Here is a 121,896-nt window from a genome sequence, read left to right on the forward strand (position 1 = left end):
TACCTATCATAAGTTGCCAAACCCCAACCAAAACCATTCCAGCCAATCCTAAAGAACACTCAGGACAATACGTAAGATCTCACAAAAGTTCCATGAACTAGGGTAATTTTCCAGAAACCTACAAACTCTAGATGGGTCCCTGGACCAAAGAAGTCCTGAAACCTAGAAGGCACAGATTCTCCAGAACATCAGCTAGTTCCATCTCTCTACCCCATATTATTGACAGCCCCTAACAATATGAAAAAGTTAGAAGGGGCATAGTCCAAATACCCCTAGTGAATGGGATAGAGAGATCAAAGGTAATGGTTGAGTTGTACAGAGAATTTAGGGTTTAATGAACCAATATGATTGCCAAATCATCAAATTGATATTTCCTTTAATTTCCAGTATCTTAGAGCAGCTAGAAGTAAAAACCCCAAATTGTGGAAATATAACCCATACCAAACTCTGAACTCTGTTCTACGACTAATTTTTGTACTGTGCTTTAAAATTTATTGCTTTTTTGTATATATATGTTATTTTTCACACAAAAATACTATTATTAAATATAGTTCATAGTTTACATTAGGTGTCTTGATCCCCATTTATAACCCTATTATTAATTATTTATACTAATGTCAGACCATACACTTATAATTCATGAAAGAACATTCTTATGTTTGTACTATCAACCCAGTCTGTCATCTACAATGTCATGTCCAAATGGGTGGAGACATGTCATCACCTAATCCAGTTTAACAACCACTCGATTAAATCACATTTCCAGGGAGATGATCTGACTACAGTTTCAAACATATAGTATTGAATAGGGATTATTCTGCCTTTATGAAATGAGATTTTGGTTTTTTAAAACATGGATTTTCTGGGGAACATAAATCCTTACAAACCAGCGCACTGATGATGTGATATTTTGATATGAATAGAATAAAATAGGCTGAATGCATATGGGGTAAAAGTATAATTTCCACAAAAAAAGAATTATTTGAACAATGCAGTGCTAAATTCTGCATCTCATTTATAGATATGATGGCTGTAAAAAATAATCTGATCTAGATACTGGAGAATGTTTCATATTCTAAAATGTGCAAATACTTTCCATCTTACTGACAAACATCAAAGCCCTATAAACAACTTTTTATATGTTATTGACTCATCTAAAGAAGTATACACTAGCAAGAAATTTTGCAGATGGAAATGAATTTAAGTGACCCCTTGGTGCCGTGTGGATTCATTGCTCACCAGGACAGGCTGCCTGGGGACACTTGTGGAGGCAGGATCCTCCACGGTGCCAGAGTCGTCTGTCTCCATTGAAGTCCTGAGATGCAGAAAGCCAGACTCCTGCTGGAAAATGCCCTGACTTCCTCCTCTGATTCCTCTTTATGGAGAGAATCTGTAATCTAATCAGCCCACAATACAGAGGACACACCCAGTTCTGCCCTCAGCTACAATGATGATTAAATCATGCAGCCTTGGTTTAATCTAACATATATAATCGACTTTTGACCTCTCACAAGGGTTAGTAACTTAGTACACCATTAATACTGCTTTTTCCCTTCCTCCCTTTTTCATTCTTGCCATGCATTTTAAATCTACGTATGTGAATATCTCCATAAGACATTTCTATTAATGCTTCACAAAACAATATTCTTTTATATTTATTTGATATTCTGGGGTCTTCAGTTTTCCTGCATTTCCAGTTTTCAATCTGAGATCCTTTGATTTTGAACCCTAGTAATTCAGTCTAGTACTTTTTTCCATAATAAGTTTGTTAACAAGGAAATGTTTCCATTCGTAAATCTCTGAGCACATCTTTATTTTGGGGGCAATATTGGTGCTGACATTAGATTCCTGAGCTGTGAGGCTCTTTGCATACTTTATGAATGGCACCACTTTGAATTCTTGCTTATTTTATTTATGTTGTGACATCTGCTGTCACAATTTTCTTGCATCTTTGCTTCTGGATTTTCTTAAGATTTTCTCAGTACTTTTGGTTTTCAAGCCATGGTGTGGCTCATGATAGTTTCCTAGATATTGATGTTGCTTATGGTACATTGAGTTTATTATGTTTGTGGGTTGTTGTCTTTCATCAATGTGGAATATGCTTGTGCATTTTCACTTCTGATCATTACTATTCCATAAGTTCCATAACGGATCTCTCCTAGTCTTTTTTTTTTTTTTTTTGGCATGGGCAGGCACCTGGAATTGAGCCCGGGTCTCCAGCATGGCAGGTGAGAACTCTGCCACTGAGACATCTGGACCCACCCTCTCCTATTCTTTTAACAACATCCCATTTCTATTTTGAACGCAGTGCTAAACTTTCCAATATTTTGCATGCTGTGAATTGTTGGGATATTTGTTCTTGACTTATCATGTGAAGTCATGAGCTTCTTTTTGCAATTAACCTCGTCTTAATTTCTTACATTCTTAATTTCATTTCTAATAATAAAGCCAGAAAAGTTTTAGTTAAGAAGATAAAAGAGCAGCTTCCTCATCAGCAGTAGAACATTCATACTTTCAATACAGTAAAACATTACTTGTAAAGAAACATGTATCAGACTAAGATATATAAGGAGCAACACCACTTTAAGACATATTAAAGAAATACCATTAATAGAGAGGGAGTGGAAAAACCACACAGTGGAAGGTGTTATGTACATTACATATGTCAGTAAAGGACATCAATCCAAAACATATGTAATTCTAACAAGGGAAATATCTGATGAACACCAACTGGAAAATGGGTTATAATTTAAATGAAGACTACAGTAAAGATCAAAACCAATTGCTCAATTAAAATATGTACATATTTTAGCTACAGTTAAAAGTAGCAATATCAAATTCTGGTAAGGTATGGGTGATGAGATCATTTATGCAAGGTTAGTGGAGTTTAAATTGGTAGCACTATGTTAGGGGTCTATTGCAATTCAATATCCCATTCAAGAAAGACTGCAAATCATTCTCTGGGCCTGTTCACTCAACAGGTATTTTAATATAAGGACATAAGAGCACCATAATTTCTTAGTCAGATCATATTCTTTACGATAGTCAGAATGTATTTCTATTTTGTTTTCAATATCCCTGAGTGATGTGTATGGGCCATGGTTTTCTTAAGCTGAACATTTTTCATATATAATGTAGGAATATAACAGAGTATAGAGAAATTGAAAAATATCATTATTTCTTATCTCAAAGTATATAACCTAATCATAAAATACAGTGGTCCCCACATCTCCAAATGATTGTTATTAAAAGATGCAAGATGAGAAAAGCACACTTCCTAAATCTTATGCTTGAAATAATTCCTTGACATAATATTAAGAAAAAAATAAATGAACTATGTTTAAAAAAACTATACTGGAAAAATTGCATGCAGAAATCAATATATCAATCAACAGAAAACTATAACACTTAATAAATAAATTTTAAAGCCTATTGGTATTTAAATATACTCTTAAAAGTGATGAATACAAATAATCTCAATAAGAAGCAAGTAAGATCAAATCCCAAAAGGACAGTAAGTTAAACAATATTTTAAACAATATTATGAATATTTCAGTGGGGGGTAAGAAAGGTTTGTCAGTCACTAGTAAGTGTTTATCGAAACAAAGCAGTTTACTCTGTATATATGTTAGTAGAAAAAACTAATTAATAAGAAAGCACATGCACACAAAAACAGTGATTCCTAAATAAACATTAATAAACATTATGATCCCTTTATAGAATCTATTAAGACTGAATGTACACATTTTACCACTGTCCTGCAAGCAAATATTCCCAAGAGAATTGTTTCTTTGTGTGCATTAGAGGCACATCCTAGTGTGGTCACAGCAACTTGGAGTCTTAAGGTCTTCCATGCTGAAAATTAGCCAAATGCTCATCAATAAATGATGGATAAATACTGCAGCATTCACAACCAACATATACACAATTATTTTCCAAAAATAGAGTCGACAAAAAGGTGGAATCTCAAAACACCAGTGTTGAGGCAAACTCAGGACAGCCATACTATGTGGTTGTGACTTGCTGCAATTGGGTCAGTTCTTAAGGAACCACACTTGAGTGACCATGTTCTACCCATTTGCCACTGTGGGTCATCATATCCTGAGTAGTTGAATGCGCTTGAGATGCAAAAGCAGTTGTGGGGTTTCGGATGTGAGGGAGGTTCCCGAACTGACTCTTTAGTAGACTTCCAATCTTTTGTCATTGAAAGTGGGCATCTTGTGTAGAGACCAAACTAGGTAGAGATATGCCTGGAAGTTGGCATGACTTTGCTTCTTTTCAGCAGGGTAGGATTCAGAAATATTATGATCAAGTTTTGTCCTGGATTTGAGCCAAAGCTACCCTCAAAGCACACATGCTTCAAATACCTACAAAAATTCAGAGTTTTTCAGGTGGCTTGTTGGTGTGGCAGAGCGTCTTTTATCAATGTCTGATCCAATTTCAGTTTTTGTCTTGTCCTTAGTTTGGTGCATCAGAGAGGTTTGTCCTCCAAAACTTTTAACTCAAAGCTTGTTAATGAGAAGGTGAGCACTGTGCTTCTCGAAAGGTATGTTCACTGTTGGTCTGATAAACCTTAGTCTTTGAGAGGCACCATGTCCTGGTTCTGAGAAGTGAGTTAATAATGCAGTCCTTGCCCACTCCAGGTGTTAGCTTAGGTTGTGCATGGATTTCTGCCTCTCCCACAGAGAGGAAGTTTTTTCTTTCCTGTTGTTTCTCTCAGTTTGTTGGGTTTTCATCAGTGCCCTGAAGGTGACAGCATTTGTTGCCCTCCTCATTGCAAACAGGCTTTTTTTTTCTTAGTTGTGAAAGACCCAGAGTAGATTTTATTTTCTTCTCTCATTTCTACACCCTAAGAGGGGTTGTGTAGGAATTCCCCATTCTTTTCTGTGAACACCTGATAGGATTTATAGAGAAAATTGTACAAGACAGTGTACATTTCCCTATAGTTGAAATCTCAGTGGCTCGCTATCCTCTTCTGTGTTTGTTCATTCTTCACCAATTTGTTAATGACCCTAGGTGAACTTTCCTTATGGGAGACGTCTCACCTCTTGCCCAAGTAAACCAATATTCATGTCTCTTCTCTCCATGGATTTTGGGCCAGTTGGTTGTCCAACTGTCATCAGTAAGTTCAAGAATAATTTGAACAGGTATTTTTCAGACTATTTCACTTTATCTTATTGGGAGCAATATTTTTCCAAACTCATGCTCTTCTTGAATGGGTCCTGGGTTATATTAATTAATGCAATCTAGTTTATTGCAGGTATCTGAGGGAAGATCTTTCAATTTTGGGTGTATGTGATATGATTATCCCTCTCCAAATATGTATCCTTGCAATCTGGTTTAAGGAATAGAATGCATTAGAACATATTTTGCAGTTCACAGAATTAGTAAGAGAGTTAGAGAAATATTATCTTGGTTGAAACTTCCAAGAAAAAAATGGGAGAAATTCACAGTATGTAGTTCATTAATAAGAAAGTTTTCTAAAAAATATCTTATAGTGCGTAAGTTTATTTTTGGTGGTCTAAATGCATAAAAATATATAATGTGTTTAGAGGAGATTCTGTCATTTAGAAAGCATTCTATAAGTTTTGATATTGTTATTTTATTATTATGAAATGTTATTAGTTTTGCTAATTCTTGGTGAATAACTGGCCTGTGAATTTCTATATGCCCTCTTATCATCGAGTACATTTATTAAATTGATGTGCAAATGTTTAAAAACTTTAAGGAAAAGTTCCTTCCATTGTGTTTACTCAGAGTATTTTCTTTTTCTTTTCTGCATTGTTGCCTCCATGTATTATCATAATAAAAATATGACAATTTATTTCATGCAAAGAAACAATTGACATTTGGGAAAGCTAAGAAATATGGAAGAATAGGAAAAAATCAAACATTTATTTCCATTCTTGTGTCTTCTTTAATCGTAGTTCCTCTCTTATCAACAATTTGTCTTACTTGCAATTTAATTGCTGAATAAATTGAGTTCTTTTTACAGTAGAATTCTTGGTCTGGAAATGACCAATCATATTATGTCACTCTGAATTTTCTGTGAAATTATAGTTAAATCTACATCCTTGATGTGATTCTTCTTTTATTGTTGACAAGAATGCTTCAAAGGTGTTGACATTGTTCATACTGTTATGGAAATATAAAAGTATCATAAACTTCCTCATTACCTTGAGATACAGTGTACACAAGAAATTTCAGTAAACACTGGATTCAGAACTTTTACTAAGAATTTATCCACATATTTAGTTGCTTCTCAGTATCTTTCAAAGGTGGTCTTTAAAACTATTTTCTGATATATTGTAATAAATTCATGGGTTTTATATTATAACACGTGTTTCAATTCAAGGGAAATGGTATTGTTTCTCAGGATCATTTGTTCCATTTCTGGCCAGAGGGTGGTCCCTTCAGTTTGGCTCCTAAATCCTTAAACACGACCTCTATAACTAATGAGAGTGTTCTTCTGATATGAAAGAATTTCAAGCTCGTTCCTGCCCCATGTCTGGATTCAGCTATTTCTCCATGGCATCCTGATTCCCTTACTTGTAAACGGTAATCATAACTCACAATCTGAGCACTGGACATACTTGTTGTTCCTGAGTTGGTCATTTTTATCCCAGAGTATTTCAGCAAGTGGTGCTGTGAAATGCATTTTTGTTTTAAACATAAATGGAAATGTGTGTTTTTAACGATAATTTGAATCATGGATGGATGAATGCTGTTGGTGTTCATTTGAATTTAGAAGTACAGAGTGTGTGTGAAACCCCATCATTTTTCCAGCTGGAGCTAATTTTTCTCCAAAACTCAATTTCTTTGTGACGTGTAAATCTTCTAAGGTGCTTGCAAGTCCATTACAAGAGGCAGAAGGAGCTATACAAATCATTATCCGTACTGTATTATATACAGTGTCACTTTAAACTACCTAATTGCGAATGTAATTAATTATCTGTATATCTGAAAATAGTTAAAATGGGAAATTTTGAGTTGTAACCATAAATGAGTGAAAAAAAGAAAGTAAAAATAAAAGTTCCTTATACATGCGGACAGTAATTATGAAAAGTTACATGCTTGTGCTTGTTTCCTGCTAAGGGAGGTGGTTAGGAACCATGAAAATACTCTTACCCTGCAAATAGGGCACCTGAGGCTATGGACTGAAATATGAGATAAAATGAAAACAAAACAAAGAAGTTTGACACTTTGTTCCCTCTTTGCTCTTCCCCTTCCTCTTGTCTTCTCCCTTTCCCTCTGCTTTGTCTCATGTACCTTCATCTCTTGCATCTTCTCCAACTAAAATTCATACAGCTTCCCAGTTGTATAGTATCTTTAATTGTCCTAGTTCAGCTCCAATTTCCACTTACATAGTAAGTGTTTACCAAATATTTGTTGAATTATTTAAAAATGAGTCTCACAAAATTTAATTTTCAAGAGAAAAACTCTGAGCTCTTGGGAACAAAGGATATTTCTAAGTCATCATTATATTTTTATCATTTAGGAAAATCTCCCCAATAGAAGAGATAGGCCATAACTGCTGGTAAAATAAACAAATCAAATTTTTAAAAAGAAGAAAGAAATGTATGTGTTTAACTTAAAAAATGGTGAGGTACTAAAAGGACCATTTTCACGTTTCTCTACATTGAGTAATTTTATGATTAAAAACCTATTTTGTTTACTGCTGTATAAATTCACTACAAGCCTAAAATGCAACAGCTGAAAAAAAGATCAAGCCTCTCAATCTCTGGTCATTTTTTTTTCATAAAGTTCTTCAGTATATAGCAGCTTCATGATCACTATATTAATCTCTTAAACTAGAGTCACAGGGTGAATTATACTGCTTTCTGAAAAAAATGGAAAAAGGGTTTCAATAGACACTTCTTCAGGATGATATACAAATGGTCAATAAGCAACTGAAAAGTTACTCACTATCATTAGCCATTATCTAAATGTATATCAAAACCAAATGGCAGGAGGCAGGCAATGGTGGCTCAGTGGCAGAATTCTTACCTGCCATGCTGGAGACCCAGGATCAATACCTGATGCCTGCCCATGCCAAAAAAAAAAAAAAAAAAAAAGGCAGGGTGGGTGCAAGGGTAGTTCTGTGGTAGAATTCTTATCTGCCATGAGGGAGATCTGGGTTCGATTCCTGGCCCATGCACTTTCCAAAACAAACAAACAAAAGCAAACCAAACTAAGCCAAACAAAACAAAAATTCAACAAATGGTTCTGCAAGAACAGAGTACACACATGGAAAAAGAATGATATGTGACCCCCACTGTACAGCTTACAAAACAAAACAGAAACCCAGTGAGGCATTGGATATTCAATTTATCATGTTGCATTAGATATCTGTTTTGTTTCTGGAGTCTGAGCCATTAGTTCAATCTTCACATTAGCTATGTGTCTGGATTCTCCAATCCTAACATTATTCTGTCTTAGCCCACAAGACCTGGTAAAGCATTGTGAAAAGGTGAAAATTCAGTCAGGTGCATTATTTTATATTATGAAGCTAAATTGGGTCTTTTAATGAGTTCAACTTTTTAACCATGCAATTAAATTCAATAATACCTTGTTTATAATGTTATGGTCAATACGTTATGGTAAAATAAGTTCCTTGCTTTTCACATTAAAAATAAATTCATTCCTCTATTAAAAAAACAAAGGAGATAATACTACACACCCACAAGGATTGCTCTAAAAATAATGGATATAAGAAGTGTTGGAGAGGGGTCAGAAAAACTGCAGCCCTTGTGTATGATTGGTGGGTGGTTCCTGAGAAAGGAGAAGTTAGAATTACCATATGACCTCGCAGTCCCACTTCTAAGTCTATACCCAATACAATGGAAATCAAGGACTGAAACGGAGTCTTCTATGCCAGTGTTCATTGCAGCATTATACACATGAGCCCAAAGTCGACACACCCATGCATTAAGAACAAATGAATGGATAAACAAAATGTGCTATGTACCATAGAATATTACCTATGCATTAAAAAGAATAAAGTTCTGATTCATGTTAAACATGGATGAACTTAGAAAATATTATAATGAATGATATAAACAAATCACAAAAAGACAAATGCTTTATGATCCTCCTTATGTCGAATATCCTGTGACAGCAAATTCCCAGGGATAGAGAGTGTAGATTAGAGGTGACCAGGGGCTATGGAGAGAGCATTTGCAAATTTTAGAAGTTTAGGTATATTTAGATAAACCATTTTTCTCAGTCTGGATTTGGAACAAAAATGTGAGCACAAAAGCAAAAAGCTACGAGCTGATGACCAATCACCCAGAGTTAACAAACATTTCTATGTATACTGAAAACATAGTATGCCATGATGAGAACACTGCACAGCAGTTGGACAATAGCGACATAAGAAGACATTTGTGGATAATGGATTGCACATTAGTAGAACACTTACATTGACTAATTACCGCATGCATTCATGAAAAATTCCTAATATATTATGAATCTTAAAATAATAAAAAGCTCTAAAGGACTCAGGAGAAAACAGGAAATAATGCAGGTGTGCTAGATTTACAAAAATATGAATTTTTATAGTGTCTGGGAGTGGATAGATGAAAATACAGAAAATTTTACAGCAACTATTTTGAGATAGCTATGAATCCAAGATAATGTTCCTTATTGTGATTTTTGAAGGGTAAGGGAGTTGCACACATGGACTCTTAAAAATGAGAAGGAATCTTGGTTAAAAATATTTAAAGTAGTTTCTGCTCTTTTGTAGTACTTGGATGCAAAATCCAGGGACGTTTATTGTTCAAAACCATAAAAATATGACAGAGACTAATAGGATTAACCTTAGAGGGCTTAATTCCTCCTGGAATTCATTTTAACCCTTAATCCTATCAAATAAATCTTATCAGGTCTTATCAGAATAATATAGCACTTGGGGGCAAAGATGCAGCCCGGCAATCCAGCGCTGGAGGCCAAGATGGAGAAGGTCTCCACGGCCACCATGACCTTCCTCTTGGTGCTGTGGTAGCTGGGGAGGAAAGTGACCCAAACACTGCAGAACACCAGCATGCTGAAGGTCAAGAACTTGGCTTCATTGAAGGTGTCGGGCAGGTTCCTGGCCATGAAAGCTACGGTGAAACTCCCCAGGGCCAAGCATCCCAGGTACCCCAGGACACAGTAGAAGGCAGTGATGGAGCCCCTGCTGCACTCGATGATGGTGTGGTCATGCCCAGAGTGTGTGTCTATGTCAATGAAAAGGGAAAGATTCCCAGCCAGATTCCACAGGTAATCACTTGGGTCAGGAGGCAGACGGGAATGACATCTGCTTGGAAACCCCGATGCCAGTAGCCTCCTCATTGTTCTTCTGGTTCCATGGCCTGGAATGCCAGAATCACAGTAATGGTTTTGGCCAACACAGTGGAAACAGCCACAATGAATACAACTGCCAAGGTGACTTGGAGGATGCAGGTGGCTGTGCTAGGATGGCCAATGAAGAGTAAGGAGCAGAATAAGCACGGGAGGAGGGAGACAAGCAGGAGGTAGCTGAGAGCTCTGTTATTGGCCTTGATGGGGAGAGTGTCTCGGTGCTTCATAAAGACCCACAAAACCACAGCAGTAACGACCAGGAGCACAGAGCTGGGCAAGCTCGAGACCTCTCCACTGAATCCTCAAAGGACAGGAGGTCACTGTGACCTTCGGGAGGCAACAATTTTGCTCACTGTTTGGATAATCTTGAGCTGGGCATTGGACACACTGCTCTGCATCTGAGGAAAAAGCAAAGATTCAGCATTTCAGCTGCACAGCTTTTCATGTTTAAAAAATAGTTCCTTTGCTGTCACTGTGTGTACAGTCATCCTGACGTAGCACTCCAACACACAAGACTTCTATTCCTGATTCAGGAAGAATGCTCTCAGGTGAAGGTCAGACAAGACTGTATTAATCTGGGTCTTCAGTATTTTGTGAGTCTAGTAGATGGGCTCATCTCTTAGCCAAGTGATGTCACCAAGGGTGTGGATTTGGCCCAACTCGTTTTTCCAGTGATTGCAGTGACTGCCTGGTGATCAGTCTCCTACCCCCTTGGTTTATTATATGGGTCCAGGACAATCAGAGCTGAATTTCCTCATTGGCACTCACAGTGCATGAGAAAAGGGTGGTTTACTTATTTCTCCTGGGACATCTTAGCTTTAATCACTACCCTACTTTCTACTGATGTCTTTTTCTTTTTGTGTATACCTTAAATCTGGTAGAAGGACTTTCTGCATTAATTTTTCCATATTTTTCTTTGACTGCTTTTGCACATTTATTTTTCCCATATAAATGGTGAAAAATATTTTTTCAAATTTAAAAATTTGGTTTCTGTTTGGGATTGTATTACTTTTATAAATTTATTTTTGGAAGAATTGCTGCTTTGATCCTATTATTGAAAGGTGATATGCGATTTTTCATTCCCATTCATTTATCACTATATTCAGGACTTGGTACACTTTTCTGGTAATTTTAAGATCATAAATCTTTAATTAGCATTTAGTATGCATTTCATTGTTTTGCCCATGGTAGGGTCTCTGTTTCAACTTCTCTAGTCAGCTGTGGTAGCACAGGCAATATGGATGTAGTAGCCATAATCAATACCTAAATGTAGGCTTTTAACAAGAAGATTTATTTAGTTAAATAGTTCTAGATCTTCATAGGAAAGGCAGCTGGTTTTCATCTGATTTCCTCCATCACATGGGAAGGCACATGGCAATGTCTGCTAGCCTTCTCCCCTGGCTTCTGGGTTCCAACAGCTTTCTCTGGGGCAATTCCTTTCTGCATCTCCAGATGTCTGGGCTGAGCTGCAAGTGCTGAGATGAGGTGTGCAGAGCTGTTTAGGCTGTGCTGCATTGACCTTCCTTCCAACCTTTCTCTTTTAAGCCTCCAGCTACTTAAATTAAAACTAAGTCATTGTGGAGGACACCCTCCTTAGCTGACAGCCAATGTAATCAGCCATAGGTGAGTTTTACATACCGATGATTTAAGTCCACAGAAACAGAACAACAGGGCATCATCCACCTGGCCAAGTTGGCACCTGTAACTAATTACCACAGGGTGTTCTACTGGGCACATTTTTAGACTATTGGTGTAGGTTGGCCTAAGATCATGATCCTCAATCTTTTGGGATCAAAAAGATTGGCTTTTTGGCTGAAGGGCCTCGCTACCAGTTTGAATCTATTATATACCCCCAGAAAAGCCATGTTTTAATCCTGATCCCATAATGTGGGGGCAGCCATTTCTTTTAATCCTGATTCAAAATTGCAGGAGGAAACTTTTGATTAGGTTATCTCCACAGAGATGTGGTACACCCAATTGTGGGCATGACCTTTTGATTACATAGAGATGTGACCCCCACCCATTCCAGGTGAGTCTTGATTAGTTTACTGGAATCCTATAAAAGAGGAAACATTTTGGAGAGAACTGAAAGCTGACACAGATGATGACATTTAGAGAACAGAGACATGGATGTTTGAAGATACTTGGTGCCCAGCAAACAGTACCGTGTGGTTCCCCATGAACTGTTAAGCAAGCCAGGACCTGGGGAGAGCCAAGGGAAGCCAAAAGATGAAAGCCAGTCTCAGAGAGGTGGCATGAGGAACCCCCATGGGAACAGAGGCTGAAAAGAATGGAGTTCAGGAGCAAGGGACCAGCAGATGTCAACCATGTGCCTTCCCCAGCTGATGGAGGTGTTCCAGACACACTGGCCTTTCTTGAATTAAGGTATATTTCCCTGGATGCCTTAGTTTGGACATTTTCATAGGCTTAGAACTGTAAACTCATAACTTATTAAATTCCCTTTTTAAAAGCTCTTCCATTTCTGGCATATGGGATTGTTGGATCATATGGCTATTCTATAACTTGTTTCCTGAGGAACTGCCAAATTGCCTTCTAAAGTTACAAACATTCTGCATTACCAGCAACAGTGGATAAGTGTAACTATATCTCCATACCCTCTCTTGCTCTTGTAGTTTTCTGTGTTTTTGACAATGGCCATACTTGTAGGTGTGAGATAGTATCTCATTGTGGTTTTATTTGCATTTCCCTAATAGTTAGTGAAAGTGAGCATCTTTTTATATACCTGTTAGCCATTTGTATTTCCTCTGTGGAAAGTGTCTTTTCATATCTTTTGCCCATTTATAAACTGTGTTGTTTGTCTTATTGTTGCTGAAAGTTGTAGAATTTTTGTATGTATTCTGGATATCAAACCTTTTTCAGCTATGTGGTTGCCTAATATTTTCTGCATTGCTTAGGATGTCTTTTTACTTCCTTGACAAATTCCTTTAATGACTGAAAGTACTCAATTTTGTGGCCATTGATGTATCTATTTCTTCTTTCATTGCTTGTGCCTCCAGTGTGCGGCCTAGGAAACCATCTCCTACCGGAAGATCTTTAAGATATATCCCCATATTTTCTTCTAAGAATTTCAAGCTCTTAGAAAAAATGCTTAGGTCTTTGACCCATTTTGAGTTTAGTTTTTGTATAGGGATCCTCTTTCATTCATTTGGATATGGGTATCCAGTTCTTCCAGCACCATTTGTTGATAAGGCTGTACTGTCCCAGTTGAGGAAACTTGGCTTCCTTGTCAAAAATTAATTGTCCATAGATTAAAGGGTCTCTTTCTGAGGGGTCAATTCGATTCCATTGGTCAGTATATCTATCTTTATGCCAGTACCATGTTGTTTTGATCACTGTATATTTACATTATGCTTTAAAGCCAGGAAATATGAGATGCCCAACTTAATTTTTCCTTCTTAAGATGTTTTTAGTTATTCGGGACCCTGCCCTTCCAAATAAATTTGATTATTGATTTTTCTATTTCTGCAAAGTAAGTTGTTGGGATTCTGATTGGTATTGTGCTTAATCTATAAATTATTTTGGGTAGAATTGACATCTTAAACATATTTACTCTTCCAATCCATGAACACAAGATGTCCTTCCATTTATTTGTGTCTTCTTCTATTTCTTTTTCCAAAGTCTTGTAAGTTTTCTATGTATAGGTCCATTACATCCTTGATTAAATTCAATTGCTATTGTAAATGGAAGTTTTCCTCCTCAGTTGCACCTTACTAGAGTATAAGAACACTGCTCATTTTTGCACATTGATCTTGTATGCTGCCACTTTGCTGAGCTTATTAGCTCTAGGAGCCTTGTTGTTGATTTTTGGGTCTTTCTACATATAGGATCATGTCACCTGCAAACAGTGAATGTTTTATTTCTTCCTTTCCAATTTGGATGCCTTTTATTTCTTTTTCTTTGTCTAATTGTTCCAGCTAGAACTTCCAGCATAATGCTGAATAACAATGGTGACAATAGATACCCTGGTCTTTTCCCAGATATCAGAGGAAAAACCTTGTCTTTTCCCATTGAGTGTGATATTAGCTGTGTGTTTTTTTCATATATTCCCTTTCTCATGTTGAGGAAGTTTCCTTCTTTTCCTACCTTTTGAAGTGCCTTCATCAAGAGTGGATGCTGAGGGTGGGCTGTGCTGACTCAGTAAGCACAGTTCTCGCCGACCATGACGGAGGCCAGGGTTTGATTCCCGGTGCCTGTCCATGTAAAAAAATAAATTTAAAATAATCTTAAAAAAAAAGTGGATATTGAATTTTGTCAAATACCTTTTCTACATCAATTGAGATGATCATGTGGTTTTTCTCCTTCAATTGGTTGATATTGTTTATTGCATTAATTTATTGTGTTATGTTGGGCCATTTTTGCATGCATGGAATAAAACCTACACAGTCATGTTGTACAATTCCTTTAATGTGCTGTTGAAATGTACTTGCAAGGATTTTAAAATCTATATTCCTTAGAGAGATTGGTCTGTAATTGTCTTTGCATGCAGTATTTTTGTCTGGCTTTTGTATTAGGGTGACATCGGTTTCATGGATTGAGTTAGTTAGCTTTACCACCTATTCAATATTTTGGAAGACTTTGAGCAGAATTGTTAATAATTCTTCCTGGAATTCTTGGTAGTAGTCACATGTGAAGCTGTCTTGTCTTGAACCTTTCTTTCTTGGGAGTCTTTTGATAATGGAATTAGTCTGTTTATTGTGACTGGTTAGTTGAGGTTTTCTATTTCTTATTCAAATCAGTGTTGGTTGATCAGATGTTTCTAGGAATTTGTCTAGATTTTTGGCATACAGTTGCTCATAGTATCCTCTTAATAACTTTTTTATTTCTGTGTGTCAGTAGTAATGTCCATCCTCTGAATTCTAATTTTGCTTATTTGCATGCTATCTATTTTTTTTCTTTGTAATTCTAATTAAGGGTCCATCTATTTTATTTATTTTCTTCTGATTTTGTTGATTCTTTGTTGTTCTCAATTTCATTGACTTCTGCTCTAATATTTGTGATTTCCATCCTTCTCTTCACTTTTGGGTTAATTTGCTGTTCTTTTATTTCACCAGTTCCTCCGGCCTGCAGTTAGGTCTCTGTCTTTGTTCTTTCTTCCTTTTTAAAGGTTTTTTTATTGTGAAAAATAACATATATACAAAAAAGCAATACCTTTCCAAGTACATTTCAACAAGAAGTTATACAACAGATTTTAAAGTTTGTTGTGGGTTACAGCTCCATGATTTTTCATTTTTTCTTCTAGCTGCTCCAAGACTCCAGAGACGAAAAGAAATATCAGTATATTAATTCAGCAGTCGTATTCCTTTGTTAAATCCCATCTTCTCTATTATACTGTTCCTTCTATTTTTCTTTTTTATGAAAAATAACATATATACAAAAAAGCAGTACATTTCAAACTACATCGCAACAATTAGTTGTAGAACAGATTTCAGAGTTTGGTAAGGGTTACAATTCCCCAATTTTAGGTGCTTATTTTTAACTGCTCTATGGTACTGGAGGCTAAAATAAATGTCAATATAATAATTTGGTACTCATACTCATTTGTTAAACCCGACTTTCTCTGTATAACTCCACCATCACCTTTGATTTTTCTCTCACTCTTTAGAGGTATCAGGGTCATGACCATTCTAACTTTTTCATGTTGGAAGGGGCTGTCGATAATATGGGATAGGAGGATGGAACTATTTGATGTTCTGGAAAGGCTGACACCCTCTGCATTTCAGTGCTTATCTGATCCAGGGACCCTCTTTCTTCTTCTTCTTCTTTTTTATATTGGCATTTGGGCTTCAAATTTCCCTCTCAGTACTGCCTTCGCTGCATCTTATACATTTTGTTCTGTTGTGTTCTCATTTTTATTTGCGTGGAGATACTTAATGGTTTCTCTTGCAATTCCCTTCTTGACCCTCTGGTTGTTTAACAGTGTATCATTTATCCTCAATATATCTAAAAAAAGTTTTCCAGTTTTCCACCTGTCACTGATTCCTAGATGCATTCCATCATGATCTGAGAAAGTGTTTTCTATACTATCAATCTATTAAAATTTACTGAGACCTGCTGTGAGCCACAATGTATCTACTCTGGAGAATGATCCACGAGCACTTGAGAGGAATGCATATCCTGCAGCTGTAAGTGCAATGGATCATAAATGTATGTTGTCTAGTTCATTTATCATGTTATTCAAGATCTCTGTTTCCTTGGTGATCCTTGGCTAGATTCTCTGCCCATTGATGGGAAGTGGTATCAGTTGAAGTCTATAATAAATGTTTTAGAGGTTTCTTTTCTCCCTCTAGGGTTTCCCTAATGTCCTTTGGGGAACTCCAGATGGTGCATATATATTTATGATTGTTATTTCTTTTTTAAAATATAATTTCATTGAGCTCTATTCATGCACCATACACTGCAAAATATGTTCACAGTATTGTCACAGAGGTGTGCATTCAGCACCATGATCATTTTTAGAATATTTTCATGACTGCAGAAAAATAAAGAAGGAGAAAAAAGAAAACCCCAAACACCCAATAACCCTTTCCCTATTGTCATACTGTCCACTTGTATTGGACTCTACCCAAAATTAATACTTACATTAAAATTAATAAATTTTAAATAAGGGAAATAAGAGAGTACAGTATTTTCAGAAACACATACACACATCAGTGAAAAAGATTAAAACATTCAGAAGAAGATTCACACAAATACAGGCAACTGATTTTTTTTTTTTGCTATATAGTTTTGATCATCAACAATTACAATTCAACAGCTGCGGATGTTTTCTTCTGGCTACTCTAAAACACTAGACATTGAAGAGAAATATCTATATAATGAGTTAATAGTCTCAGCCATTTGTTACATCCTAATTTCTCAGTTGTATCTCTTCCCTCTCACTTGATCTTCCTCTCAATTTTCAGTGAAAAATAAACTTACTAAGAAAAGCTTTTAAAGAGATTTAGATAGAGTCTTTAACACTCCCTAGGATTTTCAGGAATACTCTTGGTTGGGGCTTGGCATGCCTCTCAACTCTATTTGAATTCTCTTAGCCACTGCAAATTTATTTTGGTCTATTTCTTTTCCCCCTTTTATTCAAGAAGGCACTCTCCATCCCACAGTGCCAAACCAGGCTCATTTTCGGGAGTCATTTCCCATATTGTCACCGAGTCTTGTACCCCTGGGAGTTATGTTGCTCATTGGGGGGTGAGTGAGCAGTGAATTTATTTGCAAAATTGGCTCAAAGAGAGAAGGCCACATCAGAAAGAGGCTCCCTGCAGGAGGGGAAGGTGGTTAGTGGTGATTCTTTGGGATAATTATAAATAAGCTTAACTTAGTCAATAAAGAAATGTTTCATAAAGGCAAGTGTCATGATCAAAGCCTTGGTTTATTAAATTTGGGGACCTTAATGCTTGAGAGAGTATCATGAATTCTCCAGGTAGGGAAGTTTAATAGTTCCTCATTTTTTTTATTAATTAAAAAAAGAATTAACAAAGCAATTAGAAATCATTCCATTCTACATGTACAATCAGTAATTCTTAATAACATCACATAGTTGCATATTCATCATTTCTTAGTACATTTGCATCGATTTAGAAAAAGAAATAAAAAGACAACAGAATAAGAATTAAAACAATAATAGAAAGAAAAAGAAAAAAAAAGCCTATACCTCACATGCAGCTTCATTCAGTGTTTTAACATAATTGCATTACAATTGGGTAGTATTGTGCTGTCCATTTCTGAGTTTTTATATCCAGTCCCGTTGTACAGTCTGTATCCCTTCAGCTCCAATTACCCCTTCTCTCTCTTTTTTTTAATAAACGGAAAAAAAGAAATTAACCCAACATTTAGAAATCATACCATTCTACATATGCAATCAGTAATTCTTAACATCATCGCATAGATGCATGATCATCATTTCTTAGTACATTTGCATCGGTTTAGAAGAACTAGCAACATAACCGAAAAAGATATAGAATGTTGATATAGAGAAAAAAATAAAAGTAATAATAGTAAAATCAAAACAAAACAAAACAAAACAAAAACCTATAGGTCAGATGCAGCTTCATTCAGTGTTTTAACATGATTACTTTACAATTAGGTATTATTGTGCTGTCCATTTTTGAGTTTTTGTATCTAGTCCTGTTACACCGTCTGTATCCCTTCAACTCCAATTGGCCATTATCTTACCCTGTTTCTACCTCCTGTTGGACTCTGTTACCAATGACACATTCCAAATTTATTCTCGAATGTCTGTTCACATCAGTGGGACCATCCAGTATTTGTCCTTTAGTTTTTGGCTAGACTCACTCAGCATAATGTTCTCTAGGTCCATCCACGTTGTTACATGCTTCATAAGTTTATCCTGTCTTAAAGCTGCATAGTATTCCATCGTATGTATATACCACAGTTTGTTTAGCCACTCTTCTGTTGATGGAGATTTCGGCTGTTTCCATCTCTTTGCAATTGTAAATAACGCTGCTATAAACATTGGTGTGCAAATGTCCATTTGTGTCTTTGCCCTTAAGTCCTTTGAGTAGATTCCCAGCAATGGTATTGCTGGGTCGTATGGCAATTCTATATTCAGCTTTTTGAGGAACCGCCAAACTGCCTTCCACAGTGGTTGCAGCATTTGACATTCCCACCAACAGTGGATAAGTGTGCCTCTTTCTCTGCATCCTCTCCAGCACTTGTCATTTTCTGTTTTGTTGATAATGGCCATTCTGGTGGGTGTGAGATGATATCTCATTGTGGTTTTGATTTGCATTTCTCTAATGGCCAGGGACATTGAGCATCTCTTCATGTGCCTTTTGGCCATTTGTATTTCCTCTTCTGATAGGTGTCTGTTCAAGTCTTTTTCCCATTTTGTAATTGGGTTGGCTGTCTTTTTGTTGTTGAGATGAATAATCTCTTTATAAATTCTGGATACTAGACCTTTATCTGATATCTGGTTTCCAAATATTGTCTCCCATTGTGTAGGCTGTCTTTCTACTTTCTTGATGAAGTTCTTTGATGCACAAAAGTGTTTAATTTTGAGGCGCTCCCATTTATTTATTTCCTTCTTCAGTGTTCTTGCTTTAGGTTTAAGGTCCATAAAACTGCCTCCAGTTGTAAGATCCATAAGATATCTCCCAACATTTTCCTCTAACTGTTTTATGCTCTTAGACCTAATGTTTAGATCTTTGATCCATTTTGAGTTAACTTTTGTATAGGGTGTGAGAGATGGGTCTTCTTTCATTCTTTTGCATATGGATATCCAGTTCTCTAGGCACCATTTATTGAAGAGACTGTTCTGTCCCAAATGAGTTGGCTTGATGGCCTTATCAAAGATCAAATGTCCATAGATGAGAGGGCCTATATATGAACACTCTATTCGATTCCATTGGTCGATATATCTATCTTTATGCCAATACCATGCTGTTTTGACAACTGTGGCTTCATAATATGCCTTAAATTCATGCAGCGTGAGACCTCCAGCTTCATTTTTTTCCCCTCAAGGTACTTTTAGCAATTGGGGCCCCCTACCCTTCCAGATAAATTTGCTTATTTGTTTTTCTATTTCTGAAAAGTAAGTTGCTGGGATTTTGACTGGTATTGCATTGAATCTGTAAATCAATTTAGGTAGGATTGACATCTTAACTATATTTAGTCTTCCAATCCATGAACATGGTATTCCCTTCCATCTATTTTGGTCTTCTGTGATTTCTTTTAACAGTTTCTTGTAGTTTTCTTTGTATAGGTCTTTTGTCTCTTTAGTTAAATTTATTCCTAAGTATTTTATTCTTTGAGTTGCAATTTCAAATGGAATTCGTTTCTTGATCTCCCCCTCAGATTGTTCATTACTAGTGTATAGAAACACTGCAGATTTTTGAACATTGATCTTGTAACCTGCCACTTTGTTGTACTCATTTATTATCTCTAGTAGTTTTGCTGTGGATTTTTCAGGGTTTTTGACATATAGTATCATATCATCTGCAAACAGTGAGGGTTTTACTTCTTCCTTTCCAATTTTGATGCCTTGTATTTCTTTTTCTTGTCTAATTACTCTGGCTAGAACTTCCAACACGATGTTGAATAACAGTGGTGATAGTGGACATCCTTGTCTTGTTCCTGATCTTAGGGGGAAAGCTTTCAGTTGTTCCCCATTGAGGATGATATTAGCTGTGGGTTTTTCATATATTCCCTTTATCATTTTAATGAAATTCCCTTGTATTCCTATCCTTTGAAGTGTTTTCCACAGGAAAGGATGTTGAATCTTGTCAAATGCCTTCTCTGCATCAATTGAGATGATCATGTGATTTTTCTGCTTTGATTTGTTGATATGGTGTATTACATTAATTGATTTTCTTATCTTTAAACATCCTTGCATACCTGGGATGAATCTTACTTGGTCATGATGTATAATTCTTTTAATGTGTTGCCGGATTCGATTTGCTAGAATTTTGTTGAGGGTTTTTGCATTTATATTCATTAGAGAGATTGGTCTGTAGTTTTCTTTTTTTGTAATATCCTTGCCTGGTTTTAGTATGAGGGTGATGTTGGCTTCATAGAATGAATTAGGTAGCTTTCCCTCCACTTCAATTTTTTTGAAGAGTTTTAGCAGGGTTGGACCTAATTCTTTCTGAAATGTTTGGTTGAATTCACACGTGAAGCCATCTAGTCCTGATCTTTTCTTTTTGGGAGACTTTTTAATGACTGATTCAATTTCTTTACTTGTTACTCGTTTGTTGAGGTCATCTATTTCTTCTTGAGTCAAAGTTGGTTGTTCATGCCTTTCTAGGAAGTTGTCCATTTCATCTACATTGTTGTATTTATTAGCATAATGTTGTTCATAGTATCCTGTTATTACCTCCTTTATTTCTGTGAGGTCAGTTGTTATGTCTCCTCTTCCATTTCTGATCTTATTTATTTACATCCTCTCTCTTCTTCTTTTTGTCATTCTTGCTAAGGGCCCATCAATCTTATTGATTTTCTCATAGAACGAACTTCTGATTTTATTGATTTTCTCAATTGTTTTCATGTTCTTAATTTCATTTATTTTTGCTCTAATCTTTGTTATTTCTTTCCTTTTGCTTGCTTTGGGGTTAGTTTGCTGTTCTTTCTCCAGTTCTTCCAAGTGGACAGTTAATTCCCGAACTTTTTCCCTTTCTTCCTTTTTGATATAGGCATTTAAGGCAATAAATTTCCCTCTTAGCACTGCCTTTGCTGTGTCCCATAAGTTTTGATATGTTGTGTTTTCATTTTCATTTGCTTTGAGATATTTACTGATTTCTCTTGTAATTTCTTCCTTGACCCACTGGTTGTTTAAGAGTGTGTTGTTGAGTCTCCACGTATTTGTGAATTTTCTGGTGCTCTGCCTATTATTGATTTCCAACTTCATTCCTTTATGATCTGAGAAAGTGTTGTGTATGATTTCAATCTTTTTAAATTTGTTGAGACTTGCTTTGTGACCCAGCATATGGTCTATCTTTGAGAATGATCCATGAGCACTTGAGAAAAGGATGTAACCTGTTGTTGTGGGGTGTAATGTTCTATAAATGTTAAGTCTAGCTCATTTATTGTAATATTCAACTTCTCTGTTTCTTTATTGATCCTCTGTCTAGATGTTCTGTCCATTGATGAGAGTGGGGAATTGAAGTCTCCAACTATTATGGTAGGTGTGTCTATTTCCCTTTTCAGTGTTTGCCTCACTTATTTTGGGACATTCTGGTTCAGTTCATAAATATTTATGACTGTTATGTCTTCTTGTTGAATTGTTCCTTTTATTAGTAATAGTATCCTTCTTTGTCTCTTTTAACTGTTTTACATTTGAAGTCTAATTTGTTGGATGTTAGTATAGCTACTCCTGCTCTTTTCTGCTTGTTATTTGCATGAAATATCTTTTCCTAACCTTTCACTTTTAACCTATGTTTATCTTTGGGTCTAAGATGTGTTTCCTGTAGACAGCATATAGAAGGATCCTGTTTTTCAATCCATTCTTCCAGTCTATGTCTTTTGATTGGGGAGTTCAATGCATTAACATTTAGTGTTACTGTTTGGGTAGTACTTTCCTCTACCATTTTGCCTTTTGTATTTTATATGTCATATCTAATTTTCCTTCTTTCTACACTCTTCTCCACACCTCTCTCTTCTGTCTTTTCATATCTGTCTCTAGTGCTCCCTTTAGTATTTCTTGCAGAGCTGGTCTCTTGGTCACAAATTCTCAGTGACTTTCTGTCTGAAAATGTTTTAATTTCTCCCTCATTTTTGAAGGACAATTTTGCTGGATATAGAATTCTTGGTTGGCAGTTTTTCTCTTTTAGTAATTTAAATATATCATCCCACTGTCTTCTCGCCTCCATGGTTTCTTCTGAGAAATCTCCACATAGTCTTATTGGGTTTCCCTTGTATGTGATGGATTGCTTTTCTCTTGTTGCTTTCAAGATCCTCTCTTTCTCTTTGACCTCTGACATTCTGACTAGTAAGTGTCTTGGAAAACATCTATTTGAATCTATTCTCTTTGGGGTGTGCTGCACTTCTTGGATCTGTAACTTTAGGTCTTTCATAAGAGTTGGGAAATTTTCAGCGGTAATTTCTTCCATTAGTTTTTCTCTTCCTTTCCCCTTATCTTCTCCTTCCGGGACCCCCACAACACGTATATTTGCGTGCTTCACATTATCATTCTATTCCCTGAGTCCCTGCTCACATTTTTCCATTATTTTCCCTACAGTTTCTGTTTCTTTTTGGATTTCAGATGTTCCATCCTCCAGTTCACTAATCCTAACCTCTGTCTCTTGAAATCTAGCATTGTAGGTTTCCATTGTTTTTTTCATCTCTCTACTGTACCTTTCATTCCCATAAGTTCTGTGATTTGTTTTTTCAGACTTTCCATTTTTTCTTTATGTTCATTCCTTGCCTTCTTCATGTCCTCCCTCAATTCATTGATTTGGTTTTTGATGAGGTTTTCTATTTCTGTTCGTATATTCTGAATTAATTGTTTCAGCTCCTGTATCTCATTTAAACTACTGGTTTGTTCCTTTGACTGGGCCATATCTTCAGTTTTCCTGGTGCGATTTGTTATTTTTTGCTGGCATCTGGACATTTAATTACCTTAATTAGTTTATTCTGGAGATTGGTTTCACTCATCTCACCTAGGGTTTTTTTGCTAGATGAGTTTGTTGTCTGTCCTTTGACCTTCAGTTCAGCTTTTTCTGGGCCTCTAGCTTAGGTTTTGTTTAACAGGGGGTAGTTTTTCAGTTCTTGTTTTCTTGTTTCTTGCCCTGCTTGTAAGGCGCCTTTTCCCTCCCCACACTTAGGAGGGTCTACATAGGTATTACAGACTCCAACCGGGTTTTCCCGGACTAAACTGGCCTCCTATCAGGGGGAAGGAGTTACCTGCATCAGTTTTCCCTGAGGGTGAGACCCAGCAGGTTGAAAGACTTTCCTGTGAAGTCTCTGGACTCTGTTTTTCTTATCCTGCCCTGTGTGTGGCACTTGTCTGACTGCAGGTTCCACCAGCATAAGATGATGTGGTACCTTTAACTTTGGCAGACTCTCCCTGCAGGGGGCATGTTGGAGACAGAGGAGAGGTTGTAGGCTGGTTTTAATAGCTTCCATTTGCCAAGCCCTGGGGTCTGAATTTCTTGAGAGAGGGATTCCACCTAAGTTGGGCTTCACCCCTCCCCTGGGGAACAGGCGGGAGACAGCCCTGAAAGCAGTCTGTTTCTGCCTATGTCTGGGGCAGTTGCAACCCGAGTAGTCCCACCGCTGAGTCCAGTGGCAGCCAAGCCTCCGTAGATACAGCCACAAAAACTTCCCTTTCATCCCATTTCCTCTTTTTTGGTTAGCCCAATAAACGACCTCCACCTTGACCAGTTTGGCCTGAGCTGGGGGCCTATTTTTAGTAGTCAGAATTTCTTTATTAATGGAAAAATTGGTGTTTGGTTGGACTCAGTTCCTGCTACTGTTAGAGTGTCTTTTGTTTCCCTCTGGGAAGCCTCCTGTGGGGAAGGGGTGCTGGGCGCCAGCCACTGTGGCTTGGGGAACTCAAAGTTCCGGAGACTCGGAGCCGGTCCAGCTGGTCCAGACTGGGGTATACTGTGTGTGCAGTAACTATTGTGGCTCCAGGAGCTGTTCTGTACTGTTTCTGGTTATTTAGTAGTTGTTCTGGAGGACGAACTAAAACACGCACATTGCTAAACTGCTATCTTGGCCCCTCCTCTCCTCCTTTAGTATTTTTTATAGGGTTGATTTCTTGTTGTCAAATGTTCTCAGCCTTTATCTGTCTGTGAAAATTTCAATCTCTCCCTCAGTTTTGAAGGACAATGTGGCTGGGTACAGGATTCTTGGAATTCTTTCTCTTTAAGGTTCTTGTATATGTCCTACCCCTGCCTTTTTGCCTCCATGGTGTCTCTTGAGTAGTCAAAACTCAGTTTTATGTGGTTTTCCTTGAATGTAGTACATAGCTTTTCTCTTGCCACTTTCAGGATTTTCTGCTTCTCATCAACATTTGCCCAGAGTGATTAGTATGTGTCATGGAGTAAGCCTATTAGGGTTTATTCTTTTGGGGGGTTGTTGGATTTCTTTGGTTTTTATATTTATGTCTTTTTTATGGGTTGAGAAATTTACCCCCATTATCTTCCCAGCTAATCTTTAGACCTTTACTCTTTCATTCTCATTTTGGAAACCTATGATTCTTATGTTGTGTGCTTTCTGTTGTCCATTATTTCCCTGAAATCCAATTCAAATTTTTCATCTTTTTGTGCCACTTGTTCTTTTTTGCATTCAAAATCAATTATCCTGTCCTCGAGCTCACTAGTTCTTTCTTTTCTTTCTTCAAATCTGCTGTTGTGTGTCTTTAGTATACTTTTGACTTGGTCTACAGAATCTTTCATCTCTCTGATATCTGCCATTTTTCTATTTATTCTTTCAAATTCTTAGTTATGCTCTTCTAGTGTTTTCTTGATCTCTTTTATGTCATTAGCCAACCCAGTGAATTTATCTAGTACACTTGTATGAACATCTTGGATTAGTTGTTTCACAGCCTGTGTCTCCTCTGGTGTTTTAATTTGGTCATTAAGCTGGGCTATATCTGTTTGCATCTTCAAATGCTTTGCAACTTTGCTTTGAATTCTAGACATTTCATTACTTTGAAAAGGTGAATTTGGAAGTTGATTTCCCTAGTTCCTCTAAGGTTTTGTATTTGTGGATCAAGCATGGAGCAAGGCTTGGTGCATGGGGCGCAGTACACCTTTCTCAAGAACACTCATTGTGATGCTTTGCAATCTCATTTAGCACCAGCATTTTAAGGTCTCAATGCACAGCCTCCCTGCCTTTAATCCATTTGTACACATTTGTCATTAGATCTTTAGTTCTCTAAAATGTTATTATCTAACTTTGATCTACACGTTTGTAAATGGTATCATTTTTCCAAAAACAAATTTATTTGCATATACACATTTAAGATTTCATCTAATCAGTAATTGACAAACCAATTTTCAGATTTCTTCACTAAGGAGATCTACTAATAGCTAATAACATAACATCAGTCAAAACCATATTTTATAAAGACTTCAAGATTTGTGAGCATGAAATTCTAAAGAAAACACATTCTGAATAAAAGTGAGCCTTTTCAGTGGAGTACAAAACAGAGACTCTGGGCATATTTGTTGAATTTGAGCACGGAATGCCTGCAGCTTTGTCTGATATTGATCAAGTGACTTTGCTGATGCAGGAGACACCAGGATGGTTCTTTTGATTGCATGGAAAACACATCTTGTTGTGGCTTCCAGTGAAACAAATACAGAGGAGGTTCTGCATGAACCAGTTCCTTCTTTTTGATATTTTGCATATGGCACTATGGGGATATGGTTTGGGGATTATGTTGGAAATCAGAAGTACATCTCCAGAGCCTTGTGTTTTAGAGCCAGCTGTCCTCGTAGCTGCTAAGGCTGTGTGGTGGCAGCATCTAAGACTCTCCCAATGTCCCCTGCTACCTTATGGCTATGTACTTTCTTAAATTCCTCATTTTGAGAGTGGGCAGGACCTAATGACTCACCTGCAAGGATTATCAAGTGGCCAAAGACTTTGGATGTTAGTTCTGAGGCTAGGGTTCTAAAAGACTAAAAGAAACTGATTTTCATCTTCCTGGTTCTCCACTTCTTTTTTTGCTTATTTGCTCTGATGGAAGCCAGCTGCCATATCGTGAGATTCCCCACAGAGAGACCAATGTGGCAAAGAACCCAGGAAATTCTCTGCTCAATATCTTGTAAGGAAGTGAATCATGATAACAGTCTTATGGGTGAGATTATAAGAATATCCTCCACTCTTCTGACTTCCTTGTAACTGTAACCCTGGCTTTCAGCTTGGGTCCAGCCTTGTGAAGCACTGCAATATTTAAGAAAAGTAAAAAGTTATAAAATGAATATGTAAAATTCAAATGTTTTCTAATATGTAAATATATATCAATGAGAAAGAAAAATTAGGATAGAACTGTCATTGTAATCACTAAAATGATAAATCTGAATGAATAAAACCCAAACCACATCAAGGTATATAAAAAGTAAAATAAGTAGTCAGTTACTTAAAGGCAAAATGTTGATAAGGAAAATAGGGTGTCAGATTGTTGGTATGGCCGTCCTTATTCTTCCTAAATTACTTGAGGAGTTCACTACATTTTCAGACATTGAGTCATAGATTGATTTATAAAATGAGTATGTGAATTTCATGTTATAGTCTGCTATTTAGAAGTAATACCTGGAATAAATGCCAGCTTCATTCTGGAAGAAGGGCAGAGCCAGTTTCATTAAGGACAATGAGATTTCTCCTACTTTCAGCCCATTAACATTAATAAGTCCTCAGAGATTTTGATAATATTTGTTTAGCTAATTATCCATGCTGTGAATTGAGGTCTTAGGCCATCCAACATTAAAGAATACACTTGAGATTGCTGGTCCTGGGGAAACAGTCTCCATGGGAATTCTCTCTCTGAGAATCCTCCTCAGCCTTAGGTGGCCCATGCCTGAGTTTGTCTTCCTGTCAGTCCCAATGTTGCTGCCTCAGCATTTTCTCTTGTCCAACAGAATAATGGCATTGCAAACACATTTGTCATTCATGCTCTAGCTGGGACCAGAAGCAGCAAAGTGAATGTCACAGGAGATATTAGAGTTAGGGATGGCTGTTGGGAATCCTGTTTTCTCATCATTAGTATAAGTGTAACTATTGAGATAGCCAAATTAGAAGGCTCTCATGTGTAACATCATCACAGCACTGAGAGCTATGGAGGTTATGTTTTGGTGGGGATTTCAGAAATCCCATCCAGAAATTTGCTTACCTCTATCTCTGAGCCCAGCTTCCATAAGCATTGTCACTACCAAAGGAGGAAATGAGTCTCTCTAAACTGGCACATGTGCACTTCAAATGACAGGATTAGCCAGTTTGCATCACTGGGTCCTGGTCTGATTGCACCCTATTGTCTCAACCCAACTGGGGAAAAGATGGTGTCAACCATTATTTCAATACTCCCTGAAGAGAAATAAAGATGCAGTACTTATTCAGGGCTGCAGGAGAAAGTTAGCTGAATGGCTGCATATACCAGGCAAACCAGGAAAACTCAGCATTTGGGAACCCTCGGAGAAGATTTATCTCTCTTCCTGATTCCCTCTCTAGGGTGCTTTAGAGCCTGTCTGTGCCCCCTTTGTGGATCCCCGTGTCTTTTCGGTTGGGAAGGACTGAATTGGGAAATTCCTCCTCAGGGTGGTCTTTCTCTCAGAATTTGACCTCCAGATAAAAGCAACATGAGACAATGAAAGGAGCCTAAACCACTGCACAGGTGAACAGACTGGCAAATGCCCACCAGCTTCAGATCATTGGGAGAAGGAACCTTCATTCCTGAGAAGTAGAGGGACAGCCAAACTCCTGTGAATAAGGAAACTCCAATACAACTAACAATCACAAGCCCAGGACACAACAGAGGCCCAGAAAGATAGAGAAGACACTTCACAGTGCAACCACCTTAGGGAGACCTTCCCAAAGGGAGGGCTGAAGTTAAAAAAAAATGTCTTTTAACCAGCTAGTATTAAATTCAGGAATTAGACTTTCCAGCTAGTAATCCCAGAGATAACATTTTAAAATATTAAAACATACAATATACAAGAAAAGATTGCAAGACAATGAAACAGGAAATAATGGCCCATCCAAAGGAAGAAGAAAAATGTACAGAAAACACCAACAAAGAAGATGAGAATGTGGACAAACTGAACAAAGGCTTCTAGAAATTGATTTTAAAAAATGCTCAAAGAGATGAAAGAAAGGATGGAGAAAGAACTACAGGATATCAAAAACAATGAGTGGACAATGTGAGAGTCTAAGTAAAGAGATAGACATTTTAAAAAGGAAGCAATCTGAACTTCTGGAGTTGAAGGTCACAATAATTGAAGAAAAATACCCAGGAGGTACTCAAGAGTGGAATGCCACTGGCAGAAGAAAGGATCAGTGAGCTGGAACACAAGACACTTGAAAAGAGTCAAGATGAGGAGCAGAAAGAAAAAAAGAAATACTAACAGTGAAAATAGCCTGACAGCTATAGGGCATCATCAAGCACACAATTTGTGTATTTTGGAAATCCTAGAAGTAGAAAATAGGGAAAGATGGGCGGACAGAATAGTCATGGATATAAGGACAGAGAGCTTCCTAACCTTAGCAAAACAACTTGAATATGCACATCCAAGAAATTCAGAGAAAAGCAAACAGGATAAACATGAAGAAAAAGTAACCCATCAAATATTGATTACACTATCAAATGCAAAGGACAAGGAGAGAATTATAAGCTGTAAGAGAAAAGCAATGTGTTACTTAGTGCTATGTAAAAGGGAGTCCCAATTGATTCCACATTTCTCATCAGAAATCATGGATGCAAGAAGGCAGTGGGTTAATGAATTTAAATTGCTAAAGTAAAACAACTATCAACCACAAATGTTATGTCTGGTGAGACTCTATTTAAAAAATGAGGGTGAGCTTAAGATATTCTTAGATAAACAAAAACTGAGGGAATCCATCACCACTGGACTTAGCCAGGCCATCCTAAAGGAATGCTTCAGAATGAAAGTAAAAGAGACTAGAGAGTGGTTCAAAGCAACAGAGATATTAAAATATTATCAACAAAGTTTGTGTTCTGTTGCTATCACTGAATGATTCCTTTCCTCCACTCTTCTGTCTCTCTAAAACAACCAGTGTCATAAATTCGGGTGGATATGTACCTGATAATGTTTCCGTAATTTTCTATATTGATTCATTAACTCATAAAGAGTTCTTTAGAAAACTCATGTAAACAGTATCTTGCTACTAACAGAACCTCAAACATATTAATATTGTGATTTTTGACTCTCCCTTTATCACTCATTTGATTAAATTCTAGTTAACTTGATGCATAATATTGTTGGAAATGAACTTCATTTTCATTGTTATTAAATAATCCTATAAAAATTCCCAAACATTTCTCTATTCATCCAACTGATAAATTCTTTAACTTATACTCATGACTGATAAATGTATGCATTTCAACATTTGATGCATATTAAATCTTACTATTAATTTCCTGCATGCTTCCTCAATAAAAAAATCATACACAACCAAATAAGTGCTCTTATTGTTAAACTATCATGTTAGAAATACTCCCAAAGAAGTGTAGTAAAAGTTACCCTATGATTTTTCCACAACAAAACCCATCTTCTCTATAGAACATTATTTCAGAATATTGGATTTCCATATTAGGGTGAAATTTAATAACCATTCATATAATCCTTATAATTTAACTGTTCAAGAATACTGCAAACCACTGGCTTATTCAGCAAATTCGAAGATGAAATAACCTATTCCCAAGGGAGATTATTGGGATTAAAGCAGATGTGAAAAGGGAAAGCTCTTCAGTTCCCATGGAGGGAAATGAGAATCAATATCAGAAACTCATTTATGACTCCCTGGTGGTTCGGCACTTAAAAAAATTCATCATTTGGAATTGAGATATAAATCAATATTGGAATAACAGGATTATTGATTAATGAATTCCCCAAAAGATTTTGCCACCTTTATTTTCAATTATATGGCTGACGTTGAAGCCTGTCTTATCTCAAAAAATTGGGGCACAGATGAATTTTTTTCTTTTTAAATCCTAAACTGTGTTTCAGGCCACAAGAAAAGGTTGAATTTCCCTTTCTGTTCCTCTACTTAAAAAAAATTTTTTTTTTCATGGGCAGGCACTGGGAATCAAACCTGGGTCTCCAGCAATGCAGGTGGGAACTCTGCCTGCTGAGCCACTGCGGCCTGCCTCATTTTCTTTTTAATTTTTATTTAGCTTAGCTGATGTGTGATAATATAAAGTTAGAGGTTATATTTAAGAGAAAATAGAAGTTCCCTAAGAAAAGTAATTCCACAGATATCCACAGCTCCAGCTTTTAATCTTGTCTTTACTCCTATGGGACATCCTTGGAAGGGCTGTCAATGTAGTGTGTCTAATTCATATTGCTCCTTCTTCGTTCCTATGAAGTAAGGAAGGGCAATCAGTATTCAACAGATTTGTTGATTCATTACCTATCTGGGTCAAGCATTGAATATGCTCTGGGAACAAAAAATAAATTAGTTTAAGTCCTTTCCTTCCTAGCACCATGCCAGAAGTGACCAGGGAAATGAAACGACAGATTGGGTTGGCCTGGTGCCTGTGTCTAGAGGCTTACTCTCCAAAGTCATATCTGAATTTACCCATGTCTACTCTAGGACATGGTAAAAGTTAGATTGAGAGGCTGTGCCTTTTTCCTCATCTGAAAAAAGGATAAAATATGTTCTTCTTTATTGGGGGTGTTCATTCAGAAAAAAATGAAACAATTTACCCCTAGTTCAGAGGCTCGCACTAGGAAACCCTCCATATGGGACTTAATATCATGATTAGTTTCACCCCATCCTTACCAGCACTGTCTTTGTGATCAATTTTGAAGATTGCATTGCCTGCCCTGGTGGTGACAGTACGATGGCAGCTAAGACCAGTGGTAGAGAAAAGCAAAATTCTGAATGAGACTTCTGAAATCCCCCTAGAAACAGGAACATAAACTCCTCAGCCCTCAGTGTTCAGACATTGCATTTGAGGCCCCCCATCCACCCATAAGGCTATATGAATGGCTACATTTGTACTAATGATGAGGAAACAATATTCCAAACAGTCACATCTAAATACATCATCATCTGCAACAGTCACTTAGCTGTATCTCATGTGTGCTGGGACATGACTGAGGAATGTGTGGTCAATGTCATTACTGTGCTAAATGAGAGAAAAGGCTGAGGTCCTGACCTCAGGATTGATGGAAGGACCAACTCAGGCATGGACAGACTCTCCCCAAGGCAGATGATGATTCTGGGTGGAGAGAACACCCGTGGAGACCACCTACCTAGGATTAGCAATCTCTAGTGATATAGAACACAGGTCAATTTTTTATTTCCTGGATGGCCTAAGAGCTCAACTGACAGACCACAAAATCAGCCAAATTGGTAGATGTTATCTACGTCTCTAAGAATTAAAATTAATGGAGTAGGAGGAAGAGAAATGTCTTCGATAGATCTTCGCTTGTCTTCTTAGAAGGAAGCTGATATTTACTCCAAATCTGATTTCTAAGTAGTGGGGAATCTCAATATAAAATTCAGACACTAATGTAATGAATCAATGCATGTCTCACACATGAAAATGCATTGTCTTTTTCAAACAATTTATAAAGAATTAGGACTTCCATACCACCTTTGTGATACTATTACATTTTCTTATCAAAAATTTTGTCTCTAAGGATAATTACTTATTTTCCTTTCCATATGTCTTTGACATCATTTAGTGTTTTATACATTGAGATATACAATTTTACTAATTTGAATGACCACCCAGTGTTAATTCTTTCCTAATATTATATGTTGACATTATTAGAAAACAATTGCATTTTGCATACTTGTTTGATAACTTGACATTTTACTTTAATATTACAGGGCATTCCAAGGCTGCAGACAAGCTGTCAGCAAGGGTTACAGTCATATCAAGATCAGAGCAGTGGAGGATATTTTTCTAATCTCACATGTCTATTATCATGATTCAGTTTCTCATGGGATATTGGGCAGAGGATATCCAGGTTCTCACCAGGGGCAGGACTTACAACATAGCAGCCTGCTTCCATCTGAGCACACAGGCAAAAAAGTAACAGAAAGTCAGCAAGAGGAAATTCAGATTCTTTCAGTGTTTGAAACCACTAGACTCAGAGGTAACATCCAATGTCTTTGGCCATGTAGTAATCTTTGGAGGTGAGTCACTAGATCCTGAAGACGTTCTAGTGAGGGATTTAGGAAAGGGCATGGACACCAGGAGGCAGAAGATATCGAGAGAATCTTATGTTATGCCCACAACATAGGCCTCAAAATGTATCAGAAATTTGGTTTCTAAAACAAAACAGGACTCTGAATATCTCCTTCTGCTTTACAAGAGAATCCCCAATCCATATCACCAATATGCACAGAGCAAGCAATCCCTGGAAAGGAAATGGCACATGCAGAATTGCCTCTGTTTTTTTTCTATTGTAGATCACAACACGATGTTATCTCAATTCAGTCAGAAGAATCACCCTGCTGACTCCTAAACCAGTAGAGTCACTCCATTGACATCAGGTAACAGTGTAGGCATTCCATGCCCAAAAATCAACAAACATCCTCAGAGGCTTTCATTTCTGCTTAACTAAAAATGCATTACTTTATTCAGAATGTATTTTCTTTAGAATTTCATGTTCACAAATCTCAAAGACTTTAATATGTGTTTGGACCAATGTGGTTTTACTGGTTGTTAGGAGATCTCTGTAATTCGGAACTCTGAGATTGACTTGTAAATTACCAATTAGAATAAACCTTAAATATGTATAATAAATTAGAATTGATATCAGAAAAAGGATGCAATTTATGAGTCTGTAACTAATAGTTGAAGAGTAACATTTTACAGAACAAAAGACCAAATGGAAGGTGTGTACACACGGATTAAAAGCAGAGAGATTATTCATTGAGCCATTCTAGAATGCTGGTGCTATGGTGAGTACAAGATATCACATTTGAGATTATGAGTTCCTGGTAAAGCCTAGTATAGAGAATGGCATATGGAAACCATAGATAGTTGGGTTCATACAGCATTTTATTTTTTAAGCTGCTAAAATAAATACCATACAAGCGGCTGGCTTTATAATAGGAATAGGAATTTATTGGCTCATAAAACTAGAAGGCTTGCTTTCTTCTAGGTCAGTTTTCTTGCTGGTTTTGAAATTTTGTCTTTCTTGGTTTTTCCATCAGAGGCCAATGCACAAGTAATTGCATTTTCCTTCTTCCTCTTTCTTACATTGACTTTTGGCTTCTGGATGCTCCCCAGGCTTTTAACTCCATATAACTTTCACTCTGCTTAGAAAAGAATCTAATAACCTGGATTGAAGCCCAGCCTTGCTCGGTAGGACCATATCATAACTGAAGTTGTATACTGAAGGGAGATTATTTATAATAGGTCCACCGGAATGTGAAGTCAAGACCAAAAAATGTCCAAATATATGTGTGGTGCACAATTCAACCACGCATATATTTAATAAGAACCATGTTTTTAGTTTTTACAGTTACCACTCAGGTGATTGAACATCCTTGAAGAAACAACAAGACTACTCCAGTTTTTTTTCCTTAACTATTCAGATAAACAATTGAAGAATTTTGATCCTGAATTTTTTATCCCTGTATTTTTCATAAAATTGTAAAAACACATTTATTATACTATATGAATTATTCTTGCACATTTTATTAGATGATGTCTAAGAGATTACTCTGAATGACCATATTTGTAAAAGCAAACAAACCATATATTTCTACTCACAGAAATTCTTCGTTTTTTGCATAGAATATCTAGTAGAAAAGGAAGGAAAATGCTGGATGTAAGCATGGAAAAAGTTTTCATACTTTCTAGTGCAATAAAGGATTATTTATTCATCATTTTGAGAATAAACATGGGAAAAAATTCTACCCCCACTGTACTAGATAAGAGTAGGTGATCACCATGAAGATACCTATATTTGAAGGAAATTTACCATGCTCCTACATTATTTGTAAATCCCAAAGTGAAGCAGTTAGACTAAATATGACTACAATGAAGAAATAAAGGTCTTGAGAGTTAAACAATGTGTCAAAGCTAGGGGAATATTACAGTAATCTCAAAAATACGTGTCAAAGGAACCAGGACCAGATATGAGACATGACTTTTTTTATGAAAATAGAACCGTGAGAACTATGAAAAAGTCTGTGCCCAGAGAGGATAGTTTAATTTCAGATATCTGGTTTTCTGTGCCTTCTTATCCACAAATCTGGAAGGAAAGCACAGGATTGCGATGATTATGTTCCCTTGAGGACCCTCCTCAGGGCTCTCTTGATGTCTCTGTTCCTTAGGCAGTAGATGAAGGGATTTAGCATGGGAGTGACCAGCATATACATCACTGAGGCCACTGCACTCTTCCTGGGTGAATGTGAGTAAGCTGAGCTCAGGTGCACACCCATGGCAGTTCCATAAAATAAGCAAACTACTGACAGGTGAGAGCCACAGGTGCTAAAGGCTTTATATTTCCCACTTGAAACTGGGACTCTCAGAATGGAGGGAAGAATTTGAGTATAAGAGAGAATGATCAGTGAGACTGGTATTCCACCAAAGATGGCACCCAGAAAATGCATTAATATGTTAATGGTGGAGGTGTCAGAACAGGCCAGTTTGAGGAGTTGAGTCGGGTCACAGAAGAAATGTGGGATCTCCACGTCTGAACAAAACAGTAGTTGTGACACCATTAAGCAGAGCATCTGGGAGTCCAAAATGCTAAAGAGCAAAGACAGCAGAACCAGCTGGCCACACAGCCGGGGGTTCATGATAAGTGTGTAGTGGAGAGGATGACAGATTGCCACAAACCTGTCATAGGCCATCACAGTCAGAATTAGACTGTCCAAACATCCAAAAAGATAGAAAAAGGACAACTGAACCAGGCAGCCTCTGTAGGAGATGACTCCTCTCTGAGCGTGGACATCCATAAGCATCTTTGGGACAGTGGTAGATGTGAAACCAATGTCAGCCACGGACAGGTTGAAGAGGAAGAAGTACATGGGAGTGTGGAGGTGGGGGTCACAGCTGATGGTCAGCATGATGAGTAGACTTCCCAGCACAGTGACCAGGTACATGGACAGAAACAGCCCAAATAGGAGGGGCTGTAGTTCTGGGTCATCCGAGAGTCCTAAGAGGAAGAATTCTGAGACACTGGTTAGATTCTGTGAATCCGAGAGGTTGAGACATTTGCAAAAGGAGAGAGGATTGATATAAGGAAATTATATACATACACCCACCGCTGTATGTTTATTTCAGATTCAAGTACTTTCCTATGTAAAATAGTCACCTATTCACCCTCGAGTAGCATATACCCTGGTACTTTACTAATGCTTCGAAATTATTACAAACCCATACTTCATAGAACACCTTTCCATTTGTTTGTTTGCTTTTCACCTGTTATTCTAGACACTTGCTAATAGACATACTGGTAGCAAAAACATTGAGTTGAAAAAAAATGCCATTAAATACTTGTTTTCTCCATTAAAATACATAAGACATAAGAAATCTATATCCTTTAAAAAAAGTAGTCCTATTAAAGGACATAAGAACACAGTCAAATGTACGTCACTTTATTGAAATGCATTGAAATAAATCCATATTTTGGACAATTTATGAATACCTTATAAAAGCTATTAAATAAATAGTCTGACTCCACTTTTTATAATTTTTTACTCCTGACAACAATTAGGTCTCACTATTTATGTTGTTTTCTGTCCCACATATGGGTAAGCTGGTAAGATACCCTAGTTCTTTCTCCTTTGACATTGGCCAGAGATTTAAACCAGACAAGAAATAGTCATAGCCTGAGGACTCTGAACTCTGCCTTGCCCACATAACCACAATAGAAATACCAATCCTGCCAACTATCTTTCTTCCTCAAGCCATTTTCAAACCAGTTTGGGAGACCTAGCCTGCTTTACTCAAAAGTCATCTTATGCAGGTAATAACCTCTCCATACACTCTTGGGTTGTGTGTGTGTGTGTGTAAACCTCATAATTCTTGACATCTGAACAAAAATATTGTGTTGCAGACCATGCTGAAGCTTCAGAATCATGAGAAAAGCCAGAAAACTTGAATCTATCCTAAAATTAAGTGTATTTAATCAGTTGACATTTATATATATATAATAATTGAACTTACATTAGAGGATTTCTGAAAGAAATTCAGTAAAATATTATATAGAGAATGCTTAACGTAGTGTTTCTCTAGCCTCACTGATTATTAAAAATACCCATGGTTCTGTTAAAATATGAACAAGTCCAGGCTACATTCCAGGACCAATTAAATTAGAAGCTCTACAAAGGAGGCCAATGGTGACCCTTAGCACCTGTAGGGTTAGGAACCATTTCCCTAGAAAAATGTCAAGAACATAGAAAATGTCCCATTAATTTAACTTATCATTTAAAGCCAAGCACCATTTTAAAAATTCAAAGGCTTGAAATATTTGCTTCATATGGTATAGAGATTTAAACTCTTGCCAATCCTACTGCATCTCTCTGGATGGACAGAAAGCAAAATCAGACAGTCACCCATTGCTTGGGAGTCATAATAAATGCACTTTGTCCCTATGAACTAAAGAAGTGTAATCAATTTTAACAGAGATTTTTTTCTTTTTACTTGGTTGCCAGCATTCACAATACAGGCTCTGGGGAATCAGATAACTGGAATTTAGTAATCTCACTCCAATCATACTTCCTGGAGAGACAACAAACATGAAATTGCAGGTTGAAAGAGAGAACACTGACCAGGAGTTTTGTGTTTGGGGTCTCACTACTCAAGTTCAACTTGGTTTGATCCTTTCTATATTAGAACTTGTTAAATATTAAATAAGAATGACACCCTAATTTCTTCATTTGAAAAATAGCAATGATATTTGCACATTTAATTGATGGAAGGTTTTACAGATGAAAAGAGAGAAGCTATATAGAAAACTGTCCTCCGAGCCTTGCACAAGGTGACACTTAAATATGCTTCATGATATTTTGTTACCATTTTCCTTGTTATCATTATCATAATCATCACCTTCATGATAATTTTAGAAGGCTTTGAGGGCAGGTTAATATGACCTATTTCTGCTCTGGTGGAAGATAATTCAATGGATACTGGAGACCAATGGTAGATAACAAACAGACAAGGAATGACAGCACTGAAATCCCTACCAGAATCAAGAATTAACCCCCTTAATTCTTTGAGTGTAACTTTGCATTTCAGAGCCCACCCATTTGGCTATCTCTTCTGCTTTGTACTAATGACATAAAACAGTGTTCTTACATATCCGTCTATATCCAATATTTATGGAACTCACTGGGCTGAGATTTCTTTCAACTGAGGCATAACCAAGAACTGTGGATCTACTGGTGTTTCTTTTCCAGGTGAGTGATGAAGGTTGAAAGTCTGTGCTATGGCCTGGAAAGAAGACATGGTCAGGCATGGGCTTCTTTATGCACAGTGACTCAGATGAGAGCTTGATTGACTGGTACACTCAATTTGAAGGACTCGAGGTTACAGTGGGATATTTAATGTTGTGTGAACTTGAGAGATCAATTCTCTCACGTCATAATTAGACAAATTGGCTGATGTCATCCATCTCTGAGAATTTGTTAATAGGACTGTAATAGTAGGTGGAGAAAATGAATTTCCTTCTTGAGAAGGAATTTCCTTCATCTATTATATAGAATCAATGTTGTCCCCTCTATTCTAGCTTCCAACTTACAGGTTATTGAACATAAAATCCAGACTTATGTTTCCAATATAAAGAATCAATGTATACATTTTTAAATTAATTTTTTTATGAAATTAACTAAATCATGAATGATCTATATTCACCAAACAAACCTTTCCACTTCTCCACTCTTTTCAATATCTGGTACCATCTAATTAATTTTCTGCCTAGATGAATCTGCATTTTAGAAATATTTGATGAAGTGAAACCACGTAGAAGTTGTCCTCAAGTGCCTTGCTTATTTCATAGAACATAGTTTTTTAATGCAATTTTATTGAAATACATTCACATAGCATATAATCATCTAACATGTACAGTCAGTGGTTCATACCATCATCATATAGCTGTGCATTCATCACCAAAGTCACTTTTTGAACATTTTTATGCATAATGTGTTTTTGTTTCTATTAGAGAAGTTATAGTTTCATAGAACAGTCATGTTAAAAGAACAGACATGCTTTATAACTCAACACACACAGATTTTCTTTTAAATAATATTTTGTATTATTTTGGTACCTTTGTAAAATGGTTGAAACAGTTTTATAATTGTTATACATTTAACTATAGTCTATATCTTAGGGTTCACTGTTTAGGTTGGACATTCTATATTTTTAAAAAACATTTTTTATAGATGTATGATCATCATTTCTTAATACATTTGCATTGATTTAGAAAAAGAAATAGCAAGACAACAGAAAAAGAAATAAAATGATAATATAGAGAAAAAATAAAAATACAAAAAAATATAAAAAAGCAAAACAAACAAACAAACAAAAACTATAGCTCAGATGCAGCTTCATTCAGTGTTTTAACATAATTACATTACAATTAGGTAGTATTGTGTTGTCCATTTTTGAGTTTTTGTATCTAGTCCTGTTGCACAGTCTGTATCCCTTCAGCTCCAATTGCCCATTCTCTTACCCTGTTTCTAACTCCTGCTGGTCTCTGTTACCAATGACATATTCCAAGTTTATTCTCAAATGTTGGTTCACATCAGTGGGACCATACAGTATTTGTCCTTTAGTTTTTGGCGAGACTCACTCAGCATAATGTTCTCTAGGTCCATCCATGTTATTACATGCTTCATAAGTTTATCCTGTCTTAAAGCTGCATAATATTCCATCGTAGGTATATACCACAGTTTTTTAGCCACTCGTCTGTTGATGGACATTTTGGCTGTTTCCATCTCTTTGCAATTGTAAATAATGCTGCTATAAACATTGGTGTGCAAATGTCCGTTTGTGCCTTTGCCCTTAAGTCTTTTGAGTAGATACCTAGCAAAGGTATTGCTGGGTCGTATGGCAATTCTATATTCAGCTTTTTGAGGAACCACCAAACTGCCTTCCACAGTGGTTACAGCATTTGACATTCCCACCAACAGTGGATAAGTGTGCCTCTTTCTCCTCGTACTCTCCAGCACTTGCCATCTTCTGTTTTGTTGATAATGGCCATTCTGGTGGGTGTGAGATGATATCTCATTGTGGTTTTGATTTGCATTTCTCTAATGGCCAGGGACATTGAGCATCTCTTCATGTGCCTTTTGGCCATTTGTATTTCCTCTTCTGAGAGGTGTCTGTTCAAGTCTTTTTCCCATTTTGTAATTGGGTTGGCTGTCTTTTTGTTGTTGAGTTGGACAATCTCTTTATAAATTCTGGATACTAGACCTTTATCTGATATGTCGTTTCCAAATATTGTCTCCCATTGTGTAGGCTGTCTTTCTACTTTCTTGATGAAGTTCTTTGATGCACAAAAGTGTTTAATTTTGAGGAGCTCCCATTTATTTATTTCTTTCTTCAGTGCTCTTGCTTTAGATTTAAGGTCCATAAAACCGCCTCCAGTTGTAAGATCCATAAGATATCTCCCAACATTTTCCTCTAACTGTTTTATGGTCTTAGACCTAATGTTTAGATCTTTGATCCATTTTGAGTTAACTTTTGTGTAGGGTGTGACAGATGGGTCTTCTTTCATTCTTTTGCATATGGATATCCAGTTCTCTAGGCACCATTTATTGAAGAGACTGTTCTGTCCCAGGTGAGTTGGCTTGACTGCCTTATCAAAGATCAAATGTCCATAGATGAGAGGGTCTATATCTGAGCACTCTATTCGATTCCATTGGTCGATATATCTATCTTTATGCCAATACCATGCTGTTTTGACCACTGTGGCTTCATAATATGCCTTAAAGTCAGGCAGTGCAAGACCTCCAGCTTCGTTTTTTTTCCTCAAGATGTTTTTAGCAATTTGGGGCACCCTGCCCTTCCAGATAAATTTGCTTATTGGTTTTTCTATTTCTGAAATATAAGTTGTTGGGATTTTGATTGATATTGCATTGAATCTGTAGATGAGTTTAGGTAGGATTGACATGTTAATTATATTTAGTCTTCCAATCCATGAACACGGTATGCCCTTCCATCTATTTAGGTCTTCTGTGATTTCTTTTAGCAGTTTTTTGTAGTTTTCTTTATATAGGTTTTTTGTCTCTTTGGTTAAATTTATTCCTAGGTATTTTATTCTTTTACTTGCGATTGTAAATGGGATTCGTTTCTTGATTTCCCCCTCAGCTTGTTCATTACTAGTGTATAGAAAAGCTACAGATTTTTGAATGTTGATCTTGTAGCCTGCTACTTTGCTGTACTCATTTATTAGCTCTAGTAATTTTGTTGTGGATTTTTCTGGGTTTTCTACGTATAGTATCATATCGTCTGCAAACAGTGATAGTTTTACTTCTTCCTTTCCAATTTTGATGCCTTGTATTTCTTTTTCTTGTCTAATTGCTCTGGCTAGAACTTCCAACACAGTGCTGAATAATAGTGGTGATAGTGGACATCCTTGTCTTGTTCCTGATCTTAGGGGGAAAGTTTTCAATTCTTCCCCATTGAGGATGATATTAGCTGTGGGTTTTTCATATATTCCCTCTATCATTTTAAGGAAGTTCCCTTGTATTCCTATCTTTTGAAGTGTTTTCAACAGGAAAGGATGTTGAATCTTGTCAAATGCCTTCTCTGCATCAATTGAGATGATCATGTGATTTTTCTGCTTTGATTTGTTGATGTGGTGCATTACATTAATTGATTTTCTTATGTTGAACCATCCTTGCATACCTGGGATGAATCCTACTTGGTCATGATGTATAATTCTTTTAATGTGTTGTTGGATACGATTTGCTAGAATTTTATTGAGGATTTTTGCATCTGTATTCATTAGAGAGATTGTTCTGTAGTTTTCTTTTTTTGTAATATCTTTGCCTGGTTTTGATATGAGGGTGATGTTGGCTTCATAGAATGAATTAGGTAGTTTTCCCTCCACTTCGATTATGTTGAAGAGTTTGAGGAGAGTTGGTACTAATTCTTTCTGGAATGTTTGATAGAATTCACATGTGAAGCCGTCTGGTCCTGGACTTTTCTTTTAGGGAGCTTCTGAATGACTAATTCAATCTCTTTACTTGTGATTGGTTTGTTGAGGTCATCTATTTCTTCTTGAATCAAAGTTGGTTGTTCATGTCTTTCCAGGAACCCGTCCATTTCATCTAAATTGTTGTATTTATTAGCGTAAAGTTGTTCATAATATCCTGTTATTACCTCCTTTATTTCTGTGAGGTCAGTAGTTATGTCTCCTCTTCCATTTCTGATCTTATTTATTTGCATCCTCTCTCTTCTTCTTTTTGTCAATCTTGCTAAGGGCCCATCAATCTTATTGATTTTCTCATAGAACCAACTTCTTGTCTTATTGATTTTCTCTATTGTTTTCATGTTTTCAATTTCATTTATTTCTGCTCTAATCTTTGTTATTTCTTTCCTTTTGCTTGCTTTGGGATTAGTTTGCTGTTCTTTCTCCAGTTCTTCCAAGTGCACAGTTAATTCCTGCATTTTTGCCTTTTCTTCTTTTCTGATAAAGGCATTTAGGGCAATAAATTTCCCTCTTAGCACTGCCTTTGCTGCATCCCATAAGTTTTGATATGTTGTGTTTTCATTTTCATTCGCTTCGAGGTATTTGCTAATTTCTCTAGCAATTTCTTCTTTGACCCAGTTGTTGTTTAAGAGTGTGTTGTTGAGCCTCCACATATTTGTGAATTTTCTGGCACTCCGCCAATTATTGATTTCCAACTTCATTCCTTTATGATCCGAGGAAGTGTTGTGTATGATTTCAATCTTTTTAAATTTGTTAAGACTTGCTTTGTGACCCAGCATATGGTCTATCTTTGAGAATGGTCCATGAACACTTGAAAAAAAGGTGTATCCTGCTGTTGTGGGATGTAATGTCCTATAAATGTCTGTTAAGTCTAGCTCATTTATAGTAATATTCAGGTTCTCTCTTTCTTTATTGATCCTCTGTCTACATGTTCTGTCCATTGATGAGAGTGGTGAATTGAACTCTCCAACTATTATGGTATATGAGTCTATTTCCCTTTTCAGTATTTGCAGTGTATTCCTCACGTATTTTGGGGCATTCTGGTTCGGTGCATAAATATTTATGATTGTTATGTCTTCTTGTTTAATTGTTCCTTTTATTAGTAGATAGTGTCCTTCTTTGTCTCTTTTAACTGTTTTACATTTGAAGTCTAATTTGTTGGATATTAGTATAGCCACTCCTGCTCTTTTCTGGTTGTTATTTGCATGAAATATCTTTTCCCAACCTTTCACTTTCAACCTATGTTTATCTTTCGGTCTAAGATGTGTTTCCTGTAGACAGCATATAGAAGGATCCTGTTTTTTAATCCATTCTGCCAATCTATGTCTTTTGATTGGGGAATTCAGTCCATTGACATTTAGTGTCATTACTGTTTGGATAATATTTTCCTCTACCATTTTGCCTTTTGTATTATATATATCATATCTGACTTTCCTTCTTTCTACACTCTTCTCCATACCTCTGTCTTCTGTCTTTTCGTATCTGACTCTAGTGTTCCCTTTAGTATTTCTTGCAGAGCTGGTCTCTTGGTCACAAATTCTCTCAGTGACTTTTTGTCTGAGAATGTTTTAATTTCTCCCTCATTTTTGAAGAATAATTTTGCTGGATATAGGAGTCTTGGTTGGCAGTTTTTCTCTTTTAGTAATTTAAATATATCATCCCACTGCCTTCTAGCTTCCATGGTTTCTGCTGAGAAATCTACACATAGTCTTATTGGGTTTCCCTTGTATGTGATGGATTGTTTTTCTCTTGCTGCTTTCAAGATCCTCTCTTTCTCTTTGACCTCTGACATTCTAACTAATAAGTGTCTTGGAGAATGCCTATTTGGGTCTAATCTCTTTGGGGTGTGCTGCACTTCTTGGATCTGTAATTTTAGGTCTTTGATAATAGTTGGGAAATTTTCAGTGATAATTTCTTCCATTAGTTTTTCTCCTCCTTTTCCCTTCTCTTCTCCTTCTGGGACACCCACAACTCGTAAATTTGTGTGGTTCACATTGTCCTTGAGTTCCCTGATACCCTGTTCAAATTTTTCCATTCTTTTCCCGATAGTTTCTGTTTCTTTTTGGAATTCAGATGTTCCATCCTCCAACTCACTAATTCTATCTTCTGTCTCTTTAAATCTATCATGTAGGTATCCATTGTTTTTTCTATCTTTTCTACTTTATCCTTCACTTCCATAAGTTCTGTGATTTGTTTTTTCAGTTTTTCTATTTCTTCTTTATGTTCAGCCCATGTCCTCTTCATGTCCTCCCTCAATTTATCGATTTCATTTTTGAAGAGGTTTTCCATTTCTGTTCGTATATTCAGCATTAGTTGTCTCAGCTCCTGTATCTCATTTGTACTATTGGTTTGTTCCTTTGACTGGACCATATTCTCAATCTTCTGAGTGTGGACCATTATCTTTTGCTGCTGGTGTCTGGGCATTTAGTCAGATTTCCCTGGGTGTCGGACCCAACAAGGTTGTAAGATTTTTCTGTGAAATCTTTGGGTTCTGTTTTTCTTATCCTGCCCAGTAGGTGGCGCTCGTGGCACACGTTTGTCTCACGTGTTTGGAATGGATCTCCCCGGTCACCGATTTCCACGGCCTGGGGATTTCCGATCCAATTCTCTCCGTTGGTTCAGGGGCCGTGCGTGGTGGGGGTGTCAGCCGCCGCAGCTTGAGGGGACCCTGTGCTTGGTCGCTGGCTGCAGCGGGCCTGGGGAATTCGCCACCGGACCAGGAAGTTGCCCGCGGGGGAGGGACGTCGGTCACTGGCCACCGCGTCCTGGGGATTTCCCCACCGGACCAGGAAGCCGCCCGTGGGTGGGGGGTGCCACCGCGGCTTGGATAGCCCTCTGATCCGAGACTCGTAGCCGCGGACTGAAAGCCGAGACTCAAAGCCACCCGCAAAAGAGGGGCGCCGGCTGCCTCAGGTTGGGAAACTTGCCTCTCCGAGACTCTCAGCCGGCCCGGGAAGGAGGGAGAGAGCAGCTCCGGCTGCCGCAGCTGCCGCTGCTCTGGAAATCGCGCATCTCTCGGGGATCTCACCGCAGCCGAGTCTTGCAGTCAGACTAGCCAGTCCAGACTGGGGTACGCTGTGTGTCCATTCCCTGCCGTGGCCCCGGGAGCTGTTCTGCACTGTTTCAGTTCACCTAGTAGTTGCTTTGGAGGAGAAGGAACTAAGACGCACGTACCTTACTAAGCCGCCATCTTGGCCCCCGCTGAACAATTGATTTTTGACAAGGCTGCCAAATCTACTTTACTGGAACAGAACAGTGTCTTCAACAAATTGTGCTGGAAGAACTGCATGATATTTGGACATGCCCCAAGTACTCCCCTAGATATGGGCGCCTCTCCGTGGGTCCGGCAGGAAGCACCACGTTAGGTTTTGAGTACCGAAACAAAATGGTATTTAACCCTCCTCTGTCTTTATGCTGTTCTTATTCTAATTATGTAAAGATTAAATTATAATGGTTTGTCAGGCATCTAGGGTAAAAATATATAATTTCAAATAATTTATTTGAATACAATGATCTTTAAAGTAGATGGTCACTTGTATTTAATGGGTTGTTCTTACCATGTGCACACATTATTTCTTTAATCCTAAAGTGACGTCAGTGAAACGAAGTGTGGTTATAAGTGAAAAAGTACATGAAACTTGAAGGTTATATAAAATGCCCTACTCTACAGCTATGGTTCCACAACTCAAAAGACATGCCAAAGAGGCAATATGCGGAGAAGATATTTGATGACAAAACAAAACCAGGAGAACTATGAGAAATTCTGTGACAAAAGTGGCATAATTTAATTTCCAGGTGTTTGTCTTTTCTGTTTTTTTCTTATCCGCAAACCAAAACAAATAGCCAGTGTTGAGATTAGCATATTCTCCTGAGTACCCCCCACCCAGGGCTCTCTTGACTTCCCTGCTTCTTAGGCTGTAGACGAAGGGATTCAGCTTGGGGACAACTAGCGTTTGCCTCACCGAGGCCACTGCACTCTTCCTGGGTGAATGTGAGTAAGCTGAGCTCAGGTACACACCCATGCCGGTTCCATAAAATAAGCAAACTACTGACAGGTGAGAGCCACAGGTGCTAAAGGCTTTATATTTCCCACTTGAAACTGGGACTCTCAGAATGGAGGGAAGAATTTGAGTATAAGAGAGAATGATCAGTGAGACTGGTATTCCACCAAAGATGGCACCCAGAAAATGCATTAATATGCTAATGGTGGAGGTGTCAGAACAGGCCAGTTTGAGGAGTTGAGGAGGGTCACAGAAGAAATGTGGGATCTCCACGTCTGAACAGAACAGTAGTTGTGACACCATTAAGCGCTGCATCTGGGAGTCCACAATGCTAAAGCGCAAAGACAGCAGAACCAGCTGGCCACACAGCCGGGGGTTCATGATAAATGTGTAGTGGAGAGGATGACAGATTGCCACAAACCTGTCATAGGCCATCACAGTCAGAATTAGACTGTCCAAACATCCAAAAAGATAGAAAAAGGACAACTGAACCAGGCAGCCTCTGTAGGAGATGACTCCTCTCTGAGCGTGGACATCCATAAGCATCTTTGGGACTGTGGTAGACGTGAAACAAATGTCAGCCAAGGACAGGTTGAAGAGGAAGAAGTACATGGGGGTGTGGAGGTGGGGGTCGGAGCTGACGGTCAGCATGATGAGTAGACTTCCCATCACAGTGACCAGGTACATGGACAGAAACAGCCCAAATAGGAGGGGCTGTAGTTCTGGGTCATCTGAGAGTCCTAAGAGGAAGAATTCTGAGACACTGGTTAGATTCTGTGATTCCATGAAGCAGAGACATGTTTGGAAAAGAAAAGAGGGCTTTGTTGTAAGTAAACATAGACCCATCACCTTGTTTTTATTTCAGATTCACGTAATTCCCATATAAAGTATTCACTCTCCAGGAACATGCACCTGGTAACTTAGCAATGCTTTTTGGTTGTTACAAACTCATTCTTCTTAGAATGGGGTTATTTTATTTTCACCTGTTCCTTGTACACCCAATACAGAGCTGGGAGCATGGACACAGATTATCCGTGAATGCAGTTAAATATCTGTTTCCTCCACTGAAGAATCATAAAGAATAAGAAATATTATTCCCTTTTGGAGAAAAAATGGTCTAATCAAAGCACACTAGTAAACATTTCTATCAAAATGCCATGATATAAATCTTCTTTTGGACATTTGTTATTACCTTATATCACTATGTAAGAAATTGTCTCTTGCCAATTTTAAATGTTTGACTCCTGACAGCATTTAAGACTCACTATCGATGTTGCTTCCACCCCACATATGGCTATGGTGGAAAGCAACTGTAGTGCTATCCTTTGACAGTAGTCAGAGATTTAAACCTGGTAAGACAAAGTCCTAGCATGAAGGCTCTGAACCCTGTCTCACCCACTAATTACAATAGAAGTACTGATCCTGCTACCTGTCTTGCTTTCTCAATCCAGTGTCAGACCAGCTTTGGAGGCTTTGCCTGCTGTGCTCAGCCACCTTATGTGGGTAATAAGCTCTCCATACACTTTTGGGGTGTGTGTGTGTGTGTTCATCTGTCTTGATATCTGAACATCATCTTGTGTGGCATTTCCTTCTAGCTATTCTAAAACACTAGAAACTAAAAAGGAATACCAAATAATGCATAAGAATAACTTCCAGAAAGACCTCTCAACACGATTTAAAACCTCTTAGGCACTGAAACTTAATTTCGTTTAATTTCTTTCCCCTTTTTTGGTCAAGAAGGCTTTCTCAATCCCATGATGCCAGGGCCAGTCTCATCCCTGGGAGTCATACGCACATTGCCAGGGGAACTTACACTCCTGGGAGTCATATCCTGTTTATTGGGGGATGGTAGTGGTTTTATTTGCAGTGTTGGCTTAGAGAGAGAGCGAGGGGTTGTATCTGATCAACAAAAGACGTTCTCTATGGGAGACTTCTAGTCATAATTATAAGGAGGCTTAGCTTCTGCTTTCCAGGAATAAGTTTCATAATGGAAACCCAATGATTGAGGGCTTGGCTTATTAAATTGGGAGTCCCTAAAGCTTGTGAAAATAACAAAAATTCCCCAGATGGGGAGGTTTAATATTTCCACGTTTTCCTCTAGTCTCTCAAGGCGACTCTGCAAATATATTTTTATTTTCTGTCTATTTATTCTGGAATGTATTGGGGTATTACTTGAACCTGCAGAAAGTAACAAGATCTCATTCCTTATTCAAGGCTCCATGTACTTATGTTGTTTGACCAGATAGGTTAAATTACATAGTATGCTACAGAAAATATAAATTTTGTACCAAATATACATTCCTTCCTTTGGTCTCATACAGAAGTTGAGGTTTTAAGGTACAGACAATGTCATCCTTTACCCTGTATTCTGATTTACCTTACCAGTTTCTCCAATATCTCTAATTGGAGCCTGTCCTCTATTTAAGCTTCTTTAACAGTTGCTGTGTGCACTGAAGTTGACTTTCAGAGCTGCAGAACTCTACCTCTGATTCTCAGGTATCAAACAGATACCAAAAGTTCCAGGGAATGACCAGTCTATATACAAACAACTCAGCTTCTTAGAATTTAGAAATAATAGTTAAAACTCAAGAATATATATGATTGCTGTAAGATTTTGCAATCTGGGCACCTTCACAATAGGCCTTATTGAACATTCTGTACCCCTTAGTCATCAATTGCCAAGTCTCTGCCCTTGTAACCTGTGCTCTCGAATTAAATTATCAGAGTTTGTACATTATAGTTATCCATATTTGTGAGGCTTTACAATATTTGTTTTTTTTTTTTGTTTCTGGCTTATCTCATTCAACATATCGTCCTCAAGTTTCATTCACCTAGTTGCATGCACCTAGTTCATTCCTTCTTGCAGCTGCTCAATTTTCCATTGTTTGTATACACCACAATTCACCCTTCCATTCCTTGACTGATGCACACTTATGCCACCGCCATCTATTGCAAATCGTGAATATTGCTGCCATAAACACCTGTATGCAAATGTCCATTCATGTTCTAGTTTTCAGATCTTCCAAGTACACACCTAATAACCGGGTTGCAGGATCACATAGCAACCCCATCCCTAGCCTCCTGGGGAACCGCCACACCGCCCTCCTTCCAGAGGGGCTGCACCATTCCACTTCCCTACCAACTGTGAATGGGTATATCTCTCTCTCCACATTTCCCCCAGCACTTGTATCATTCCGTTTGTTTTTAAACAATTTTATTCACACACCATACAATCTATCCTAAGTACACAAGCTATGGTTCCTGGTATAATCACATAGCTATGCATTCGCCGTCACAGTCTACATGAGGAATTTTCGATTTCTTCAGAAAAGGAAGCAGAAGAAGATGATCATGAAGAAGAAGAAGGAGGAAAGAATTAAAAGTCAAAAGGAGAAACAACGACAACAACAAGAATCCCATACTCCTCCCTTATATTCCCCTTTTATTGACATTTAGCTTTGGTATATTGCCTTTGTTACAATTAATGGAAGGGTATTACGTTACTATTAAATATAGATCCTAGTTTGCATTGATTGTACTTTTTCCCATATACCATCCAATTTCAGCACCTTGCAACCTTGAAATTCATTTATTCTCCCTCATATAAAACTTTTCTTGTATTTTTACATATAATCACCACCATTGTCCACTTTAGCTTTTGCTAAGTTATATAGCCTCAGTTTTTATCTTCTGTCTTTTCTTTTGGTGTCATACATGCCCCTACTTTTCCATTTGCACTTTCAACCTGTTTTGTCCTTGGGTCTAAAGTGAATCTCTTGAAACAACAGATAGATGAGTTCTGTTTTTTAATCCATTCTGGCAATCTATGTCTTTTGATTGGGGAGTTTAATCCATTAACATTTAATGTTATTACTGTAAAAGTAGTCTTTTCATCTATGATATTGTGTTTTAGATTTTGTATGTCATATCTTATTTTTTTCTCCTTTTACCCTTACTGATAATCTTCATTTCTACACTCTTCTCCAGACCTCTCTCTCTCTCTCTCTCTCTCTCGTCTATTCCTGTCTGCCTGCAGTGCTCCCTTTAGTGTGTCTTTTAGAACAGGTCACCTGTTCACAAACTTAGCGTCCACTTTGTCAGAAAATATTTTTAACCTCTCCTTATTTTTGCAGGGCCATTTTGCTGGATATAGCATTTTTGGTTGGCAGTTTTCTCTTTCAGTTTCTTAAATATATCATACCACTGCTTTCTTACCTCCATGGTTTCTGCTGAGAAATATGCAGTCTTTTTGAGCTTCCCTTGCATGTGATTGATCGCTTTTATCTTACTGCTTTCAGAATTCTCTCTCTGTCTTTGAAATTTGACAATTTGATTAGTAATTGTCTTCGAGTAGGTCTATTATATCTATTCCGTTTGGCATATGCTGTACCTCTAGATTCTGTAATTTTATGTCTTTCATAAGATATATGAAATCTTAATTGATTACTTCCTACATTATTCTTTCTGCCCCTTTCCATTTTCTTTCTTCAGGGACACCCATAATACCTATATTCATGGACGTCATGTTGTCATTTAGTTCCCCGAAATCCTGCTCAGATTTTTCCATACTTTTCCCTATTCATTCTTCAGATGCCCTGTCCTCTAGTTCACTAATCCTTTCTACTATCCTTCAAATCTGCTGTTGGATGTCTCCATTTGTGTTTTTTATGTCTTGCACCTTTTATTCCCATAAGTTCTGCCATTTGTTACTTCAAGCTGCCAGCCTTTTCCATATGGTTGCCCAATGTCTTCTTTATATCTTTCACCACTTTTGTCATATTTTCCTTCACCTCAGTGATTTTATTTAGAAGATTTGTTTGAAGGTCTTTAATTAGTTCTTTCAACTCTTGTATCCCATTTGAAGTGTTAGTTTTTTCCTTCGACTGGACCGTATCTTCATTCTTCTTAGTATGATGTATGATCTTTTGGTGGTGCTAAGGCATCTGATTTCCTCGACTAGTTTGTTCTTGAGCTCTTTTCTCCCTTTTACCCAGGGTTTTGTTGTTGGTTAGCTTTATTCTCTAAATGTTATTTAACATTGAGTTGAACATATTCTAGACCTCTAGCATAACTTCTGTTTAACTGATCAGAATTTTTCAGCTCTCGTTTTTCTGGTTCTTGCCTTCCAGACAGGAACAACCCCAAACAGATTTTATCAGATAAGAAAGACCCAGGACTCAGGAAGAGCATGTAATCAGTATCAACTTTTCCTCTGGATTGAGACCCAACAGGTTGCCTGTCTTTCTGGTGAGGCCCCTTAATTCTGTGCTTTTCTTGTCCTGCCTAGCAGGTGGCACTTGTCACCCCACAGCTACCCACAAGAATGAAGTGGTGTGGTGCCTTCAATTCTCATTGGACCCTATCTGTGTTAGGGGTGGCATTGAGACGGAGGCTGAGGCAGAAGGCAGGCTTAAGCTATATCTGTTTTCCAGTCCCTGGGGTCTGAATTCTCTGAATGAGAACCATTTTTTTGTGCTGGGCCTTGCCTCCTTTTTCTTGTGGAAGATATGCCCTTCAGGAAATTATCTAAGTCAGCTGACCAGCTACCCTGTCTCTCAAACACACTGCAACTCTGTCTTTGCCTGGATCAGTGCTAACAGTTGAAAATGCTTGAGGCTTTGTTTAATGGGCCTTAAAAATGGGACTCTAATTGCTTCTTGGCCTTTTGGCTAAGATCAAGTGTAGTATCTGTTCTTATCAGTTTAATATCTGATACGTCCTCTATCTGAGGACAATATATTAAATGGATTTTTAGAGTTAGGAGATGGAATAGGAGCTTGCTCTGTGCACTCCACGCATCGACCTGGTATTGCAGTACTTCCAGGAATTGTGCACCCCCCCTTGGGGGAACAATAAATGTATAAAAAGTTAAAAAAAAATGGGACTCTAAAGAAGTTAGAAATGTAGTTTCTAAACTGGTTCCCAGCACTCACATTCACCAATCAAGAGCTGAAGTTAGTACCCAGTTCTTTGTGCCCCTCTTCTAAGGGCAGAGTCTTCTTCCAGTATTATGAGTTCAGAGGACTCCAAAAACCTCTGTGTTTGTCAACCCCACCTCCTGTCTACTTGAAGAGATCTCAGGACTCCTTTCATGCTTGCTCTGGGTTTATCTGTGTTCAGAGCTTGCGTTCAGCAGTCTGAATTTGTTAATTAATCCCAGAATTGGAGCTTGCTTTGTATCTCCTTGCCTTGCTCCTAGTAGAGACTGCTTCAGGGAAGTGTCTCCAAGTCAGCCTGCTGTGCAGGTGGGGGAATGGGCACCAGCCTTCACAGATTGGTAGGCTTTACTTAAGTTCTATGTGTGATCTCAGATCTTCCACCAATTCTAGACTGGTGTATGATGTATGTCTGGTCGTGGAAGTCCCCCATTTCCTCGATATTTCCTAGCTGCCGTAGATGACTAACTAAATTCCACATCTTCTTATGCTGCCATCTCGCCCTGCCTCTGCCTGGTTGAACTTTCTAAATACCCTGATTCTGTTAAGATATACAGATGCCAAAGCTACAGCCTAGAACTAATAAAATCAGAAGCCCTACATAGGAGGCACTTTGTGATTTTAAGTACCTCTAGAGTTAAGAACCATTGGGAATTATCATTAATACCCAAGCAGGATATGAAAATGCAAATATTTAATATATTTGCTTTATTTTTAAGGAGATTGAAATAATTGCCAATGACATTAGACTTTTTTTTCCTATAGAAATAGGCATTATCCTTATTACTTGCAAAAAGACATCCATGGTCACAAATGTGGTTAGTAAACTTACCTCCTAATGTTTCTATAATGTTAGTATTGATTTAAATATTCATATAGAGTTTTCTTGTAAATTTTCCTAAATTTTATTTCAGTGTGCACATCACCCCAAAACATTCTTGTTTACTACAACATTTATGTCTCTCTGTAAGGTACATACACCTAGTTAAAATCTAGTTTAATTCATGCATGGTATCACCTGGAGGATGAACATAATTTTATTTGTCCATTTCTTGTTAAAAGAATCCATTCAAAATTCTTCCCCTTTCCATTCAAAAATGAAATTTTTTCATAACATACTTGTATGAATATTAGTATTCTATGCTTGCTTAATTGTATAATTAATTGCTTATATTTGTTTCTCAATAGAAAAATGAAACCACTTGCTCTTATTGTCAAAATTAATTAATTAAATTTAACAAATTAAAATTAACCACTTGCTCTTATTGTCAAGCTCTAGAATAAAAAAATACACCTGTTGCCATTCTCGTGATAGTCATTTTGTGATTGATTCGCATGAAATTTCCATCTTGTGTAGGAAATATTTAATTCTAGGACTACAAATTGTGCTGTAAAATGAAGAACTACTTGTGGAAATCTCAATCTCAAAGCACTGTATTTATTACATCAAAACCCCTTTAAAAGAGTAGCTCATTTGGCTAATTCACGGATGAATTCACTCCCTGTTAAGAGGATAAATCAGTGATTCTACTCCAATTTGCTCCCTGGGACGAGAGCAGGTTTGTAGAAAAACACCACTCATTCCTTTCTGGTGGAGGGGACTTATCCCCAGTTCCAGAACCAGAGAACCAATACATGATCCCATATTTTCCAAACCCTGGACTTTTTGATACTAGCAATTATCCCATCATGTGTGTAATATTAGATTTTGATGACTATTTGAGGAACAGATTTATTGATGAAATATTACCCCCAGAAATATTTAATTGCCTTTTTAAAGGTTATATATCAGAGATCGAAGCCTATCTTATTTTAAGACATCGGACCATGGAATGACTGGAAATCACAAAATTTGTCTTAGAGCACACAACAGGATGTACTTTCCCCTTGCCCTCCATTTGGTCTTATTGATTTAATATTTATGTAATCTGCTGAAAGTTTTAAATAATATGTTGGAGAGCCTATTAAATGAGGAGTAATAGGTTCCATATAAAAGTCATGACATAGAACATTAAAGCACATTTTTTTCTTGTCTCTAGTCCTACTACATCTCTCTGGAAATGATGAAAGCACAAGTAGGAAAGCACCGATTGTTTGGGGTCCATTGTACATGCACCTTGTCCTTGTGAACTAAAGAAGCTAATCCATATTTAACAGAGATCTTTTAAAATTTTGTTCCCAAATGCCATACACTGCATATGCTCTGGGGAATCAGAATGGGACTGAATAATTTCCCTCTGACCATTCTGACTGGGAGAAACAAACAAACAAACAAAAAATAGAAATTGCAGGTTGGATTGTCAGGGGAGAGTACTTTCAAGTGCTCTGTGTCCAGAGTCTAATGACACAGATTAAACCTGGTTTCACTTCTTTATATACAGCACTTGTCAAAAATTAAATAAAAATGACATGCTCATTTCCTCATCTGTAAAGTAGCAATAATATTTGCATGAGTATCTTGGTGATCATTGCACAGTTGAAATGAAGAAGGTATTAAGAAAACTGAGCTTAGAGGTTAGCGCTAGGAAGTCCTCAGTAACTCTGTGATATTTTGGTTTCTGTCGTCCTCCTTGTCATCATTATCAGAACCCTCACCTTTATGATAATTTTGGAGTACTTAGCGGATAGTGTAGTGATCCTAATTTCTGTTTTGGTGGAGGATGTTTACATGGATGGTAGAACTAGCGGTGGCAAAGAGAAGCACCAGGAACGAAGGTAATGAAATCCCTACACATAGCCTCTGAATTGAAACTTTGCATTTCAGAGACCACCCATTTGGCTATTTCTTATGCTCTTTTTCTAAGGATATAAAAAATGCTCCCCTCTGCCCTACTATATCCGATACCTCCCATGGAGCTCACTGGGCATGAGCTGTCTTTCACCTGTGGCATGACCAAGGACTGTGGCTCCACTCTCGCTTCTCATCCAGGTGAGTGATGAGGGCTGAGTCTCCACACTCTGACCTAGAAGGAAGACATGGCCAGGCATGGACCTCCGAATGTAGACCGTGACCCTCAGGTGACAGCCTGCTTGATTGGGACTGCCAATTCGAAGGACTGTAGGTCACAGTTGGATATTGAATCTTGTAAGATCTTGAGAGTTCACAACTAGACAAATTGGTCTAATCATATCATCCCAATCTCTGAGGTCTTTTTAATATGAATGTAAGAAGAGAGGGAGAAAAGTGAATTTTCTTCATAGGATTAGGGCCCTTCATCAGTTATATGGAATCTCTTATGTACTCTTCAATTATAGTTTCCAGTTTACAGGGGCTTTAACGTAAAAGCCATACTCATATTTCAAATACAAAGAAGCAATGTATCAATTTGAAAATTAATTTTATTATGAAATCAACAAATCTGTAAACACTCTATAGCAACCCTCCCACGTCTTCACTCTTTTCAGCTTCTAATCTACTGTCTGTCTATATGAATTTGCATTTTATAGATTTTTTTATAAAGCAAAACCATACAGGATTCATCCTTCTGTGTCTTGCTTATTTCACAGAGTATCATGTTTGTTTATTTTTTAACATGAGCAGGCACCGGGAATCAAACCCGGGTCCTCTGGCATGGCAGGTGAGCATTCTTGCCGGCTGAGCCACAGTAGCCCGCCCTTTTTTCATGTTTTTATTAGAGCAGTTTCAGTTTTACAGAAAAGCCAAGCAAAAAAGAACAAAGACCCTTCATAACACACACACACACACACACACACACACACACACACACAGTTTTCCCTTTAAATAACTATTTGCATTATTTTGATACCTTTGTTAAATTGATAAAACAATATTATAATTATTATGCAATTAACTGTTGTCCATAGTTTACCTTAGGGTTCACTGGACATTCCCTGATTTTAACAAATTATATTGTGGTAACAGTCATAAAACTTAAAATTTTCCTTTTAAAACACATTCAAATATATGTTAGTGGTATTAATTGCATTCACAAAGTTGTGCTACCATCACACCACCATCTATTCCCCAAATTTTTTCATCATCCTGAACACAACTCTGTAAATAATAAGAATCAACTCCCCATTCCCTCTGCCTTTCCATAGCCCTGGTAAAGTTTCCTGAACATAAATTTGCGTATTCTGAGTATTTGATATGAGTGAGCACATACAATTTTTCTTCTGTTGTGTGACCTTATTTCACAATCCTGGAAATCTTCAAGGTTCATCTGTATTAAAATATGAATAAAATAAATAAAAACTACATTGCCTTTTCAGCTGAATGATATTCCATTTTATGTAGAGATAGTATTTGGCTTATCCATTCATCATTTGATAGACACTTGGGTTGCTTCTACCATTTGGCAATTGGGAATAATGCCACTATGAGCATACTTGTGCAATATTTGTTCAAATTCACGCTTCCAATAATTTAGGGTGTGTGGTAGTTAGATTCAGGTGTCAACTTGGCTAGATGAAGATGCCTAGTTCTATTGCTGTGGACATGAGCCAAAGGTACGTGAATCTCATCTGTTGCTCATTACATCTGCAGTTGACTGAGGTGTGCCTGCCATAATGAATGATGAGTGATTTAATTGGCTGGTGCTTAGATGAGAGAGCTCAACGTAGCACAGCCCAAGCAGCTCAGCATACCTCATCTCAGCACTCATAACTCAGCCCAGGCCTTTGGAGATGCAGAAAGGAATCACCCTGGGGAAAGGTGTTGGAACCCAGAGGCCTGGAGAGAAGGCCAGCAGAGATCATCCTGTGCCTTCCCACGTAAGAAAGAACCTCAGTCGAAAGTTAGCTGCCTTTCCTCTGAAGAACTATACATAATATAAATAAATCCCCTTTTATTGAAAGCTAATCTACCTCTGGTGTGTCGCATTCCAGCAGCTAGCAAACTAGAACTGGGTGCAAACTTGGATGTGGAGGGTTACAGGGTCATATGGCAATTATATATTTAACTGTTTGAAGAATAGTCTCAACAGCTGCATCATTTTCCATTCCCAACAACAATGTATGAGGGTACCAATTTTTCAACATTGTGTCCGACATTTGTTGTTTTCCTTTTTAAAAAGTTGTAGACATTGAAGTTGGTGTGGAATCATATTTCATCATAGTTTTGATTGTCATTTCTCTGATGGCTAATGAAGTTGAGTATTGTTTTATATGCTTATCTGACATTTGTATATCTTTGGAAGAATGTTTCTTCAAGTATTTCATCCTTTTTAAATTGGATATCTTACCTTTTTGTTGCTGTGTCGTAGGACTTTTTGTATATATTCTGATTTAAACCTTTCTGAGATATATAGTTTCCAAACATTTTCACCCATTTTGTAGGTTGTCTTTTTACTTTCTTGTTTGAGTCTTTCATGCATGCAAGTTTTAATACTGACAAAGAACGTTTACCCATTTTTTCTTTTGTTGCTCATGCTTTTGGCAGAAAGTTAAAAATCCATGGCCTAACACAAGATTCTGAAGAGGTTTTCCTATGTCTTCTTCCAGGACTTTCATAATTTTGGTTCTTATATTTAGATCTTTGATAATTTTTCTGGTATTATATGTATATGGTGTGAGATAGGGTCTACTTTCATTTGTAGAAACTTTCATTAAGTTTCATACTGAAACTTAATTTTGTTCCATTTCATTTGGTCAGGTAGACATTGAGAATTGATTCTTAAAAGCATGCCAAGTGATCAGACATTTGTTCAACCACTGCCTTGGAGCATTGAATGACAAATCCAGCAATGCTCCAATGACTTCTTTTCCCCCCTTTGGTTGCCCTTAGGGAAAATATGAAGACACAAGGAGTAAGGCCATCAGATGAACGGAGGTGTTAGATTCTGATAAGGATGTTGTGCCTAGGAATGCTTTTCCTTTTTTTTATAGTTTATTTTTCTATGCAGTTTTATTGAGATATATTCACATACCATGACAATCTATCCAGACTGTACAATCACAGGCTCACAGTATCATCACATGGTTTTGCATGCAACCCCATGATCCATTTTAGAAAACATTCATTACTCCAGAAGATAAATAAAAATAAAAAGGAAGCCAAGATCTTCCCATACTCTTTGTCCCCCTTATTATTTACCCATCATATTGGTGTAGCCCATTTGTGGCTGTTGATGAAAGAGTGTTAAAATATTACTGTTAACTGTAGTCCATAATTTGCAATAAGTACATTATTTCCCATGTACTCCTCTAGTATTAACTCCTTGGTCCTGGTCTTCTGTTTGTTTGGCGGTTTTTGATGACTGATTCAACCTCTTTGCTTGTGATTAGTCTACTATGGTCTTTGCCCCTTCAAGATTCAGTGTGGGTTGTCTGCCTGTCCATTTAATCCAATTTGTCTAATTTGCTGGCATGAAGTTGTTCATAGTATCCTCTTATGATCCTTTTTATTTCTGCGTGATCAGTCATAATGTTTCCCCTCTGATTTTTGATTATATTTATTTAAATCATCCCTCATTTTTCTTTGTCAGTCTAGCTAAGATTGGGATCTATTCACACACCATGTAATCATCCAAAGTGTACAATCAATAGTTTTGTGCCCCAGCATATGATTTATCCTGGAGAACGTTCCATGAGCACTAGAGAAGAATGTATATTCTGGTGTTTTGGGGTGTAACAACCTATACACGTCTGTTAGGTGTAATTCATTTATCAAATTGTTAAATTCCCTATTTCTTCTGTCTCATTTTTCTGTCTAGAGAGGAGAGTGGTGTACTGAAGTGCCCTACTGTCATTGTTGAAACATCTATCGTTCCCTTCAGTTTTGTCAATGTCTGTCTCATGTTACTTTGGAGTTCGCTGATTGGAAGCATAGACATTTATGATTGTTATTTCTTCTTGGTTAGTTGTCCCTTTTATTAATATATAGTGTCCTTCTTTGTCACTTATGATGTCTTTACATTTAAAGTCTGTTTTGTCTGATATTAGTATAGCTACTCCTGATTTCTTTTGGTTACAGCTTGCATGGAACGTCTTTTTTCTATCCTTTCACTTTCTATCTGTCTGTACACTTACGTCTAAGAGGAACCTTTTGTAAGCAGCATATATCTGGATTATGTTTCTTAATCCATTCTGCCACGCTGTATCTTTTACTTGGTAGGTTTAGTCTGTTAACTTTCAAAGTTATTACTGTAAAGCCATTTCTTGAATCCATCATTTTATCCTTGGGATTTTATTTGTCAGATCTACATGTTCTTTTCCCTCTTTCTTTTGTACGTTGTGTGGTGGGGGTCAAATTTCTTTATTTTTCCATGTGAATATTCCGTTATTGCAGCACAATTTCTTGAATTTTTGTTCATTTGTTTTTTCTTTCTTTCTCTCTTTGCTTACTTGTTTTTAGGAAGTGCATGGGCTAGGAATTGAACCAGGATCTCCCTCATGGCAGGCGAGAATTCTACCACGAAACTACCCCTGCACACCCCTCTTTCTCTCTTCATCCTTTATGTTACCCTTACTGGTACTCTTCAGTTCTGTGCCCTCCTCCAGACCTCCCTCTCCTGTCTTGTCTTTCCATCCAGCAGAACTCCCTTTAGTATTTCCTGTAGAGCTGGTTTCTTGTTGACATAACCTCTCAGTCTTTGTTTGTCTGTGAAAATTTTAATCTCTCCCTCAGTTTTGAAGGACAATTTGGCTCTGTACAAAATTCTTGCCTGGAAGTCTTTGTATTTCAGGATCTTAAATATATAATACCACTGCTTCCTTGCCTTCATAATGCCAGCTGAGTAGTCTGAACTCAGTCCTATGTGATTTTCCTTGTATGTAGTAGATTGTTTTTCTCTTACCACTTTCAGGGTTTTCTGCTTCTGTTCAACATGTGACAGACTGATTAGCATGTGTATTAGGATAGGCTTGTTTGAATTTATTCTATTTGGAGTTTGTTGGACATCTTTTATTTGCATATTTATTTCTTTTATAAAGATTGGTAACTTTCCTCCTATTATGTCCTCAACTACTCTTCCTAGCCCTTTACTGCTCTCTTCTCCTTTGGGACACCAGTGATTCTTACATTTGTGTACTTTGTTTTGTCCATCGTTTCCTTGAGATCCAAATAAAAATTTTTCCATTTTTTTGTCATTTGCATTGTATGTTCAAAAGCAGTGTCCTGTCCCCTAGTTCACTTATTCTTTCTTCTGCCTCTTCAAATCTGCTATTGTGTGTCTTTAGTATATTTTTTATTTTGTCTACAGCATCTTTTTTTTTTTTTTTTTTTTTTTTTTTGCATGGGCAGGCACCATGAATCAAACCTGGCTCTCTGGTATGGCAGGCAAAAATCCTGCCACTGAGCCACTGTTGCACCACCTGTCTACAGCATTTTAATCTCTACAATCTCTGCTATTTTTCTATTTATTCCTTCAAATTCCTCATTCTGCTCTTCTATTGTCTTCTTGTTCTCTTTTATGTCATTAGCCATCCCACTGATTTTGTTTAGTAAAGTATATGAACATTTTTGATTAGTTGTTCTGAATTCTGTGTCTCCTCTGGTGTTTTAATTTGGTCATTAGGTTGGACTATATCTGTCTGCATCTTTATATGCCTAGTGATCATCCGTTGTCTTTGAAGCATGTAAATATTTTGATAAGATTACTTTGGATGTTGACTTCCTTCAGTAGCCTATGGAATTTGTGGGACAGGTATGGAGCAGGATGTGGGCCATAGGAGGGGCACAGCAGTGCAGTGATGGGTTGCCGTGCAGGTATATGCATGGACCAGGGACTCTACGCTGGTGCCTGTGAGTGTGGAGTGCAGGTCACAGGGTTGTGGACATGTGGCATGGGGGCTTTGGGGTGCAGGAGCAGGGTGCAGCATGGAGGACAAGGGTGCAGCAGGAGGCAGATGGGTTCCTGAGCAGCTGTGCTGTGCCTGGTATGTGGGCAGGATGGGTGTGGGTGCATGAAGCATGTGGGTTGTGTGTGTCAGGGTGTGGGGTATGGGGCACAGAGTAGGGACACAGCGAGTACAGGGTGCGGGTGTGTCCTTGTGCAGTGTGAGGGGTCCAGGGGGGCCCAGATATGGATGTGTGAGTGTGTAGCGGTGGGGCACAGGTCACACAGGTTGTGGGAAGTGTGTCAGGGGTGGGGAATGACAGGTGGGTGGGGCCTTAGGGTGGATCCGCAGGTGCAGGCATTGGGTGAGGTAGGAGTGCCCGCCTGTGCTGGGCAGAGGCTATGTGACAGAGACGTGCCTGAGAGCACCTGCCAGCTGTGGGAGAAGGGCCCCTGTGCCGTGGGTGGGGTAAGGGGCGTGCCAGGTGGTCAAGAGCTCCATGCACAGAAATGTGTGTGTCCGGCAAGGAGGATGTGGCTGTGCCGGTGAGTGGATATGGGGGGGCCAGAGCCTTGGTGTGCATATGCACAGAGCTCAGGGGCAGTGTGGTAGGACCCTGCCTGTGTGGGCTGGGGCAGGGGAGGCCGGGATGCACTGGCCAGCACTTGCCCGGAGCTGAAGGGGCGTGGCGTAATGGGCGTGTGCGCGCGGCTTTGGGGCAGATGCTGATGTGCACGTACACAGAACTCAATGGGTGGGGAGCTGGGGGGGGTTAAACAACTGTATGGGCTGGGTGGGGGTGTGGCCCAGGTGCAACAGTGAGTGCCTGAAGCCCGGATGTGAAGGTGACTGCCTGCAGCGGGGAGAGAGGCAGAGATGGGGGTCAAGGGGCCTGCTGCGGGTATGTGTGTCTCTGGAGGGGCAGGGTGAGACTGTGCGCTCGCATGGGAGCGGAGGCTCAGGCTAGAATAGACTCGTGGGTATTCATGGGGCAGGGCTGTGTGCGGAGAGGGTGGGGCGAGGGTGCTTGGAGTGCAGTGGGGGAGGCAGGTGACGGGGTTCAGGTGCATGGGGTGTGGGAGGAGTTGTGGGCCACGGGGTGGGAACAGCACGTGTGAGGGGAGTGCGTTCAAGAAACGCAGCTTGGTTTACTGCCTTGTCCAGGTCTCTCTGTCCCTGCACTCCTGACGGCTCCTAAGCCTCCATCTGGAAATGACCTAGATAGATTGTTTGCACTAGCTGGTCCGTCTCCACCTCTCTGCATCTCAGTTCTTCTGCTTTGTCAACCAGGACTTCCTTATGGTGTAGAAGACCCTCCCAGGTCACTTACACCCTGAAATCGCTCTCCCGGTCTTTTTTCTTGTCCCTACTTTAGCTGTTCTTTGGAGCAGAGGTGAAGTCAGCCTCCCCATAACAGTTTTGTAAATATTAAAGGATGTTTTTCTCTGACTAGTTCTTGAAATCAAGGCATAATATTAAACAAATTACATTTTAGCAGGAGATTCTAGGAGAAGATAAACCAGTGGTCCATAAAAAGCATCCTGGTGTTTTATCATGGTCAAGTGGACTCTAGAGAACCTACAGAAGAGAAGGAAAAGTTCAATTTTAGACCATCTTCCCTAAATAGCATTTCTGCCAGGCAGGTTTAATTGTCACAGACATCATGAGGTTCTTCTCTCCCTCAAGGCCTGAAATAATGCAAAAAGGAAGTAAATACATTACCAGCTATTAAACAAGACACACCATCAAGTGCAGCATATTAAAACAACGTTGTTTTTCTTCAAAAGGAAAAAAAAAGTCAATGAAATGTAATAAGGGGTCTAGAAACAGAGTCATTTATAGGTAGGAATTTATTATATTTAAAATACTACAATTGAAATCTGTGGGAAAATAATATCCCATAAATGCTCTTGGATCATTAAGATAACCATGTGAATCTTTATTGTGTTTATTAGAAAATTAGGAAAAAGGAAGTGAAAAAGCAAATTGGAAGAGTATATAAAGGTGGTTATGATACACATAATTAAGATAGAATATCAGTACTCATCAGTGAATTTAATGTGATAAACTAAAAAAAAATAATTAAAATGTGAAAAGTTGATGGCTAAGGGCTGTAATGCTCCCAGCACTGTTAGAGATGAATGAGAGTAGCTTGCTCATTTAAGAAGGTAAATTACATTATATTGCTATCTGATATCTGATTGCAATATCACAGGCAGTCTATTTATCATAGGAATCATATGAGTTAAAACTTAAGGAGGCTTACTGCCCCCAGAATATGCTTTACATTGTAGTGCATGCTGAGTGTTCCTCTCTGGCCTTAACAAAATCATATAGCATTTTGGGGCAAAGATGCAGCCCAGCAATCCAGCACTGGAGGCCAAGATGGAGAAGGTCTCCACGGCCACCATGACCTTCCCCTTGGTGCTGTGGTAGACGGGGAGGAAAGTGACCCAAACACTGCAGAACACCAGCATGCTGAAGGTCAAGAACTTGGCTTCATTGAAGGTGTCGGGCAGGTTCCTGGCCATGAAAGCTACAGTGAAGCTCCCCAGAGCCAAGCATCCCAGGTACCCCAGGACACAGTAGAAGGCAGTGACTGAGCCCTTGTTGCACTCGATGATGATATAGCCAGGCTCAGAGTGTGCATCTATGTCAACAAATGGGGGAGAAGTTCCCAGCCAGATTCCGCAGAGAGTCATCTGGATCAGGGAGCAGATGGGAATAACCGAGTTAGGTGCTCCTGACCCCAACCACTGCCTCATCCTTCTCCTTGGTACAGTGACCTTGAATGCCAGAACCACGGTGATGGTTTTGGCCAAGACAGTGGACACGGCCACGGTGAACGCCATTCCAAATGAGATTTGTTGGAGGATGCAGGTGGCTGTGTTAGGACGACCGATGAAGAGGATGGAGCAGAGGAAGCACAGGAGGAGGGAGATGAGCAGGACGTAGCTGAGAGCCCGGTTGTTGGACTTGACTATGGGAGTGTCTCGGTGTTTCACAAAGACCCCAAGAACAACAGCCGTGAGCAAAGAGAAGCACAGAGCTGTGCAGACCAGAGTCATCCCCAGAGGGTCTTCATAAGCCAGGAAGGTCACAGCTTTTTGGAGGCAGCGAGTTCTCTCCCTGTTTGCATACTGACGATCTGGACACTTCACACACTGGTCTGTATCTGGTGAGAAATGCAAAGTGTCATCAGCCCAATTTCAGTAAGTTTCTCTTACTCACAGGACCCAAGTAAATAGCAGTGGGCAATTTTAAACCAAATCTTTTCATCCTGTATTAACTCTGTGTTTCAGTCTGCTTAGTTTCCTTCCCACAAATGTTTTCTCAGACCTCTGGCGTTCCTTTAGAATTTTAGACCTTTGATTGGATAACAGTTGCATTTATCATTTACTCTTAAGTTCTCATACTTTTCTTTTTAAAAAATATGTGTTTGGCAGATAACATACACTCTTTAAAGGGCACAAATCACATATGTACTGATTAATGAATTATAAGGAATTGAACACATGTGTAACATCACACAGGTCAAGGCAGAGCACATAACCAGCCCCTCAGGAATCCATAACCCAACCCTTTAAATCATCACCTATGGCACTTCTCCAAAGAAACTACCTTCCTTATATGTAATCCTGGAATCTAATGCTGCTTGGGTCCTATTACACAATATTATGTTTGTGAGATTCATTCATGCCACTGGCTATAGCTATAGTTTATTCACTTTTTAAATATATATTTTTGATATTTTCTTTTTACAAACACACCATGTCCAGCAAGCATATATTTCCCCTTGTGTCTATACCATATTTTGCTTATCCATTCATTTATCCATGTGTACTTGGGTTCCTTCCACCTGTTGGCTGTTAGGAATAATGCTGTTATAAACATTGTGCATAATTATCTGTTTGAAAATCTCTTTTCACTCTGTTTGTGTATATGCCTAGAGATGGAACTGCCTGGTCATATAGTAACTTTATATTTAACGTTTTAAGGAACTGCCATACTGCTTTCCACCATGGCGGCACCATTTTAAATTCCCACTAACAATGCACTAGAGTTCCAATTTTTCCAGATCGCTGCCAATACTTAGTAATTTATATTTTTAAAATATAGGTATCTTTTCAGGCATGAAGTGGGATAATCCATTCACTTATATTGTTGGACAGAATGCAATTACATTGTCACATCATCTTTTATTTATCCAATTTACTGGTGATGGAAGTTTGAACCATATATGGGTTTGGGTCATTGCAAATCATGCCGCTATGAGCATGTTTGTACATATGGCACAAATATGATGCTATACTGCTAGGTCGCATAATAGGCAAATATTCACCTTTGAAGGTAATACCATGTGGTTTTCCAAATAAATACACCAATTTCCACTCCAACAAGCAATATGAGTTACAGTTATTCCATATTCTCACCAACACTTGACACAGTAAGTCTGGTTAATTTTAGCTATTATTAGGGATAATTTCAAATATTTACTAAGATTTATACTTGGAGTTCCCTTGTGACTAATTAATCTGAGCACTGTCTCGCATTGCAAATCTAAACATTTTTAATATGAAGACCCTGTTCCCAGTCATGCCTTTTTTCTAATGGATTTTCTGCCTTTACTGTTGTTTTGTAGGAGCTCCCTATATATCATAGATATGATTTCTTATTGGCTAGATCTATTTTAAATATTTTATTCCACTTGCTGGTTTGACCATTTACTGATGAATAGAAAATAGAAATTTTAATATAGTTACATTTATTAAATTTGTCCTTTAGTGTTATATTTGTCTTGTTTAAGAAATTTTTGCTTCACAAGTTGACAATGTTCTTCTCCATGGTGCTCCTTTAAAATCTTTTATTTTTCCATAAAAAAAAAATCTTTTATTTTTTTACATTTAGAACTGCAGTATTCCTGTTGATGAATTCAAATGTGACCATTTTGTTTCTGGCTTTGCCATTTGTATCCTTTTATTTCTTTTTTTTATCATTATGTTAAAACTACATTACTGTGATTTTAAGAAACTTGAAACAAGTAGTAAAAGCACCCCCATTCCACTGATTATCTTTAAATTTATATTACCTTTTTTCACTTAATAATAAGTTGCATTGCCACAAATAGATTGTGATAGCAATTACATTGATTCAATTGATCCATTTGGAGTGTACAGAAATCTTTATAATGCTACATCTTTTCATCCATGGACATGGTATACCCGTCAATTTATTTCAAGCTTCTTAAATTATTTATCAATCTTCTTCTATAACTTTATGTGCAGATGGTTTCCAGACTTTCCTTAATTTTATTTATTTATAAGCATTTAAAACTTTCAAGATGTTTTAAATGTCAACTTTTAAAATTTCATTTTAGAATGCCCTATGGCTGGCATATATCAATTTAGAAATATGTATATTAACCTTGGACTCAGACCACTAAACTCAGATTATAAAATTTTCTTGATTTTATATTTACACAATGCTATTGCCTTCAAATGAAGTCAGTTTTATTTCTGCTTTCCAGTAATTATTCCTATCATTTCTTTTGTTGCTAATATTGCATTGGGCAGGGTCTCCAGGATAATGTCCAGTAGAAATGGTAATATTGAGCATTGTTGTCTTCTTCTTGATCTCGCTGTCTTGAAATGCTTTCAGTATTGCACCACAAGGTTTGATGTTTACTCTAGTTTTCAAAAAGTATCCTTTATGGGGTTAAGATGGTTCCCTTCTATTACTAACTTTTAAGGGTTGTTTATGTTTGTTTTAAAGTCATGAATGGGTGTTGAGTTATATTAAATGTTTTCCTGCATTTATTGAGATTCTATTTCTCCTTTTGGGGGGCTCATATACTAAATTGAGCTGCATGAACCAATCTTTGTCATGACATAGCTTCATAAAATATAGCTGGATTTTGAATGCAGATGTTTTAAGTTACATGAGTTTATTTTCAAAAAAGGAAGTGGTCTGTAAATTTCCTTTTTTGGTTATGAACTTGCCAGATTTTGGTACAAATGTTATGTTCTTCTCATAAAATAGATTGAGAAGTTTTCCCATTTTTTCCTTATTTGGAAGAGTTTGAGTAAACAGGTATTACCTTCTTCCTTGAATGTCTGGTAGAATACCCAGTGAAACCATTGGTCACAATAAAAATTTATGAGAATGTTTTAAAGTAGATATTCATTATCTATAGTGGATATGAAACTTTTCAGATTTTTTGTTTTTTTCTTAGGACAGTTTGATAACTTTTATTTTTCTGGGATTTTGTGAATTTCACTTAAAATTTCAAATGTTTTTGCATTAAATTATTTATACTATATTTTCATGATGCTAAAAAATTCTGTACAGAGGATCTGGTATTCCTTATTTTGAAATTTTTCTTTTTTACTTAATACATCATTCTAGGGGTTTACCAATTTTTTTCTTTCAAAAATATGGAACGCTTCACGAATTTGCGTGTAATCCTTCTGCAGGGATCATGCTAATCTCTGTATTATTCTAATTTTAGATATGTGCTGCTGAAGCGAGCATGGGTTTACCAATTTTATCTTCTATTAGAATTAGCTTTGTCTTTGTTTATTGCCTCTATATTTGTCTTTTATTGCACTTTCTTTATATATATATCATTTTATATCTTCTATTTTCTTTATGTTTAGCTTGCTGTTCTTTAGTTTGTTTGAATACTTAGAATTTCAACTGTTTACATTTAAAAAATACAAAATTATACTCAAGTATATATAATCTTAAAATTATAGTTTTTTTTTTCTCTATGAACAGCTTTGGGTCCACCAAAGAAGGATTGATATGTAGTGTTTTCAATTTCAAAGCATCTTATAATTCCTACTGAGGGAGGTTAGAAAAATTCACCCAGGGGCCTCACTCAGTCTAGACTCAGAGCTGAAGGATTAATTCAGCTTTGGGGCTGCATAAGAAATTAAAGCAAGATAGGAAATGGCTTAACCACAAGCACCAAACATTAGATGTTGGAGTCCTTTGCTCCACTTCTCAGACATGGCTGAAAAAAACCAAGAGGGAAAGAGGGGGAGGGAAGTAGAGCACAAAGGGGCATTTGGAATTTTCCATACCTGGCTTTTAGCCTGAAAGCATGGCAATGAGCCAGCACAGAAAAGTCCAAGCTCAGACATCTCTCCCGTCAGCATATGCATGGTGTACTCTCCTCCAGTAAATTTTACTCTGTATCTGCTTTCTCGTCTGTGATTTCTTTGCTGCCACGAAACCCTGAGCCTGGAACGAGGTCTCCGCCCTGGGGTCGGCCGAGCACCGGCATAATTTTAAGTATGGGTTGTTTAAAAGACTATTTCTAAATCTTCAAGCATGTGGAAATTGAAATGGATGGGTACAGTGGTGTTTATATATGCACTTGGAATATGTTCTCCAACTTACCTTATACCCAATTTGCACATGAATCATTTTTCTCAGTTTGATTAAATGCCAGGTTATATATCATCACTCAACACGTTTCAAAGAACTGAAATTACAATACTTATTTTGTGATATTAAGCTCCTTATTAATCACAGAAAGAAATTGGAAAATCCCCACAATTAAGGTGATTCTAGCATTTAAAATACCACAAATGTAAGTATTTTCAGGATATTAGTTACAGTATGAAAAAATCTTAAATACTAGTTTTCTGTCCCGATTCTGCACCATGTTCAATCCCAACACCCAGTATACTCTGTGATCCTATTACAGAGAACTTTGTTTTTCAGTTTTCTGCACCTCTGAATATTACATGCAGTGGTAACTTGCCTTTTTTGCCACTTCTAATAATTCTGCCAAGAATTTGTCCCACTCTTCATTCATCTTACATAATATTAATACTACCGCCTCTAGGAAGAATTCTATGAGCCCCCTTGCCTCAATGTAGATATTCTTCCATAGGTCCCTTGTGCTGGTTTGAAAGGAACTATGACCCTAGAAAAGCCATGTTTTAATCAAATCTCATTTCATAAAGGTAGAATAATCCCTATTCAATACTGTATTAGTTAGGGTTCTCTAGAGAAACAGAATCAACAGGGAACACTTGCAAATATAAAATTTATGAAAGTGTCTCACGTGACCGTAGGAAAGCAGAGTCCAAAATCCACAGGGCAGGCTGCGAAATCGATGACTCCAATGGATGGCCTGGATGAACTCCACAGGAGAGGCTCACCAGCCAAAGCAGGAATGCAACCTGTCTCCTCTGAGTCCTCCTTAAAATGCTTCCCATGATTGCATTAGCATCACTAATTGCAGAAGACACTCCCCTTTGGCTGATTACAAATGGAATCAGCTGTGGATGTAGCTGACGTGATCATGACCTAATCCTATGAAATGTCCTCATTGCAACAGACAGGCCGGCGCTTGCCCAATCAGATGAACAGGTACCACAACTTGGCCAAGTTGACACCTGTCCCTAACCATGACAAATACTGTATGTTTGAAACTGTAATCAGATCATCTCCTTGGAGATGTGATTTAATCAAGAGTGGTTGTTAAGATGGATTAGGTGATGACATGTCTCCACCCATTTGGGTGGGTCTTGATAAGTTTCTGGAGTCCTATAAAAGAGGAAACATTTTGGAGAATAGACATTCAGAGACAGCAGAGCAGAGTGATATAGCCATGAGAAGCAGAGTCCACCAGCCAGCGACCTTTGGAGATGAAGAAGGAAAATGCTTCCTGGGGAGCTTCATGAAACAGGAAGCCTGAAGAAGAAGCTAGCATATGATGCTGTGTTTGCCATGCGCCCTCCCAGATGAGAGAGGAACCCTGACTGTATTCGCCATGTGCCTTTCTAGATGAGAGAGAAACCCTGACTGTGTTCGCCATGTGTCTTCTCACTTGAGAGAGAAACCCTGAACTTTATCGGACTTCTTGAACCAAGGTATCTTTCCCTGGATCCCTTTGATTGGACATATCTATAAACTTATTTTAATTGGGACATTTTCTCGGCCTTAGAACTGTAAACTAGCAACTTATCAAATTCCCCTTTCTGAAAGCCATTCTGTTTCTGGCATATTGCATTCTGGCAGCTAGCAAACTAGAACATCCCATTACGTACTTTTATGCATGAACATGAAATGACTCTGTGTTTTCTCTCCCCTAGTCAGCTCTGAATGAAAGGAGAGCAGAAATTGAAACCTACTCATTAGGGGCATTCTATGTCATCATTGTGCTGAAACTTAGGATGGTTCAGATCCACGCTTTCCACATAATCTAAATATCCTTTCAAACAAGATGTAAAGTGTTTACATATAATACCATGTGCTAAATTCCAAGTTAGATGAAAACTTAAGTTACTGTGCTGGGGTCAATAAAAGGTTTTTCTAGAGATGGTTTTGCCTGCAAGTTTGAAAGGAATGACTCAAAAGGTAGTTCATGGCAGAGGAAATGTGTCATTTCAATGGGAAATATTATAGGTTTTGGTGATAAAGTATTGGTGGGGGCTTTCTCTGAGAGCCACACTTACCTGACTCATTGGAAATCTCATTTTCTGGGCAGGGGATGCAAAGGAAGCAACAGGCAGGCTTTCTCTCCTGAGAGGTTTTCCTGAATCCAGGAATACACCTCTCACTGCACACAGAGTGGGGAGTCTGAAGAAAATCAGAGATGAGTTAACACAGCTCTGACTTTAACTAACCCTCTAATAATTAGACTGTTTGGGATGTTGAACCACAACCAGATTCAAATTTTAAATACCGAAATCACATTAATTATAGGCTGTCATATTTATTGTATGTTATGAAATATATAATAATTAGAAATATATTTGGATAATGTGTTCTCTTTCAATCTATTGGACAGTGGATACGAAAATTCTTCAACTTTATAGGTGAGTTGTTAAACACCAGATGTAGTCATTCTCTGAATAATAAGGGGACAAAAAAACACCACAACAGCATTTTGGTCATTTACATTTAATATAAACCATGGTGCTTGGGTCTTACTCACCTCTGAAAATCCTATGGCCCACTCTATCAACTCCTCAGATAGAGACAATTGTTGATTATGTGGCACACCTGAGGCAAATTGTCCTACTTTCACTTTAAGTGCAAAACCTTCTGGAAAATTCCAAAAGTTGAGGATATCATAACTGGCATCCAATTTCTTTTCCTCATCCAAAGTCACTAGATCACCAACAGGATTGTAAAATTGCATGTATCTCAGAAATGGGTGCAGCTAGAAGAGATGCATCATTCTGTGAGAAAGTGGGCCCCAGTATTAAGGACAGAAAACCCAAATTGTTGAATATCCCCTTTTCCCCTGCTTCATGATGCTACTTTATTATTAGCATCCGATGAAGTAAAACAAATGAAAGCATTTGAGAGCTAAAATATCTAATGTTTACAAAATATCAGAATATAATCTGATGTTATAAAATATCAGAATCTCCTCCAAAGACAAGCGGGATCCAGAAATCTGTGGGTGTGGATGCAGAAGAATCTTCATGGAAGGATCAAATCTAACCACACTCCTTTACATTCTGAATTCTCCTAGAGCATCATCTTTCAAAGCAAGTTTATCAATACCTGAAGTGGTTGCTAAAATTAAATGGGATCGTTTATGTAGAGTATCCATTACAGTGCCTGGGTTACATAATCACTTAAAGACCTAGTTCTCTCCTGGTTGTCATTTAAAACTTTCATGGAAGAAGTCTAGGTATTTCTTGTTGAAAATATTAGTTGTGCAGGATGTTCAGATCCTTACCAACACAAAGCATTGACCTTGGTTCATAATTCGTTTCCTCCTTGCCACTAGGACCTTCTATTTGATGACCTTTCTACCTAGGACTAGATTTACCTCCTAGACAGTGAAAGAAGTACATAAACTCCTGATGTTTTGGAGAAAGACACTAAACTTCTTGGCTTGGGCATATGTGGAACCTGAAAACCACAATTTTTTTGGCTAATTTCTTTTAAATTAATTTTAAAAAAAAATAACAAGAAATAGACACAAACATTCTTAACATATGATCATTCCAGTCTACATATATAATCAGTAATTCACAGTATTATCACATAGTTGCATATTCATCATCATGATCATTTCTTAGAACATTTGCATAAATTCAGAAAAAGAAATAAAAAGACAACAGAAAAAAATCCAAACATACCATATCCCTTACCTCTCGCTTTCATTGATCACTAGCATTTCAATCTACTAAATTTATTTTAACATTTGTTCCCCCTATTATTTATTTTTATGCCATATGCTTTATTGTCTATCGATAAGGTAGATAAGGAGCATCAGACATAAGGTTTTCACAATCACACAGTCATACTGTGAAAGTTATATCATTATACAATCATCTTTAAGAAACATGGCTACTGGGACACAGCTCTACATTTTCAGGCAGTTCCCTCCAGCCTCTCCATTACATCTTGACTAACAAGGTGATATCTATTTAATGTGTAAGAATAACCTCCAACATAACTTCTCAACTAAGTTTGGAATCTCTCAGCCATTGACACTTTATTTTGTCTCATTTCACCCTTCCCCCTTTTGGTCGAGAAGGTTTTCTCAATCCCTTGATGCTGAGTCCCAGCTCATTCTAGGATTTCTGACCCACGTTGCCAGGAAGGTCCACACCCCTGGGAGTCATGTCCCATGTAGCCAGGGGGAGGGCAGTGAGTTTACTTGTTGTATTGACTGGAGAGAGAGGCCACATCTAAGTAACAAAAGAAGTTCTCTTGGGGGTGACTCTTAGGCCTAATTTTAAGTAGGCTTGACCTATCCTTTATGGGGTTAAGTTTCATATGAACAAAGCTTAAGATTGGGGACTCAGCCTATTGCTTTGAAAACCACAATTTTTTTATTACAAGTTCTGAAATACACACACTTTCAAATGGAAGAGACATTACCTGCCAGGGGTCAACCACCAGCTCATGTCCATTTCCCACTGACTGCATTTCTGCTCGTTGAAGAAGCATTTCATGAAGGGTCTGAGCCACAGCATACACTGCATTGTACACATGATAACTTCCTTCCATCATGTCTTTGTCAAACTCCCACCAAGGCAAGGACTCCAAGGAGGCATTGGGTGGACAGTTCTCCAGTGTTTTACAGTCAGATTTTGAAATCACACAACCAAAAGAGATGAGCCACAAATGACTGAGGTAAAAGTCTTCAGGGTACATGGAAGGGCTAGCAGTCGTGATAAATGTCTTGAAATCAGGTATTTCACCATGGTGGTGTGAAAAAATGAGAGTCCCATGGAATGAGTCAAGTAAAAACTCTCTTTCAATTTTGACAAAATCCCATTTTGAGGTCGTAATCCAGACTTTTTGGATCACTAAATATTCCCATTTACAAAAGTTCAAACCTAGTAGTGAGTCGGTGTCACCATAAATGACAACCACGTTCACTGAGGATTCCTTGATTTGCAAATGATACTTTCAGTACTTTGAGTAATATGACCTCTCAGTGACGGGGATCATTTCCACAAAGGCTGCACAGACTCCCTTCCTGTCCATCTCTCCTCTCAAGTCCCAGAGGAACTGAAAGCCTCTCTTGTCTTCTGAGATGACCAGTCCCACCCAGGTCCAGCTGAAATGCAGCATCAATGAGACCATGCCAAGGGCCAGAGATGTGTCCTTGGGGGCCATCTGATAGAGAGATGGAAACTGGCCACCATCACTCAGGTCAGGATCAAAAAGACCATAGGAAAGCTAAAAGGGGAACATAAAATGAAGCAATATAAGAAAGAGGATTAGTGAGGAGCACAACCTCAGTCCCGATGAATAATAAGCAATGGTGGAAAATGGTAGAGGGGAAGATTTGCTCATTCTGTTTTATAATCACCCCCCAATTGCAGAGAGCTTTCTAGGAAATAATTTAGGATTCACAGAGTTCCAGGAATCTCTTTTGGTTCCTTCCCCAACTTCCTTCTTTCTATTCCAAATAAAGGACATGTGCCCATCCCATGTATCTGATACTGGTTGTACCCATTGAGAGATGCATAAGCACAACTCCCTTATTTCACCTTTTGTTTTATAAAGGCCCCTGATAATGGCACCAAAAGAGACATGAGATCATATCTCTTCACTTCCACCCAGACTCACCTGTGGTACTTTGTAGAGTTCCAGGAGTGTCCCAATCTGAGCAGAAACTGCCCACGTTGTTCCTGTAAGAGCTGCTACAGATTTTCTCTCTGTCCTGCAGGTATAATTAGGGATGACTTTGCCCAGCCCTGATTGCCAAAGGATGGTACTCTCCAATGTCTTCTGTTCACTGTGTAGTGCATTATACACATCATATCCCAGAGAAATGTTGGGTAAAAGATGGGGGTTCCTGTTGATTTCTTCAATGGCAAAAGCCAAGGCCAAAACATACTGGTAGTTCTTGGACAGAAAGCTGTATAGAGGACACAGGGATATTTAGGCAAAAGACACATAGCATCAGTAACTTCAAATCCAATACAATGAGCAAATTAGGATGAAAGCAAGTGAACTCGTTCCATCAGTGGCAACAGCTGGCTCTTCTGAAGCTTTAGAATTTTAGATAATGTACGCAGCTTAACTTAGGCTCTGGAAGTCCCTGACTGAATTCTACATACCCAGGAGAAGATGATATTATTTACAAATAAAATAGTATTAAATGGAAAAGCATACCACCTTCATGGTGGGATTGGTAATTTGTTTCTTGCCTCAGAAATCAAAATGCATTTTTAAAATTAACACATTATGAAAATGCTTTGTAGAATGGCAGTAATATGAACTTGAGGTTGAAGGCAGAGTAATTTCAGCTGAAGGGTATATCTGCTTAACAGTTCAGTTCCAGAGCATAGGTGGCATTGGGTGGGGCAGGAAGAGACTAACATCTGTGGCATGACAAAAGCTCACCAAAAAACTTACAATCAAACATCCTAAGTCTCCACCCCATCGAACCTGTAGATCTGCCATCACCAAAAATCAACTAACTGGGTGGAGGGGTGATGTCATCAATATGGCTACATAAACAGCTCAAGAAAATCTCTCTTGGGACTTTCAGTGTTAAAACAAGGACAATTCTAAATTATTCAGAAATCTGGAGGAGGATATGGCCTGGAGGTAGACCCCAGAAATCCCAAACTGAAGAAGTAGAAGAATATCAGGTAGGAAATTTACATCCTGGACTGGCCTGTCATCTCCCTTCCCCATCACTTGGTGGCATGGGATGGGCAAAGAAACAGCAGCAGGGGCCCTCTGATGGAGACAGAGAATACATGTTCTCTCCAGCAGTGGGACATACCTTTTCTGGAGATGTGGGGAACAGGGGAGAGCATTTCAAGGACCACAACAATGAGAGACAGAGAGTCTAAGAAAACATGGACAGAAGCTGTTTCCACCCCTGAGTCCTAAAAGTCCACCCATACCTGTGAAGAACGACAGTGAGAGACCTGATACCTGCCTGGGGGGAGGCGAAAGCATGGAACATCTGCGGGTGTACTCTGTCACAAGTAAAGTAGGGCACACAGACCCATGTTGAGCCAGATTTTGGCTGGCAAAGAAAGCAAACAGGAAACATGATTTTTTCGCCAGACCTGGAGAGACACAACCTGTGCAATTAAATTATCAAACATTCCCCTCTGCTGGACAGAAAAGAAAGTACAATAGAATTGAAAGGCATTTTCAGAGACTACCCAGAAAATTATTTGTGAGCCTCTGGAATGGCTCTAGACTCCTGCATGGGAACCCACCCCTGTTTTGGCTGGGAAACATGTATGACCCAATTGTTATATCAGTGCATTTTGAACAGAGGCAGAGCTGTGGTACCCAATGCCTGCTCCCATCCCTGAAGTAGCCACTGTATTTACCCAGGGGGAGGCTGGGAGGCAACCATATCTGACAACTGTCCAGTGAGAGAGACAGGTACAGTACATATTCAACCAATGGGAAAACCCTAGATAAAAGAGATAGAACAACTTCTAAAATAAACTAAGCAAGAAAATCACATCTTGGCACCAGCAGAGAATCATGACACATAATAGAAATAACGAAGACAAGGTGCAACCAAAGGAACAAAGTAAGACCTCAGATGAGATAAAGGAATTGAAACAACTACTGAATGATGTTAAAACAGATCTTCTAAATAAATTCAATGAGTCGAAGGAAAATATGGAAAAATACATGAAGGATATAAAGAAGACACAGGGTGTCCATACAAAAGAACTCCAAAGCTTGAAAAAACAAATGGCAAAAATTATGGGAATGAAAGTCACAATAGTGATGAAAAACAAAATGGAGACATACAACAGCTGTTTTGAAGAGGTAGAAGAAAGGATTTGTGAACTAGAAGACAGGACAACTGAAAACCCGGCCCACAAAAGAATATATAGGGAAAAGATGGAAAAATTTAAGCAGGGTTCCAAGGAACTGAAAGACAATATGAAGCACATGAATATATGTGTTATGAATGTCCCAGGAGGAAAGGAATTAATGACACACCTGGAGGAACTACAGAAAGAACAGGAAACTAACCCCAAAGTGAAAAAGATCAGAAAGAATAATGGAGGAAATAATTACTGAAAGTTTACCAACTCTTATGAAAGACATAAAACTGAAGGTCCAAAAATTGCAGGAAACCCCAAACAAAATAGATCCAAACAGACATGCACCAAGACACTTACTAATCAAATTGTCAAATGTCAAAGACAAAGAATTTTGAAAGCACCAAGAGAAACGCGATCCATCCCATACAAGGGAAGCTCAATAAAACTAAGTGTGGATCTCTCAGTAGCAACCATGAAGCCGAGAAGGCAGTGGTATGATATATGTAAGATATTGAAAGAGAAAAACAAGTAACCAAGAGTTTTATATCCAGCAGTACTGTCCTTAAAAAATGAGGGAAGGTGTACAATATTTATAGATAAACAGACACTGACAGAGTTCCTGAACAAGAGACCTACTCTACAGGAAATGTTAAAGGCAGGAACTACAGCAAGTAGGAAAAGACAGGAAAGAGAAATCTGGAGAAGACTGTAGAAGTGAAAAGTAGCTGGAAGGGTAACTAATAGTGTTGAAAGAGAGAAAAAATAAGATATGAAAGATAAAATCTAAAAGGAAAAATGATAGAAGAAAGTACTGCTTTACAGTGATAACATAAAATGTTAATGGATTAAACTCGATCTAACACACAGATTGGCAAACTAGTTAAAAAGACAGGATCCATCTGTGTGCTCTCTAAAAGAGACTAACTTTAGATCCACGGACAAAAGAGGTTGAAAGTGATAACTGGAAAAAGATATTGCATGCAAAATACAACCAGAGAAGAGTGGGACTAACTTTACTATTATCAGACAAATTAGACTTCAAATGTAAAACAATTAAGAGAGACAAAGAAGGACACTATGAATTAATAAAAGGGGCAATGCATCTGGAAAACATAATCATTAATATCTATGCACTGAGACAGAATGCCCCAAAATACACGAGACAAACAGTGACAGCACTGAAAGGAGATGTAGACACTTCTATGGTATTAGTTGGAGACTTCAATACAACACTTGCATCAATGAATAGAACATCTAGGCAGAGGATCAATAAGGAAGCAGAGATCTTGAAAAAAATGATAAATGACCTACACTTAACAGATGTTTATAGAACATTGCACCCAACAACAGCAGGATACACATTTTTCTCAGGTACTCATGAACCATTCTCCAGGATAGACCACATGGTGGGGCAAAAGGCAGGACTCAATAAATTTAAGAATATCAAAATTGTACAAACCACTTCTTGGATCATAATGGAATGAAGTTGAAAATCAATAAGCAAACAGAAGGAAATAAATAACGAAGATTAGAGCAGAAATAAAGGAAATTCAGAACTTGAAAACAATAAAGACAATCAATAAAACCAGAAGTTGACTCTTGGAGAAAGTCTATAAAACATACGGATCCTCAGCTAAGCTGACAAAGAAAGAAAGAGAGGATGCAAATAAATAAAATCAGAAATGAGTGGTGGTGGTGGTATAAATACTGACTCTGAAGAAATCAAATTGTTAATGAGAGGATGCTGTGAACAGCTATGTGCTAACAAACTAGACAGCTTAGATAAAGTGAAAGAATGAAAGAAGACCCATATCTCATGTGTTATACAAAAATTAACTAAAAATCGACCACAGACCCAAACATTAGAGCTAAGATGATAAAAAGTTTAAAAGAAAATGTAGGGAAGTACCTTGAGGATCTTGTGACAGGCAGTGATTTCCTAGACCTCACTCCCAAAGTATGAGAAATGAAAGAAAAAAATTGATAGGAGAGATCTGCTCAAAACTGAACATTATTGTGCATGAAAGGACTTTGTTAGGAAAGTATGAAGGCAGAATAATCAATGGGAGACAATATTTGGAAACCAGATATCAGACAAAAGTTTAATATCCAGACTACATAAAGAGATTCTACAACTCACACACATGAGAAAAGAATTATACAATTAAAGCATGGGCAGAAGACAAGGATAAACATTTTTTCATGGGGGAAATGCTTTGGCTTAAAAACATGAAAAGATGTTCAACTTCACTAGCAACTAGGAAAATGAAAATCAAAACCACAATGAAATATCATCTCACAGCTACTAGAACGACCATTATCAAAACAACAAGCAAAGAAACAAACAGAAAGGGATGGGTGCTGGAGAAGATGTGGAGGAAAAGGTGCTCTCATTTACTACTGATGGGAATGTAGAATGTTGTAACCACTCTGGAAGGCAGTTTGATGGTTCTTCAGGAAGCTAAGTATAGAATTCCCATATGATCCAACAATCCCATTGCTGGGTATATACTTATAGGAACTGAAGGCAAGGACACAAGCAGACATTTGCACACCAGTGTTTACAGCAGCATCATTCATGATTGGCAAGAGATGGAAACAGCCCAAATTTCCATCAACATATGAGTGGCTAACAAACTGTTATAAACACCTGATGGGATATTATGCTGTTGTAAGACAAAATAAAGTCACGAAGCATGTAATAACATGGATGAACCTTGAGAACTTTATGCTGAGTGAAATTAGCCAAAAACAAAAGGAAAAATACTGAGTGGTCTCACCAATTTGAGCTAACATTAATGAGTGATTTTGAGAATTAAGTTGAGAACACAGGTTATCAGGAGCTAGAAAGAGGGTACAGATCTGAAGCTTGATACTGAGGGAATACAGAATGTTCAACAGGACTGATGTAAAGACCCCAATATGAATTGCACAGTAGTGTCTGATGGTAGCTCAATATTGTAAGTACACTGAATGAAGCTCAGTGTGAGTATGGTTGAGGCAGGAGGACTGGGAGCATGTATGACACCAGAAAGAAAGATAGAGGATAAAGACTGTATTGGTTTAATTAAGTGATGCCAAGAGTGAACAATTGATTAAATGTACAAACATAAGAAAGCTTTTGCATGAGGGAGAACAAATTAATGTCAACATTACAAGGTGTTGAAATGGGATGTTATATGGGAAAAATGCAATCACAATGCTTACTTAGAGTCTACAATTAACAGTAACATTATATTATGCTTCCATTGAAGGTCACAAAGGCAATAAGGTAAAGTTAAATATCGATAAGAGGGGGATTTGCAGATAAATGGAAATATCCTCATGAACGTTGTGATGGTGAAGACATGGCTATATGATTATACCAGGAACCGTTGATTTCTTACTTAGGTTGGATTGTATGATGTGTGAATAAAGCTGTTTAAAAATGGACACAGAGATAGAAGTACTGGAGCAAATGTGGAGAGAGAGATAAACTTATTCACTATTGGTAGGGAAGTAGAGTGTTGTAGCCTTTCTGAAAGGAAGTATGGTGATGCCACAGGAGGCTAGGGGTGGAGTTGCCATATGGTCTTGCAATCCCATAGTTAGGTGTGTGCTTGCAGGAACTGAGATTGGGGACATGGATGCGCATTTGCACACTCATGTTTATGGTCGCAGTGTTGGTGAATTTCAATGGACAGAGGTGATCTAAGTTCCATTGACTGAAGACTGGAAGGGGGAACTGTGGTGTTGCATATAATGAACTATTGAGTGGCTGCAAGAAGGAATGAAGTCCTGAGGCATGCAACTAGGTGAATGAGCCTTGAGGACAGTTAGTTGAGGGAAATAAGCCAGAAATGAAAAGACAGGTATTATAATTCCTCACTAGTATGAACTAATTATAATGTGCAAACTCTGTGGATTGAACCTGTGAGCATAGCTTATCAAGTGAAGGCCTGTTGTAAAAGTTCCTAGATTGTAAGTTCTAACAACAGGGGCTTCTCATCTGGAGTTGTACATGTTTTTCTAAAGTCTGAGTGGCTGAGCTCTTTGTGTATAACGTGGACATTCCATGTAATTTTGGGTATTTGTGTGACACCTGAGACACAGAGCTAGATTTCTATAGCTAAGAGGAAGTCAGTGTTTCTCATTATAGCAGCTGTTTAAAACACTGAAAAAGTGATCAGGCATCAATTAGAGATATGAATGAAACTGACCTGAGTAGGACTAAGGTAAATCACACTAAAGGGTAAAGGATGATACTGACTGTATTTTAAAACTTCCGCTTCTGTGGGAGACCAAAGGAAGGGGTATTTATTTGATGCAAAATTTATATTTTTGGTAGCACATTATCTAATTTAACTTGTAAGTTCAGCTTCTTTGAACCCCATAACTACATGGAACCATGCATGGGGAGTGAGATCTTGTTTGTTTGCACAGTTTGCTGTGATACCTCAATACATCCCAGACAAAGATGGGCAGAAGGTTATAAAGTATTTGCAAAGTCTCCTTGAGGCAATGGGGTAAAAGGTGAAAATATTAAACTTCCCACCTGGGTAACAGCTGATATTCTCACAAGCATTGTGGGCTGCCAATATGTTGGGACAGGCCCTTGACCTTGGGACTTGCCCTTTTGAAACAGTCCTCCAAAGGGGATGCTAAGCCTACTTAAGATTATGCTTAAGAGTCACCCACAGAGAACCTCTTTTTTGCTCAGATGTAGCCTCTCTCTCTAAGCCAACTTTGCAGGTGAACTCACTGCTCTATGCCCTTCATGAGACATGACTCTGAGGAATGTAAATCTCCCTGGAAACTTAGGACAGGACTCCCAGGGATGAGCCTGGTTGAGGCATCATGGGAATGAGAAAGCTTTCTTGACCACAAGAGTCAAAGTAAGTGAGAGAAAATGAAGTTGTAGTGGCTGAAAGATTTCAGAAAGAATTGAGAGGTCATTCTGGAGGTAATTCTTATGCAGTATGTAGATAACCTTTTTCAGTTTTTGGTGTATTGAAGTAATCACAGGGAGATACCTGGAACTGTTGAACTGTAACCCAGTAGCTTTGATTTTTTAAGATGATTGAATAATCATAGAGGTTTTAAGGTTTGGACATGATGAGTGAAATCCTTGTGCTTGAGGCTCCCTTTTCCTAGTGTATGATGATGTAAGAAAAAAGGTGAGTTAGAAAAGAGAAAGACAAAAAATAAGTAGAGAATAGAGGCATATGGGGGATATTTTGGGTGTTTTTTTCATGTTTACTTTTATTCTTGTTCTTATTTTTATTGTTTTTGGAATAATGAAAATGTTCAAAAATAGAGGGATGCAGAGCTTTATGATACTATGAACTGCTGATTGTACACTTTAGTTGATTATATCTCAATAAAAAATCACTGCTTAGAATCAGGTCCAGCCATGTTTTCCACTGCTGACTACATGCTCATGAGACGCCTGCAGAGATCAAAACAGTTCCACCCTATATGCTGTCATGCAATAATACAACGGTTACCTAAAACCACTTACTTTTGGTATGCCTTGTCATTCAGAAATGGTTAACTAATGCAATATCCACATGAATGGAATTAAGGAAGCCACAATAATCGACTTCTTATTTTAACACTCCTTCAGATGTTTGAAGATGACACTCATGATCACCCTATGATTTAAATTTATTTCAGGTAAATACATTAAAACGAGACACTGTTGAGATTCCCTTCTGAAGACCGAGAGACGTTTGAAGTACATGCCTGTGTGTGCAGAAATAACTTGTGAGCCTAAATAAAAAAACTCCACTGAAGAAGAAACAGATTTAAAATGAAGAAAACCGGATGTAAAAAAAAATAATCAACAAACTGAATGGAACCACAGAACCTCACTGAAGGGGAATCATGTAAGGCAGGAATATTTGGGGGAAGTGAAAACATGGAAGGTTATCTTTATCTGTATCTGTAAGGACTGAAAACTTTTAAGAATCCAGGGGTAAGAACATTTTAAAGTCTATATTCTGTTTCTTGAATTAAAAATTGTTAATTTTTAATTTCAGTAATCAATATCTTCAGCAGTACTTCCTGCAAATGATCCTTCTTCTTTTAACCTTTTCTGTAGCTTTGTGCAAAGTTCCACTTTATTTATTGAGAAATCACCTCCCAGGTCATAGTAAATCCCCTTCATTTTTGTGCCTTGGGATGTGAAATTCCAAGTAGAATAAATCAGTACCTTGCATCTATTTCAAATGTTCTTTCATTGAGGCTTGATTAATATCCTATGCACTATTTGTTAAGGTTCCTTGTGCACTTGACAAGAATGGGTATTCTTTAATAATTTCATGCATGGTTTCAAATGTGTCCAGTAACTCAAATGTGTTAATTTTGTTTTAAAATATAATTTATATATATTAGGTATATGTTATAATTTGTTCAAGAAATGTAGAATTTTTTCACTATGATGGTTGATTTTATATCTTCTTTTTGCTTTACTTATTTGAGGCAATACTTTGTTCATATAATGTAAAACAATTTCTATACTTTTGTGATGAGTTGGGCCTTCTATCATTGTGAATTAAGCAGTTGATTCCTAATGATGCAATTTATCCTTATGCATTTCTATCTCATATAACTTGATTTATTTTGATTATTATCTGCCTAGGGTCTACAACATGATTTATTTTGATTATCATCTGTCTAGGGTCTCTTAATATCTTATTGAATAACTTGGCTTTTGAGTTTTCCTTTTCTTTTCAAATATGTCTTATAAACACATTTTATGAGGAAAAATTATGGTGCAGTCTTCATTAAAATGAGTTGGATTATCTGAAGACAGTATACTTACTGAAGATGGTATACTGTCCCTGAAAATAAAATACCTCTTTCTGAGTAAAAAAGAAGACACGTGTTAGTTGGGTTTTCCAGGAAGTAGATGCTAAGATCGAGTTAGGAATACAAGTACTTTGTTGGGGTATAACAAGAGTGAAAAAGGAAAGAAAGGTATGCTGTTTTGAAGCTGTTGTGAACCCCATAAAATCCATGTCCTTCTAATCCAGTCTTGTTGGTCAGGCCTAGTGTGGGTGGCAAATGTTGATTAGGTTGTGTCCAGGGAGGTGTGACCCCCCAATTCAAGGTGGGTCTTAATCATTTTACTAGGGTCCACCATGAAGAGAACAAAGGTAAAAAACATAGAAAGAGCTCAGAGCCAACGCAGAGAGCAGAGAGATGAAACACGTGACCGATATTTAGAAATGCAGAAGGAAAATTCCCCAGGAGATGCCAGAGCTGAGAGAGCTGTTTGAAACCAGAAGCCAGGAGAAAAGGACAGCAGATGTCGCCATGTGCCTTCCCATGAGACAGAATAAACTGAGACCAGTTGCCCTTTCCTCCAGGAAGCTATCTTCTTGTTGATGCCTTAATTTGGACATTCTCATGGCCTTAGAATTACAACTTGTAAATTAATAAATCCAGCTTGTGAAAGCTAATCCATTTTTGTTATACTGCATTCCAGCAGCTTTAGCAAATCAAAAGAGTGGGGAAGCAGGACTAGGCAGGAAGAGCTTTTGACCACAATGTGGAGATAGAATCCTGAAGCTCCATTCCAGTCCACTGAATCAGAAATTCTGGGGGTGAAGTTTGGCAAGCCCTGTGTGTTTTAAGAAGACTTCCAGGTTATTCTGATGCACAATAGTTTGAGAATCGCTGGCTTTGGAAAAAGCCATGACATCAAAGAAATAAATGTAAATGCAGAAAAATTGGTTTTAAAATGAAAAATGGAAAATATCTGAAGGAGAGAGAAAGCAATTAAAGTCATCTGGATTACAACTCAAATTAGGCATAAGTGGACTGAATTGAAGAAAGAAGTAAGTATAAACCTATTAAATTTTTCTTCAAAGTCAATGAAGCAAGACTTCAGATTAAAATGTAATTAAAACAAGATACATATATTCTACTTAGGGGAGAACATTTTAATAAGGACAATTGTTTTAAAATTAGCAAACCCAACCAATGGAATCGAATAGAGTGCTCAGATATAGACCCTCTCATCTATGGACATTTGATCTTTGATAAGGCAGTCAAGCCAACTCACCTGGGACAGAACAGTCTCTTCAATAAATGGTGCCTAGAGAACTGGATATCCATATGCAAAAGAATGAAAGAGGGCCCGTATCTCACACCCTATACAAAAGTTAACTCAAAATGGATCAAAGATCTAAACATTAGGTCTAAGACCATAAAACAGTTAGAGGAAAATGTAGGGAGATATCTTATGAAACTTACAATTGGAGGTGGTTTTATGGACCTTAAACCTAAAGCAAAAGCACTGAAGAAGGAAATAAATAAATGGGAGCTCCTCAAAATTAAACACTTTTGTGCATCAAAGAACTTCATCAAGAAAGTAGAAAGACAGCCTACACAATGGGAGACAATATTTGGAAATGACATATCAGTTAAAGGTCTAGTATCCAGAATTTTTTTGTCAACAACAAAAAGACAGTCAACCCAATTACAAAATGGGAAAAAGACTTGAATAGACACCTCTCAGAAGAGGAAATACAAATGGCCAAAAGGCACATGAAGAGATGCTCAATGTCCCTGGCCATTAGAGAAATGCAAATCAAAACCACAATGAGATATCATCTCACACCCACCAGAATGGCCATTATCAACAAAACAGAAAATGACAAGTGCTGGAGAGGATGCGGAGAAAGAGGCACACTTATCCACTGTTGGTGGGAATGTCAAATGGTGCAACCACTGTGGAAGGCAGTTTGGCGGTTCCTCAAAAAGCTGAATATAGAATTGCCATACGACCCAGCAATACCATTGCTGGGTATCTACTCAAAGGACTTAAGGGCAAAGACGCAAACGGACATTTGCACACCAATGTTTATAGCAGCGTTATTTATAATCGCAAAGAGATGGAAACAGCCAAAATGTCCATCAACAGAAGAATGGCTAAACAAACTGTGGTATATACATACGATGGAATATTATGCAGCTTTAAGACTGAATAAACTTATGAACCATGTAATAACATGGATGGACCTAGAGAACATTATACTGAGCGAGTCTAGCCAAAAACTAAAGGACAAATACTGTATGGTCCCACTGATGTGAACGGACATTCGAGAATAAACTTGGAATATGTCATTGGTAACAGAGTCCAGCAGTAGTTAGAAACAGGGTAAGATAATGGGTAATTGGAGCTGAAGGGATACAGACTGTGCAACGGGACTAGATACAAAAACTCAAAAATGGACAGCACAATAATACCTAATTGTAAAGTAATCATGTTAAAACACTGAATGAAGCTGCATCTGAGCTATAGTTTTTTTTGTCTGTATGTTTGTTTGTTTGTCTTTTTTTTCTTTTTCCTTTTTTTACTATTATTATTATTTTTATTTTTTTCTCTATATTAACATTCTATATCTTTTTCTGTTGTTTTGCTAGTTCTTTTCCTAAATCGATGCAAATGTACTAAGAAATGATCATGCCTCTATGTGATGATATTAAGAATTACTGATTGCATATGTAGAATGGAATGATTTCTAAATGTTGTGTTAGTTAATTTTTTTTCAATTAATAAAAAAAAAATTGAAAAAAATATTAGCAAACCTAGAAACAATAAAAAGAAGAAAAGTATGATAGTTCAAAAAGAACCACATTCTGGAGCAGCTAGAAGGAAAAATCTGAGAGAATTGTGTGGTAGCCCATGAAAAACTCTGGGATCTGTCCTGTAACTATTTGTTGAAGAGAGCTTTGAAAACTATTGCTTTTTTCCCCCTTTGCTTTGTATATATGCTATATTATACAATAAGAAAGTTAAAACAATGAAAAAAAAAACAAAACGCCACCACAGATGGTGGCAAAAAAGAATGAATTTATAAGCTATGTAACTAGGTGAATGAAACTTGGGGACAATATGTTGAGAGTAAGAAAAAGACAGAGCATAATGATGTCTCATTAATACAGACTACCTATAATGAACAAACTCTTAAGAATTGAATTCCAGAGCATAGGTTACTAAGGGATGGCTTATTGTAAAGTTTCCTAGATTGTAAGCTCCTACAGTAGTCACATCTATTCTGGAGTTGTGAATGTTATTTCTAAATCCTGAGATGCTGAGCTCTTTGTACATAACTTGGCCATTACTTGAAATTTCAGGTATCTGTGTGACACCTGAGCCTCAAAGCTAGAATTCTGCAGTTATGAAAGTCAGCGTTACCTCATACATCAAATGTTTAAGAAATTGAAAAAGAAAAATCGACTTCAATTAGAGATATGAATGAAGCTGATCTGGGCAGGACTAAGATAGAGCAGACTAAAGGGTAAAGGATGATATTGACTGCATTTTAAAACTCTAACTGCGGTGTGAGACCAAAGGAAAGGATGTTTATTTATATTTTATGCAAAATTTATATTTTATGTTGCACACTATCTAATTTAACTTGTAAGTTTCTTTGAACACCGTATTTACATGGAACCTTGAATAGGGAGTGAGACTTTTTCGGTTTGTAGAGTGGAGTGTGATACCCGGATACCCAGAGTATCCCAGAGTAAACTGGGGAGAAAATTTTAAAAAAAGTATTTACAAAGTCCCCATGAGGGATTGGAGAAGACTGTTGAAATATTAAATATCTTCACTTAGGGAAGATGTGGTATTTTTCTCGAAAGCATAGGGAACTACCAATTTAATAGGACAACCCTTCGATCTTGGAGCTTGCCATTATGAAACTTATTCCTGCAAAGGAGAAGTTAAGTCTACTTATAATTATGCCTAAGTGTCCCCTCCAGAGAACTGCAGATGTACCCTCTCTTTCTAAAACAATTCTGCATGAAAAGTCAATTCCTGTCCCCTACATGGGACATAATCCCAGGGACATAAATACCCATGGCAACGTGGGACAGGACTCCCGGGATGAGCCAGGACCTGGCATTGTGGTATTGAAAAAGGTTTCTTGATCAGAAGGAGGAAGAGAAATGAAACAAAGTAAATTTTGAGTGGCTGAGAGATTTTAGATAACATCAAGACGTCCTTCTGGAGGTTGGTCTTATGTATTATATAGATATCTCTTTTCAGTTCTTGGTGTATTGGAGTAACTAGAGGGAAATACCTGAAACCATTGAATCTTAATCTAATAGCCTTGATTCTTAAAGATGATTTATAACTAGATAGCTTTTACAGTGTGACTGATTGTGAAAACCATGCGACCCACACTTCCTTTATCCAGTGTATGGACAGATGAGTAAGGAAACAAAGTCAAAAAAAATAAGGGGCAGAGGAGTTATGGAAAGTTTTGGGTGTTCTTAGTGTTTATTTTGTCTTTATTATTTTTGGAGTAATGAAAATGTTTAAAAATCAATTGTGATGAATCATATGCAATATTATGATGACACTGGGAACCACTGATTGTATACCTTGGTTGATTAGATGGTATTTGGCTGTAAGTCAATAAAATTGTATTAAGAAGAGAAGCACAGAGATACATTCCCACTTATCATTTTAATTATTTAAATCATTTTTTTCAATATTTAGTGCCATTCTATGCACAGAAGATATAGTAAATCAATGTTGAGCACAGATACAGAATACGAAGGATTGTCTTTGATATTCTGCAAAAATGTACCAAAAATACATATTATATATGAAAACTATAAATACTAACACACACACATATAACAAGTCTAAAAAATATTAGGGAAGAAAATGTAATGAGTGTTTAAAAAAACATTAGCACAGGTGGCAGCGGGAAGTGGGTAGGTAGGTGAGCTGGGTTGCCTTACCTCCTTGGCCTTGCCCCTCTTGTCTCCTCCCTTTCCACCCCGAGCTCACCATGCCACAGTACATCAGATGCAAGGTTTTCACAATCACACAGTCCTATCGTGAAAACAATACGGTTATACAGCCTTCAAGAATCGAGGCTAGGGCGGGCCATGGTGGCTCAGCAGGCAAGAATCCTTGCCTGCCATGCCAGAGGACCCGGGTTCGATTCCAGGTGCCTGCCCATGGAAAAAAAAAAAGAATTGAGGCTATGGGACCACAGCTCAACAATTTCAGGCACGTGTGGTTCTCAATATAGGCATTCTGACGGGAGTCTGTGTATTAAAGTAATAAATGATGTAGGTTGTGTTTGGGGTCTAGGACAGACCAAGCTCAAGATGCAACGATTAAGATATTCCACAGTCAACTGGTGCGACAGATGGTAGCCAAGGAATCCTGCAGCATTGCCATGGAAACTGATGGAATGTTTTGAAATGAAGACTGTCATGTTCTCAGGAAGTAAACAAATATCTTTTGAATTTGAGGAAGTGTTAGGACAGAAAATACTTTATGCAACTAAATGGGTTATTCGAAAACTGAGAGATGATTTTTTTTGTACTTTGTTTTTTAATGTTACTTTAGAGGGTTGGAAATGTAAATTAGTTAATTTAGTCAGTGAGAAAGCCTTTATTTATTTTTGGAAATTGAACATGAAATGCATCTATCTTAGAATCTTTTTGCAGATTATTTGATGTTAGGCACAATATATAATTATTTATTTGGCAAATTTGTATTCTTCTTGATATCTTCTGAAAAAGATATCAAGAGGAGCCAATTTTTCCATCAATTTAGGTCTTCCGTCTTTAAGAGAAAATTAAGTGTAGCCATTTTACTGGATCGATAATTCTTTTGGAGCATAAATATTGTGCTGTTGATGACCAGTAAATACTTAATATGGTAACTGGAATTAACTATGCATAATAGTATACCTATTTAAGTATAGTAGTGTAGTCTCAATTATATCTAAAGGTAATTATGAATTACAAGTATTTCTTTACCTTAAACCTTTCAGATTTAAATTATGTTTTTGAATGTAAGGTATTTACTTACTTCACCGAGTTATAATTTATTTGAATCCAGTTTTCAGTGATCAAAAATAATTGCAATTACTTTGAACACATGAACTGAGTGATGGTCACTAATGACTATTACAAAAATATTTACAACTTATATTCTATCTATAATTTCTCAGCAGAGCTAAGGATTATTTGATTTTTTTTTTGCATGGACAGGCACCGGGCCACTGGCCACAGTGGCACTGCCCAGATTATTTGAACTGTTAAATTATTGCATATCTCTGTGACAACCCTGCCCATTTTTTTCTTTACTTAATCAAGGTGTCAAACATGACTGTCAAAACTATTATGTTTTCCAGTAAACTAGAAATATGATAGTTGATATTTCTCTTCCATTTGTCACCTGAATTTTACCACCTAAATTTAATTTTCACATGTTGAAATGTGAAGAGTTAAATGAAGGCACTATCCTTTAAAATATTTTTTGTTAGAAATTTGTCATGTTGAGTAGCATTTTAGCATGGAAAGTTCCACTGGCCATTATGAATTTTGGAATGCTTCAAAGAGTTCAGCAAATAAAATATTACATGAAAAAATCATTAGCATAAAATCGTAAAAGTAATTAATGCCACTGAATTGTACACTTAAACATGGATAAATAGCAATTGTATATGTTAAATAAAAGTTGACGATAAAAATAAGTAAATATATAAATGAAATAAAAACTATGTGACCAGTAATATCATATCACATATAAAAGAAAGTTTTTAGAAATATGAGGCAAAGTGGACATAACCAAAACCAGAGTGACAGAATTCAACAAATCTTCTTTGTTTTACAAAAAAATCAACATATGAATTATGTATAATAGGTAATTTGATTTCTTATATATTTGTGTATCTCACATACTTACAGACATACACACACATATCTGTCCACATATAAATTTCATACTTTCTGTGCTAAAAGAAGCAAAAGCATATTATTGTAAAATTAATTCTCATCCTTGTCCACCAAAGAAGTTCTACATTTGAATCAATTACTGAATTATGGAAGCCATCAGGAAAGAGAAATTTTATGATCAACCTCAGAAATCCCAATTCAGGGGCTTATCAAATGAGCAAACAGATTGGAATCGAGCTCGTTTAGCCACAAAAAGTTCTTGTTAAATACCAAAATGTAAACAAATTAGACAACTTATTAACCAATATTCATACTCGTGAATAATTCTTGGATCAAAGAGGTAACCAAATGAATGATCAGAAATTGGGAGCAAATTATCAAGGAAAGAGACAGAAAGAGAAATAGACAGAGACAGAAAAAGAAGAAGAGAATGAGAACATGGCAAATGCAAAGAAACTTTCTAATCTGGAATAAAATATCTGAGGGCTTCATTTCTTGAATAGTAAATAGAAATGAAAACCTGAATCATGTGAAGTAAACCTCAGCTCAGAAAGCGAAAATGAAGGTGAAAAGGAGCAATAAAATAAGAAATTAGATGCTATTAAAGCACAATAAGAGTATACAACATATGTAAATTCAGTCCTGAAGAAACAAACATGAGACCTGATTTTTTATCTGAAAGATCGATAAAATTATATCATTCAGCTTATTTGATAGTAAAAATATAAGGAAACCAAGTATTAACAACACTATATAATGAAAGAAGCAATGAATTAAGTAACAGAAGTAAGTTTATAATCATCAGGACAACATTGTGTATAATTACAAGTAAAAAACTTTGAAGATCACAATGAAAGGACCACTCTTTTTTTTCAAAGGAAATATGATTTAACAAACTAAATGCGATAGCAAATAAATGGAGAAAATCATAAAAATTATGACAGAAGATATCAAGATATTTTTAAGAAATAAAATTCCAAAGATACAGCGTGGATAAATTCATGGATTATTTGTCTCTAAAACTAAAGCAATAGATAATTACTCTAGTGGGATACTCTTTCAAAATGTAAAAGAAGAAGGAACACCATTAGTGTGACCAACATCAGAATGAAAATGTGAATGAAGAACCATTTTACATAGACTATTAGCAAATTAGATAATTGTTTACTGTGGGTCCTCCCATTTCCATAAGGATAAATATACATATATGCTCAGTGAAGTAGATGAAGCAATTGATAAAATTTAACATCTATTTTTAACTGAACATACCAGTTTAGGAGAAGGATATTTCCTTAATATGATTAAAAACAAAACAAAAACTCTCTCAAATCAGAACCTAGATTTTGCTTAAAGCAAAGATAGTGAATAATAATTAGCTGCAGGTGAGGGTCAGGCATGGCAGAAATCACCCCCAAACAAGGGATGATTTTCACAGTCAGATACCCTCCCCCTTCCAGATCTGAATGTACTGAAGGTATTAGCCACATTTACTGATGTCATTTCCCTCGGGTATTATGGGATGAAAATTGCTTAAGGAATCCATGAACAGCAGGTATTCTTATTAAAATCAAGATTAATAATACATTCTGTTAGTGCCAGAATTACTTAGTACTTTACTAGAATTGGAAGCCTATCATATAATACAATTAAAATAACAGGCAAAAAAAGAATGGAAAGGAAGGCGCAAGCCACAGTATTTTGCTGGAGCTAAGACTGTTCACAAGGCAAATCCTAGAGAAAATGTGAATATGAATTGTAATTAATAAGGAAGCAGTCAACCAAACATATACAATCGTCGATGGCCTTTCAATATAACATTGGTAACTTATACAAGTGTTATGGGAAAATATGTATTGACTGCATTACGCTTAAGAACTGCTCTTGCTCCTGAGGACAAGACCATAAAGTTCAATTGAGGAATGTAAAAGCATTAAAAACAATATTGCAAAGATTTCAATAGTCTACATCACCTTCCATCAAGTTAACACAGGTGGTAGATTATGGGTTCCCAGGGCCCAGGGAATGAGGGGGAATGAGGATTATTATTTAGTTGGTGCAGATTTTCTGTTTGAGGGAGGGAATTTTGGATAATGGATGTTGGCGATGGTGGCACCATATTGTGAAATATGTACAATTGAAAGGGCTTAAAATGGAAAATTTTGAGTTGTATGTATGCTACCACAAAAAAAGGTTTTAAAACAGTTTCAGGGAAATTTTATTAGGTTAATGATAATGGAACTTTAGAGGTTTTCTGAAAGCATGAAAAGTTCAGGAAGTTAGTGAAAATAGTTAAGGATGATTTGGGGGACAATTTGACTTAGCAGAACCCATAATTGCAGTTATTTATTAACCACAGTATTTGAAACCGGGTGATAATGGCATTGGAAGATATGAATATATCACCTGCCAGAATAGAAAATAGAGAAACAATCTGGTTTAAGTAAATGTTTCATGCATCATAAAGATGTTATTGAAAACATGTAGAGGAATAATGAATTGTTTAATTAATGGTGAAGATAAGTCATTTGGAATATGAAAGTAAGGTAATTTATTTCACATATGAGGCAAAAACATTCCATTTTTTATGAAGAAAAACAAAGTACCAGAATTAATATTGTCCGGTTATAAAATTGTACATGGAGAGGTATTGAAAAAAGGCAGAAGAAATGAGAGAAAAAATGATTAAATTTTATTCTACATGAATTTCGTGGTTTTGATCTAAAACATGCCACATGAAAAAATATTTAAACAAGCAACAACCTGTTAAGAGGAGTAAAATGAAATTACAAGTACTTATTATTTTCAATAAGTAAACTATACTTTCAAATGAAAAGGCTTATAGTTGAATGGAAAAATGGCAAAAGGCATAAAGGTCAAGTTATCAAACAATGTATCATTAAGATCAAGTAACAGAAAGAAATATGACCAACCCACCTATTAATAAAATAAATGCATATATGATCAATAAGCTGCTATTTTCATACATCAATTTGCTCAAGTATTTTTTTTTAATTTGAAGGAAATGGATACTCTGCTTCATAGTTATTGAAAGTGTCCATTAGCGCATTTCTGGAGAGTTCTTTGGCAATATACTTCAAAACCATTTTAAATATACAGAGACTTGCACTCAACCACTTAAGTCCAAGTCCAAAGATTTCATTTGCTTTTTACAGTGTAAAGTGTAAACGTTTATCTACTCATGTGCTCATTATGCTCTCAATTATTGTAACAAATTATTAGAAACCAATAAAATACAAAATTGGTGTTGAATTAAAATTGTGTTAGTCTTAAGACTATAATCATGCAGACATAAGAATGATCATTGCAGAACTTTATGCATAGAAAATATATGTGATGTCCTGTTTCATAAGAAAACCAGGGTAAAAAGGAATGGGGACTGAATGATCTCATCAGTGCAATATAGTCATGTCTATGCACAGAAAAGTGGTAATATGATCGAGCTTCATTATGACTTTCAGACTTGAGGCACTTTTTCCTTCATGAGCTTTTTATTCCATAAATAAATATTAAACATTGTATTTCATGGCTGAGTTGGTTCAAGGACTAATACATTACTATTATAAGTTAAAACATTTTCTTTGATCATAAATGCAGTTTTTCTTTTGATTTTAGAAGACATGAAAACTTTTTCTTGATCCCATAAAGTCTTGTGCACCCTGAGAATGGTGTCTTCTGAGCCTAGCGGATACATCGGCCCAGATGAGAAAGCCTAATAGGATTGCAGGTGCATTTTGTTAAGTGTCAGACAGGGTTTTTATCTACGTGTCTCAAAAGAGCTGATCAGCCACAGTGCACGTTTCTCCACGTTTGAGTGGAGAGCAGAGGACAGGAAGAGAAGCATTTAGTTCTCCTCCTATGCCAGTACACACTCTTTCCCTCCACCCTACAGGGTCCTTCCAGCAGGCTGGGACATACGCATCAAGCTCACCTGCTGCCCCAGGAGATCAAACTAGAGCGTCCCTGAATCAATACCCTCCACGCCTGCAGCCCTGATGCTGGTTGAGCCTCAGCACTCAGCAGCAGCCGTCTGCATGAGGTGTCTGCGTCACAGACCTTAACAACAAGGTGGCAAATATATTTTGGAAAGTTATGGAAAAGAAATAAGTGGGGAAACATTGGAGGAGTGACAAAGAATGAAAGGATAACCAGACAAACATCTGCAAATGAAAAGGAATAAAGAAAAGAAAGGTACAAACTCCTTCTATAGCAGGAAGAGAGCCTAAATTCATTACTCTGCCATCTCCAGTCACAATTGTGCATAGCAAAATATATGTCTCTGGCACTTTCAGAAGAAGCAGTTAGCATTCATTTTCTTCAGTGAAATCCCCTCTTCTCACACAAACAGAAATAATCTGCTGGAATCCCCTGATAATTTATTTTATCAGTTTACTAGATTGTCAGATATAGAACTGGCATTAGCAGAAATCTAAAAGCAGAGGTAGCTTAAGTATCCAAGTGAATCAACACCAAAATGGAATAGAAAATATCTCACGATTTACTCACCTCTTATTCCTGGCCTGACTTGCAGCTCACAAAGGCATGGAGGATCCTTGGCTGGCTCTCAAATAGAGAAATTTCAAACAGTAACCAGACGTCTACAGTAAGAAGTCTGTCCAGGCAAGTGGGACCCAGATACAAGTGGCATTTTTGTAGGAATTTTAACCATCATACACATGAGGAACGATGCATTAACGGAGCCTAGACTTGGGAAACGGACATTTTTCTGCAACCTCTTAGCACAATTCTAATGCTTGTCAGTTGTGGTTCTAAGGAATAACATTAATCCACACTAGTGCCAGACAAGGCAGGAAGAGAGACAAGGACGATGGAGATTGACGTCTCATGTATATCCCAGGATTGGAAAAGAGGAAGTAATGGGAACTAAAGGGAAGAAAAACTGAATACTCTTGTTCCCCTTAGAATGAAAAAATATCCAGTGGGATGAGACAAAATTAATTATGGATATCCTGGGATACAGAGGGGGAAGACAGGAAGCAGAGGGCAATTGATACAGAGTGTTTTGATCTAGCCATCTGCAAATTGCCTAGGCAGCAGTCTTCATACTAATGAAATAGAAAATAAATGGAAAAGGCACTTACTTCTGGTAATAGTTTTCCATGCTAGGCTTAGTGATTCTGTTGTTGGTTAGAAATGTATAAAGGGGGAAAAAGCCAGCAATAATCAAATCTCCATCCTTTAATACACTGGGTTTCATTCGGAAGAAACAGTTGGGATAATCTAAATTACATGCAGAGAGAGGAAGCTGCAGGAGCAGGAAAATAAAAATCAATGAGAGCATCTCAGAAGTATTTCCACAAATTTCACCCAAAACCTTAAGTGCGTGCAAGGTATGGGGCAGGCTGAGCTGAAATGGAACATGCAGCCTCAAGCTGATATATACTTGCATATATATCTATATGGTATTGTGAATGGAAGAGGCATCTCTCATGGCTCTAAAGACCTCTTTCTGCTAAATCTTTCCACTCTTCCCAGACAATAGGGATTTGGAAACCTTTCTGCCCTTGGGCACTGCATCTGAGGTCGTATGCTGAGGTGGAAAACAAAAGTTGAAAAATATGTTTGAAGATAATCTTCCTCACCCCTAGGTGCTATGATTTCATCCAAGTCCATGGATAGCAAGGCCCAAGGGACCTCCTCCTCCCCAGACAGGTTTGGTCCTAATCCTTGTCCACAAACCAGGCCCATTCAAGGAACTGACATTTGTTCCATCAGAAGAAAGCTGTGTCAAGAATGGCTCATGCCAGTCATGGTTTATACAAGACCATCCTGACATTATTCCTTCCAAACTCCAACATAGAGAAGAGCAGCTTTACACACCTCACTTTCAGGGTAGACACACACAATGCCATTGTGGTAGATATAGGTTTACATACCTTATATGTGACCAGAAACACCAACAAACAAATGTGTTTCTGCCTGGTGAGGCAACAGCCATGCTACATTCAAATTGCAAATCAGTAGGTTAAGATCAATGCAGAAATGGAGTTGCATTTTTAATAAAATTTTTATTAATTTAAAAAAAAAACCAAAAAACACCAAACACACACAAACATTTGCAACTTTTGATCATTCCTTTCTACATATATAGTCAGTAATTCACAATATCATCACATAGTTGCATATTCATCATCATGATAATTTCTTGGAACATTTGCATCTATTCAGAAAAAGAAATAAAAAGAAAACAGAAAAAAATTCATACATACTATACCCCCCACCCCTCTTCCCCACTGATCACCAGCATTTCAGTCTAAATTTATTTCAACATTTGTTCCCCTTATTATTCATCTTTACTCCATATGTTCTATTCGTCTGTTGATAAGGTAGATAAAAGGAGTATCAGACGCAAGGTTTTCACAATCACACAGTCACATTGTGAAAGCTATATCATTATATAAACATCTTCAAGAAACATGGTTACTGGAACACAGCTCCACATTTTCAGGCAGTTCCCTCCAGCCTCTCCACTACATCTTGAATAACAAGGTGATATCTATTTAATGCGTAAGAATAACCTCCAGGATAACCTCTCGAATCTGTTTGGAATCTCTCAGCCATTGACACTTTATTTTGTCTCATTTCACTCTTCCTCCTTTTGGTGGAGAAGGTTTTCCCAATTCCCCGATGCTGAGTCTCAGCTCATTCTAGGGTTTTTCTCAATCCCTTAATGCTGAGTCTCAGCTCATTCCAGGATTTCTGTCCCAGGTTGCCAGGAAGGTCCGCATCCCTGGGAGTCATGTCTCATGTAGACAGGGGGAGGGTGGTGAGTTTGCTCGTTCTGGTGGTTGGAGAGAGAGAGGCCACATCTGAGCAACAGAAGAGGTTCTCTTGGGGGTGGCTCTTAGGCCTAATTTTAAGTAGGCTTGACCTATCCTTTGTGGGGTTAAGCTTCATATGAACAAACCCCAAGATTGGGCTCAGCCTATAGCTTTGATTGTCTGCACTGCTTGTGAAAATATCAAGAATTCAACTTGGGGAGGTTGAATTTTCCCCCTTTCTCACCATTCCCCAAAGGGGACTTTGCAAATACTTTTTAATCACTGTTTAAATCACTCTGGAATTTATCAGGACATCACTCTGGACAAACCAACAAAATCTCATGTCCTACTCAAGGTTCCATCTACTTATGGTGTTCAATTAAGCTGTCTACATAAGTTATGTTAGGAAATGCACTAGTCAAAGTATAAATTTTGCACCAAATAAAATATAAATTTTGTACCAAATTAACATTGTTTTGCTTTAGTCTCACACATAAGGTAAAATTTTGAAATATTAATTGCCATCTATTTTCAGCACCCTGCAGTAATGACGTTCCTTTGTTCTTCTTCATGCAAAAACATCTTTTAAATTTGTACATTTAGTCACTATCATTTATACACTCTAGGCATTCCTAGATTATACCATCTCAGTCTTTATCGTCTATCTTTCTTTTCTGATTTCATTTGTGCCCTCAGCCCTCCTCCCTCTACCATTCTCACATTCAGCTTCACTTGGTGTTTTAACATAATCGTACTATAGCTAGGTAGTATTGTGCTGTCCATTTCTGAGTTTTTGCATTCAGTCCTGTTGCACAATCTGTATTCCTTCAGCTCCAGTTACCCAATATCTTACCCTATTTCTACCTCCTGATGGTCTCTGTTACCAATGAAATTCTCCAAGTTTATTCACTAATGTCAGTTTGAAGTTGCATTTTGAATTCCTAAAATGTTTCACCCTTTACTAACCCCCTGCTGATGTAAAGCATGCTGAAACCATAGACCAGCACATTGGACTGAACCATTTCTACACCTACATACTGTTTGCCTCTAATATGAGTACTTTGGTGAGAGGAAGGGGTTATGTGGGAAATGCTTCACGTTTCTTTTCTCACCCTAAACTGAGATCAGCAGTTGGAAAGCACCCCATGTACTCTTCACCATCCAATATGTCTATGACATGGGCAACACCTCCAGATTTCTGTGGCCCTGGATTGAAAATTAAGGGCTTCTGGCAACTAATTTGGCAGAGAATTGAGGTATGTGTCCATCACACATGCACACACACACACAAATGAGTTAGTGACCAAGAACGGTAGCTCTATGTTTTGGGACTACCACATAAGTTCTATAGTTATGGCCTCCACACTCAAGCTTACCTCATTAGGTAATTAGGTTTGCATTTTAAGGAGATTATTGTAAAGGCTTGATCAGAATATGGGATAAAGGATTTGGAATCTGTGATAGGAGTTAATTTATCATAGTAAGCCACTCAAGAGATAATTGTATAACTGTTCTTAAGAGGATTGACTTGAAATATGCAACTACATTTTTAGAGTTTCAATAAATTTATTTGAGAACTTTTATGAAAATACAATATGGGAACATTGCTGTGTAAAGCATCTGAAAAAGCTACAATAGTCTTGTCTTCTTGGTACATCTCTTTTAATAAGACAAATATTATGTAAATAAATAATACATATATAAGCAGAAAAACCATTTAACCTTATAAAATGAGGAAAGTTGAGCTGTGGAACTTAAATGACTGGAACAGGAACGGTCAAATGTGGCAGTAATATCTAGCCTGCACCCTGAAAAGTGATCAAATATTCAAAAACAGAGGCTCTGTAGGTGCTTCAGGAAGGTGGATGGAAAATTAAGTGACGTTGTACTGAAATGGCAGGGTGTCCAGACACTCAGGGTTTAGACAGTATATTAGCACCAAAAAGTGGAGTCTTTTATTCTGAGAGAGGAGAGCACGTTTTTGGGGTAAATCGTTATTTCAATGTGTGATGTGGTCAGTGTGAATGGAGCCATCAACAGGAATTCTGCTGTGGTTGGACTGCGGGTGGGTGGATATTTGGGGCTGGAGAACAGAGTCAGAGATGGATTGGTTTTGAGGGCATTTTCACTGCTAGTGGTATTTGAGAACTTGGGAATAGATGGGATTGCCAAGAGGTGTGGTCGAACTCCTAGACAAAATAGGGTGGGCCATGGTGGCTCAGCAGGCAGACTTCTTGCCTGTCATGCTGGAGACCTGGGTTCGATTCCTGGTTCCTGCCCATGCAAAAAATCCAACCAAACAAAAAACCCGCCAAAAAACCCACCTGCTGTGGGTTACATTAGATGAAAAAAGCTGAGTCTCCACTGTGCTGATAACAGAGGTGACCTGTGAGGTTAGCGAGGGGAGTTCCTATAGAACGGAGGTAGGACTCAGGGCTGGGCAGTGTGGAATGGATACACGTGAATATGCATGGCCATTACAACCTGACTCACTGTCTGAGGGAGGAGGGAATCACATGGATAGAGACGGGTCACAGTAATACTGGATGAGAGACTGGTTTTCAGATGGAAGAGATTAGTGTGAACTTCAAAGCTGAGGGAAGGGTCTAATGGAGAAGACATTGGAAGTACAGCAGATTTATGCAAATATTGGAAGCATAGGGTTATTGAATTGGAACTACAAGTGTAAGCATGGAGTAGTACATGATATGGAGATGAGACATGCAAGGAACTATGAAAACTATAGGACCTAAAACGGAAAAATAGACTGACATGGAAAAATGTCAAGACTAGGGGTACAAAGAAAGCTTTCATCCTTTTGTCCACGTTATAATGAGTTAGTCACACTGTAGTCATGTGGAGGTGACAGTGGCAGTGATGGGGAGAGATTAATACCCTCAATGAAGATAATGGATGGGGAATGGTATGGATTTGGCACTGGGCATTGATTTAGAATTTAGGTTCCTGACTCACATCTGTTTGTTATCCATGGCCCAGTTCTCACCATGGGGTGCCTATCCCAGTAGCAGCAGGATTGGGGAGTTGAAGTTCAATCTATCAAGTCCCACCCTAGACCTATTGCATCAGAATCTCTGCAATGTGGGTCTGACAATCTAAACTTTGCAAAGCCCATCTATGATTGTGATGCACCATGCGATTTGAGACACATTTCTCCAGGCAGAGAGCGAGGGTGGTGGTTCCACCTGAGCTAAGAAAATTTACCACTGCATGTAGTCTTTGTCCTCCATTTTGCTCAAAATTTGAATGATATTTTCTTTTTAAAGGGGAAGCTCCAAAGCAATATGATTCCCCAGACTTCACAGCGGAAACGGCAGCACGCTGTCACTAAGGCCAAGTGGAAACCTGGTTTAGGGTCTGCCCTCCCTATAAGAATGACCAGCTGCATTTTCCACATGCCTGTTACGAAAATCACTTCCCATCCTGGAAATGTGGTCAGACGCAAGAGATCGGAGGAGAACTTGGAAAAGCCTTGGCAGTTGTGTTGGTACAGGAGACTGAAGGACTCCAGGTGTACAGCAGCTCAGCAGAACCTTTGTGTGCCCTGGATTTCCCAAATGCCTGAGGAATAATTGTACCAGGTTGTCTTGCTGAGCCCTTGAGTTTGCTGTTGACAGAAATCTTCACACCCGCTCTGAGCCCACCCCTGGCGGTTTGGCAGGTGGCGTGGCCCCAGGTCCTCGGGGTCTCTCAGAGCCCCTCAGCAACAACAGCTCACTTGTGATGATGTCAGGAAGCAGGCACGGAAAGTGAAGAAAGCGAGGGAGAGACTGGCTAAGGCCTTGAAGGCAGACAGGCTGGCACGGGAGGCAGAGCGAATGAGAAGCCCAGAAGAAAAATCCTGAAGAGTGGGTGAAATAAGAAGGTGGTCATAAAGAAGCTGAAATTGACCTTGAAACGTTCAACATGAAGCAGCCGTGATTTTTAATAGCATTTCTATGCCGTATCCATCATGTTTTCTTGCTGTGAACTGTGAGCTTTCTTGTATACCCAAACTATTGCATATTAAATTCTTTGAGAATCACAAAGTGGGAGGAATAGTTTGATTTTAGATACGAGGTTGGCATTCATGGAACGTGAAGGAGGCCTTTACTTTTCCATGTACACCATAACATTAAAAATTCTATTTGCTATGATCTTAATTTCTTTTGTAAGCTTTTTATGAGTTTGTCAAAATTTGACGTTATAAAAGTAGTCTGTGCTTAGAAAAAAATGCAGATCATTTTGTAAGGAAAAGATGAAATTCCTTGATCTTCCTCCTCTTTTCAGGTAACTAACATGATCAGCTTAGGGTGTGAATGGCCCCACCTTACTTTAGATGAAAACAGATGCACATGTGAACAAGTACTTGGGACTTTCTTTATTTTAAAAGATATGCTCATACCATAGCAATTTCTCAGCAACTTTTCTCACTTAAACGTATATCATCAATAGATATTCCCCAGTAGGAGCTACGGACCTATTTCATTGGTTTTGCTTTATTTTATATCGTAGGTGTACAGAAAAATCCTGCAGAATTGTAGAATTCTCATGGATCTCTCCTCACACATGCATTTTTCCTATTATTAGCATTTTTCATTAGTGTGGAAATGCTTAATTTGCATAGAATTTGGGCAGAATTTCTATTTAGGTTAATTATAAGGGTTTGGAAATCGAAGGTGGTGACGGTAGCACATCACTGTGAGTATAATTAACAGGACTGAATTATGCATGTGAATGTCTCTGACGGGGCAACTTTGGGGCATGTATGTGACTACAGTAAAAGAAGATAAAACCTGGGATGTGTAACACACTGAATCCTGTTATGGACGACGGACTAGGTTAATAACACAAATATAAGGATGTTGTTTCATGAATTACAACAAATGTATGACACGAATAAAGGTGTTAATAATATGGTTGTTGTGCTGGTGTGAAAGGATGTATGTCCCCTAGGAAAACCATGTTTTATTCAAAGTCCCATTTCGTAAAGGCAGAATAATCCCTGTGCAATGCTGTGTGTAATTAGATCATCTCCCTGGAGATGTAACCAAATCAAGAGTGGTTGTTAAGCTGGATTAAGTGACGACATGTCTCCGTCCATTTGGGTGGGTCTTGATTAGTTCCTGAAGTCCTATGAAAGAGGAAACATTTTGGAGAAAGGGAGATTCAGAGAGAGCAGAGCAGAACGACATAGCCACAAGAAGCAGAGTCCACCAGCCAGCGACCTTTGGAGACAAAGAGGGAAAATGCCTCCCGGGGAGCTTCATGAAACAGGAAGCCAGGAGAAGAAGCTAGCAGATGGTGCCGTGTTTGCCTCATGCCCTTCCAGATGAGAGAAGAACTCTGACTGTGTTTGTCATGTGCCCTTCCACTTGAGAGAGAAACCCTGAACTTCATTGGCTTTCTTGAACCAAAGTATCTTTCCCTGGATGCCTTTGAGTGGACATTTCTATAGACTTGTTTTAATTGGGACATTTTCTCGGCCTTAGAACTGCAAACTAGCAACTTATTAAATTCCGCTTTTTAAAAGCCATTCTGTTTCTGGTATATTGCCTTCTGGCAGCTAGCAAACTAGAACAGTTGTATATGGAGATCAATACATCTAATGTAAACTATGAACTCTAATAATACTTGTGGTAGTTAGATTCAGTTGTTAACTTGGCCAGGTGAAGGTACCTAGTTCTGTTGCTGTGGACACGACCCAATGGTACATGAACCATATCTGTTGCTGATTACATCTGCAGTTGGTTAGGAGGCGTGCCTGCTGCAATGAATGATGTTTGACTTAATTGGCTCGTGCTTAAATGAGAGACTCAACAGAGCACAGCCCAAGCAGCTCAGCATACCTCATCTCAGCACTCGCAGCTCAGCCCAGGTCTTTGGAGATGCAGAAAGGAATCACCCTGGGGAAAGTTGCTGGAACCCAGAGGCCTGGAGAGAAGGCCAGCAGAGATTACCCTGAGCCTTCCCACGTAAGAAAGAATCTCAGATGAAAGTTAGCTGCCTTTCCTCTGAAGAACTAACAAAATGAATCCCCTTTTATTAAAAGCCAATCCAGGACAAATACTGTATGGTCCCACTGATGTGAACAGACATTCGAGAATAAATTTGGAATATGTCCTTGATAACAGAGTCCAGCAGGAGGTAGAAACAGGGTAAGATAATGGCCAATTGGAGTTGAAGGGATACAGATGGTGTAACAGGACTAGATACAAAAACTCAAAAATGGACAGCACAATAATACCTAATTGTAAAGTAATCATGTTAAAACACTGAATGAAGTTGCATCTGAGCTATAGGTTTTTGTTTTGTTTTGTTTTGTTTTGTTTTGATTTTACTATTATTACTTTTATTTTTTTCTCTATATTAACATTCTATATCTTTTTCGGTTATGTTGCTAGTTCTTCTAAACCAATGCAAATGTACTAAGAAATGATGATCATGCATCTATGTGATGATGTTAAGAATTAATGATTGCATATGTAGAATGGTATGATCTCTAAATGTTGGGTTAATTTCTTTTTTTCCGTTATTTAAAAAAAAAAATAGCCAATCCATCTCTGGTGTGTTGCATTCTGGCAGCTAGCAAACTAGATCAATGGTACTTTAATATTCTTTCATCAATTGTTGCAAAGGTACAACCCTAGTGCAAAGTGCTAACAATAGGGGGGATACTTGGGAATGCTGTACTCCTTACCTGACTCTTCTGTAAACCTGCAAATTCTCTAATAATTATTCCATACATGTTCATGTGTCTGTGAGGAGGGTAATTTTGGGGTGGGCAGTGGATGAAGGAAATCTCTGCCCCCCACCCAGATACTTTGGTGACACTAAAGACTACTCTGTGATGTCTGACTCTGAGTCAGCCTGCCATGCCAATGGGGGAGGGGCACCAGCCCCCACAGCCTGAAAGAATTTTCTTACAGTTCTGTCTCATCACTTCCAATCATTCCTGGCTGGTGTATGAGGTGCGTCTGGCCTCATAAGCCCTCTCAGACAGTTGGTCCAGAGAGTTCCTCACTGTTTGCTAGCTGCCCTAGAGCATAAACTAAATCCAACATCTCCCTACACCTCCATTTTGACCCTTCAATAAGATTTTATTGAGCAGAAATGTATGCATTGACTAGACAGTTCACAAAGATGGTTGCCCATCTCCACATTTCTGTGAATTCATGTCTTTTCAAAATGACTTTGAAGATCAGCCTATCAAGAGGTGGAGTGTCTTTGTCCCATTGGGTCAGGGTTTGGAATTTATACATTTATGTTCTTTGTCCAATAACGCACAGTGGAAGTCACATTTTGCCTAAAGAGGCAACAGCACATTTCTTCTGTTCTCTTGGAACAAAGAGTCTGCCAATGGACAACTCCATACTAGCCTGCTGCAGGATGAGAGGACATGTAATATCAAGTTTGTGTATCTCAAATGTGCAGCTCGTGACCAAAGCAACTTCCAATTATAGACTTCTATGCAGAAATAAAAGCTTTATCAACAACTGTTTATGTTTGGACAGCCTGTTATGGTGCATTTGCTAAATGTTACAATAATAAATAGACCAGAACTCAGGGAATTCAGAATAAGTGGCCGTTTGTTTTTGCATTCCTGCAAATCTTTTATGAACACCCTGTCATTCAAATTTATTTTAGATATCTGTATTAAAAGTGTCTACCATTACATTTCCATTTCAGGTAAATAAAAAGCGGTGTAGGAATATTTCTGTATTTGAAGGAGTAAAAGGTGACTCTGTATCATAATTCTCCATTCCTATAGACATTATTGTGAAGGATCAAAATTTTTCCCATTCCATGATCAAGAGGATGGAAGAGATTTTTTTAAAAGAAAAATAGATTATAAAACAGATTATACGGCAAAACCATGGAGTGTTCATGCATACACCCTCTAATATTTATGAATAAATTTATGCAAAGACATATTTTGTTTACAGTACTGGAAAAAGTCATATTTACCATGCAATATAATACTATAAAACATATAACCCAGTTTTGCAGCCTAATGGATAAGCTCTCTTGTTCACAGACACCATGATATTCTTCAAGGAGAGGAGGGAAATAAGCAAAGGAATTTATTTTCTTTATTAACACACTGTATGATTTTTTTTTTACATGGCAGGCACCAGGAATCAAACCCAGGTCTCTGGCATGGCAGGTGAGAACTCTGCCTGCTGAGGCACCATGGCCACCCCACACTGCATGATTTTAAAACTCGAATATAGGACAGGTTTTAGCTCCATGTTCAACTAAAGAAACACAATTTCTGGCTCAGGGATTTAATCTCTTCAACCACAGGCTGTTTCTCCATCCCTGTATCAATGACTCCTTTTTGTCTTCTGTCCCCGATAATGTTTTCAGAATTCCCTTAATACTTTGTTCGTTGTGCCACAGATGGATGGGTCAACACGGGCGAGAACATATTGTACATCAGTGAATCTGGTGCACATCGATGTGCCTTGGGCATAGCGATAGAAATAAGCTAGACCCCAAGACTTATATTATAAAATAAAGAGAACAACGTGAGATGAGTTGCACAGGTAGATAGAAAGATAAAAAATATATATTTATCCTTACTCTAATCTGATGATATTACATATATGGAGGAGTCAGTCTTAGAGGAAGAGCAAAGCATCCCAGCTAGAAGTCACCTACCCAACAGACCAGCCACAAAACCCATCACTAAAGCCTTGATGAAGTTTTCAGAACAGGTTGGAGGGACCACCTGAGCCAAGACCTTAAGGGATCTTGCAGCTTTTTCTCTTGCAGTCTTGAAATGCTGCTGAAATGTGAATCTCCCAAATATTCTGCTAAAACCACCCATACTGATAGCCTCCCTATAGCCAGATTTATGTTAGGCCATCCTAGACCACTCAGCACCAGGTACCCTATGAGTTGACTGTAGCCACATGCATGACATAAGACCTACCAAGGGATTACACAGCTGAGCCAGTTCATATTATTGCCCTCCAGTCTCACGAGCTAACAAACAACTGTTGTTTCACCACTGAGTCTTGGGGTGCTTCGCTATGGAGCCAAGGATAACTAAGAGAAGAGATATTGACCATTATGAAAAGGGGATTTTTTTTAACTGGAATGGTGGAGACAGGGGCAGAAACAAAGTGGAGTCACAGATGTGGAGGTAGAAAGTTTAAAAATTCTTTTTAGAACTTTTTCTCTGAAAAAATATTGGAAAATTGTATAACGACAGGAGACAATTCTTGGGTGAAGAGAGAATTACTTTTAATTGTAGCATATTAAATGATGTAACAATGAGGGCCTGATGCCAGAATTATCAATGGGTGGAATAAAGACCATTATTAGGCTGAGTGGTTACCGGGCCATTGTTTGAAGAAAAGTGACTTCTGCTGTCCCTGAAATGTAGCCTACTGGTCAGTAAGTCATGACACTATTACTTTCCAGAAATTACTCCAGAAGTTATTATGCTAGGGTTTGGTAACTAAATGCCTCTATATATTGCACAGGTGGACATCAGTGAGTGATGATAACCCTTTATCTTCTGGTTAAAGCTTCAAATTAAATTATACTATGAGACCTTTCGTTGATTCCAACACAAGCTCTTTCTAACTGACAACTCACTCAAACCAGTCATCTGAAGCTACCACACCAAAGACCTTGGGAGGGAGTGGATTGTGGACAAAAGATGGCAGAGAACTCTATCTCAGGGAATACTGTTCAGTGAAGTCTGGCTGGCCACAGAATTGGAGGAAATCATAGAAGCCAGTGGAAAAATAAGTTTTTCCTAATTGTTTCTCACCAGGGGAGAGGGTGACAGATGCAGAGTCCAAAGGTGCAGAGATGTGCAATGCTCCCCAAAAGGACTAGAGTGAAGCAGTGGAAAGGGGAAGCCAGAATTGCTCTGATTATTGTGAAATTCAGGGTGAAAATTCAGCACAGTGATTCCTTCATAACTACCTACTTTAGGCTGATTGTGTCTCTGATGGCTTTGTAGCCTGGAACATGGTGAAGATAAATGCACTGAAATCATGGGCATATGCTGTTTCACACAGCCATGTACACGGAGAAATGAGTTGGGGAGATGATTTAGAGGCAAGGGAGGTATAGTTCATATAAAATCTGTTTATCACTGAGAAGACTGAATTTTATGCTGAGTGATACTCGTATCTAACAGAGTGTTTTCAGTGGAGAAATCATAGATCAGTCATATATTTAAAATGCCATTTAAGTTACTAAATGAAAATTAACTGGGAGGGAAGTATATTTGGGGTGTAGTTTTAATGTAGAGCTAATATGTCTTGTGGATGAATTTCTAAAAGATGATAGGGAGCAAAAAAAGAGTCAGAGCAATTCAAGGTATATTGGTCTGAGAAAATTAAAAACGAAAATTTGCCATTTAGAGAGAAGGGAAAGATTGTGATAGGAGCAGTTTTTGAGGAGGTGGGGTAGAAAGGGCAAATCAAGATGGGGGTTTTATACAGGACTCATCTATTCACTCCCCAGGTGGAGAGTTAATTGAATATATGAGTCTGGAGTAATTCTGTTTGTAGTTATGCATTTTGGATTCTTCAGCATATAGTTATGATTTTAAGCCCATGATATACTATGGGTTTTTCTAAATGTGAACAGATAGGGGAGAGGAGGGCTTGGGGACTGAACTGTGGAGTACTCCAATATTGAGAAGTTGAAAAGATAAAGACAGCTTCTGAAGGAAGAAGTTGCTGCTAGTGAGATGGGAGGAAATGCAATAGAGAGTGTGTCTTCTAGAATCCAATAGAAGGTAGAATTTCAAGAAAGCATGAGCAATTCATCAAACCTCTGAAAAATCAAATAACATAAAGACTGAAAATTGATCCCTGGTTGTAGTGATATCAAGGTCTCTGATTAACTTGACAGAAGTTGTTTAGTTGGTGTAATTTGGCTAAATATCTTATTAGGAGAGAATAGAGGAGAGGAGAGAAGACAGTGTGTTGGATTTCTCTTTTGAGTTTTTCTGAAAAAGCAGGGCAGAGATATCACGAAAGTCCCTAGAGACAAAAGTGAGTATAAGAAAATATTTTCAGCATGAAATTTGCAGCATGTTAGTAGAATTCAGGACGTTACTCAGTAGAGTGAGAAAATTTGATGCTGGAGAAGACAGGAGAGTTTCTGAGACTGGTTCCTTTGACAGAGGAGAGGAAACACATCCAGGGCACAGATGGAAGAATAGGCTTTCCCAGAATTATGGTGTTTACAGGAATAGGTGGTAAGGTTTAGAGACAGAGCTGTGGTGGTGTTTGCCTGTGAAAATTGATTCTGAATTCTCTGTATTTCTCAGTGGGATAGTAGACAAGGTTACCAGTTGGGAATGAGGAAGGCTGGAAAGATTTTGAGTTTTGAGGAGACAGAACACATGGGATAGCTAACCAGAAGAATGAAAAAAATCATGGACTAAGAAAATCAGCTGTTATTGTTGGTAGTAGTATGAAATCTTGAGGGATTGTTGTCATAACTTATAGTGCAGTTGTAATTTTCCTCTAGTCACTGTCATCCAAGGATATAGATGAAGGAACGAAGAATGGAGAAAGTGAAATTAACCAACGATGTGCTTCTGATCAGAGGTTACAATGATGGTACAGGGAGAAAGGGATCTGGGTATTTACAGAGGAGAGTGATTATCATTAACCAGGGAATTGCTGCTGGGGATGAAAGAAAAGAAGTTAGGAAGACAGGCAGGCAGGCAGGCAGGAAAGCTGTTACGGGAGTGAGTGAAAAAGTTTGTTGGAATTAAGTATTCGGGAGGAAAAAATTATTTGGCTTTCATCAACTTCTTGAATCTGAACCCCCAATACCGCCACCCTTCTTTAATATTCTTCCATTAGTTCTGTGTTCACATGTCCTGAACCTTTGATGTTCCCTGTTCTAAGCTTTCTTATTTTCTCATTCTGTCATTTCTCTACCATTTTCATTTCTTCCCCTTCAGTCCACACTCTTTGGTAGCGCATCCATCCCATCCTGCTTTCTCTGATTTGTCAATATACCATAAAATGAATTCATTCCTGCCTAGCAGAGGCCCCAGACTGTTTGCTCAAGAATCTTCTCTGGAGACACCATCCTGATTGTCTGCCAAGATTTTACTTCCTTCTCCATTTGCTGAAGATCTGTCTCTTATACTCAGTTGAATTCAAATTCCCATTTGTTAGAAATCTTCCTCCCATCTAGGAAATATATTTCTCCATCTATGCTTACTCCAAATCTGGATTCCACCTTTAACCCCACACCAAACTGTACTTGTTTATATCGCTAATAATTTAATAATAGCCAAAGCACATGGCCACTTATTAAATTCTTCTCTGCTGTTTAACATTTGAATATTTCTTTCCAGAAACTCTTACTCCTTTGACTTCAGCATTCCCGCCCTTACTGTCCTTCCTGGATACTACGAATTTTTCTTCTTACATATCCTTACTAATTAATATTTAGTATGTATCAAGTGGTTTTCAAATACAGACATATACAGCTAGCTCACATACACACTCAAACATATTTTCACATACACACACACACACACACACACACACAGACACAGGTGAACATATACCAACACACATTCTAGTAAATAGACATACTCTTACATGAACATGCAGATGCAAATGCACACACAAACACACACGCACACCTTGACACAGTCATACCCACATGAAGCAATCTTGGGCTGCAGATTATCCAGGAATTGACAAGCACAATCAGTGCTTCCCAGTACACAATTAGACCAGTTGGTCCTTTTTTTTGCCCCACAATTTATAAGCAAGATCCACAGACCACAGTGAATATGACAGAAATAAGTATAGCTGGTATGACAGATAAAGGAATTCTTTCCATCTTTTAGGAGCAGGGAAGATACATGGGGGTGGAGAAGAGAAGAGCCGTTGTCCAAGAGGTGGAGGGTGGTTACACGGAAGAGGGTGAAAACTTGTCAATTCCTTCAAAAGAGCTACATTGTTCATGGATGTAATTGGGGATGATTTTGATTTGGAATAAGAAAGGTATTTAATACTTGGAGATGTCAAGCAATGGGGTGGATTATGCACTTGCACTTTCTTCTCTATTAGAGGTGGAATGAATATTTCTGGTGGTAGAATGGGTTAAATAATACTTTTATCGTTCATTGAGTCCTTCTTGGTGTACACCAATTCCTTTGTTGCTGATAATACTGCCGTTCCTTTAAAACATTTGTGTTGTAAGGCCTAAAATCTCAAGTGCTGCCTTGACATCTAAGGCACCTTGGATACCTAATAGTGAGTGCCTGTGCTCTCACTAGATATGCATCCACACAACTAGTAAGGCTTCTCATTGGGATAGGTTCTTACATTCTGGACCACCTTTACTCTGCCCACTCCTCAACCCAATATGCTTTCACTTAACTGCCAGCCCATTTATTTATTCAAACAAGCCAGTCACATCTTCTTGCAGAACTAGAGGATGGACATGCCATGCTCTCATTACTACAAACTATCCCTCATGAGGTCCTGCAGGCTCTTTCTGTCCTTGATAGAAAATAGGCAAGTGGCCCTGCATGATGTCTGGTGTCCTCATGCCCAGACTGGGAGTAAATATGACCAATAACCTGCTGTCCATCTCATCTGTCCAGTGTCAGGTGTCCTGGGTGTGCCATCTTGTATAATTTATGGCAGGGGATCCCTCCTAAACCAACTGGGAGAATAAAAGGGTAACAGAACAAAATGCATGATTTCAAGTTCATAATCAAATGATGGATCTTGTCCATCACAGCTGTTTTCTACAATCTTTGTCAAGTTTAACCAGCAATACTTCAATGATTTTTTTTAATTTTGCAGCTTTATTAATTCAATTTATTCAGGATTTGTGTAAACTGGTTCAACTTCATTCATTCAACAAGAACTAATCACTCTTTCCTTCTGCATTAAGTGTTTTCTAGAGGGCATATGAATATTTTTTTTATAAACCTAGAAACCAGCCACCATGGAAATTATTACTATTTACCTTCTTTAGGGATAAACTGTTGTTTGACTTATTATATCATATATAGAATAAACATTCTGGTCAAATGTTCTGTGTTAGCTAGGGTTCTTTAGAGAAACAGAATCATTAGGAGATACCTGTAAATATAAAATTCATAAAAGTGTCTCAGGCAACACTGGGGATGTAAGATCCAATGTCTGTAGAGCAGGCTGTGAGCTGGCAGTGCCAATGAAAGTCCTCAATGAATTCTCAGGAGAGAATAGCTGCCTGAACCAGGAAGACTGACTGTCTCTTCCAAATTCCCCTTAAAAGCCTTCTGCTGAATAGATAAACGTCACTCATTGCAAAAGACGCTCCCTTTAGCTGACTGCAAATGCAACCAGCTGTGGATGCAGCCAGCGTAGTCATGATTTAGTCCACGAGATGTCCTCACAGCAACAGACAGGCCAAAGCTTACCCGATGAGACAACTGGGCACCACTATCTGGCCAAGCTGACATATGTATTAATTATGAACATCATGTGTATTAATTGTAAGAATGGAGTTTTTTTTTGGAGAAATTCATGTTATCATTGAAAATATTGAAGGAGTAATGAGTTACTTAAAAAGCTAAATACAGAATGGAAGTTAAAGCACTACTCTAATTCAGGGGCCAACAAATTATTATAGGAAAGGTAATTAGTCGGTGTTAATTAGTCAATGCTGTCATTGTGGTTGGAAAGCAGCCAGAAACAACTGGTAAACAAATGGATGTAACTGTGATTCCAATAAAACTTTATTTACAGAAAAAGTGTGTAAAGTCAGGCTTGGTCCACTAACTGTACTTGACATTTGAATGTAGTATTGATGTAAGAATGTTAAAAATGGTGTCAAGGGAGATATAGTATATTATAGTTCTTACAAAATAAAGGAAAATCTGATGCTTGGATTTATCCACGATCTATGGAAAGGCTTCCCAAAGATTTGGCAATTGCTAGTCATGATAGCCCTCCAATGGCCTCATCACTAAGAAATGGCCATCCTGCCGAGGAACCTTTCCAGGGCTCCCTTCATGTCCTGATTCCTCAGACTGTAGATGAAGGGGTTCAGCATGGGGGTCACCAGAGTGTACATGACTGAAGAGATCAGACTAGCCCCAGAGGATGGTGTCATTGCAGAACTCAGATAAACCCCAAGGCCCGTGCCATAGAACAGGGAGACCACTGAGAGGTGAGACACACAAGTGGAAAAGGCTTTATACTTGCCTCCAGCTGATGAGATTTTCAGAATGCAAGAGAGAATCTGAAAATAAGAGAAAAGTATTCCAGTGAAAGGAACGACAGCCAGAAGGCCGGTTGAAAAATACACTACTATGTTATTGATGAGTGTTTCGGAGCAGGCAAGTTTCAGGACTTCAGGAAGATCACAGAAAAAGTGTGGGATTTCCACGTGTGTGCAGAAGGATAGCCTCAAAACTGGTAAAGTTTCAAGGAGTGATCCCATGACACTGAGACCCCAGGACCCCAGAATTAACAGTCCACAGAGCCGTGGGTTCATGGTGACCGTGTAGTGCAGGGGGTGACAGATGGCCATGAATCGGTCATAGGCCATCACGGCCAGGAGTAAATTGTCTAGGCATCCAAAGACTATGAATAAAAATATCTGGGTGATGCAGCCTGTGTAGGTGATAACTTTGCTTTCTCTCTGGATGTTCATCAGCATTTTTGGGACCGTGGTGGAGGTGAAACAGATGTCAGCAAAGGACAGGTTGGAGAGGAAGAAGTACATGGGTGTGTGGAGGTGGGACTCTAAGCTGATGGCCAGGATGATGAGCAGGTTGCCAGCAAAGGTGACCAGGTACATGGTCAGGAACAGCCCAAACAAGATGAACTGAATGTCTGACTTTGCTGAAAATCCCAAAAGTCGAAACTCTGAAGCATAGGTTTGATTTCCAGATTCCATGGGGATGCAAGACCTTTCAGTACAGAGGCGAAAGCAACATTTAATAATAAACAGACTGACATCACAGAGCTGATGATGTTCTGTGATTGGCTTTACTGGTACCCAAAATAATCAAGAAAGTTCTTCCTTTGTCCATTAATCTTCAGTTGGGGAATTCCCAAAGCTTCCAAGCTTTGCTGTACCACCACTACTGCCTGGAAGCCTAATCTTGGATTCAGAGTAGTTGTACGCACCATTGCCTGATTGCTCATACTATGGCCCATGGTCCAGTGAGGTCAGCAGCAAGTGGGAATTTCTTAAGTGGAAAGGATCCCAGGCCTGACCTCGCCTTGCTAAATCAGAGTCTGCATTTTGCAAGCTTCCTGACTGAATCTCATGCACATTTATGTTTAAGGAATGCTGGTATAGAGCATCTGTGGCTTCCAGTCCTTCAGTTTTTTTCTCCTTACTTCTCTTTTCCTTTACACCTTCCCTCATTGTTCATTACTCAATTCAGGGGGAAAAGAAGGAGTTCAACAATTATATATATTTTTTCTGTGACCTGTGTGGACTTTCATACATTAGTCTCAGCTATTCCAACCGTTGTTAGCAAACTCAAGGATTAATGTTCTTTGCCATTTGTTGAATAACCACTCCTTTCTCCATTGTTTGCATTGCTTACGTGATAATATGCTACCTTATTTAATATATGCCCATTTTGCGAGTTTATGTTTTGTTTCATTGAATGGCCTGTCAGGTATCATGCTTATACATAGAATTTTAATTATTGTATGTCTATAATACTTGTAAAAATATAAAGGAATAAGCCTCATGGTTTTATTCTGTTGTTTAATATATATATATATATATATATATATATATATATATATATATATATATATATATATATTTAACTTTTCATTCCAGCTTAGGAAATGAATGGAGAATAATTTTACCAAATTTAACGTAAAACACCAAGTTTTTTATTTGAGTCATACTAAACTTTTACATTAATTTAGACAATATTATCACCTCTACCATTTTAATTTCTTCATTCATAAACAGACTATTCAAACCTTAACTTACAGTAGTCTCTTAAAATATAATTTAAAAAATTGATAAAGGCCCTATGTATTACTTAACTAGTTTCTCACATATGTGTTTGTTTAGTATCAGTCCTTAGAGTTTTAGTAAACCTAGGTTAAACCCATGTGTACTTTAATAAGTACTTAGAAATAGGTAGGAAGAATACCACCAAATGTATCAAAATAAGATTTCAAAGAAGCAAGTAAGAAATTATAAATATAAATGGATTCCTAAAGAAATTAAAGTGAGAAAGGTTTTGAACTGATAAATTCCAGAAATTATAGAACTGATAAATGGGAAAGTATTAATTTCTTGCAAGGGTAATATAGAAAAAAATAAGGAAACAGAAATGAAGGAAATTAGGATTGAGATAGAATAAATTAGACATGTGGTGGAGATTTTAATTCTAAAGATTTGCAGTCATTTATATCTGCATGAGCAACAAATAAAGATTCTCTCAAGTTAGTGATTTTTTTGAGAGAAAACATAATTAAACAAGATAACTCAAAATAATGCAGAATAGATCCACAACCAAGGAAGTAAATGATCAATCCATATGACATTTACTTCCAAAAGTGAGACATCTGACAGACAACACAGCAATTCCTATTAATGTCATAAAGAAGATTAAAACTCATGCTATGACTGCTATTAATGAACAGAGGTGTGGAAGTTCTTACTAAGCAAGAAGACAAGTAAATAGACAGGAATCGTGACATTGGAAAAGCAAAATATTATCTTGGAGGTGATGAAACAAAACTGAAAACACCAATATCAGCTGAAAAGCATTAAAATTAATGATTTCAGTAAGTAGTGGTACCAAACGAAACATAAAAAATAATTAGCTTTAATATGCATTTCACTGATCAGTTAAGAATGAGAATAGGAAGAGCATTCCAAAAAGAACAAAAAAGAAGAACTAGAAAGAGTGCTGCATATATGCGGAATTCTAAATCATTGATAACACTAATGGATTACACTCATTGGGAGACAGCCTTGTTTCAGGCATGTAGCGTTGGGCACTTCTTCACATATTATCGCATTTTATCATCCCCCAAAACTACAAAGTAGGTATTAAGTCTTATTATATTCATTTTATAAATAAATATTTGTTTATAGTGAATGTTATTGAATGAAGATATGGATTTATAAATGAATGAATGAACACGTGCGAACTCTCTTATGAGAAAGGGAGACTAAATGATGAGTGAGTGGGGAATCTGGAAATTCCAGGCTAATTGAACAGAAACATGGTAGAAAATAGATGTTCAAACTAATGAGGAAGAGAAGCCCTTAGAACTGAATTTTAACTATGTAGAGAACAGACGTGGGGCTGAGAGAGAATGGAATGCAGTAAATGGAAAATCCTCACCCAGAGTTAGAGACTAAATGGTATAGGATATGTAGTAAATGGGCTTTCCTTCTCTCTCCTGTATCTCTGTCTCCTGGGAGTTACTGCTGAAACAAAAGCTCTCCTTCCTCCATCACTCTGTCTCCTGGAAGGGAAGAAGATGGTACCAGGCATGAGTGAATTGGACCAAGTGATACCTCAGGGAGGCACACAGGAGTCTATTCCCAGCCTGGGATGGATGGACTGCAGACCAGGGCCCGAGGAAGTATTTGCTTTCTGAGGTTTCACCAGTTGAATTTTCATTGCTGCTCATCAAACAACTTGATCCCATGTTTTATGTTCTTTGAGCAGGATGACGTGGTTGAAGGAATTGGCCTTAAACTTCTAGGGGTTTTGGTTGCTCATTAAATTCCCAGAGTGTAAGCTTTTGCCAAATGTTTGAATCAACACTTTCTGGAATAATTCTATGTAGAAGAAGCATTTCTTTCTTTAGTTTTTACATCCTTTTAAGTTCCCCTGTTTGTGGTCGAGCTCAGTGTTTGAATGCATAACCATGAGTTTCTTTATCTTAGAGAGGACACTTCCCTTTTCAGTTTGTCTCCATTCTGCAGAATGCCTTAAAGAAATTGCAAGAACCCCTAATCTGGAGTTTCTCCACTCTCACAGGGAATGAGGCAAGCCTTGGTTCAAGGGTCATTGAGACCCCTATACCTTCATTCAGAGGTATGGAGATGCTACCAGAACACAAACAGCTCCATCTAGAGCATACCAAGCACTTTCCCTGATTTCCATTTTGATGCCTGGTGGGTGGACCCAAGAAAGAAGGGAAATCATTGCAGATAAGGGAGGTAAAGAGAAATGCGTGATTGGCCAACTTCATTACAACCTCCTAGGGTTATCTTTCCCTTTGCATATGATATCCTTCTAGAACATGGTGATAATGTATTCAGGTTACAGATTTTGATTGGGAAACATTTTTTTTAATCCAACTCCTATAGGAATGATGTTTAGAAAGTATGACATTCCCTGGAAATATATACAGGCAGATCCATAGAATAGTTTTATCTGGAAGTCATAGGAGGATAATAAGATTGTGAATTATCCATTGGATACATTAAATCATAGTAGAAGACCAAAAAGTTTCCTCAAATAGGGCACACATTTCTCATGTCTTCACTAGGACTGCCTCAGAATGCTCTTTCCCTTGGTTGGGCATTGCACTTTTAAGTGGGTCAAGGTAAGCTGCTGATGTTATCAGAGGTCATGAATATCTTGACGATGATGTAATGTCCCTGTCTCCTCCCTTGTCCATATTGGGGCCATTACATCGTTTTATGCTTTAACCTTATCTAGAAACATTTCAAGGATTTTGAAATTCATTATTGGTTCCTTAAGGGGAATAATCTGAAGATGTTCATTAAACAACTCGGTTGAACCTTTAAAGAGAATCAAGGAGATCAAAGTATTTCTATTCTTATTATCAGGAATGTTCATGCTTGGATTAAATAATCACTTGTTTTACTGTTTGGATAATGTGGATTTTTAATAGTTGTTCCCGAGATTTCTTATCTGACATATCCCTTCTCATCTTATTTATCAACCAAACCCCAATTTCATTTGGAGATGGTTAGATCTGTAATATCACACATATTACATTCTCTTTCAGTGACGGATATCCAGTGAGGATGTAAAGGAAGTTATGGTATGGGTGTAGGGAATAGTCTTTATAAGTCTTTCCCATTTTCTTTTCTATCTTCTTGCCTGAATTTGCACATGACACTGGAACTCTTGCCACTGTCATAGTTGGAAATCTGTGCCCTGTGAATGGGAGAGTAGTAAACTCGAATAGAGCTAGTATGCTGGTCCCTTCTTACTAGGGGAAGATTAATAATCCTTTACTCTTTTCAAACATTTTTATTTGAGTTTTTCTTATTAATGTAACCAAATCTTATCCTAACAAATAAAAAATATTCGTTTATTTTCACTTGGATTTACCAAGCCAGCTCAGGGTCCTGATTTTGGCAACAGTGTTAACATTTTCCAGTATGTATTTGTGTCAATCCTTGCTTTCTCTTATAGCTCCATTCTATCCTTTGGCCACAATATTTCTCTTGTCATATACATTTAAGTTATTTTTATTTGTCCTATCAATTGTGTAGGTTCCCAAAAAAAGATTGTTAAAACGTGTTATGTGAATGAGCGAAGGGGTGAGTACACGGTGTTTTCCTAATGATATTGGATGCTAAGCGTTGAACACCTGAAAGTATCTGCCACTCCACAAACATTCTATGAGGTGCTTATTTCACTTGTTTTAATGAAGAAACAGGGATGCAGATATAAACAATGTTTCCATTGATGTGACCTAAGGGTCCATCAACTGCTACTTGGAAAAGGCTGAATTGAACTCAAACCTGTCTGACGTTAAACAACTTTTCATTCAAGAATCACAAATAATAGGAAATGCTAAAGTAAAGCAGAATCCTGAGAGTGTAGAAAACTAGGCTCCTAGGAACTGGGAAACTAGTTTCTGGTAGGGATGGAGAAAGATCCTGGAAATTTCCTTCAAGGTGTATGGGGGTAGAGAATAGGAAGTTAAAGCTTAAGATGTACAGTTTCTGTTTGGAAAGATGGAAATATTTTTTAATGGATGGTCACAATGGTAGCAAAACATTGTGAACGTAACTAGCTCCCTGATTTATATATCTCAATGTGGTTAAAGTAAGAAATATTGGATTGTATATACAGTACTAGAACAAAAATTTAAAAAAAAGTCCTTGGAACTGCACAACACAACTGTGAGCCATAAGTTAAACCATGGGTTATAGTTAATAGTACAATTATAAAAATGTTCTTTAATCAATTATAACAAATGTACCATACCAATGCAAGACGAATAGGAGGGTGGTACGTGGGAAGCCTGCGTTTTATTCATGATTGCTCTGCAGTAAAAAAAAAATTGTAAAAAGAAAGGGCATGAGAGGGGTTGGACCACACAAAGCCTCTTCCAAGCAGGGACATGAAACACGAAGGATTTTGAATCAATCCCACTTCACTATCTCATTAACCTGACTGGTTAATAAAAATTCTACTTCTTTCCACACCCCACTCCCATAGGACTTACTAGACAATGTGGTCCCTCCAATGGCGCCACTGGATGGACGTGATTGTACTGGGTCTTCTTTCCTTGTGAAATGTGTGCAGGAAGGGCAGGGAGCTTGTGTCACTGTTCGGAGGGTCAGGGAGACCAAGGCATTTTTGTCTTTTGTCACAGGAAGCACCAGAGGGAGAATTTGCAGAGTCTGGGGATCTAGAGACTGAATTCTCAGAGCATCTCATTAAATGCACTGTTTACTTGTTACTCTCTTCTCTAAGCTCTTCAGATCCCTGGAGGCCAAGGGATTAGAAATAAAAGCAAACTTTTCTTCCTATTTGGTCCCCATGGTCTCAGCATTACGCCCAGGGGCATATTCCTTCCTTATCAATGGGGTGATTGCTCCTGAAAAAGGGTCCCCTGTGCATATGACCTCTCCTTTAGGGGACATCTCAAGGGCCAACCCATGAACAGCTAAGCTGTGTGAATCACATTGGGTCACCATTCCTTGACTCAGAGTTGTGATGATGTCATCTGACTACACCCAACATATAGAGAATCTTCCCTGAAAACTCATCTCATCTTTTATTAGGGAAATTGTAGGTTTACAGAAAACTCATGCAGAAAGTACAAAGCTCCCATATAACTCCCCCTTTTATTCACACCTTGCATTAGTGTGGTAAATTTGTTAGACTTGATAAAAGAATATTATTATCATTGTGCTATTAACTATAATCCATGTTTTACAGTAGGGTTTACTGCTTGTGCTGTATAGTCATTTTTTAAAAAATTGTTAACTAATAACATATATTCAAACTAAAATTTGCACGTTAAACTACATTCAAATACATAATTCAGTGCTATTAATTATATTCACAATGTTGGGCTGCCATCAACATCCTCCATGGTTAAGACTTTTCTATCACCCCAAATAGAAACTCCCTACAAGGTAAGCAGTAACTCCCCATTTCCTACCTGCACCCCAGCCCCTAGTAACCTCTGTTCTAGTTTCCGACTCTACGAATTTGCTTATGTTAATTATCCTTCAATAGTTGTGTCTGGTTTATTTTATTCAGTGTGATGTTTTCAACATTTTTCCATGTTGTTGCATTCATCAGAACTTCATTCCTTTTGATGGATGAGTAATATTCCATTGTATGTATAGACCATATTTTGTTTATCCATCCATCGGTTGATGGACACTTGTGTCACATCCATATTTTGGTATTGTGAATAATGCCACTATGAACATGGGCGTGCAAATGTCTGTTCATGTACCTGCCTTCAGTTCTCCTGGATATATATCTAGAAGTTGGATTTCTGGGTCATATGGCAATTTTCTTTTGCATGGGCAGACCCTGGGAATCAAAGCATATGGTTATTTTATACTTAAATTTCTTAGGAACCACCAACCTATCTTCCACAGTGGCTGCATCACTTTATATTCACAACAACAATGAATGAGTGTTTTTATTTCTCCACATCCTCCCCAACACTTATTTTCCATTGTTTATTTTTTAATAATAGGTGGGCTGGTTTGAAATGATTTATGTACCTTAGAAAAGTCATGTTTGAATCGTAATTCCATTTTGTGGAGGCAGCTGTTTCTTCTAATCCCTAATCAGTACTGTAGTTAGAAGCTTTGATTAACGTATCTCCATGGAGATGTGACTCAATTGGTGTGCGTATTAAACCTGATTATTCCAGGTGGGTCTTGGTTAGTTTTTACCAGAATCCTTCAAAAGAAGAAGCACTTTGGAAAAAGCTAGAGAATGACAAGGGAGAAAGCCATGAGGTTCTGAGACAGCAGAATGCTGCAGTACCACGAACTAGAGAGTTCACCAGTCAACGACTTTTAGAGAAGAAGGAAAACACCTTCCTGGGAGCTTCCTGGGAGAAGAAGGAAAACACCTAGAGGAAGCTAGCAGATGATGCTGTGTTTGCATTGTGCCTTTCCAGATGAGAGGGAAACCCTGACCACGTTCACCATGTGCCTTCTCACTTGAGAGAGAAACCCTGAACTTCATTGGCCTTCTTGAACCAAGGTATCTTTCTTTGGATGCCTTAGATTGGACTTTCCTATGGACTTGTTTTAATTGGGACATTATCTTGGCCTTAGAACTGTAAACTTGCAACTTATTAAATTTACCTTTTTAAAAGATGTTCTGTTTCTGCTGTATTGCATTCTGGCAGCTAGCAAACTAGAACAGTAGGCATCCTAGCACAAACAAACTGGTATCTAATTGTGGTTTTGACTTGCATTTCTGTAATGGTTAATGACATTTAGCATCTTTTCCCATCCTTTTGGTCATTTGGATTTCTTCTTTGGAGATATATCTATTCAAGTCTTTCCTCCTTTGAAAAATTGGGTTGTTTGTCTTTTTTTTTGTTGTTGAGTTGTAGGATTTCTTTATATATTGTGGATATTAAACCATCATTGGATATGTGGTTTCCAATTATTTTTTCCCATTGTGTAAATTATCATTTTATTATCATGAAAAAATCCTTCGAGGTATAAAAGTTTTAAATTTTGATGAGATCTCATTTATCTATTTATTTCTTTTGTTGCTTGTGCTTTGGATGTAAAAGATAAGAAACCATTGCCTAATAAAATGCCTTGCAGATGTTTCTCTGTGTTTTCTTCTAGGAAGTTTTTAGTTCTGTTTCTTAAATTTAGGTGTACGATCCATTTTAAGTTGATTTTTGTATGTGTTATGTGGTAGAGATTCACCTTCATCCTTTCACATATGGACAACCAGTTCTCCTAGCATCAGTTTTTAAAAAGAGACTATGCTTTCCCAATTGGTGGGACTTGGCACCAATCTTTGGACTCATGGGTTTATTTCTGAACTCTTAATTCAATTCCATTCATCAATTCCATCAATCAGTTCCATTGATATATCTATCCTTGTACCACTACCATGCTGTTTTGCTGATAGTGGCTTTGTAAGGAGTTTAAAATTGGAAAGTGTGAGTCTCCAACATTGTTACTCTTATTCAATATTGCTTTGCTCCATGGGGTTGCTTACTCTTTTGTATAAATCTGATGATTGGCTTTTCCATTTTTGAAATGGTTGTTGGAATTTTGAGTCTGTAAATCACTTTCAGTAGACCTAGCATCTTAACAACATTCAGCCTTCCGGTCTGGAGTATGTGAATGGTGATCCTTCTAGTGAACACAAAACTCTCCAGTCTCCTGGAGCTTGCAGTTCCTCTGGAAGCAAATCACAGGCTTTTTGTGAGCCACAGGAAGCACGAAGTACATTCTTAAGGGAGGCCCTGGTTGAAAAAGCAGAGGAATTGAGATGCAGAGAACTGGAGACCCATTCAGCAAGTGCAAACAGTCTAACATGCCCCTTTCAATCAGAGGCCAAAAACCTTCAGGAGTGCAGGGACAGGGAGATGGGGAGAAGGAAGTAAGTCAATGCACTATCCAGGGACTCCTTCTGCATCCCACACACCCGAACCCCCCTCACCAGGCCCCCACCTGGCTCCAAACACCCCTGCCTCCCCATGCATCCTTACCCCACATCCCTGCTCTGCACATGTGCTCAAGGCTGTCCCACCCCAACCAACCTCTCCCGCGCACATACCCTACCCCTTTGAGACAAGAGCACCTGCACCCAGCCCCTCGACCCCCAGGTCTCCCTTCCTGCCTGCTAAAGGCAGTTATCTGAGCATCCAGGCAGCAGGGGCTGACCTTCCTACCCTGGCCACACTCATACCCAACCCATACAGTCGCTCAACCCCACCCAGCCCCCCTGAGCTCTGCACACGTGCACATAAATATCCGGCCCTTCCAGACCTGTCCACGTGCGTGCCCCCTCTCACATCATGTCCCCTTTGCTCCAGGCAAGTGCTGACCTGTACATCCAGGTCATCTGCCCCCAGCCCATACAGGCGCAATCCCACCCGGCTTCCCCTGAGCTCTGCCAATGCACGCAACTGGCCCCTGCCCCCGACCCATGCAGGCATAGGGCCACATCCTCCTCACTGGGCATTCACATATCTGTGCACTGACCTCTTGACCCCTGCACCCCACCACCTCTGCCCTGCACACATGCACACACTTGTCCCAATCCCCAGCATGAGTGCCCTTCTCCCACACCTGGCCAGTGCTCCCCTGATCATTGGTACCACATAGCCCAGCCTTGCTCATCAGCTCTCCATGGGCTGGGCTCTGTGCTTACACAGTGGCACATCTGCATCCTGGCCCACCTGGACCCCTTCTCCTCTGCAAGGACATACCGTGCCCTGCTTTCCCTGTGCCCTGACTTATGTGCCCTGTACACCACACTCTGACCCCCACAACTCACACGCTCCACGTGCTCACCTACATCCTGCCCACATATCAGCCCCAGCACATCCGCACAGCCCTACTTCTGTGTTCCCCAGGCCGCTCCCTACTCCTGTACCCCA

At 38.1% G+C, this 121,896-nt stretch overlaps 4 protein-coding genes and 2 non-coding genes across 6 annotated transcripts; 1 reads left to right on the forward strand and 5 right to left on the reverse strand.

Moving 5' to 3' along the window:
- Positions 1-34,746: 34,746 nt before the first annotated feature.
- LOC143649647 (olfactory receptor 7E178-like) lies at positions 34,747-35,682 on the reverse strand. The gene has a single exon (XM_077119577.1). It carries the CDS (start codon positions 35,572-35,574, stop codon positions 34,747-34,749), a length of 828 nt encoding a protein of 275 aa, XP_076975692.1. The 5' UTR covers positions 35,575-35,682.
- Positions 35,683-45,289: 9,607 nt separating this feature from the next.
- Positions 45,290-46,417, reverse strand: LOC143649196 (olfactory receptor 7E178-like). The gene has a single exon (XM_077119388.1). The coding sequence runs from the start codon at positions 46,415-46,417 to the stop codon at positions 45,290-45,292; it is 1,128 nt and encodes a 375-aa protein (XP_076975503.1).
- Positions 46,418-51,280: 4,863 nt separating this feature from the next.
- On the forward strand, positions 51,281-51,471 carry LOC143651123 (U2 spliceosomal RNA). Its single transcript, XR_013159860.1, has one exon. It is a non-coding gene; the product is annotated as a U2 spliceosomal RNA (small nuclear RNA).
- Positions 51,472-62,558: 11,087 nt separating this feature from the next.
- LOC143649197 (vomeronasal type-2 receptor 116-like) lies at positions 62,559-102,809 on the reverse strand. Its single transcript, XM_077119389.1, is given in 9 exon segments — positions 62,559-63,481; positions 69,780-69,903; positions 70,262-70,489; positions 72,172-72,978; positions 73,372-73,650; positions 87,152-87,176; positions 94,385-94,548; positions 99,801-99,923; positions 102,762-102,809. Coding segments are annotated over 9 exon segments (2,721 nt in total).
- LOC143651069 (U6 spliceosomal RNA) lies at positions 66,735-66,836 on the reverse strand. The gene has a single exon (XR_013159814.1). It is a non-coding gene; the product is annotated as a U6 spliceosomal RNA (small nuclear RNA).
- An 8,225-nt stretch (positions 102,810-111,034) lies between the features above and the next one.
- On the reverse strand, positions 111,035-111,970 carry LOC143649198 (olfactory receptor 7C1-like). Its single transcript, XM_077119390.1, has one exon. The coding sequence runs from the start codon at positions 111,968-111,970 to the stop codon at positions 111,035-111,037; it is 936 nt and encodes a 311-aa protein (XP_076975505.1).
- Between the last annotated feature and the right edge of the window lie 9,926 nt (positions 111,971-121,896).

The sequence above is a fragment of the Tamandua tetradactyla genome, chromosome 11 (genome assembly GCF_023851605.1).
Source record: "Tamandua tetradactyla isolate mTamTet1 chromosome 11, mTamTet1.pri, whole genome shotgun sequence".
Taxonomy (NCBI): Eukaryota; Metazoa; Chordata; class Mammalia; order Pilosa; family Myrmecophagidae; genus Tamandua; species Tamandua tetradactyla.

What these genes read in the sequence shown, in the direction of transcription:
- LOC143649647 (XM_077119577.1), bottom strand. Translation starts at nt 35,574, where the DNA reads ATGTACCTGGTCACTGTGCTGGGAAGTCTACTCATCATGCTGACCATC.
- LOC143649196 (XM_077119388.1), bottom strand. Translation starts at nt 46,417, where the DNA reads ATGGAATCACAGAATCTAACCAGTGTCTCAGAATTCTTCCTCTTAGGA.
- LOC143649198 (XM_077119390.1), bottom strand. Translation starts at nt 111,970, where the DNA reads ATGGAATCTGGAAATCAAACCTATGCTTCAGAGTTTCGACTTTTGGGA.